The 144,179-nt window shown below is 35.9% G+C and overlaps 1 protein-coding gene and 1 pseudogene across 1 annotated transcript; both read right to left on the bottom strand.

Annotated features, from left to right (window-relative positions):
• Positions 1-20,169: 20,169 nt before the first annotated feature.
• On the bottom strand, positions 20,170-20,808 carry LOC128860985 (proteasome subunit alpha type-3-like; annotated as a pseudogene).
• Positions 20,809-36,213: 15,405 nt separating this feature from the next.
• On the bottom strand, positions 36,214-94,957 carry LOC128871935 (homeotic protein deformed). The gene is made up of 5 exons (XM_054114122.1): positions 93,595-94,957; positions 79,507-79,607; positions 79,263-79,440; positions 43,192-43,586; positions 36,214-36,793 (listed from the first exon to the last, which is right to left on the bottom strand). Exons 1-5 carry the CDS (start codon positions 94,301-94,303, stop codon positions 36,401-36,403), a joined length of 1,776 nt encoding a protein of 591 aa, XP_053970097.1. The 5' UTR covers positions 94,304-94,957; the 3' UTR covers positions 36,214-36,400.
• Positions 94,958-144,179: the final 49,222 nt, after the last annotated feature.

The raw sequence follows: 144,179 nt of genomic DNA, 5'->3' as shown, positions 1-144,179 counted from the left end.
TTACATACATACAAACATACATATGTAAGTATACATACGAGTATGTGACTCTGGGGCTCAGAAAGAATTGGAGAAATGATGCTCGACTAGAAAATGGAGGACAACAACACGATACGAAGGAATAACAAACAACACCACAAAAATGGCAGTATTCATCGTTTATGGTAAGGGATGAGGTAAGGATCACGAACTGCTTTCATATTTCACTCACATACTGGCACATGTGCCTCAAATTAGAATATATTGTTGTGTGTGTATTTAAGTGTGTCTGTTTGTCCTTTGTGCAAACAAGACTTTCATCGCTATACGCCGTGCAAGTGAGAGTTTTGATGGCGGTAAAAGCGCTATGATTGACAAGCGGGAGATTGAGGGTGCGCGAGCACATGTAAGTGGAGATAATATGTGAGGATTTGAAACGTCAGTTCAAGTACTTGTGACAGAACTTAACCATCATGGGGTGGGCTTAAAAAGCAAAGGACGGCGTGGGCTCGAACTGGTTTTGAATGCCAATCAAATTGTGTTTACGCTGCGAAGGGCTTCTACTTAAAAAATGAAAGGCAAAAGCTTTAGAAAAAATTATGAAAATGCAAAAACTGTTATGGGCTATTTCTATTGTATCAGTTTAGATGCAATTGCAAATGTAGGAAAGACCTTTACTGGTGTGTGGTATGACTGTTATGGCGGCATTTGCAACTGGAACTATCATTATGCCATGCATCCATATGGGATGGTATGAAACTTACAGGCGCAATGCAGAGCATCGTAGTGCCACAGCAGGCGTACTCGGCGGCTGCATTAAAAGCAACGGGAAAAAAGATAAAAAAAAATTCAGCAACAATACCAAACTAAAACCAAACAAATACAGATGCAGAAAGAGAAACAGAAACCGAAACAGAAACAGCAAGGGAAATGAAATGAAAATGAAAAAAAAAAAATCCACCCAAATAAAGTACGAAATGAAATGTCTGCATTGTGCATTTTGATTAATGATCAAATGTCAATTATTCGAGATATTGTACGGCAAACGAGTGTACCAGCTCACTCAACTCGCCATTTCCAGCCGTTCAACACATATTCGTACACTAATTCTAGATGCAGTTGCTTCTGTGTGAGAATTATACATTCGATGCAATGGGTACTGCTGTAAAGTTCCTGCTGTCATCGTAAAAAATATGTTGCAAAAATCGGTAACCATTTCCCCAAAAATAGGGAAAGAATTTGCGTTCATAAGAATACTACCTTCAAATTTCAGTTGATTAAAAATTATAAGAAACGAAAATATTATAGATATCAATAGTTTTTTTACAATTTTCTGAAAAGGTTGATTATAATTTAGGCCTCCAATGGCCTCTTCCTGTCTGAGTTTTAACCATTCGCGTTTGAATGGTTGTTAATCAGGAAATCATTTCAATATTTTTTTAACAATTTTTATCAAGCAAGGAATTAAGCTTTATCTCAGCAGTTCTTTTTTATGCCAGTTAATCAAAGAATCATTTTAGTATTTTTTCTGCGAAAAACTTCTTTCGTTACATTGTTTTTAATTTGTTGATGTAAGGTAATATTACAAAAATAAAATAATAAAATAGTTAAAAAACGAAATATTCTGAGTTTGAACTGCACTTAAATCCAGATTTTACATTTAAGGGGTCCCGGTGGTCTAGAGCTCGAAAATTTAGGGTATTTTCAATAAAAAAGTCAAAAACGATATTTAAATTCTTTAGGCCCTTTATTAAACTTCTTTTACATATAAAAATGAAAAAAAAAATTAATTTTAAAAACTGCGATGAAGTTAGTCCTCTCGAAAAATTAAACCATTTAAACCATGGAACCATTTTGTCTATTTGGGTATCCGATTTGGCAAAATAGCGCGGTTTTGAATTTGACACTCTAAAAATCGGGTTTTTTCAGTTTTTTAATAAAAAAAATACGAAATAATTGAGTACGGGCGATAGCCATTGGTGCTGTGAACAACATTAAAAATTCAGATGATTCGGTTGAATAGTTTTTTTTTTTGACAGCCTTACTCAAGCTCACGCGTGTACCTACTTATTTCGATTAGTATTGGAACTTTCCTGCTCATATGTTTTGCGTGGCATTTTGTGAAGCCTTTTACTGGCCAAACGGGCCCAGTTGGATCCCTTGGCTCCGAAAGTAAAAGTTAACCATCCAACCATTTCTTGAATTTTTTCTCAAATCTTTCAATTTCGCAACCAATTTGCTTTTGAAATTCCTCAGTATTTTGCCAATTTTTTGAAACTTTCATTCAGCATATTTGGGTTTATCAATGGAATTTGCAAAACGTACTCCGAAAATTAGTTTGCACGGATAAACCGACTTAGTGCCTGAAGAGTAATCTGATGTTAACAGGGCAGAAAGTTAGAGCTTTGAAACTTGGTTAGCTAAGCAAATCTTAAATAAGTTATGAAATCCTTTTTGGACAGATTGGATTACGTCTTCATATATTTCCCATACAACCTCTTCATGGTTCGAACTGTTTTCAAAGTGAAAACTTATAAAACAAGCTATAGTATAAAAGTATTTTGTATTTATATATTTGATTTCGCTACTTATATGAGTCAAGATATAACAAATTAAAAAAAAATATATTCCACTCCGCATTTAATTCTACCATTTCCAGTCAAAACGACAAAAAAAAATCGGTAAAACTTGACTAGCTCGGCAATTATCGATTGATTAAAAATTCGTGCAAATAATATAAATATCATAAAAAGCAGGAATTAACAAATAGTTCAGCACCAAAAGTCTGGCTACTATAGCAACTTTTTACTAGTTTTGCTCCACAACGCCACGCTACTTTCAGATTCCACTCTACCAAAAGGACTGCATCACATAAAACGGATAAAATCAACGGAGACGTTAAACAAGAAAATGTTTCATCCCACCTAAGCCTTCATACCTTTCAGCACTCTTTAATATTTATAACTAACTAATGAACTAATTTGCAATTAAAAAGCACGAACAAATTTAGACCTAAAAAGGCCAATATGAATTTTTGCAACGCTACAAAAGGCAAATTGTTTTTAAATTTCCATCAAACATAGAGAATTAACTAAAGAGGCACACTTTTATAATAAAATGTGCAAATATTTGGATGAAAATTGTCGAGCTTATGCCAAAGAAAACCCATTCCGACCAGTGTGCAGGGAAAGGTTGGAGGAGGCTAATTTGAACACCTCCAAAGGCAACAAATCATATTCACAAAAAAAGGAATTAGACTCAATCCAATCACATCTCCAAAGTTACACCCCACCAAAGTCTACAAATACTTGTAAAAATACCAGTACAATTGGAAGCTCCTACTACGATTTGCCATTATAACCTATACGCATGGGCCACACTTTTTTATAAATTGAACTTCAACGTAATAAAAACTAACTCTTCAATTTGCAAGTCAAATCTGTTCACATTAAAAAAATGTGAGACAATTTTTTGTTGCTGCAACATATGTCTGAAAGCTTACAGTTTACAGCGAATATAAAAAAAGCACAAATGGATCAATAGACTCAATAGCCGAATGGTAATTGAGTGCAAAATAAAAATTAGAGGATTTTCATATCTCTTGAATTTTCTTCCGCTATATCGACTGTTTGGCTGCCGCCGTAGCCGAATGGGTTGGTGCGTGACTATCATTCGGAAGTGCATGGGCTCGAATCTCCGTGCATGAACAATAAATAATTGAAAAGGTTTTTTTTTAATAGCGGTAGCCCTTCGGCAAACAATGGCAAACCTCCAGGTGTAATTATTCCATGAAAAAGCTCCTCAAAAAAATATCTGCCGTTCGGAGTCAACTTAAGTCCAACACTTCGTGAACAACATAAAGACACACACCACAAATAGGAGGAGGACCACGGCCAAATACCCACAAAGTGTGTAAGGTGTATAAGTATATATAAACGCAAAATCTTAAAACATATTACATCTCTATATAGCCAATATCCTACATAAATTTTGTGAACTAAAGTCGAAAACTTAGGCGACACGTTTTCACCACGAGACCATTCTTCCCAAACACATTACTTGTCGCCTTTTCGAAGTTTTTGTGTTGTGAAAATATATAAACAATGAAATGCCAGCTTTATCAAAAAGTTCCCGTAATGTATTCAGAAAAATACAAAATACAAGTTTATTTCTCAAAAGTGATACTATCGCCTTCAACGCACTTATGCCAGCGTTTGATCCTGCTCTCAAAATATTTCTGCAACTCTATTTTCAGTATATCCATCAGAGCCCTCTATGATTTTTTCATTACTTCCTTTCGGCTGTTGAAACGCGGAAGTGGTTCCTGAGAGCTTTTTTAACTCGATAAAATTGAAAAAAAAATCGCAGGGAGTCATATGAAGAGGATCCAATGGTATTCGTTCCGATCTTGATTAAAATTCACGGATAATGTTAGCACAGTGAGACGGTGTGTTATCATAGTGAAAAGTCTAGGAGTTGTTTTCCCACAAGTTCTTTATTTTTTTACTTTGAATGGCTTTACGTAAATGTCTCATTACGCCCAAATAATATTCCTTATTAACTGTTGTTGTTGTTGTAGCACTACCTTTGTCCTGTCAGTGTAGCGTAATCACCGGTCGTCCTCATCTAGCTCATCTAACGGTAGGCCCAGGAAACTAGCTGTTTCGACGGGTTGGGTCCAGAGGGAGAGGGGTGTTAGATGAGTGGGTTTAATGGGTAATGTGAAAAGGTGGTTAATGTCGTGCGGGGTGCCTTCACATGCTGGACATATGTTTAGTATGTCGGGGTCGATTCTGGATAAATAGGAGTTTAACCTGCTACAATATCCAGAAGGTAATTCATTCATTCATTCATTTATTACCCAAAATCATTTTTACATAAGAGTTTACAAAGTTATGATAAAATTAGATTGTTTAGCATTATCCTAACATTTATTTGTATATATCTAGGACTTTAAAACTTATTTTTCTTTTGATATATACAATAGGTTATGATTATTATTCGTATGTCTTTGGCATAATTTTTAAAATGTATTTATATTATCCCAAAAAGGGCTTAAAAAGGAGATAACGTATATTAAACTTCTATAATTTTTTTTTATTTATTTATATGTAAGAGTAAAAACTTCTATAATTTATTTGGCTATAAGTTGATCAATGTTATAAGCTCAATTTTCATCGTTGAAGTTGTAAGTATTGTATCCCTATGAAAATATATTGCTTTACTATTTTTATGTAACATATTACTATTTTTTAGTATTTTTAAATATATTGGAACGTAATTGTGCCAAGGTTACGCGGGACTCTCGGTGAAGTTGGAGCTCTTCGTCTGCGATTGGTAGTGGTTGGACTCCGATAACGACATTCGGGGGTCGGGAGCTTAAGAAAGTGGTGAGAGTCTCCCGATAAATGTCGTTTGTGGCCTGTCTGTACACTGTTATGATCTGTTTTTAACTGTCTAAGTTACTGGTAAAAATTTCGGGTGTAAAACTGTGCGCATCGCTTTCTTTTTTAACTGAAATTGACGCCACTCATAAACGGCTGTCGCATTTTTAACGCAAAATTGACTACAAACTCAAAAAAATCGAAAACACGTACAGGGTAGATTTACTCAAGGCGGCGTAACTTTACAAATGTCATGCAAAGGCGATACACAAAAAAAAAGAAAAAAAGAACTGAAATCAGTTGACTTAGAGCATTTCCTTGCAGTTGTTACGGTGATATTTAAATAGTACTTCTTTTAGACTGATGATATTTTCGTTGATATGTAGTTCTAGTAACTAATATTCCCAGTGACCAATTTTCTTTTTATTATAGGCATAATAATGAAGCAAAGCGGCAAGTTAAATAAATCATAGAAGACGCCAAAGCAAATGAAAAGAGTTCAGTTTTATTTCATTTAATTTATTTCAGTCTATGACATTTAAAATCTTGTGGACTAGATTACATAATAAGCAGATTGCATACTTTTACAATGAATTAAATGAATAATTAAATGTATAGGTATAACCACAGACCCAATCATAGACAAACATAAGATATTGAACAGTTCTTCTAAAGCGAATTCAAATCGATAAGCCGATAAACCGACAAGTAAACCGTGCACTATAAGCAGGTAAAGATTTTGAAAAATTAAGTGACTAAAGAGCAAGCTTAACAAATTTACATATTACTATTTCGATTCTCCTCTTAGCAAATTGGATTCCATATAACGAAGCGCACCCAATTTACGAACGAGCGAGGAATATATGCCTACATAGTAGAGGGATTTTTAAGACCTTTCACATATCTGCGTAGAAACGCTAAGTTAGGATATATATTACATATATGTATATATAATTGGAGCTTATACTCTTTTTGGGTGCTTGACCGAGCTCCTCCTCTTGTTTGTGGTGTGCGTCTTGATGTTGTTCCAGGAGGGACCTACAATTTTAAGCCGACTCCGAACGGCACATATTTTTTATGAGAAGCTTTTTCATGGCAGAAATGCACTCGGAAGTTTGCCATTGCCTGCCGAGGGTCAACCGCTATTAGAAAAACCTTTTTTTTTTCATTTTGGTGTTTCGCGGAGATTCGAACCTACGTTCTTTCCAAATTCCGAATGGTTGTCACGCACCAACCCAGTCGACTACGGCGGCCGCAGTGAGTATCAGCGTTCGAAATTATTTAGATAACAAGCATGATTAACAAAAATGAACCCAGAGTCACACAAAAAACCTAGATCGACGAAATATTGAAATGAAATGACCTGAAAATATTATAAGTTGTATGGTTGGAAAATGACATATGAAAACATTTATTGATAGTTAATACAATATTTCTAAGACTCATGTTGGAAGTCAATTATATCAGATGGAAAGGAAATCCTATAAAAGAGTTTAAGATAATCCGCATAGAGTAAGGGCTTCTGATATTTAAAACAGCTACCAATATCATTTATAAATTGAAATAGAATAAAAGAGTTCCAAGGACACTACCTTGTGGCACACCGCACGTTGCAATAAAGTAGTGATTTTTAGGTCATAGTAGCAAAAATAGAATAGTTTGTTTAAAGCTGATGTTAGATATGACTGGATAGTTTACGGATTGGATTGATTTATTACGTAATACGCGAAAATCCAATGAAATGTTGGTAAAAGGAGAGAAGTTTCGCAATCACTTAGGCAGGACAAAAACAGTAACAATACTCTACACTTTCACTACACTCATTAACACAAAGCTGTCACAAAAGTCACTTTGCGCTAACTCATTAATAATAATCCCGAACACGTGACGAAGCAGGGGATGTCGGAGGCAAATATTACGAAAGTAGGGAACTTATTGCATGCACTCTTCATTCGAACGCTGATCTCGATAACGTTTTATAGCGCCTCACAGTGCGGCCGATTCCCGAAAAGCTGGCCAAAACTCAAAAAATTAAGTAATTGATTCAAAATTTCTTACTCGGGGGTTGTCGAGGTCGCTGATTACGAATTTGATCTTAAAATTTCGAAAATCCACCCCCTTCCCCCCCTATTGGCCACCCCCTCACGTGAAATAGCGTATATTCTAGAACATAATCAAGATGCATGTTAATTTACATGTTTTCGGGGTCGCTGATTACGAATTTGATCTTAAAATTTTGAAAATCCACCCCCTTCCCCCCCTATTGGCCACCCCCTCACGTGAAATAGCGTATATTCAAGAACATAATCAAGATGCATGTAAATTTATGTTTTCAGGGTCGCTGATTACGAATTTGATCTTAAAATTTTGAAAATCCTCTCCCTTCCACCCCTATTGGCCACCCCCTCACGTGAAATAGCGTATATTCAAGAACATAATCAAGATGCATGTAAATTTATATGTTTTCGGGGTCGCCAAGGTAGCAAATGGTAGCAGCTGAATCTTGTTTTACTCAGTAACCATTACTTTTTTGAGTAACCTTTAATAGGTTTCAAAGCAGCATATGACGGCGTTGTATTACTATACAGTTTGAAAACTCAAATTTTATAAAAAAATTGCAAAAAATGTATCTACGTATTGCTGCAGCTAAAAATTTTGTGTCGAGGTATTGATATGTACTAGAGATTTCTCGTATTTTACTAACCTTCCGAAGATGATTCCATTTGGTTTTGATCAATTTACTCCATTACAAAATCTTTCAAATGTGTACAACTTTCACTATTCATCGACAGTAATACGATGCTCAAACGAAGGCCACGTTGCGACTGAAAATACAGAGGATACTTAGGGTACAGGACGTTGCTATGAACGGTTTTCACTACTCAAGGCATTACTGTAGCCAACCCAAAGACAAAAAAACTCTATCTAGAAACTTTTTTTTTCGACTTTTGGCCAGCTGTTTGGGAATCGGCCGCACTGTGCGCCTGTATGTTTTATGGCAGCCAGCCTGGCATTTATGATAACTATCGTCGCCAGCCAAGGTGTTGCTTCTCTTTTCTCTGTACAATTGGCTTGAAAAGCGGTGTACTTAACAGACAATAATTAAAAATTTGAGTAAGCAGGTTAGCTAACTCCAATTTTTTTACTTTTCAACTATTGATAGAATCAAATTTTGAATGAAAATTAAAGTTTTTCCGTTATCAACGGCGTAAACGGGATAGCTTAGGTTTTTTTCATTCAATTGTTGTCAAATACCTTCTGGAAAGCCATATTGATTTGGCCAAAAAGGCGGATTCTCTGTATTACTTGCCGGTTTTACAAATCAACCAATTAATTTAAATGGTTTTTAACAAACCAAACTCCCCACATACTGAAATCAGCATAATAGGGCTAATGGTTACAAATTAGGCATCACACACGTGGGGGCAAGTATTTGTATGGAACTTTGTTCGCATGTGCAGCATTTATCAGCCAACCGACCAAATGACCGAACGAACAACCAATGCCTTGTCAGTCAATCCTGAATGCAACTATCGGCCACCTTAATTCCAGTTCCACAAGCAGCCAAACAACGAGGCCCTTAGCCAAGCACCAGCATGCGAACATAAACTGGCAATTCAATAAATGGCCACACATTAATTACAAGGTGAATTTGTAGCTTCTCACAGTGAAGGGCTCTGCATGTATGTATGTATGTATTCGCATGCACAAGCGCACCGCCACATCTCGAACTCATCAATGGCTTTGATGGCGATGGTACCGACGGCGACAGCAACTCATTGCAGCACACCACTCGAAGCTGCATTGCAAATTGATGAGACTTGATTGATTTCCGAGGCCACACTTGAGGCTCTCATTGCAATTGTAATTGTACATATTCAACTTATAGCTACAAATTAAATACCTTCGCTGCTACACTTCTTCACCGCTCTTCAACTCACCTTCGAACGACTTATGGGCTGTGGTATTTGTTTTCAATAGCTAATACAAAAACGATTTTGTATGCATACTTCAGAGACAAGAGGAAAATACGCATAAACACATACACACTTTCACATGCCCCTACTTTCTTTTCAAAATTTAATTTGTTGCCGAAAATGTGCTCCTGATGAGAATAAATATCATCTAATGGTTTATTTTGACAGACACATTTGTTTGAATATTTGTTGTGATGCATAGCAGCCTAGCATTGGTGTTTAATATCTGACGCTTCACCTCGACGACTTTGATGAGTAGACGTCAGAAGAACAAAAGCAGAAAAATGAACTGCATTGTGGGTTAATTGACAGGTACAAATCTGCGTTCAACGCCTGATGATAAGAAACAAAGAAAGCAGCCTGCGGTAGGAGGTGACAAGAAATTTATTAAATACATATACGTTTCTGAGTTAAAGGAGCACTAATGTTCATTTAACGAAATGAACAGCACAAAAAAAAATGGCGAATTCTGATGCAAAGAGAGGAGTATTTATTTTTATTTCGATAAAAAAAGAAGTACCTAAATGATATTCGTAACTCGAAACATAAGACTACTTGCCACTAAAAAATTATCAGTGACGGTTCATATTGTTTCATAATGAGGTTGATTAATACTATAATAAACATCTGTATATGTATTTGTATTTTATTTCTTTAAGTAAGTTAATTTTTGAAAATGCGTGTAGTTCAAAGATATTGTTATAGGGCAATTATAACTTAAACAGTCTGTCGAATAAAAGCGCGACCGCCGTAACTTAGAAACTATTTTACCAATTTGATTACTACAAATAAAAAAATAAGAGAAATTAAGGAATCCTCCTAGAAAGTTTTACAAAATTGATGAAGCGAGATATGAGAAGTAAATGAAACTGTCAAGTTACATCCAATAAATACTGACAAATGAGAATCGTATTCTAGAGAGCTATACAAAAACGACACCATGACAACATTTGACTCTTGCTATAAATATGAAACTGCAAGCGAACTTGCAACGCCTAATGAAATTGAATAGCAATAAAAGCTTTAAGGGGTTAGGTGGGTTTCAAAAGCTCAAAATAGGTACATTTTTATGAATTTTTTTTTATTTAATCAACAGAATATTTCATTCCATCAATTTAACACATAAAAGATACATATTTTATAAGTAGTTTGTGAAATTTTCATTGAAAAATTTTGAAAATTAAGGCGTGGACACGTCGTCTCCTATGACCCCTCAAAAAAAAGTTCAATCGGCGTAGTCAGGATAACTCATGACAGATTCATCTGAAATTCAAAAACAAAAAATTTTCTGTTAGTAGATGTTTCAAACTCGTGCTTGGACGAAGGAAAAAAAAAACAAAAATTACATTTTTGGCGGCGTTGAAAACAAAAAACTCTTATTTTGAGTAGAATTTGCACCCTTCATGCCCTTGAAAAATTACTTGGGATAGAAAAAAAAAAATTCCTTCGTTCAAGCACGAGATAATGTTATTTTGAAGAAGTGTGCAAAATTTGAAAGAGATCGGTTCATAAGTTTTCGAGAAATCGTGACTACCGATTTCAAAAATGTAGTTTCAAGAAAAACGCGATTGAAACGAACAATAACTAAGCAGCTGCCTCGATATACCTGCCAATCCAAAAGCTATATCTCTTAGAATATGTCTCGGATCGTTTTAAAATTTTAAAGGAATATTCTCAACATATTCAATTATGAGATAAGCAAAAAAAAAAAATTCGATTTTTTGAAATTTTGAAACCCACCTAACCCCTTAAAGAACAGAGAAGCAACTGGCCATTACAATATCACACATGAGATGCTGAAATATGGCGGAACACTGCTTCAACAAGAGCACATAAAGCTTTTCAATACCATCTTGAAGTTTCATCAGAGTGAAAAACAAGTGTAACAATTCCAATGTATAAGAAATGTGAAAAATATGATCCGTATAATCATCGCGGAATAACGCTTCTGCATTCCACTCAAAAGCTTTAGACAAAAACCGTATCATTAAAATTACAGCCATACTTGCACGGAAAAGAAAAACTGCAAGGATTTTATAAAAACCGGTCTACAATGGATTGCATTTTCATTCTACAATAAATTATGGAAAAATGAATTGAATTTGATTTTTCAGCTTACATGTGTTTTGTATGTAGACCGTAGAAAAGCTTTCGACCGAGCTAAATGACGTCTTGGAAATTTTAAAAGAGAGAAAAATTGCTCGACAAATTTTTATTAAAAGTCTCACTACCAATTGCGCAACTAAAGTTATGGTAAATGAAAAACAATCAAAACATAAAAATTATTTGCTATGCAGATGATGCAGTTTCAATTGCTGATAGTGGTTTCAAAGTCTCTTGCACCGCTTCATTACTACTGGCTTAAAATTTAATATTAAAATTTCAACTTAAAAGTGGCCATTGCTGGCAGTCTTTGTAGGGGGAACAACGCAAAGGCCTTCGTGGACTTTGTGCCATAACTGCAAGACGGTCGGAAGTGCAACTATTCCTCCCCCTGGTGGCCACTGGAAACAGGATACCCCAGCACGGTCATGTCTCTGTTGGGGTCCTGGCTAATATAGTCGGGCGGGAAGAGTAAACTTCCTTGGGTAAGTATAAGTCCCCAATCCAAGGTGGAACAGCATACGCCGAGGGATGCTTGGCTAGAGGAGGATCTAGTCGCTAGTATGCGGACTTGGGGCGCCCTGGCGAGGCCCCATTTCAAAAATGCCTTCCTGCGCTACCGGGGCACTGGCGTAGGTGACCGATATACCCCTTTACTCGTGGGAACAAAAATGAATACCAATCGCAATAAAACAAAAAATGGCGGAAGCGGCCAAGAAGGCTTCAGCCAAGAGGCTAACAAAAAACCTCAAAAAAACAGAGGCGGTCATACCTCAACAGGAAGAGGCCACCATGCCTCAAACTAATAAGGAGGAATGGTCCGCAGTTGAAGGCGTGGGAACTGCCGAGACGACTCCGAACAACACCGATGGAGAAGGGCCGACAATGGAACAGCCAAAAAAGCTCAGTGGTGCGGGCAGGAAAAGATTTGCACACTTCCTAAAAAACGGGCTAACCAGCGAAGAAGCATATGCTAAGGCGCTGGAGCCCATGACTACCAAAAACACCGGAAGAACAACGACGGGGCCGAAACGACTAAGGTCGATTGAGGATACACCACCCGAAGCAACAGCCAAAAAGCGGCCTAAAGATGATGGTCCGTCCACATCGAAAGACGCAGCTCTAAGAAGCAAAAAGTGGCAGCCCACTGCCACATACAAAGATGTAACAACAGGAGTCAGGTTGGCAGTACTTGCTAGGGACTACCCTAATACGGTACTGACGACCGAACAAATGAACTCCATTCAACAACTTCTGTTGGACAAAATACTGGCGGGGAAAAACATGGCCACAAAACCAGCGTACTTGGGCACTACTTACAAGGCAGGACACCTTGTCCTGCACTGTAAGGAGATCACATCGGCAGAATGGGTCAAGAAGGTCATTTCAAATGCGTCACCGTGGGAGGGTGGACCACTGTGGGCCACAAAGGAATCCAAAATTTCTAACTCTCGGATCGCAGTGGGGTACTTTCCCAACTCCCTCAAAGTTGAGACAGCCAAGATACTGGACTTTGTGCAGGGGCAGAATAAAGGCATCAATGTTGATTCCTGGCGCCTGCTAAAAAGAGCCGAAAGAGGCTCCAAAGTAACGCTAGTCGTAGCGGTAGACCAAAAATCAGCCGCCAGCCTGAAGGAGTACAATGGTAGAGTAAACTACCGTTTCATCCAAGTGACCCTCAGGCTGAAAGCTGAAGACATAACGACGGAAGAGTTAATTGACCAAATTGAGGCAGTGGAGTTACAAGAAGAGGATGAAAGTCCTCCCAACGACTCCGAAAACCAACCAACAAAATGAGGTGCCTCCAGGCAAATCTTCTCCATGCTAAAGCTGCCACCACTGAGCTTAGCAGAAGACTTGCCGGAGGTATCAACATAGGGCTGATCCAAGAGCACTGGATCTACAGAGGCCGTCCTCAAGGCCTCAATGTCCAAAACACACAGGTAATTTATGACAAAAGCGCTGTCAAACCTAGGGCTACGATAATCATAGATACCAACATTAAATTTTTGCCATTCACAGAATTCCTGGATGGCGACATATCAACAATACTGGTCGAAGCGGAGTTTGGTGGAAGCAAGAGAGAGGTCGTAATCGCCTCAGCTTATTTCCCCCGGAGAAGCCAAACTGCACTGTATGTACTCATAATATTTATTATACGCAAATATTCAATCACTTTGATGCTTGAGATCGTTGTATTATTGTAAAATCCAAAGTTGACTAGATGTTCTAAACATCTTCACAGCTGACAGTAAGAAAGTTTTTTGTGAAATGCCATTCGACAAAACTGCATTCAAGGTGGCGGTAAACACAAATAAAAGGTCAAGTCCTTTTTCGGAAGTGCCTCTCTATCTGAACCTTAACTGAATGCCTCTGCTAAGTTATCGATTATCAGCAGTACACCACGAGCGGCGTATGCAATTATTCCCCTAAAAGGTAGATTCATCCGGAATATTACGTTTGCGCAAGTCCCTTCTGAATTTGCCATAGCCCATGCAAGTCTACTTTTGAGTTGTGACAATTAGCGCAGCGGTTTTTTCACTGTGCTCCGGGTTGTGAGGTCTTCTGCACGTAAATGTAATCAAATCTTGTTTTTGGATGCATTAACACCACTTTTCCTTAAAACTGCTTCAGCTTCACGTAACGATAAGTTCGGCTTTGCCACAAACAAATCCATGATCTTCTGATCTTGCTTTGCTGATGTATTTCGTTTTGAGCTCCTACCGGGGAAGTCGTCAGCGTTTTTACCTTCGGCGTACCGTTGCACCCATTTATTTATGAACGTCTTAGGGTGTGCGCATAAAAACACTCCTTCAAATTGTTTTTCATATGTGGAACTTATTTCGTAAAAATTACGAAGGCTTTCTAAATTTCTTACAAAACTACCGGATTGCACACTGCGTATTGTAAAAGGGATGCACCTATTTAGCAGCATTTACATTTTTTTATAACGTTTGAGTTTTGCCGGTCACACTTTCATTCGAAAGACTGTGTGTATAAATAATTGGCGGGTACAGCTGATGCTTTCCATTTCAATTCAACCGGGCTACTCGGGTCATGTTCTTCGATTTCGATGTAACTTAAATATGTTGCTCTCTGGTCGAAATAATGAGACACGTATTTTTTTGTTCGCCCGAAAAAAATTTTTTTCAAGAGTTATCGGCAATTTTGTTTTTCGCCTCAAACTCGATTTTTTTTAATTATATAAGAAAAAATTTTTTTTAAATGCCCATAACTTAGTCAAAAATGAACCGATTTTAATAATTCTGGGTTCAAAATGATCATCATTACTTACACAAACGACTTCATGTAGAAATAATTGCAAAAAAGTATTGTAGTTGAACATTTTTTATTTTCCAAAAAACAAAAAGTGCGAAACAGGGTGTTCATTACTCAAAAACAACTTATTTTAGCTACTAGGCATGCAGCCCAATTAAAGTTTGAGATGTTTTTTTGATTTGGAAAAAGTTATAACAAAAAAAAAAAATTCACTTTTTGAAATATTGAATTTTGAAAAAATTTAAATTTTTTTTCTTTTTTGCTAAATAAAAAATTTTCAACTACTTTTTTGCAATTGTTTCTACATGAAGTCGCTTGTGTAAGTAATTACGATCATTTTGAACCCAGAATTATTAAAATCGGTTCATTTTTGACTAAGTTATGGGCATTTAAAAAAAAATTTTTCTTTTATAATTAAAAAAAATCGAGTTTGAGGCGAAAAACAAAATTGCCGATAACTCTTGAAAAAAATTTTTTTCGGGCGAACAAAAAAATACGTGTCTCATTATTTTGACCAGAGAGCAACATATTTAAGTTACATCGAAATCGAAGAACATGACCCGAATAGCCCGGTTGAATTGAAATGGAAAGCATCAGCTTTCGTTAAATGTTTGGTCGAGCTCCTCCCCCAACTTATAATGTGAGACAGTTGTTTCACAAATGGAGGAATCTATATACAGTTTTATACCGTTTGAGTGTAATCGAATTCGAAATGGACGCTGGATTTGTTAGGCGGGGAGACAAAACTTCATACTAGCATAAGATTAAGCTTTTTAATCGGCATACGCTACATCCTTTTGAAGATGGGCTTATATTTTATATTATTTGGCCCCGAGCTCCACTTTTCCACCCGCGTTTGATTTATGGGCCACTAAATGTTACCGCGGCCGTAGCCGAATGGATTGGTGCGTGATTACCATTCGGAATTCACAGAGAGATCGTTGGTTCGAATCTCGGTGAAATTACAATAATAAAACCATTTTTCTAATAGCTGTCGCCCCCCGGGAGGCAATGGCAAACCTCCGAGTGTATTTCTGTCATGAAAAAGCTCCTCATGAAAAAACAAAAATATCTGCCGTTCGGAGTCGGCTTGAAACTGTAGGTCCCTCCATTTGTGGAACAACATCAACACGCACACCACAAATAGGAGGAGGAGCTCGGCCAAGCACCTAACAGAAGTTTACGCGCCAATTATTTATTTATTTTTTTTTAATGTTACCGCGGTTGTGCCGCAAAGTATTTTATGTTTAGCATAGCACTAAAATTTTCTTTATACTCTAAAAAAAACTCTAACTTGTTAAAACTTGTTACTCTAAAAAATCCTTTACTCCTATGTTAACTTGTTTTCTACCACATATCTATAGCAAAATGTCCAAAACTTTACCTTAATGTCAGTAAAATAATATAAAATTAGGGAAAGTCGATTTGATTTTATGGAGAAAATAATAAGAATTTAGAATTGCTTCTCTCTGGCTACGCATTCAAATTCCTTTTGTTTTCGTAGTAAGCCGATTACAAAACTTCCAGAATTTATTGCCAGAATTTTATACCTCTTATGCTGCCGCCGTTAAGGATATTACTATTGAGTTTCTTGTATTATGTCCAAGAGAAAACTAAATTGCAAAATATCCTGAGAGTTAATCGAGCGTTAATTACAAATTTTCAAAATAGATCGACCATAGTGCCAATTAACGAGTTTAGTACTCGTGTACACAAGGATATTATAATTTTGTATATAATAGCATAAATGAACTCAGATATATATAGTCATATACATATTTATATGAAAGGTGTCACAAAATTAATCACCCTGTCGGAAGATTTATAATTTTTGCACTTGGTTGGTATTAAAAAGCGGCGAAATAGGTCAATAACCACGCGCACTTGGCTTATACACCGGTAATTTTTAAACAGGATATATTTGCTACTTATGAATAAAGCGGAACTCAAACTTGGGACAAATGCTTACGCAAGTAAAATTTGTAAAAATTTGGCAGTGCAACTTTAATTTTTGGCTAAGTGCCTGTATTTGGATACCGTCTCAATAAAACTCGCCCGAACTTGGTACACGTATTGCTCTTCTATCTCTATCCCTCTTTTTATATGTTAGGATTAAATTTCCGTCCGCATATATAGTTCGGTTCGGACCGAATTTAGCCTGCCTTACTTGTTTCTATTCAACTTCAAAGCTACGGGCAAATATCAACAAATTAGAAAAATAAATCGTACAAATTACTCACTAGCCTGTTGTAATATTAATATAAAGTTCATTGCATTAAATATATAAAATAAGCCTAGACTGTCAAATGAACTGTTGCTTATTCCAGTTTATACGTCACCATTGATATTCTGTTGTAATGTTTTACATTCATAAGGATAATTTCATACACAAATGAAGATACACATACATATGTACATAGATATGGAAAACAGATGTATTTGAGTGACCAGTAGCAATAAGAGACAGTAACAATTCGACGCGGCATCTCATCAAAGATTTAAGTTCTCAGAATCGAAAAATGAAAAGTCAACAGTTAATCCGTTTTGCAGCCAACTCATGCAGCGAGGGCACCGCTTATAGACGAGTCCTTGTATTCAATCCTTTACTCAGTGTGCTAGGTGAATGCTGCATGTTGTTAGATGGGCGTTGACGAGTATCCATCACGGGTATGCAAAACGGTAAATCGGTTGCACATCGGATAAAATTAGCAACTGTGAACAAAGTAAATACGTGGGTAATTGTGTATTTTGCTAAAACAGGAAGCCCTTTAAGAAACTCCAGCTATGTCGACTAAAAGGATTAACGTACAATGGGTTCTAAAAAATTGGTTGCTGTAATTTTGTTAAAGTGCAATGGCAAAGGGTTGACTTCTCTGGGCAGGACAATGGAAAGATTATCTTACATGAGCTGGGATGAGAACTAAATTGTTGTTTGTTTGAATTGAGGGTGTAACATTTCCTACTGACTTAGAAAACAAAAATTTTGTGGAAAGTAAAATGTTTCAATCTAAGCACATTTCATACTAGCTGGCAAATTTCCCCTGACGATACCAATTTTTATACCGATCAATACTCTGCGAAAAATTCATTCAACATAAAATTTATCTCTGAAATAAAAGCAAAATTTATTTATTTCATATAACTTCATATTTATATATTTGGTTTGTTGGTTGGTTTAAGGGTGACCTCGCATCGGAGTGCCACATAGACCGCAAGTTGGGTCCGTTGTGTTGCCCTAGAGCTCATTATTTTATATGATTTCCCCACCTAACCGAGATTTTTATTATAGATTTTGGTCCAAAATATTAATTCGTTTCGAGAATTTAATGAGAGATTCGGTTTTCAGGTCCGAGAGTGCTGAAAGATTGTCAATTGTTGGAGAGCCTAGAAGAGCGAGTCGACTTCTGGCTAGGCCGGGACAACTGCACAGCAAATGCCTGCTCGATACTTCCTCATCTTCGTCCTCGCAGTATCTGCACATGTCGTTTTGAGGAACCCCGAGCCGACGTGCGTGAGTGCCCAAAAGGCAGTGGCCGGTGATAAGAGATATTATATGCCTTAGTTCGTGTTTCGATAGACTTATAAGGGTTTTTGTCTGTTTCAGATTGTAGGATGGCCAGATTTGTCTGGTCGTAACGCAAGTAGTTTCCACTCGATCAGCAATGCTGTGAAATTCTCGATCAATGATCATTTTACATGTTGCGAGCGGAATGTGGATTGTGGATAAGTTACTAACATTTGATTGCGCAGCTCCAGCTCTTGCGAGCTCATCAGCTTTGCAGTTACCTTCGAATCCACTGTGGCCCGGTATCCAGATAACTTGGACAGAATTCTGAACACTTATCTCGCTAAGAGATAAGAGACAGGATCGAACCACATCTGAGTGGGTATAAGAGGAGCTGAGTGCTCGAACGGCCGCTTGACTGTCAGTGAAAAAGCGGATATCCTCAAGTGATATTCTCTTTTCTAAGATAGTTTTCGCAGCATACCAGACAGCGCATACTTCCGCTTGAAAGACACTACAGTAGTCGGGTAATCTAAATGATATATTGATGTGAGGGGAATTGGAAAAGATTCCAAATCCCACTTTACCGTCTTGTTTTGAACCATCTGTATATATAATCAGAGGGCCATCGATTTCGGTAAGATTTGTCTTCCATTCTTCCCTGGTTGGGAGTGAACAGGAGAATAGCAAGGGTGGTGATGGAAGACTTACTTGATAGTCTATGTCGGAAGAGATAACAGTGTTCCTGTTCAGTATGGCCGAATGTCCAAGATACTTTTTCTATTTCGATATGGCATTCATGCGTGTCGCTGCTTTCGCTGCAATCGCTTTGCCAGCCAGATCGATATATACTTACTCTTGCCATAAGTTCTGTTACAAATTACCTCCTTGGAAACGATTTTTTGCTTTCTAAGAGGATTGCTGTGAATTATTTCTCGAAAGGCTTTTATGGTTCGAACAACGCTATGACGCCCACTTCTTTTTTCTCTGTCGATATTATGCCTCTAAGAGTTCTTTCACAATTTTATGTTTGGTGAAGCCAGTTACAGAGTGTTACAGAAATCTAACATGGAGACAAAAAAGAGAAACCGCGATACATTTTTTCAGTTCTGCTACGATCATAAGAGTATGTGACCAAGCAAAGCTTGTGTTGTTTAACAAACCCGATACGGTATTAAATATAACAGTAAAGCGGTGGTATTTGGGCCATATTATGAGATCCAATAAATATCATATCATGTACTTCAATTAATTCTGCAACGAAAAATAAAAGGGAAAGCTTTAATGTTTAAATGTTTTCTTTGTTACGCTCGGGACTTTTCAGCCCATAATGATCTTATATCGAGATACTTTTACTTCGACTTATGTAGCCTAAAACTGAGTTCATTTAATTTATTTAATTAATGAAGTAGTCTGTAAGAACCTCTGTTGATGATTTATTAATAATAAAGGGTGATCAGCTTGGAGGTACTCTTTCTAATAGAGTGTTTTTGACAGATTACGCGTGACTACTGTCAATTTAAATACATAATTTTTTTTCAGTATTCATTGACATTTCATCATAGAAAGTCTCACGCCTGTACATGCGTTTACAAATCGTACACGCGCTTAGGCCAACTTATGGAGTTCAGCGATGAGGCCCATTTTCGGCTTAATAGCTACGTTAATAAGCAAAATTGTCATATTTGGGCTAAAGAGCAACCCGAAGCCATTCAAGAACAGACATTACATCCAGTAAAAACAACCGTTTGGTGCAGCCTATGGACTGGAGGAATCATCGGTCCATATTTCTTCAAATTTTTTGATGCAATTGAACCCGTGATCTTCTTTGGTTTGACATTTAGGTAGTTTTTTGAATAAATAAAAGCATGTTTATGTAGTTTTATCAAAATCCAATAGATTATTACTAAACTGAGATTATATAATATATTAATAAATCATATTATATCTCATTATCACTGTCATCTTCATTCTTAGCTGCTAGACCCGCTTGAACTGCCTGATCGTACCTTGGTTTAGGATGCAAGCGATGTAGCCCCTTCGTTTCTTTACTCACCAAACTGATTTCGAAATGGAAATCTTTATTTCTCAGTTCATTGCGCTCTTGGTAAATTATTCTGCCTACGCTCATTTCAGCAAATTTTAATTTCACCATTTCTGTTTTTGCCTGCTGTTCAGCTTTTCCGCCGGCACATGTAAAATATCCAAATGGGCGTACAGCATTGTACAGGGTGTATGCGTGTACATAGGCTGACCCACTCTCTGTTAACTGTTTCAGTGGCATTGTCCGTTCAAATTGTTATCGAAAATTGGAAGGTCTTTGGGGCGCGATATCCAGCAGACCAGCAATGGCAATACCAATATTTTTATTAAACCTTGATTATGAGGGTAGCCGTGTTATCTTCATACAATGCACGGGCAACAATCTTTTCCACGGCCAGTACAATACCGTTCTTTCCACGCATTCAATTACCGTTCCACTTATTTCCACGTCTTTGCCAGCATATTCAATTTGGTAGACACGGCCATCAGGAGAAACTTGATATGCTGACAAATTGTATCCAGCGCCTATTGAACTCATATTATTTAATTATTTAATATCTATTGTAATTCACTACTCTTTTTACTCTACCAAGCATTAACGGAAAACCCCTCTCACTTTCACCCAATGCAAAGTACTTAGAGGTAATTCTGGACTCTAAACTTAGCTGGAAATTAAACATTGAAGAACGGGTAAAGAAAGAAGAAATCGCTTTATATGCCTGTAAACGATGGGGTCTTCAACCCAAGTATACATTATGGTTGTATAAGGCGGTTATGCGACCAATTTTAACGTATGGCTCGGTAGTTTGGTGGAAAGCTCTAGAGAGAGAATACAACATCAAATTACTTAGCAGAATACAAAGATCAGCCTGTGCAATAACAGTCGGTGCGATCACTATGTCCTAGGGAGGCCCTGAACGCTCTGACACACGTTATTCCCGGTAGATCTACATATCAAGAAGATGGCAACAATGAGTGCATTTAGGTTAAATGTAGGGGGTCGCTGGAAGGAAAAAGCTCATGACCATGCCAGTCTATTACTGCGACAAACCCAGTATACCTCGAAGAGGACTGACTACATCGTCCCGACGGTGACATTCAGTCAATGTCTTTCCATCTCGGAAAGAATGGAATAAGAGATTCTCACTAAACAAGTTCGACACTACAGTCTATACAGATGGCAGTAAAATGGATTGAAATTGAAAGATCTTTGCGTCTCCCTAATACTTGCAGTGTCTTTCAGGCGGAAGTACTGGCAATTGGGGAAGCTTGTAGGCTACTAATCTCAGATCCCTCTTTTAAGGGCAATATCGCTATTCTTTCGGATAGCCAAGCTGCAATCCAGCCACTGGGTTCAGCTACAACAGCCTCTAAAGTAGTGGAGCAAAGCAGAAATAGCCTCACCACCTTGAGCGAAAACCATAAAGTTACGTTAATCTGGGTCCCGGTACATCGAATCATTGAAGGTAATGAAAAAGCGGACGAACTGGCAAGAAGGGGATCTGCCATGAATATCGCTCTTGCAGAATCGGTATTCACACCACTAGATGCAGTTAAGAGTGCAATTTCCCTAAAATACCTCCGAATCGCAGATTGTAGATGGAGAGACCAGACAAAATTCAAAATTAGCAGAACGTTATGGCCCACCTACAACCTCAAGCAATCGGCGACATTGATAAACATGAATCGACGGGACACCTGTAGACTCACGGCAGTCATACCTGGCTTTTGGTCTGTAGCAGAACAAGCAGCCAAAATGGGCATCCCTCACAACACATACTGTCACAGTTGTAAACAACTGGAGAAAAAGGAAACAATCTTCCATTTCCTCTGCGAATGCCATGCCCTATGGAAGGACAGAATGTTAACCCTGGGTAAACCGCTGCTCGAGAGCCTGGAACAGCTGTCTGGCTTAGATGTCAATAAGCTGATAAGATTCCTGAACCGCACAGACTGGATATTGTCATGCTGTAAATAACTGGTAAGCAAGTTGGCAACCAACCAACCAATTCACTACTCTATCAAAACAAGTGGAAAATAGCAAAAACTTAATTGGGATAGTTTTGTTTGCGAGCGACGAATTTGGTTCCCATAAGATGTTCAAGACTGGTCTCGAACCAGTGGATTGCCCACCAAAATAATGTTATATCACACCTTTGGACTTTTATTTGTGGCGGTATGTAAAGTCTAAATGCTTTGTAAATAAACCAACTTCGATTGAGGCTTTGGGAGCCAATATTACTAGGTTTATTTACGAGATACCCGTCGAAGCCCTCCGACGAGTCATTAGAAATTGATGTTTACGGATAACCGAATTACGGTGCAGTTGCGACTAACATTTGAAAGAAAAAATCGTTAAAAAATAAATGTCATGAACGATTCTACACAAAAATAATAAAGATTGTCAATTGATTTGGCCGCCGTAGCGAATGAGTTCGTGCGTGACTTCCATACGGGTGTGTGTCGGTTCGAATCTCCGGAAATTAACATCAAATAATAGAAAACGTTTTTTCTAATATTGGTAGCCTCTTGGCGGGCAATGGCAAGTCTTCGAGTGTATTTCGCCCTGAAAAAGCTCCTCCTAAAAACTCTGCTGTTCGGAATAGGCTTAAAACTGATACATATAAAATCTATTTTATTATGGCATTTCTCTCTTATTTTAATATTGTATATATATTGTATATATTAATATATTTAAACTTGTCGTACCTTTCTGCTTTGTATCATGAACATCCGTAGGTATTTTATTTAGTAGATTAAAATAGCTATGGCTATGGTATTTACATAAAATATTTGATGAAACTGTTTAGAAATTTTATCAAGCTAAAATCGTACAGTGAAATGCACTTACCCAAAATAAGGTATGTACGAACACGAATGCATTTATATATACAAGTAAATGCCCTAGAACTATAAGTAAGAGCAAAACTTAATGCTTGACTTTGGTAATTGCAAATGTAATTTACAAATAACAAACATAGGTAGATGTACACAAATGTTGGAATGTATGCATACTCACATATTAAGTTGCTTGCAGTGAATCGCTCTTTTGTCATGGTGGAAGTGGTGAAGATCTTTCGCAAAGATTAATTATTCACTAAGAGTGTTTTCATGTTCGCAAAAGACAATCCAATGTCAAAACTGGTAGACTGATTGTATTGAAATATCTGTTCAAAATATGAGTACTGGTACGTATGTGCTTGGGTACTTATGTACAAGTTTGCGTGCGTAAATTTGTGCAAGAAAGCGAGTTTGATCAAGTTAACACGTTGTCATTGTGACAGAAGAGTTGTTTCTTTTTTACAGTTGAATGGATAACATTGCATGCCTATTGATGCATGTGTGTGTGTCCATTGGAATGTTATTCTGAGTCACTGAAACCAACAGAGTTGGAATTTGTCATTACTAGTAACTAAAAATATTTTAATAAATAAAAAAAAAAAAAAATTATTTGGCGCATCCACTTCTGGTAGGTGCTTGGCCGAGTCCCTCCTCGTATTTGTGGTGTACGTTTTGATGCCGTGTTAAGCCGGCTCCGAACGCCAAGGGGCGACCAATATTAGAAAAAACATTTTCTATTATTTGATGTTCATGCACGGAGATTCGAACCTACGCACACCCGAATGGTAGTCACGTACCCAGCCATTCGACTACGGCGGCCGAACTTAGAATATTTTACTCCTTTATAATCGACTAATCAAATAACGAATAATAATTACCTAATTCATACTTTTCAAACTGAACTTTATTCTAACTTCTGAAGTCACTTGGTTGTTAGATATCCTTCATCCATCATGTATATGTATGTATCCACTTTCTGATTCGAATTGGCAATCCCCACATTATGCGCGTAAAGCATTGGACAGAGTGGAGTTATAAATAATTCTGCGAAGTTCAAATGACGTAAACGCAATGGAGTCAACTCGAGCGCTATGATCAACAACAACCAGAAGCTCAATCCACTCATACGTGCATATAGTATGTGTGTAGGTATATGCCATCAAGTGCACTCGAGCGTGACAACGAACGACTCTACCACAAAATACCACCGAGTGTCTAAAAGCACTCATGCAGACGGAACCTTCCAAGCAAAGCTGTTTGCCTTTCGCGTGCTGAGTGTGTGGTTAGTTACTCCTTGTTGAACACATTTCCAGAAGCTAACAGGTGCCAACGGGTTGTGATTAATCATGAAAATCGATTTTTAATTAAGGAATCTTGTTAGCATATGCTATTATCAGTATTTGCATCAGCTCGCGAGCAGTCGATTTGGCGATGACGGTGACGATGACGATGACTACGCCTATGACGATGATTGTTGACAATGTCAATAGTGTGAATGTGATTGTGTGCTAAAGAATCATTGTTTGAAACACATCGATAATCAGGGTTTGATGCGGTTATTCTCATTATCACAATGGACGGAGGCAATACTCCTGGTAGCAGTGATCAAAGTTGTCTAATTAACTGACAGAGAGGAATGACAACTCTTAATAAAGTTGGCGAAATTTGTTATTGTATAAACTTGTTTGAAGGGACTAACTCTGATCAATTACTGAATTTTTTTAGTTGAATTTAAATTCTGATATAATCGGAATGCAATACAAGAATGCCTAATATTGTGCATAGGGCTGTATTAGAGGGCAGCGTGTGCTCCAGAGGTTTGCATTACCTGCTATGATACCATACAAATATATTTTTTTATTAAACACAACTATATTTTTAAGTGGCGCATTGCAATATTTCACATAACAGTTCACCTCGCGAGTAATAATAAAAAATTTCTTTGCACAGTTTGAAAATAAACATTTGCGGCCCAATACACTAGTCATTGACTGGACAACGATGGGCAGGAGACCGTCAAAGCTTGAAAAGTTCTACAAAAGTTTATAAAAATATCTTTCAAAGTACTAAAGTTATATGACTTCACACAATATCAAATGCTGTCACGCATACATATCAAAAAAAACACTATTAATTCGCAAACGAACTATTCAATGTGGACAAATCGACAAATTTCAAAAATGTTAGAATTGAAGATTTGTTGATTTCATTTACTTTCGCCCTACTATTATTCTTGTTGCCTATTTACTCTTTCATTTTACTTTCTTTATACCCTGTTCAGTTCACATAACTATGTACTTATACATAATTTGGCCCTGCTGTATTGATTCGCTGCTTGGAGACGAAGGCTCTGCTCGTTAACTACAGTAAATGCAATTCCCTCACTTTGACACTTGTCACTGACACTTGTCAGTTTTATATGCTTGTACTTTCAACGCCTTCTAAATTAACTGCGCACGCTTACGAACCCTGTCCAGCAACACAAATGGCTACTAGACTATGTACATATTGTCATTTTCATCCACACACTTTTTCGACGTCATGCCACCAGTCCACTCAGAGTTGAATGTATGAAGGTAAATGATGGTTTAGTCTTTAGTCTTTAGTCTTTATTTTTTCTACAATGCCAAAAATTCAGCAATTTAATTTTAAGTAGATTAGTTAATAAGTATTTAGTAATAGTCTCTTTCAACCCCAATTTAATTGTAGCGTGTGACCGCCGTAGCTGAGCCATCAAATTACAGAACATTTTATTCCTAGTGGCTGCCTCCGGAAGCAAGAGTACATTTTGCCATAATAAGAAGCATAAGTCGTTCAGAGCCGGCATAAAACTGTAGGCCAATCCATCTGTATGACAACATCAAACCACAAATTGGAGGCCTATTTTACTTTTATTTATTAATATTTTATGGAAAAGTATCTCTCTTTATAAATATGTACAACAAAAAACCATATAAATCATTTTTACAAACTTTGTGCAAAAATTGTGCATGAACTTTGCAAATTTTCACTAAAATTTCATCAAATTTTTTATCCGAATTCTAGGAATAGCTTTGGTATGCAGTTATGTCGCCCATTCAATTTTTTGTGCGAATTGCAACTGACTCTAAAATACCGTTGATTTTTTAAATTTTTTTGCTGAGGGTGCTAGGCATAATCTTCCATAAAAAAAGTTTTAACCTACTATTTATGTCAAGTTTTTGTTGTATAATTTGTTAATCTCTTATATAACACTAAATAAATATAGTGGATGTGAAATAGCCAAAACTGGTCAAAATGTCCATGTGTTTTTACGCATATAAAGTGAGTGACATAATTATACTGATTTCTGTGTATAATATTTATAAAAATTCGACAAATCATCAAAATTTCCTCACATTTTGGTCAGCCCATCCCATTCTAATTTAAATTTGAAGTGGTACTAATGCTCCATTTCAAAGATGTATTTATTATTTTTTAATTAACATGAAAATGCTTGAAATTTTGATGAAAACTTGTTTAATTTTTATACATTTTGTACAAAGTTTGAAACTTGGATAATTATAATACATATTTGTTGTAGAATGAAACAAATGTGTAGAAATAATTTAAAATATAAATAAATAATTAGTCAACCTTTGTCATTAGGTGTTTTATAATTTGGCAATTGGGTATACATATAAGTACATGTTTACATGTATTTACTTACATTTAACTACTTTGTGACTCTTAACACCGAACAAACTTACCCCGTCCATTTGAGTCGTTGGTGCGTACTTATGATACGTCTACACCATCAACGGTCCTAGGATTTGCAGGTATTCGATTGAGAGAATTATCAATTGCTTCCACTGCGTGTTTGATAGAAATTGAGTGTAAACTACAATTTGTTTTGTACGTATATGTGTATATTCTGTATTGTATATGCATATATTCTATGCATGTATATATGTACATGTGTATATTCTAAATATTAGAAGCCGGCAGCCAATCAAATTGCCTCAATCATTGTTGCCTTTTTTCAAAAGAGAAAACATCACTTAAATTTACTCAAAGCACGCTGCGAAAGATGAGTTTGGGTTATATAAGAAGGTTTGAAAAAGTGTTGGCTGATGTTTGTGATTATGGTGCTCACACTCACCAACGTAAACGTACGTTCTGTGTCAGCTGACACGAATAAACGAATGAGAGCCCCATGTAGATGAAAAATCACCACCGTTCCGTTCCGTAGTATCGAAGATCCTGTACGTGGGTAAATGGAAAATTTTAGATTGTTCTGTAAAAACGTGTCAGCTGATTGCTCTCTCACCACAAAGTACTGGCAAACAGTGCATTTCGAAATCATTAAAACTTACTATTAAAATAAACTTAGAAAAATTAGAATTTTTATTAAAATAACTTAAAAGCAACGTGGATGTGTTGTAAAAATGTGTATGCACAAATATTAATGGCAACATTGTGTCGATACAGCCAAGCGCAAACACGCACAAACCGATGTATTGTGTAAACATGTATGTAACCAAAAGAAGACAGTTGGTTTTTACGGCCTGAAGTTTTACTCAATTTTGGGTATCTCCCGGGCAACAGACAGGGACTACGATAACGTCGGTGAATGTGGGCTCCATTTAACTAGCGGCAGCAGCCCATAAGTAAACAGCGCTGGGGAATCGTTTTATTAAACTCTATTGTTTCTACTCCTTATCTGTCATCATTATCAGTATGCATATGCCGAGTGTTTGTGTATGTGTGCAAAATATAGAATACGTAAACTAATTAAAGATGAGGAGCGTGGAAATGAAGAGGAATGTGTCAAAATAGTCAGCTTTTTTAATCAAACATGAAAGGTAGGTTAGAAGGAAGAAAATAGAAAAGAAACAAGGAATAAAGATTATAAAGAAAAAAGTTGTTTGTGAACAAAAAATAGTAAAAAACACTCTAGAATTACGTCACTTCAAGAACTAATAATGACAAGTTCAATGAGAGTGAGCACCGGTAACGCTACATGCATAACCTTCTGCATTCCCTGAATAATGTGTTTGTTCGGTATTCTTATGTGTACATTAGGACAAAGGGAATTTTTGAATTTTTTTGACTTTTAGTGACGAGCTTGAATGGAGGTTGGCAGGTTGTGTCGGTATATGCAGTTTATTAAAAACCCGATGGCAACCTCCGCACTCCCTGGAGGCCAGGAAAAAAATTTAATATATTACTTATCCTCAACGTAAGATAGACTTTTAAGTACTTCAGAGTAACCCATGTAGCATAGAGAAGTTACATAAATTATTACAAATTTAACTCTGTACCGTGATTTAAATAAAAGCGGGAAGAGGGAATTTATAGAAAAGTCCAAGCCTAATACATAGATGGCACTAGATTTATTGCATTCACCTCTTTTTCAGTTAGTACTAACCTTAAAGAGACAACTGTTAAAATTTCATAATATTCTATTCATTAGTTCGTGAGTTATTGTTATTTTCAAAACTAATTATTTTCAATGGATCAAAAAGAAGTTCGTGTTTTACTTTTACACTGCTTCTTGATGGAAAAAAATACAGTTGAAGCGAAGCAATGGCTAATGGACTCCGCTCCATCAGAAACAACAATAAAACGATGGTTTTCTGACTTCAAACGTGGTCGTAGAGACACCGATGATGCACAACGCATTAGATGTCCAAATGGGTAACACCAGAAAACAAAATCTCAAAAAAATCCACAAAATTGTTTTGAATGATCAGAAAGTGATGAAGAACGTGTTGGCTTTATATTGCATGAACATTTGATTGTAAGAAAGTGGCTACCACGTTTGCTCACTGTTCAAAAGAAAGAAAACTCACGGTGTCATAAGTCAATCAAAACATGGCAAAGCTACATGAATCGAACTTCGAATTGCTCCCATATCTACCGTATTCGCCAGACTTGCCGACTATCGGCTGCTCGCCGATATAAAATTTCGCTCGAAAGAAGAGGTTATCGCTGAAATTGAGGCCTATTTTGAGGCAAAAGATAAATCATTCTACAAAAGTGGTATTGCAAGGGTTGAGCGGGGTAGGAATAATTGAGTTGTTCTAGATGGAAATTCCGTTAATGAATCAAGCTAATTTTGAAAAAAAGTGTTTTCTTTGTTAGGCCCGGGAGTTATTAACACACCTGTTAGTCTTATCTCTTAACTATTGCAATGTTTTCACTACATGTTTTAGCATTTTTTAAGTATTGCTTATGGAATTGAACTTACACTATTTCTGTTGCATTTACGGCTTTTGTGAGTAGAAGCTTAGAATTTTATTTTTTTACTTACCGCGTAACCCCGTATTTTTCAGTGAGCTTTTCAAAAGGTTTGATTAGAACTATTAAATTCAGTAAGTTTATCTTCACATTAATATACCTGCACCTCCATTGGAAAAACAAATGAATGAACTGAATTTAGTATTGGTTTTAATATATTTGGTATTAATATTGTCTATAGTTTTTGTATACATCTTCCTTACATATCTAACATTTAATCAGGTCAAATAAATCAAATTTTAATTAAGAATTATATACAATTAATTTATTTTATTTGAGGTTACGTCCTTCCTATGTGGATTTAAGTAAATAATCATTAATAATATACATTTGTGTGGCATGTATGTACACATGTATGTGTGCTGGAAGTTAAAACATCAGCATATACTATACACCTTAAATAGCTACCTACTCATATACTCTCTAACTTAAGTACGTATCTGTGGACTTTTGACTGTTGACTTTAGGGCTGACTTTTTGCAAAAACATTATATTTTAATTTAACATTTATAGAAATAGACTATTTTAACTATAGCTAGGAACACTATTTTCGGGATACGATACGATACCAAATCGATCCCTCAACCATTCAATGCCGATATTATGTCTCGATATTTTTAAACCATATTTTATGGAATCAATATGGCGAAACAATCAGATCGTCAAACCGAACACTCTGAGATTTTTGAAGTCGCTGATTACCACCAGTTTTAACCTTCAAACCGGCACTATTTGCATATTTTCATTTTCATATTTAGATTTTCAAATAGCTATAACTTGTAGAGTTTTGGTCCTGTCTAAAAACGATTATTGACCAAAATTGAACCTTACCTCCATACATCCGAAAAAAAAGCAAAGTGTATCTCTTTTCCTGTTTTTTTAGAATTTATTCGTTGTTCTACCTAACTCTGCTCTATTTACAATTTAAAAAAATGGATCGTTTTACGAAAAGTACGGACTGTGTTTAACTTTTTTGTAGTAAATAACGAGTATATCGGAGTTAGGATACAAAGTTTTTATTTTCTTAGCAGTTATGGCATTTCATTAGTGTTTCTCTGTGTTGCACGCAAGCAAGCTGTGGATAGATTGCAAAGTTTTTTGTTGATATTATCATTTTTAATTGTGACTTTATACGATAATTTTCAATTGGGAAAACAATAAGATTTTGACTGGTTCGTAATTCGTGTGTAGATTTCTTTCCGAGCTAAATATTCTATAGCTCTTGGCAAAGGGAGATATGAAACCACCCTAGCTATTCTTATCCTTTTCAACATTATGAGCATACATAACTTTAAGAATAGTTAGAATATTATTTGATTAACATTTAACTCTTTTTGTGGAAATGTATGTGTTCGAGACAAAGTGGTAGCAAATCAAAATGTTTACCAGTTATGACTAAGTTTCTTTTTTATAGTGTTTATTATATTATTAAGAAACTATAGCTCATTTCTTAACAAAAAACATAAAAATTCAATCTTAAAATTTTGTATTATTGTATTAAAGAATTAGAAAAATTCGACAAACTTTCCATCCCAGTTCCACGGTTTCTAATTGGAATTTCTAGTTAATCCGATGGAGGAGATGACGCGTGAATGAAGCAACGGTTCATCAAGAACTGTGATGCTAAGAAGAAGAACAAGAGCATAAATGTGCAAAAAATCAAAGAGTTTAAACACTTCCAATTTGAACTTCATAACGCAATTTTTTATTAATTCCTATGAAAATGTTTGAAATTTTGAATGAGTTTTATTAAGTTCTTATAAATTTTGTACACTGCTCGAAACTTTGATTGATATGAAATTTTTTGAATAATAAAATAAACAAAATTTGTATGAATTTAATAAAAGATCAATGAAAATTATGAAAGAAAAACAAACAAAAAGTTGTCAAAACTGGTCAAAATGCTTGAGCGGTTTGTATATATGTAAGTGGCGAAAGTTCAGTTTATTAACGTATGTAAATAATGTCAGCTTATGTAGTCTTGGTTAGCACACAATACTACGTCGTAGACAAATCCCATTATTAAGTTTTTGGCTAAACTTCCTCTCCCGTTTGTGGCGTACGCTTGATGTTATTTCACAATTGAACGGGTCTATGGTCTTATGTCGCTGAAACGTAGATGGTAGTTTAGAGAAACTTTTACATAGTAGATTTGCACATGGAGTTTTGCTATTTTGCTATTGCCTACCTAGTTTCAGAAAATCGTATCCTGTAAGAATTAATAAATACTAATAATTTAGCCAACTTTTTATCAAAAAGATGGCAATTAGCATGAAAAGCCCTTTGTACGCATTGTCTCTTTGTAATTCTTGACGCCTACAGTTTTACAGCCATGGGAGCTCGAGAAAATCAGAGTTTCATCTATATAATTTATAGATATATATATATGTTGTATATATAATTGGCCACTCCTCCTATTTTTGATATGCGTCTTTCTACAATTGGAGAGACCTACAGTTTTACGCATATGGGTTTTTTTATGAGGAGTGTTTTCTTGTCCAAAATACAGATGGAGATTTGCATTTGCAATTGTCTGCCGAGCAACCACTACAAACGCCTTTTCTATTAATTGGTATTTCGTGCACGCAGTTTCCGAATGGCGCGAACCCATTCGGCTACTGTGGCCGCCAGAGCTCCATCTACTTAGACAAAAAATTGCATGTGCGCTTAAAAAAAAAAAATAGGACGAAAGAAATTCTAGTGCTACTACTTTAGAGTACTAAGTAAAGATATTAAAAAAAAAGTAAGAATTGCAGGAAATCCAACTTTTAAAATTAAATTTTTTGTTTTGAAAAATATCAAAATGAAACACAACCTTTTTTTAATTAATTTTTTTTTTTAAATATAAAAATGAAACACAACCTTTTTTCAACTTAAATTAGTAAAAATTAATTTAAAAAAAATTTAATTCAAATCGTTTAAATTACGAGTATATGCGAGACAATATTGAAATTGGTTTCCTTAAGCCCTAAAAATCGTAAAGTCTTTTAAGATTTATAATACACGGCCCGCCATCTATCGTTACGGATTTGAACTAGGTGTTATTTGAAAAATGGTAATATTTAGCCGTCATCTGATTTGACAGAAAATTAGTTTTATTCTTCCGCTGAATGAAAATGGTTGTGTATACGCTCAAAGAACGCTGGGAAATATTGCGACATTACTTTGAAAATTATGGTAATGTGGCAGAATGTGTACGAAAATTACGTACGGCAATGGGAAGAAGAAAAGCACCGAATGAAGCGTATGTGCGTTACTTTGCGAAAAAAGTAAGAGAAACTGGGTTGCTTATTATTATCTTTGGGGTGCCGTCAAAGACCAGTGTTATGCCAACAAACCAGCAACAATTGATGCGCTGAAGACCAACATACGCGATGTCATAGCTGAAATACAACGGCATACAATCGAAAATGTGTTGAAAAATTGGACCGATCGTATGGGATGGTGCATGGCTAGCCGAGGCAGCCATATGAATGAAATTGTATTCCATCATTAACCGGAAGGATTGTACTTCAAAATAAAAAAAACAGTTTGGAAAAATATTCAGTAGTTTCTTTTTTATAGCATTTTAAATTCCGTAAAGTTATATGGGGGACCCTGTATTATATTAAATTTACTTTAAAAAGTGTTTTAGTTGTGTTTGTTTTACACTGATAACCTGCCTTAAGAGGCCCCGGTTTTTTTTTTTTTTTTTTTTTATTACAAACATAGATACAATATAAAATACATAACAATGTTTGTTGGCACTGCAACTAGTTACAGATAAACTAACGAGCAGTACAATTTTGGTAACATAAATAAAATTTTGTGAAGAGATTTTCATAGTCCCTTCCTTAAGTTAACAGCCATCATGCCAGATCATGTGGTTTAATTCGATGCAGTCGTCGAGTTAGGCCTGAGGTGTTGAGCAGATTGCTAGCTTCCTCGTTCACGTGCCTTTGAAGCCTATGGGAGTGGGCTTCTGCTTGTTTTTTAATTTCTTCAGCGACCGTAGGGATATTAAGGTCACGATGAATATCCTTATTGCGAACGAACCAAGGTGCGTTGAGAATATCTCGAAGGATTTTATTCTGGAGTCGTTGAAGTATATTTATATTACTTTGACTGGCACAACCCCATAATTGCGCGCCATAGGACCACACTGGTTTTATAATTTGTTTATATATCACTATTTTGTTATATATGGATAGCTTTGATCTTCGTCCAATTAGCCATTTAATTTGTATTACCTTCAGATGGATTTCATGCCGTTTACGTTTTATATGCTCCTTCCATCGAAGCTTAGCATCAAGCGTCATGCCAAGGTATTTTGCAGTGTTTGCATGTGGTATTGCGGCACCTAGCAGCATTATTGGATAATGATTCACTTTTTTGTTGGTGAAGTTTACATGTATTGACTTGGTATTGTTCAATTTTATGCGCCAAGTTTTCGTCCATTCTTCAATAGCGTTTGTTGCAATTTGAAGTTTGGTTGCAGCTTCTTCAGCACTTTTTCCAATTGCTAGGATGGCAGTGTCGTCGGCGAAAGTGGCGATCAAGCTATTCGAGGGTATCGGCAAGTCTCTGGTGTATAAAAGGTATAAGAGCGGACCAAGAATGCTTCCTTGCGGCACACCAGCATTTATTTCTTCAAGGTCAGAGTATTCATTTCCTTGTTTAACGCGAAAGTAGCGTTCACTCAGATACGACTTTAGGAGGGCGCAAAAACCGCTTGGAAGGCAGGTATTTAGTTTGTTATTTAAACCGTCATGCCAAACCTTGTCGAAAGCTTGTGCGACGTCCAAGAATACTGCTGAACACACGTTATTCTGTTCAAAAGAGTTTTCAATTTCGGCTGTGAGGCCCCGGTGGTCTAGAAATTTCAAAAAAATATTTTTTTTCGATATTTCGAAAGTAAAGTATCTTAAGAATATACTGTGAAATTTTCATGCGGAAATTCCCAATATTATAGTTTCTACAGCCCATTAACTACACAGGTAGAGAGCGGTCCGTTCGCTCCTGTACCTCAAACTTTAAACTCATTTATCTCGAAACGACTTTTTTCAGCCTGGTGTTGTCCAAAAAAATATTCAACCGAATCGTCCGCTCGTACAAGAATCATATTATTATTTCAATTATTTCGTATTTTTTCGATTAAAAAACTGTCAAATTCAAAACCGCGCCATTCTGTAATTTGGACATAGCTAGAGTCGTTTTTGTGTTTTAGATAAATAGAAGAGCCTAAATGGGCAACACCAATACAGGTCCAATTTTTCGGGAGGGTTAACTTTAGCGCCATTTTTTAAATTAAGATTAACAATTTTTTTTTCATTTTTGTAAGCAAAAGAAACTAAATAAAAAGCCTAAAAAATTTAAATATGTTTTTCATTTTTTCTATTGTAAAAAAAATTCCTGAAAATACACTAAATTTTTGAGCTCTAGACCACCAGGACCCCTTAAGTTTTAGTCGGCTCCGAATAGTTAGTTAAGAATCTTTAGGGGATGAAATATGTACTCCTCCAGGACGCTAGCCTGTCTCATCGTGTGCAAACTCTTACTTATGAGCGTGCACATATATAATTCTTTATTTTCGGTATCAGTATTTTCAATTCAAAATTAATGAATAGCCAAATTATGTAGAGCGATACCTTATGTGAGTAACAATGCATACTTTAAATATGATATCGTGTCCCTAGCTATAGCTATGAAGGCATAGAGCATTAAAATCCTGTTGTTTGGTGCTTGGTAGGCCAAAATTCCTCAGATAATTGTATGTATCTATGTACATTGATATTGTTACTTAACTAATTCACTGCATTTCCCGAATCTGCTTTTGGCCACTTTTAAAAGAGGCAATTTGAACATATTCATATATGGATTTAAAGAATACAACTATGTTGGTTGCAAGTATTCTATATACATACATATGTACTTACATAGTATACTTAATTTGAACTTTCATGTATTGTATGTACAAAGTAACGCAAAATTAATCATCCAAATTATTTTTGTATAACTTTTTACTAAATAAAAAATATGATTTTGAGTGATGGAAATAATATAACTGCTCGCAAAAACGGGAGGAAGTCGTTTATCAAGGCCCTGTAGCCAGATGACGTCGTCAAAAAAATACGTCCCAAATACTCCTTGCGTCTGAACGCCGCACCACACAATGATTTTGAGTGGATGAAAGAATTCTTTGTCTATCACACGCCTATTTTCAGGGCTTCAAGAATGAAGAATTTGCTTATTGACGTAATCGCTTAAGTGAAAATGTACTTCGACGCTCTTGATGACAGTTTCAATACAAAACCGTCCTCTTCGTTGTTGAGGTTGTGGATGGTTTGACATTAATTCACACACCACCGACGATCAGCAGGCATTAACTGATGAACGGTTTGCACTATTTCTACGCTAAAATGCGTAAGTCTTTCTCTAAAATTCGCTGTAAGGTACGTCTTGTGATTTACATTTGCGTAGCCCGTCGTCTGGTTGATGTTTTTTCGTCTGTTCGAATCGAGCATCTTGTCTGTTTGTATACTCCTGCTATTTAACAAGTGTCAAATATGATTGACGTACCGCGCCACTTACAGGAATTATAATATCTTTCGATAGGACGATTAATTTCGCGCCACCTTGCATAAACTTATTTATTCACATAATATGTTGATACAAGGATATATAAATATATATACAAGTACATGTAGGTATGTATATACACTTAATAACAATTCCTCATATAAATAAGTATGTATTACATGCGCTCTTCGAACCCAATAACTTATTTTGATTTGTTTAACTATTTTAATAACAAGAAATACTTAAATACAAAAAAAACAGTTTTGCGTAGCTTTATGTAAAACTGGCAATTGAACCACGATGAGCCTCGCCGTTTAAGTTATCGTGGTTAATTTTTTCGTAGCTTCAGAAGAAAATGACTCTCATTTAAATACTATATTTGCAAATTAGATTCACCACTCAATCGAAATGAGTTAATTAATTATAGTTTAAGAACCTTATCCCAAACGTCTATCCCATGCTCTTGATTTCTACAGTGTAGTCAGATCATAATCTTGTTTTATGTGTTGCAGATTCGCCATCATATCAGGTTGCTGTTGTGGTGGCGGAAGTGATGCGTGGACATGTTGAGCGGCGGGATGTAGACTCGCATGCATTTGATTGTTGGCGTTGGCGGTCGCTTGCAAGCTACCAGGAACATTAACACCACCATTCGTATGGCTATTTGGTAGTTGCTGCTGCTGTTGTTGTTGAGATCCATTGTAATTGCCACTTCCGTTAGTATTGCTATTATTGCATGGGTGCTGGTGAAGCGTTGGAGCGCTAAGCAAATTCGCCGCATCATTAGATACGGGCATATACGACGTATTCCCCAGAGAAGAGCTGACGTCGCCGATGCTTTCTAGGCTATCCGTTCGTATGCACTGAAAGTCAAGAAGAGAAAAAATACAAGAGATTTAAACTAGAAATGCGAATAATATGTAAATAGTTAAAAAGTACAAAATAATTCAATGAAACTATTCGGTAGTTAGTATGGAAGCCAAGGCACAAAGCATTTCTTAGATAAAAATGTGGATTATGCAAAAAATAGAACAAGGAAAATTTGCGGATCAGTTTTTAGATTAAACAACAAGGAATATTTTAATTAAAATATTTTATTTAAAAAAGGAGGGATGATTTAACAAAATAATTTTAATTGGAATAATTTAATAAATTTGTAGATCATCAGAATAGATGCAGTGCTTTTAAATGGAGGCGTATCATAGGACAAAACTTTTAGAAAATGGAGAACAGTGAATTGAATACATAAAAAAAGAAAGAAAAAATTGCTATGCAAAATGAAAAAATTACTACATAAAAAATAGCTTGTTTAAGCGAAAATATTGAATAAATATAATGAGTTTTTTAAGTCAAGTGTAAGGCTTACAGAAAACCCTATAGAAAATATCAGATTTACCAATTGCAGGGAAATTAGATGAATAGTTTTTGAATTTCGCGAAATATCTGCCAACGAATTACACTTTATGTGTAAATATCTAAAGAAAAAATCTAATTTTGATAATATTAGTCCAAAAATACTATTACCTCATTGGGTTACACTAAGTGCTACATTAGGAGGAGGATCATTAATACAGTAGACTACCTGCAGTAGACTATTTAAAAAGAGGGGAAAAGTATTGAAAAGCACACTTATTTTGTGGCTGAATATTTAGACTGTGAAAGAGCTTTCGAAACAATCAAGAGAGAAATACTGTCAGGGAAACGAAAAATGAATGGATTAAGAGATAATAAACTAAAATAGTTCAATTCCTAAGACTCGAGGAACCTAAGTAAATGGATCCGTCTCCGGCTGTGGAAAAGTAGAAATAGGAGCGCCACAAGGGTCTATCCTAGGTGCTCTACTATTTATTAAGATTTACACACAAATGATATTGAACACGTTTTAAAGAAAATAATATAGACAATGAGCATAATATTGTATAAAGTGAACATATTCAGTAGAAATTGGGAAGATTACATTAAAAACTCTAACCTTTATAAGTCAAAAATGTTTAAGTTAAAATTGTAATACATAGTATTAAATAAGTGTAAAATAGAGTATACAAAATACCAATAAAGATTAATAAAAATATTACTAAAAGGAAAATATAGCCAACTTAAACTCATTTGAACTCTGATTCCAAGTATTTTATATGGGGTATCCTTATTTAATATTGCTTCATAAAGTGTACTTGGAAGTGATATACACAATTTCACTAAGGTTTCCAAAGAAATTTCAACCCAACCTTGTTTTATGGCCGCTATTAAAGCTTCCTTATTTCCAAATTGACTTTAAGGGACAAATTTCCCATGAAAATTGACCGAAGGCGGTAGTAAAAGGTGGAAAAGCTTTCTAGAGTACGCCTTTGTGGCGCTTCGCATTCATTCTTGATGTAAGAAACTAAAGACGGGAGCTCCATAGTATGATACGGCTCACCACGTCACAACACCACCTTCGCTATTATGTAGACAAGTCAAATGACTTTTTCGCGTATCATGGAAATAATAATTACAGCCATCTGGTTCCTGTAAAAAAGTTATTATTATAAATTATCTCTACCCTCATGTCACCATCATGCGTCTTTTTAAGGTTGAAAAGAAAAACACCAATCCAGCTCGTCCAAGAGCCATCTATAAAATATTGAATTTATTTATTTATTATTATATTTATTAGAAAGGATATTTCACTGGAAATATTCCTTTAATACTAAAATCAAAGCCACTCTTAAATGTAACCAAATATTTGTAAAATGTCTTCTAAGAATTGAAAGTATAGACAGAATACAAAATAAAGTTTTAAATAAAAAAAAAAAAAAAAAAATAAAAAAAAATTATTTTTTAAAATCTTTCGACTGAGAAAACCACTTCGCGGCACAACTGAAGGCAGCAGGATATCAGATGCGTTAAGGGGAGGTTTTTTTTCCTTACTTTCAGTCCTTTGGCATGCTAATCACTTTAGATGATGCGTTTTAATATAGTCAGGCTAGTACTAACAACGGATTCCACCTTGCACGTACCTCCTTTAATATTTTCACCATAGCTTAACTTATTTCTTAAAAAAATGCTGATCACATTTTGGCTGCGACCAGTTTTCTTCGCGACATATCAATGGTTTAAGCAGGATTCCGTAAACGCTCTAATTTTTCATTTTTCTTTTGCAGTTAAAGGTTTTCCCCGGCCCATTTTAAAAAATTGTAGGCAATTTTGCACTGCTCTGTAACAATATTTGCGAAAATTTCTCATGAACCTATTGCAATGAGCTGAAAAAATTGAATATTTTTCTTATATTTGCATCCGAGACTGGCTCATTTTTGAATGAGAGCGCGCCCAGGAACTCGTTTGAGTAGTCGACATAATACGCCAAAAATACAATAACTCGTTATTTTTACATTAATGGAAAAGTGTTGCAATTAGCGTGCTTATAATTATTTTTTTTTTGTAAAGTAATTCAATTCGAACTAAATAAATTAAATTAAAGCTTTTGTTTTTAGAATTTTGGCTTCTACTTTTAAATATAATAATATTTAATATGTATGTATATGTTATTTTATAGAAGACCTGTCTTGGGTTTTGTAAATATGTGCTTATGTATGTGTAAATTTTTTATACTCTGCTTTAAAAGCGAATATAATTGAATTGAAATTGAGTTGTGATCTTTTTAATTTGTGATATGTTACTATTTTTGGTAACCACTTTTTAAGTTATTAAAAATCAACTATTATTTTTATTTTGCTTAGCTTATTCTGTTTTAAAAATTTGTTTTTCTCAACATTTTTTTTTAAGTTTCGTTCAACATTCAAAACAGGCAACATTCTATATATTTCTTTATATGTAATTATGTTTTTCGTCTGCATTATTGATGCCTTTCAATGTTTAATAATTACACTTAAACCTTAATTTTAAAATTTTTGCTTTATATCTATTTTATATTGATTGTGCTTTTTTTATTGAGTATATGAATATACGTTTATATGTATTGTAAATACAATATATGTTAAATGGGTAATATAGGACTACTGGGGAACCGTTTTTACCGATGTGACTCAAGTTATAAAAAATTCATAAAAATCCAATGTGGCCATAAAATTGGCTTTAAATTTAGAATTTTAGTAAACGTTTTTACTATCGATGTGATAATTTATATCACCTGTTATATAATAAATGTCACAAGAATCATTTTCTCTTAGAGCAATACATTTACTGAACGAAACTGTTACGAATTTGGCTATTTATTTATACGAAATATAATTATAAATAACTGCATTGCAAGAGTAAATAAACTAACAGTTATGGCTATCGATCTGGCGTATTTCTAAAAGTTTCTTATAATATATTATAAAATACTGTTGAATAAGAATCGTATTAGTCTAAGGCTATAGAATTTCCCTTCCAAAAGTATTCATTTCAAAGTATTCTTTCAAAAGATGCATTATTCAATTCTGCATTTATGTATGGCAGAGACGAGAGCGTCATTGCCACATTTTCAAAGGATTTCTTGAGCCTGAACCCATTTTAGTGCACCTACATTTTTAGATTTTTGTAAAATCAGTGCTGGCAAAGCATTAAATATTTCAAATTATTTCAGGTTTTTAAATATCTATGAGAAATACACGTTGATTGCAATTAACTTCAGAGAAACAAAAAACACTAAAACGGGAACTAGGCACTAAATCACTTTTGTTTTTTTTTGGCGTTTTAATATCCAAAAAGCACTATATCTGATTCTGAATGCAGGAAGCAATCCAGCGAAAATAAATTTGAGTGTTCACCAACGAATTTTTTTTTTTTTTTTCACGTTTTTCTAACGTTTCTAACAAAGGCTTTTGGGCCGACGGTATACCGACAGAGCTGTTCAAAGCCAACGGTGAAGGGTCCGTGGGGGCGCATGTGCAAGCTATTAGGCGAGATTAGGTAAATGCCCAATGACTGCTAAATGTATTCTGCCCAATCTCTAAGAAAAATGAAGACGGACTGTCTATATGCCACCATGTCCAATTTCGGATCGCCGCTAAATTTATATGACTTGTTATTTTGTGCTCAACCCTCATACAAAACAAACCACTAGGAGTGAATAAAATCTCATGAAAGTTCCTTGAGGGCTTAGGTCATTTTAATTGACTAAATCCTTACATATCTAAAAAATCTTCAAAACAAAAATTCAACGAATTTTGATGGTGTTTGTACTTTGAAAATCTTGAATTATTTTCTCACTTCTCTCGGTAAGATGGAAGTATTTGTAAAGCAACAATACACACCCAATAATCCATATAATCAACTAAAACAATAAGCTACCTTAAACGGTACTTTTGTAGATGGACTCTTGGAAAATCTCAGCCAAACGCAAAATCTTTATTTATTAATTTCATCGGTGAATTTGAGCCTCCAAAAATTATACAATTAAGTTGTAATTCAAGCTTTCTATCGTGTACAACGCCTTCTTTCCTTAACAACAGTCCAACAGAATTCTACCGGAAAGCTCGTAAAAAAGGTAAAATTGGTAAATCTGAAAAAGTCGTCGCAAAATGTACCTGTATTACTTTTCTTCTTCTTGTTTGGCCCGATAACCGCTTAGCGATTTTGGCCGAGTATAACAAAGCGCACGAGTCGAAAACACCAAGTGAAGGCAAGTTCTTTTGCACCTGATCTTTCCAACGCAGAGGAGGTCTTCCCCCTCACCTGCTCCTTTCACAGTCGGAGTGTTTGTATCCATTCGGCCGACATGACCCATCCAACGAAGCCGCTGGATCTTTATTCGTTGCGCTATGTCTATGTCGTCGTAAAGCACATACGAATCATTACTCCATCACCTATGATACTCGCCGTCAGCATCGTACAAAGGTCCAAAAATTTTCCGCACAACCTTTATGTCGAACACTCCAACGGTCGCCTCATCGGATGTTGTCATCGTAAAAGCTTCAGCGCCATACGATAGGACGGGCATGATGAGAACCTTGTAGAGTGTTAGTTTCGTTCATCGAGCGAGGACTTTACTACTCAATTGCTTACTTACTCCAAAGTAGTACTTGTTGGCAAGAAAGATTCTTCGTTGGATTTCAAAGCTGGCATTGTTATCGGTGTTATTGCTGGTTTCTAGATAAACGAAGTCTCTTACAATCTAGAAATCATAACTACCAATAGTGACGTGGGTGCCGATATGCAAGTGCGCAGACTGTTTGTTGGTTCCACCTCTATTACTTACTAATCGCTAAAGCCAGCCAAAATTATATCGCGGATAGCGTTTATTCATTGTTATTGTTGAATAGCCAATTGGATTTTACTTCTTTTTGAGTTTATAATAATGAAAAACATTTAAGTAAAAACCCAATATACACTTTCTTCTTCAGAGTACCTAAAAACTACATTACGGCCCAAGCAGATTTGTATCCGAAATACTAGTATACATATATTGTATATATATATAATTGGCGCGTACACCCTTTTTGGGTGTTTGGCCGAGCTCCTCATCCTATTTGTGGTATACGTCTTGATGTTGTTCCACAAATGGAGAGACCTACAGTTTCAAGCCGACTCCGAACGGCAGATATTTTTATGAGGAGCTTTTTCATGGCAGAAATATCCTCGGAGGTTTGCCATTGCCTGCGGAGGGGCGACCGCTATTAGAAAAATGTTTTTATTAATTTTGGTTTCACTGAGATTCGAATCAACGTTCTATCTGTGAATTCCGAATGGTATTCACGTACCAACCCATTCGGCTACGGCGGCCGCCAAATTTTAATACCCAGAATCTTATTTTTACATTATTTTATCATTATAAAATTTTTAAAATACTAAATTTTTACCCAAAGTATATTGTAATACATCAATATCAATACCAAAATCAAATAAATAAAACAATTCAAATCAACAGAAAATGGGATTGAAAACCAAAAACAAACCTCATACGCTAAACCCTGCCTAAAGCGAAATATACCACATCTCAATTTCTAGACTAATATTAAGTCGAAATCTTTAGAATTTTTGGACCTTCATACAATCGAAAAAGTCATGCTCACCATTACGGTCTACGATAAGGATAAGCAAGGATAACGCTGCTAATTTGTTTGCCGAATTCTTCAAATCCAATTCCGTTTTTGATAATGATAAAATCATAATCTGAGTTGTTTATGATATATTCTACTGTAGAGTTTAGTGGTAGTGCAAAACTGCCCAACGTGGTTCTACAAAACTCACATTGAGAAACATGTTTGGAAGCCTATTATTTCACTTTGAAGTTCAAAATGAGAACAACCCTAGTACAGTTAAGTAAATTGTTTCACCTTACCTCATTTATTACCGGCGGTTGTTGTTGCTGCTGCGACTGTTGCTGAGTTGTTTGTTGTAGTTGCCGCTGCTGTTGCTGCGCCTGTTTTTTTGCGCTAACCCTCTTTGGTTTCTTCGGCGCTACCAGTGTTGGATTTCCGTTTGCGTCTACCGTCTTCTTCCTCACATTCTTCGTATTTGGCAATTTATTATCTTTTTTCCACTTCATGCGTCGATTCTGGAACCATATTTTTATTTGCCGCTCCGACAACACCAACGTATGTGCGATTTCGATGCGTCTACGACGAGTGAGATAACGATTATAGTGGAATTCTTTTTCGAGTTCGAGTATCTGATGGCGAGTGTAGGCGGTGCGCTGACGTTTCGGCTCCATGCCCGGCTGATAGGAACCATTAGCTAAAAATATCAAAATTAAATTTTAAAGAGTTATGGATGTTAGTTTAATTTAAAAATTAGAAAAGTTTTAGCGATAATTAATTGGAGTTTCGCTAAATTATTGTTAATATTAGACCGCAATATCTAGACTGTAAATAACAAATGTTTAAATTTCCAGATTATTTTGTTTTACAGAAATAACCGCTTTTAGCGTTTGAAGACATCAAATTAATACGACAGCTGAATGCTATGAACTCCGCGCAACTCCCTTAAGCCATACGCATTGTCTTATCTATTCTTACTTTACAAGTAGATGGCGGTGCCAAATGTTCTCGCAGTCAATCAAATTTAACAAAATGCGTACTGACTTCTTGGCTACGGTGAAAATTTTTAATTTAACTTTGTCAGTAAGCGGACACAGTTGTTCATTTTTACGCGAAAGGTGTGGCAATTGATGCCTCTGTCGCAGTCGCCATCACTCGTGGAAAGGCCAAACGGCCAGTGCAAAGCGAGTTTTTATGCAGCAGTACAATTAATCAACATCAAAAATGTGAAGGGCGCGAAGAAAAAGCGGACAATAACTGATAACTAAGTATACAGCTTAAAAGAAAATTTTCCTCAAGGGCAACTACATGCCACTGTGTAGTGCGGCGGAAGAAACGAGAAAAATCAACCCTTTTTCCACCTAAAGACTCAAGAAAATTTAGTAAATTTTTAATGCATTTGTATCACCTGCTGCCCTAACACAAAAGAAGAAGAATTTTCTTAGCCAATACTACATAAATTTCTCCAGATATATATTGAATGTATACATTTACTTGTATAAGTATATTTATTATTAAGATACCATATGCTGGTAAATGGGGCTTCACTGAATAAAAAATATATCAATTTAAAGTGAAATATGATTTGTTCTAAAACAATAGTCATTTTTGATAGGTACATGTTGATTTGAAATTTGCGGACCGAAGAAAACTGTAAATGGAATCGTAATTCATTGGTTTCACAATTCGATAAATAATTTGGCTGAACCTTCTTTTACTCCATAAATGTATGAATAAGATGTAAGAGTGACGAGTATTGAGTTAGTAGCATTTTTGGTGTGAGATAAATAGCAAAATGTCTTAAATAGATTAAAGTGCCAGAAACTACCAGGAATTATATAGATTAGTGTATATTACATCTGTGGAGTTTTGCCAAAACGAAGGAGGAAGAAAATATTATTTTAGATCATAATTAGTTTCATCCAACCACAGCCAATAAAGATATTAATGTACCAGAACGGTTCGAAACCTTTTCTTAACTAAATATTATTGGGTATTAGTTATCAGGGGAAAAGCAAAATGATTTTCAATTGATTTTGACTTTTGCCACCTAACTTCATATAATCGAAATAATGTGCGCTGCTTTCATACTAATTTTGAATGATTGAAGTCCAAGTGCGCTAGGATTATTTAAAAGCATGACTGGAGATTTGGCAAGGTCATTTCATCGCTTCAGCGTTTCGATGTGACAAAATCAAGCCTTAAAAAAGAGGTTGTCTGTAAAATCGGTTTACTGACGATAGTTTAACTTGACAACGCCATAAGAAAATTCTGATGGAATGGTTCCATTTTTCAAAAGAAAATTTAATTTTATTTGTTTGATAGATATTTTGTATGGATATAGAGAAGGAGGTAAATGGAATTGATAAAGTTACATTTACATAAACGTGAAGAATTACGAAACATTTATGAAATTCATGAAAGATATTTTCAATTTCGAATGTGCATCAGACGTTAATAAGTCGACAACACTAAGAAGCACCATCATCGATTTAACTTTTTCAAGACACATTACACTCGAAACACTCCCTTTTATTTCCTACTTTTCCTATCATGTATGTGGTAAATATTACCATACATTTTTTCCTTCATATAAAGGGGGGGTTAAATTTCAAGGGCCGATGTTGAATGTGACCTAAACCTAAACGTCAACGACACCGTTGAGCTTCTTTCTTTGGGGTTATTTGAAAGAAAAGGTGTACATCGATAAGCCAGCAACAATTCAAGAGCTAAAGAATGAGATAATTCGGCCATTAACGGCATAGAACCTCAATTATGCCTCAGCGTCATCGAAAATTTGGACCATCGGATGGAGGTATGCCGGCGAGGCCGCGGCCGCCATTTGGCCGATATTTTGTTCTATACGTAATTGAGCCATACCAATATTATCATAATAAAGAGAAATGACAATAATCTCCTAAACAAATGGTATTTTATTCAAAATCAACACCGGCCCTTGAAACTTAACCACCCTTTAGATAAGGAACTATTTGCATTTGGTGATCTTTGGAGGTGTGCCAATATTTTGTTCCATACGTAATTGAATCATACCAATAGTATCATAATAAAGAGAATTAACAATTATTTCCTAAAATAATTGTATTTTATTCAAAATCAACACCGGCCTTTGAAACTTTTTTTATAATAATAAATTAATAATAAAAACATTAAAACAACAGGTATGTATTATAAACAACTAGTCGTCACTAATTATAAATTCGGTACGGATGAATATGATACAATTTGTTTTATTTTAAACTCTTCAAATCAGATTAATAATCCTCATAGAGAAATGGTTCATTACCATGCACACAGGAAAAAGGCATATGCAAATACAAATATGTGAATTTATATACATATGCGCATATACATACATACATATATATGCTCACTCAAGTAACAGAGAGCCAGATATCGAACGTTGCCGAACGCGGGGGCCGATTGTGAGTCTTTGTCGTTCGTTCCGCGCTCTCGCTTGCAGTTCAAGCAACTGCCGCATTTTTTGGTGCGTGCAGCCGGCTACATCGAATTATAAGACGCTATCACGTCAAAAAATTAAGGGTTTGTCTTGAAAGAAAAGTTATGTTCGAAAAGAATCGTCCCCTTAGTATTAAAATAGCCTATACATTTTTTGATGTTTTGAGAAAATGAATTTCAAACTTTTTGTCGAAAGTAACTCTCACTCAAATCTCGTTATGTCTATAAATATTTATTATTTTTTGACTGACGTTTTGACCCACTTTGTGGAACTAGAATTTGATCAAATTTTGACCACATATAAAATCGGCGATGGAGAATCCAAAAATTCAATAAAAAAAATAATAGCCTATGAGCACATAGGCTATTGTTATACTACATATAAGTGATTGCCAATTTTTGTATGTATTGAGTGTTGCTTTCCATTTGTATCCGTATGTCTACTTTCAAGTGCAGCCACGTTAAATATACACACATAGGTCGCTTCTGGCATGATCTTCGATAACTTATCTCAAACGCTTTTGCTCACTATGGTAAAGATTTCAATATATACGGTAACAAAGATCAGGATATAACTGTTCTCTACATATATCAGTAAAATCCCCAATAAAACAGACAGAAACAGTTTAAAATGATTTCATTATATACCTATTATACTGTTATATTTCCTCATCATCCGAAATATTCGGTGAAAAATGCGTTTAACCTTATGTTAAAATTAAGGTGAGAAAATATAGAATTTATGTTATCTGGTTTTGCTGCTGTTTTAAATTTCAAACAAGAAAAAAATATTGAATTAAATATTCGAAGTGATTTAAAAAAAAATGTCTGGAAATACCTTTCTATTTTATTGGCATATTCTGGCGTTAAGTATGTTTCATTTACTATAAAAGGAATTATCAACTGGTTTTTAATAATATTCAAAATTTTCAGTGACAACCATAGTGAACAATTGTGATTTTTCTAATACATATGTACATGGGTTCAACATGCACGCTTAGGTCGCAGCGAAAAGTTAGGTGCTTTAATGGAGTACATTATTACTAATATGAGTACTCATTAAATGCAGAACATTTTAAATGAAAGCTTAACTTGAAATTGGAGAACGAGTTGTACGTGAAATTTCAAATTTTGATTTAATGGTCTCTATGCTTATACAGTCACTCACACCCTATTTGATACAGATAAGCTTTTTTTGTAAAGTGTTCCATATTTCAAAATATTTTGCGAGGATGGAAAAACAGAGTATGCAGATATTTTAATTATTTTGTTTGAATGTATTTCTCAACATGAAGTACAAAAAAGTGTTACATTTCATTGTAATGCGAAACAAACAAAGACATACAGAGAATTCACGCAACAGCATAAATGATACAGAAAAAATCCTTTGTTATCAATTACAGTTTGAAGTCTACGTGACTTGGAGTCAACCCAATTTTTTGTGTATTTTCGACTAATTTGGTTCCGCCTTTTTATGATCAGATTTGTTGTGGATATCATATTTTTTATATTTGTCTTCAAAACCGACCACAAATTTTCGATGGCGTTCAAATCTGTTGATAGTGCAGTAGTTTCAACAATGGGGGGACATTTATATATTAACCATGTTTTATTATTTGTGACTTATGCCTAGGGTCCTTATCTTGAGAAAAGCGAATAGCTTCAATTTGTAATTTTCTAGCGCTTCGAACCAAATTTTCTTGAAGAAGTTTTAAATAAAGGTATGCGCTCATTGTTTCTTTGATAAAGGTCAAATTTCCACTCCATTTAATGACATGCATGCCCAAACCTTAACAATGCCACCGCCATGTTTTATGGTAGCTTGCAAATTTTGGGGTTTGAGCGCCGTATTGGCCTCGCGTCGTATGACAGTTCTGCCATCTGGTCCAAATAAATTTATTTTTACCTCGTCTGCAATAGTACGGGCCTCAAAAATGTTGGGGTCTTATTTAGATGGGTATGTGCAAACTGCAATCTCTTACTTCTATTCCTTGCACTTGCGAAAGGTTCATTATGGGCTATTCTGCCATTTAAATTTGCTTCCTTTAGTATTCTTCAAACAGTTTCTGGGTGGAGTCTTATCTTATCTTATCTTTTTGGGTATCATTTCAGTGAACTTTGCAGCGCTTCTCGCCGGATTTTTCTTCACTTGGCGCACTAACCACTGACACTCTTCATCTGTGAAAGTTTTAGTTGGAGCCAGTCATCCCATATTTACCACACAACTCTCATGCATAAAACGATCAATAATGTGCTGATCCGTTGACGAACGCAAATGTACAATTCCAGCTACTTTACGATACGACATCCCTTTTTTGCAATGTTCCAAAACTAACTCACGCTTTTCTATCGAAGTATGCGGTCCATGGTTAAAAACACAAGCGTACATAAAACTTAATATTGCTCTATGTCAAACGCACTCTACAAACTTTCTCACACTAAAAATACAATTTTGTTTTGTTGAAACTTGCGTAGGTGAGAGGACAGTTTTTTGTATTTTGCGTTGAGAAATGAAATAAAGCAAAGTTAATCAAATATCTGCATGCTCTGCTTTTCCATTTTCGCAAAATATTATAAAATATAGAACACTTTATAAAAAATCGTATTTGTATCAAATAAGGTGTGAGTGACTGTATCTTCAGAATCGACAGCATCTGCTGAAAGGCAAATAATATAAGCAAAGTCAAACAACTTCGATCAATGTTTATTGCCAAATTTTATGGTAGATCAGAGCGACGAAAATGATGGACTGTACTATGACTCGGATGAGAGTAATTAAACTATTTTCAAAAACATCAACTAATCCGACAATTTGATACTTTTTATTTATTTGAAAATACATACTCATATTAAAATAGCGGCCCCAAGAGGAATGGGTTTGGCAGTTAACCAATTTTCACCATAGTTCAAACATATTTCTTCATTCCTAAGTAGAAGAATAGTATTTACTAGAGAATTTACTAAGAATAGAGTTTACTAATTTTCAGAGAAGTCGGAGTACATTGACAACATCTGGCCGCAACTTACATGCGGACGATGCACTGTGTGACCATCCTACCGTTTCATTATAGTAGTAAAGATATTATATCGTTGCGTTTGTTTTCAATTATATGTATGGTATGTATAGTATATATGTATATCAGCCGATATGAATAATATACAGTGCACTCGCGATAACTCGAACTAATTAAAACAGGCGCTGTTCGATTTATCGAATTTGTTCGACTTATCAATTGAGTGTGCTATGTTAAAAAAACAGTCATCAATATCGACTTTTTTCAATTAAATTTATTTATTTATTTACATATGGATATGAACATGAATATGTTTAAAATAATTAATTCGTTTCAATATTTTTCATCAAATATTTGGCAGTCTTTGTGCCAGTTACACAAAAAAGTCAGCTTTAACAGAAAAGTTAGGCCGAAAAGAAAGTTGTAATGTGTGTTTGTTTTTTCTCGCCTGCAGCAATGTTGAATATGGCTTTTTCACGCAGCAATTGAAGAGTGTTATCCTTTGCGGGGCTTACTTGTTCAGTTGTGGCCCACTGAATTACCTTATTGATAGAGCTAACTGCCTCCTCAGATGATATCCGCTCACATGTCTCAGTTGTGTTGTTAAACTCAGACTCAGAATCACTAGTTTCAATTATTACTTCTGTGTCGGTAAATTCGGCACCATCATTCCATTTGTTAACATCATGAAGCGTAAATTCGACCTGTAAATAATGTTTTTCATAAAGAAGTCAAAGTTTTAAAACATATATTCCAGTCAGAATACCTGTGGGGCTAAATTGTTAAGCTTATTAGGAAGAGAGTCTGTTACTATCAGGTTTTCTTCCAACAATTGTTTTTTTAAAATGCTCAATGGAATATTATCTTCATCAGAGTCGCCTAAGTTGGCAAAACTCAAAATGTTTTTCCAACATTTGGATACAGTTTCCTTTTCTAACCGACTCCAAGCTGCATCTAAGAAAGTAACTGAGTCTCTTAAATTAATTTTTTTCATAGATTCGGTTATATCGCAATTATTGTTCAAAATGGAAGCCAGTAGAAAATTTCTGTAGTATAGTTTCGTTATACGAATTACATTTTGGTCCATTGGCTGGATCAATGGTGTCACATTCGGCGGCATAAACATAGTTAAAATTAAACCATCCTCGGACTTTAATTCGATTTCGTTGGGATGTGATAGGGCATTATCAATTAGAAGAAGAGCCTTCTCAGGTAATCCCCCATCTTTCAAATATTTTCTTACCTAAATATTAAAGTCATTTAACTTGGTTAAAAAAATTGTTTTAATGAATCTGGATTTTACCTGCGGCACGAACGAATTATGAAACCAGTCTTTGAAAATCGCCGAAGTCATCCAGGCTGATTTGGAATTTTTGTACTCCACCGGACAGTTAAAATTTTTGAAAACACGAGGATTTCTTGCTTTGCCAATAACGAGAAGTTTAAGCTTATGGTTGCTGGTAGCGTTAGTGCATGCCATAAATGTAAAACGCTGCTTTTCAGACTTTCTTCCCGGTGCTTGTTTTTCCGACAACGAAACATAAGTTTTCTCAGGAAGAAGTTTCCAGTTCAATCCGGACTTGTCGGCGTTATATATTTGGTCGGCACATATCTCCATTTCCTTTATTTTTTCTTGTAAAGCCATTTTGAAAGGGTCTACCAGCTCTGGCTGTGATGACAGTTTTTCTCCAGAAATTTTTAACAAACGTACTCCATAACGTTTCTTAAAGTTTTGAAGCCACCTGCCACTGGCAAAAAATGTAGAATTTTCCCCACACAACTGGGTATGAAAAGCTTTCGCTTTTTCTTTCAAGATGAGTCCACTTATTGGGTAATTCTTTTTTCTTTGGGACAGAAACCATTTGTATAAGGCGGCTTCCATTTTAGGAAACTCAGAAGCTTTTAAAGTTCTCCTCTTCCCAGGACCCAAAAACGTGTTATTTACTGCTTTTAAAATTGCCTTATCTTTCTTTTTTATAAGACTTATGGTGGACTTGGCTTCCCCATATTCCTTCGCTAGAGAAGTAACACTACGTCCACGTTTAATTTTGTTAAGGACTTCAGCCCTCTCTTTTAATGTTAAACACTTCAACCTTTTACGATCCGTTACTCACGTGCACTGATACATTACAAATGACAAATTTAAAGCAATTTGGTCAATGCAAGATGTTGTTCCCAGAAAACTAACGGGATATTAACGCCGAAATATTCATATGTACAAAATGTATATTACATGTTTGAAAAGAATGTGTGTACAAATAAATTTGTTTTTTTGTTCGAGTTACAAAGTAGTGAATAGGGAAAAAAATGTGTTCGAGTTAGCACGTCGTTCGACTTAGCGGCTATTCGAGTTACCGCGAGTGCACTGTATTTGAAACTATTAAATGTAATCGATTCTAGCACTAGAAAATATCGATTAGAACGGAATTTTATGGTATAGTGCGAGTAAAATTTCTAAGTCTGCAGCTTTAAAACTGAAGTACATACACTTCATACAAATTTCGCAATCTAAAAATTCCAATTAAGAGACGGATGGCAATCTGATGTAGGCCTATGTACCTTATTCCTTTCCGCAAATTGCGTTGTCATTGTCTCGGTTTTTTAACAGTCCCAAAGTGTCGATTGCTGTGCTTAATGTGGTAACAAAGAGTGGCCAATTTATTAAAGTGCCATATCATTGATGTGGCACATTTCAATGAAAGAGAAAAAAGACAAGAAAAGCATTTCATTTCTGAGCGTTTCATTTAATTTTTCTTTCTCTTCTTTCATTTAATTTTTGAGCATATTAATATAGGCATACAAATGTATGTAAGGAACAAAAGTCTTCGCTGGAAAAATGAAAACGATTGATTATAGGAAATACATATACATTTTTTGTTTGTTTTTGGAAATAGAGCCAAATAAATTAAGAAAAAAGTTTTTGTATTATAACTTTTTTAAAACAAAAACGAATTTTTTCATTGTTATTGTCGGCAAACAACAACTAAATCATTTTTAATTTGTTTACTGAAGAGAAATATATCTATGCAATTATAGTATAAATTAATAGACAAAAACGAGAAGGTGTCTTGGCCTGACATCCTAATTAGTGGAAACCTTTTGTAAATATTCACCCAGATAGATTCCTTTTTTCAGAATCAAGATTTTTATTATTTGGCACGTAGTAAAGGAAGGCGAAATCTAAAATTATTCATTAGACATACAGGGTTTGCTTTTATATTTGTGCCTTTGCAACACTACGTGTGATGATCTGCTTTTCTATATTTTTATCGACAAGTTTGCTATTTTTCAGCGGGTACTTTCACTTAAAATTTTAACTCACGAGCTTTACTTCTTTTTTTCAGTGAGTTCAAAATTTCATCTCGTCCAAAAGATGGAATTAAATAATGAAAATTTTCGTGGGATAATTTATTACGAAGAAGTTGTTGAGTTGCAAAAGTTCTTTGAAAATAGTTTCAAATTTAGAAGTGTGACTTCGAAGGAGAATATTGTGGAAAACAATGAAGCAATTTTAAGTATCTGAATTTCTTCCAGTGATTTACGTTATAAGTCTTGATGTTGTTCTACTAGTTTCATGCCGCCTCCGAATGCAGATGTTTTTCTAGGCTGGTTGCGAGGTTTATCTTTGCCTGCTGCATTTGGGAATACTTTTTTCATGATTTAATGCCTCATGTGTAATGTAGGCCTCGAAGCATAGCCAACCGAATGGCAGTCACGCACAAACGCATTCGACTATGACGGTTACGTTTTAACTTATATATTGCCAATACTTTAGAAGTTCTCAAAAAATTTAACTGAATAGGTTTCGTTGCTTCGAAAAATCGATTTTTTTTTTGGCTTATTAATTTTTACAACATCTCAAGAATATTATCCTAAATTTTCAAGTCGATCCGAATAATAGTTTCGGAAATACAGCCTTCGGAATGTGTGCGCTCCAAGCCATTTTTATTGTTACTCAAAACTTTAAACGCGTTTTCTTCGGAACCGTGTTTTCAAAGTCGGTTGTCAAATTTTCTCGGAAACTACTCAACCAATCGTGATGAAATTTTACACAAGTGTTCGAAATACAATTTACTCGTGTTTGAACGAAGGATTTTTTTCTTTTTTAATTACAACTAATATATTTAAAAAAAAAAAACAAAATGTCAAGCAAATTTGACCGAAATTTTCATTTTTTTGGAAAAATGTCTGCCAAAACTCCAATTTTTACTTTTTTTTTTCTTTCCTTCATTCACGCACGAGTTTATGGTCTTAACTAAAGCACTTATTTTTGTTTTTTCATTTTCGATGATCCTGTCAGGAGTTATGCTGACAACGCGGACGCACCTTTTTTTCGAGGGGTCACCGGAAATGACGTCACAATGGAGGAGTTATAATTGTTTTTTTTTGTTGAAAATTTCAGAAATTATTCTTTAAATATGTATCTATAAGACAGAAAAAAGTTTGAATGAAATAAATAATATTTTACATACAAAAAAAAAATTGCAAGTAGGCCTTTTTTTACCCGACGAAACCCACGTAACCCCTTAAAACTAATAAGCGCGTTCCCTCTTTGTGCATTTTATATTTAGAATGCGTGATAGCCAGTAAAAAAGATTGTCAAATTCCTAAATGGTGGTTTTTGAGCCACTTCAAATTTGCACTTTATTATATTAAACTGATTCCAATTTTTTTTTTAATTCTGATCAAATAGTTTGAATCTTAGATTTATAAGATATTTGTTATAGAAATAACTATATTTTAATAAGAAAATTATGAAAAATAAAAAGCAAAACAAATGAAAGACAGTCAAAATTTACTGTTTCAATACAGCGTTTCTAATTAGTTGACCACGGGTGTAAGTAGAATTAATATTGGTTATTAAACAGAGTATTGTAAGCAAAACATCAAAAACCAATTACAATAGCGTGTGGCAAAGTCTTCGGGAGAGCTGAAAACAATAAAGCCGCTGATATGGGCAATTTTCGGCTTCTCTTTAACAATTTTCCAGGTTTGAAACTTGGTCGTCTTCAACGATCAACCGTTGTGTGTTGTTGTTGTCAGTATGTTTTTTCCTCCGCAATTTATTCATGATTGATCGCACAATTATGACTTGACGCTTTCGAAATTCACTACTGGCAAAGAATGTTGGTGAAGTAAGGAAAGGCACAAAAGTGCAGTACACCGGTTTCGTTGTCACTTTGCTCATATTGATTTTTTTTTTCTTTTTTATTTTAGTGGTATCGTTGCGCTGTTGTTCAGGCCATATAGCTAGCTTATTAGACCGGTGCGGCTTAATTTCGTTTATCTTTTTAATCCGAATGCGATCAATTGACTCGCCAGTTGCTAGAGAGTGTGGTTTCAATTCAGCCGACAACGAAAGCATGTAAATAGCTTAGAACCGATACGGACATCAGCAACTGATCATCCAGATTTGACACCGACCACCGGCTAACAACTACCGGTAACAAGACAACTTCCGTGCCTTTATTGTAATAAACGACAACCTTCCATTATTATTTTCATTCACACCCATCCGCATCTCGGCTTCTTCTTATGTGAATCGTGGTACAAGTATTTCATGAAATATGATTAATTATCGTGACAACACTTTAATTTATAATTTAACGATTATTTCTTTTTACAGTTTTGTTGTCTTGACTTCTTTGTGTTGGAATTGCTGTGCGCGATAAGCTTTTCTCGTCTTGTCACTGGACCACCTTAATTCTCATGCATACATAAAAATGATAGTAAATAACTAATTTTTTTTATTTTTTTCTGATTTTCATTAGTATTTGAATATTTTATGTCATTTTAGTGTCAATTATTTTAATTTTTACAATCGATCAGAGTCAAGCGAGTTTTTTGCCAGAGGTCACATTGTTAACGAAACAAATCGATTGGCAGATAGTGGAGAATCGAGACTTTTAAATACATACATATGAGCATATTTAATTACTCTCGAACATCAATTTAACTTTTTACCAATGTGTGTAACTGGTATCTTCTACTTAAATTTAAATGTAAAACTTATAGTCTTTGTAATTTACTCTAAAGTGAAAAGGCGATTTCTAATTAAATAGCATTAGAATTCAAAATATTAGAAAATTTGCAATAAAATATGCCATCTCATTAATTTGGTTTCATTTGAGAATACATACATGCACTCTTACATGTTGTACATACAAATATTATATTATAGGTGCAGAAATGTGTGTAACCACGCGAGCATTCTAAAAATTGAAACATATACTATACAATTTGTTTTTATAAATTCATAAGTACACATATAGTTTTATGTATACGGACATATACATACATATGTGCTTACAATATACATACATGGATACATATTTTAAATAGCTATGTGTGTCAAACTGCAAATGCTTTGAAGAAAAAGCAAGTCAACATTTCAACAACAGCGGGAGCTGCATCAGCAGCTTGTCACATGACTTGCAATTTGTTAGGAAAAATAAATATTGTATGAGCTCATGAAACATACGAACACGCGTTACTCGGTCGTGGTTTACAACCCACTCTCACTCGCTACGCTACTTCGTATTAAAGTAGCGAAAAATACTTGTACATTTAAATTAAACACTGCGGACGAATTAGACACCCTTCAACACTGAAATTGCTAATCCGTTGCGCAGAATGTGGGGAGCTCTGAAAAGAAGCTACTTTAGATATGAAAACAACCCAAAGAGACTTGTATTATGTTTAAACTGCTGTAAATTTTCTTTGTACTACTCCACAGTGGTGCAGCCAGAAGCTCGACGAAGATAGGTTCAATTTAGAAAGAACAAAGGTTCTCCTTTAGTGCAGTACGCATTTATAAATATTTCATAAGAAGCTAAAATAACTAGGCCAAATAAAATTCAACTGTGGTTAAGGATGTGGTCATTCTCCCACACCAAAAATATATAAAATTAAAAATTGAATTTTTAAATTTTCGTTGGTTGGAAAGTACAGATAAAGATGTTTGACCTCTCCGAACCTTGAAAAGTATATTTACACTGCTATAACTTTTAGTAATAGGCTTTGGGTAACTGCGGGAGATTTTAAACGTAACAAATCGCATTCCGAAATCACGAATTAATGTTACCTGTTGATAGCAAATTTAAATATGTATAATATCTATATCTATTTCAATATATATCAAATATATATTGGGTTGGCAGCTAAGTAATTGCGGATATTTTTTAGAAAATCAAAGACAATTTCTTCATGAAACTACATAAAAAACTTTATTCTATAATGTATTGCCCATTTTGATCAATGACCTTTTGCCATCTTTCAGGCAGGATCATAATCCCACGTTCATAAAACTTCTGGTTTTTATTAGCAGCACACTGAATCAGGTACGATTTGACATCATCATCATTATTGAAATTTTTATCATTCAAGGAGTTTGTAAAGAAACAGAGAGTAATCAGATGGTGCAAGGTCAGGACTATATGGTGGATGTGGCAAACCATTCCAACCAAGCTACAATAGCTTTTGCCGAGTGGCCAAAGATGGGTGTGGTCTTGCATTGTCATCATGGAATACAATACTTTTTCGATTTGTCAATTCGGGCCGCTTTTCTTCAACTGCATTGTTTAATTCCGTTAGTTGTTCAATGTAGATATGAGAATTGATCGTTCGGTTGGGTGGTAAGAGTTCAAAGTAGACAATTCCTTTGTAATCCCACGAAACTGATAACAAAACCTTCTTTTGATGAATATCAGCTTTTGATGTTGTTTGAGTTGGTTCACCTGGCCTGCTCCACGACCATTTTTCATCGCCAGTTATCAGTCGTTTTAAAAATGGATAATTTTCTTTTCTTTTCTTTCTTCTTTCGCAAATCTCAGCTGTTAATGCGTTGCGTTAATTGCGTTTCTTTCAGTTCGCGAGGAACCCATGCATTGAGTTTTTGAACATAGCCAAGTCGTTTTAGATGATTTTCAATGCATGTATGTGATACATGAAGCTTCTCTGCAATCTGACGTGTTGTACTGTGACGATCTGAATCGATTTTTGCTTGGATAAGGGCGTCATCATCTTCAACTGGACGACCAGAACGTTTTTCATGTTTGAGTGGAAAATCACCAGAACGAAATTTGGCAAACCAATTTTAACACTGTCGTTCTTTTAAGACTTCGTCATCATAAACAGCAAATAACTTTTTATGACCTTGCGATGCGGTTTTCCCTTCGCGGAAATAAAAAAGCAAAATATGACGAAAATGTGCATTTTGATTTTCCATTTTTTAAGAAATGCCAAACGAGAACTGCACAACCGATCAAAACACTTTTTTTACTAATTGACAGCTGCATTGCTACCTATCAAATAATAAAATGTGTTTTACATTTGTACTACGTCTGCAATCCTAAAAATTCAACTGAAGCCATCTATGAGTGAAATCTATAGTTGCCAACCCAATAAATTCTTCAAATCCCCCTTTAAAATATGAAATAATCTAATTGATTTTTCCCGCATATTAATTCATGTTCCTCGATTGAAAAAAATCGGAAGTGCAGAATTTATGCATTAAAATTTGCAAAATTTAGTTTTAAAAAATATATTTGTTATGAATTTAAGTTATTATTTTTTTTAGAGTTCATAAAATTGATTATTTAGTTATACACAACTCATGATATCACAACGGAAAGAAACGTGAAAATGTGCAGAGTAAAATGGAAAAGATATTTACCAGGTGACCAATATATCCCCAGTTAAATAAAATAGTGCTCATTAATCAAAGCTGTATGTGAAAAAGTTTGAAAAAGTTGAAACGGGTCTACATTCTAATTTGAAGTGTAAGGATTTGGTTTAAAAGCCAGTTATTTTATTGTTTAACTTTTGTTTATCACAATTCGCTTAAGCCTTTTCTCAAACCTAATTTGTAATCTTTGAGCGTCTGCTTAGCCTATAACCCCAAATAGAAAAGTTCAAGGGATTACAGTCAAGTTTAGCAGTGTGCACCATCTACATTTCATAAATTTTCTCAGCATTAAAATTCAAATGATTATGCACCACTTCATGCGATATATATTATACCAAACCATTACAGATGAAGAAATCAGAATAAATGATATAACTTCAAATATTTTCCCAAAATTCCATTAAAAAAGTAATAACCACATAATAACCATCCATATTTATTAAGCACAAACAATTAACTTTTATTAGAAAACAATTTAAATTTGTGTAAAGTTAAAATTCAATCGTCAAATGCATACAACATATAAAAGTTTAAATTGAAATTAGGGGTAAAAATTAGTTTCATAAATTCATCGCTACTACATACAGTCGACCTAATACAAGCGTGACCGGCAAAATGCGACAGCCTGAACGAACTGTTCAGCATCCAGTTTAAGTTTATTTTTCGGGCCTTCACATTCACTTGATGCCAACCCTATTGAAAATGTTTAGGCATTGTTTAGTAAAAACTCAAACAGTTATCAAAGCAAATTCGACTGATTTAGAACCGATTACCTACACAACTTGTGCAGAAATTAACATAAAGTACTCAGACACAAAGGCTCGAAGATGGGATGCCACTATAGCTAATGGTGGGTTTACACTTTATTGAATATTTTGCATATAATAATAAAAATGTGCATTGTTGTATCGAATTAGTCAGATAGTTTCACAGTTACGGCGGTCACGCTTCTATTATACTGACTGTAGATGATAAAATTCAGCATATTTTTTTTGCGTGCTGGATGCAATCATGAGTAGGTATACCAGATATGTACAACCCGTCTGCCGGGTTTGATTCAAATGAAAAAAGCTTCTAAAGTATAAGTAATTTTGTTAGGTCCAAATTGTAATATACCTCTATAATCCGGAATCCGTATCCAGAATGATACTTATTCTAGAAGAATAAGTGTTTCAAAAATGTTCAAAAGAGATTTATGAAATTCGCTATGTAACGAATGAAATTTGGCTTGCCAGTTCCATCGTATATAAATATTTGCCATTTCAAACTTGTTGATCTGCATGGTATTGCTGGTAGATGAATGATATCGAATTATATCCGGGTTGATGTTTATCCATGATTTCTTAAGTGGAACAATTATTCACCCCTCCTTGAAATGTTCACGTCGCAATGATTTTTTTTTATTAGAATTTTACAAAATTAATTACGCCCCAAAAGGGGCAATTAGTAGATTGTTGAATGAATAAAAGTCTTACACTAAAATAAAAAATGTCTATATATTTGGTAGTAGTAATGTGTTTAAGTCTGCCTAGTTCTCACATTATTTTACTTCTAGTCGGTTGAACATATTTAAATAAATAAATAAAGGAAATTTCAATCGTTATTAATGGCTTCTGATGGCTCTTTCGTTGTTACAAAGTCTGTTATTAGTAACGTTTTTGGTTTCACAAGTTGCTTTTAGAATTCTTGATATTCAGCTACATAAGCCTAAGATTACGTTGGCAAAGTTAGTTCTAGAATGTACTTATTGCATCGTTTCACGAAACACCTCGTTTAAAAATTACCGTTCCCACCAATTTTTAATGCAACCTACGGTGGAAAAAGAGTAGTAGTTGTACTAAGTTTTATTGAAATTTATTAATTTTGCTTGAGTTATTATTCACACGGAGGGACACACGGGCATACTAATCTGAGCATTGTGGCACGTATTAAGTCTTTCTCACTTCCTTTGTGCTTCTACATGCATATGAACTAAATTATAATACTCTTGTGCACGAGTGCGCGTGGGTATAAAAAAAGTAAAGCTTTCAGACAGGTTAGAGACATGACTTTGGATGGTTTTTATACCAAGTAACTAACAACATTTATGCGAATAAAAATTTAAAAACAAACGTACTCATTTTTCACATATTTTTCTTACTTTTTATAAGACGCTTACTATTCTCTGTTTCTAAAAATACCCCAGCGAGTAGCTGATTTTAATGTTGTGGCTCCAACTAAAAGCTTAATGTAAAGATTTGAAAATTTAATGAAAGGAAAACCCGATGAAATTGGTGGAACAAAGAATTCTAACAATCACTCGCTCGAACAGTGAATGACTAAGTACAAAAGCTACAAACGTCCTTGAAATTTCTTTCAACCAGCTCAATCCAAATAGCAGACAAACTACACAATTGCGCATTAAGTCTATTATTTGCTTTGTTGTTATACCCAATACATGCATATACAACAAGACTATTATAACTTTATTCAACCAATAATTTCTGTGCATTTCATATATTCTTCATCTCATAACCAACAAGTTTTATCAATAAGCGCAGACTTCCAGTATGAGTTTTGATTATATATTTTTTATTAACGCATCTTATACAATTTACAGTGGCGTTGTAGTATTACAACAAGTATGTAAATAATAATTCTAAATTGCTTAAATCTATTAAAATTTTAACAAGAAGCATTTTATATTTTAAATATGTATGTATATTATATGTACGCAAGGAATATAAGTAAAAATAAAATGTATACTACTCGCTTTTCATGGGGTCTGCACTGTTACGCACTGTTATCGTCTTTACGTAGTATTCAGCTGAAAAAACTTTAATTAGAAAATATTTTGAAAAAACTCTAGTCCATACACTCCTATCTACAAAAATATAAACAGCCCTATCACAAAATCCAGCGTGGGTTCGTTTTCATTAACTCATCAAAAATGGCATCACTGAATTCTAATATTAGTTTCGAAAGTAGATTCAAGATTCAATGAATTCATTCGGAAAGACAAATCGTAGAGTTTCGTAAAGATTTTCTGCGACAAGTGGGAGGAAAATGTTACGAAAGTGTTACCCAATAAATTGTAATAAACTATTTTTTATAAGTTATATATTTAAGAAAATTCAGTCTAACGCTACATGCATATGTATTTTTGTAAACAGGTTTCAAATGGTTACAATACGCCCATGGTAGGTACGGCGGCCGCCGTAGCCGAATGGGTTGGTGCGTGATTACCATTCGGAATTCACCGAGAGGTCGTTAGTTCGAATCTCGGTGAAGGCAAAATTAATAAAAACATTTTTCTAATAGCGGTCGCCCCTCGGCAGGCAATGGCAAACCTCCGAGTGTATTTCTGCCATGAAAAAGCTCCTCATAAAAATATCTGCCGTTCGGAGTCGGCTTGAAACTGTAGGTCCCTCCATTTGTGGAACAACATCAAGACGCACACCACAAATAGGAGGAGGAGCTCGGCCAAACACCTAACAGAAGTGTACGCGCCAATTATTTATTTATTTATTAGGTACGGCTACTGTAACTTCTCTAAGCGAAGTCACAAATGTCTCCAGGATTAGCGATCTGCCTCAAGACAAAAGTGTCGGCATTTTGTTATTTCACTTGTTATTTTAACAAAATTAACCTCTGACATACACCGTCATATCGGCTTTTACTCGCAGCGTCGAGCCTGAAAAATATATAATATATCCTTCAAAACGGCGGGAAATGCAAATTGGGCAATTGGTGCATTAAACTCTTTCTCTGACTAAAATGTTAATCTATGTATCCTGAAACATTTTCAATCCAGTACTCAAACATTTTAAAATCCTACTTAACGAGCAGATACTTTAGAATAAGGCAAGCAGATGTCTATTCAGAACTGAAAGATATTAATGCAGGTGTCCCGCAAGGCAGTGTACTCGGACCAGTTTTGTATCTCTTGTATACTAACGATATACCCACATGCAGCAATACAACAACTGTAACTTTTGCCGATGATTCTGCAGTATTAGCAACTGATGAAACACTTAGAAGCAATTCAGAAGTTACAAGCATCAGTAAATGCAATTCAAAATTGGACCAAAAAATGGCGTGTCAAGTTAAACGAAACCAAGTCTGTGCATGTTGACTTCACTAATAGAAATATAAATTATAAACCAATATTTATCAATAGTACGGCAATACCGCATGCAAATACGGCAAAATATCTAAGAATGTCAAGAAAAAACACGAGGAGTTAATTCTTAAATACAATTCATTCATAATTGCAATCTACATAAGGATCTTAATATAGACACCATTACGGATATCATAAAAAAATTCGCAAATAAACATAAAGAGAGACTTCAGCAGCACATCAATGATGAAGCAGCCAAACTACTTGTAACTGATGACCTCACGAGAAGATTAAAAAGGACGAAACCACATGATCTCTTTTCATAAAATTTTGTCTTTACTTGAGATGTTTTAATTTAATTAAATATATGTAAAATGAATTGCTTATTAGTTTTGTTAACTAGATTGCAATAGTAATAAAATAAAATAAAAAAAGGAAAATGATAAAATAATATTATGTTTAATAGATTTCGTTTTCTTCTCAAAGCGCTTACTTCGTAATGATGGTAGCTTCCCCCAGCGAAGAATTAATCGGACTTTATGAACTTATTTTAAAATTAAATTAAAAAGTAATCAATTTGTACCCTAACGAGAACTTTTATGAACCTACATTGTCTGCTCCATTTCGAACGTATTGCAATATCGAAGAAGTGTTCGTAGAAATATCCTCTCTTCAAGCGCAATAACAAAGGCTAATGACTCAATTTTTTCATAAAATTTATTTACAAGCCGAAGCACTTTATTTTCTTTATGCTATCTGATTTCAAAATAACGAAATGTGGAAACTGAATCTGTCAACACTTTGTATTCACCGGAATTCAGTGATATTTATTATTTTATATTCGTAGCGAACATTCGTATTCATAATTTTTCTACGATGCATTCAGTAATAAGTCCCTTAAACGGCTTTCCGATATTAACAAAAAAATTAAAATTACTCACGCAAAATAAGTTTGGGCTGAAAACTTAAAGTGGACCACAACCTACTACTATGTAGTATTTTATACATATGCAAGTGCATGCATTTCATAACGGAAATACATATATCACATGTCTTATAACTTATCTTTCCATACCCAAGCGGTGCTGATCGATGACGAGTTAACTTGTCAATGCACTTGCAAGAAACTCAGGACGTTAAAGAGTATTGAAAAAGCTTTAATGTTTGGATGCTCCTGTAAGGTATTATTTACAGTAGACAAAAAATTCAGTTTATTATGTTCATATACACTTTCTATTAAAAAAACGAACTTTTCACAAATAGAAATATATTAATGAAAATGTGTGCCTTCTGCTTTGATACACAGTTTTGCAAAATAGTGAACACAATGAATAATGAAATAATTTGCATTTTTATCGGAGAATAAATCACCACCAACGAAAGGGCGATCGACTTTGTGGTTCTCTGCCAGCTTTCACGGTATAAATCTTGGAACTCTGAAAAGTTGTGTGCAAAGTTTGAAATTTTGCATTATAAGGTTTTTGTTGTAGTAAGAACCATATTTTTATGAATAAATAGTGATGTACTTATAATTTTGCAACAGGTTGTATATGATAAGAAATCGTAGGGGTACGATTTAGTAGTGGTTAGGGCAGGTATACAGTACTAATACGAGTACGCCAGTTAGTAACTAACTCAAATATGAATTGGGTATAAAAACTCGTTAACTTACTCGCTTCTTTCTTGCTTTTCGTTCACTGGTTCCTACAAACCAACTCTGTATTGACCAACATACAGCACAGCATTTTAATTGATAAATACCCATCAGCTGATGCCCCACAGCTCTGGGTCTTGTAAAACAATTGAGAGTTTAATTAGCGTGAATTCCAGCTCCAAGGCAGGGGGTACGAAAACAATGTATTCTAAGGGCACATGCCACCACGTTTGTTTTTGTTTTTTGTATTTCCCTCCATTTGTTTCTTTTTCTTTTTAATAACAATAAGGCACTGAGTGCCGTGTTTTATCCGACGGAGCGCTAATTATGCTTTGGTGGTATGGCCAATGTCGCAGTGAGCATTTTTTTGTTTTTTCTTGGAGCATTCGCTGATTTGCTGTTTGATGATGTACTGAAGGGGCAGAACTGAAGCGGTGTTAATTCGCCGCTCGTTCGTTAGTAAATGCGTCTCCAATCCGATTGATGTATTTGTCTCTTTGTCAATTCGATTGTCTGGGACTGCTGTTTTCAGCGAAAACGAGTATTCGTACTTCATCTGTCATAAAAGCGAACTTTTCAAATTTAACTTCGTCATCTCGACATTGTCGACATTGCGTTATTGTGTGGGTTTTTGTTGTTGTTGTGTTTGTTGTTGTTGAGGTGGGGATGCTGACGATGACGGTGTTGCTTGTTGTGCTCAAATGTTGTTCTTCTTGCTGCTGCTGTTTTGTAGTTTTTTCAATATTTTCTTGTTGTATTTCGATTTTACAATTCATAACCGTCTGCGCTGTACATTTTTCGCAGCATCTGTGCGCCGCCTGTATCTCCTTGGAGTGATTGATGTGATTTTTCGCTAGTCATCGAGTGACTACACGCGCACGCCTTGCCTTTGCAACATTTGGGAACCTCATCAGGGACAGGCGGCCGGGAAGGCTGTAGCGAATGAGTACGAATGAGTATTTGCCATTGAAACTCGGTTACAAGGCTGTGTACTCGCATGACCAGAGATTTATTGAATTCGTCCATGTTTAAACGTAATATTGAACTTGTACTTTGAATTATTTCAGCGCATGCTGATTTACTGGTATTTTGCCTTTTTAATCTGTATTTGCTCTTTTTCATTGTGCGCGGAATAAAAGTAATCTAAGTATTGTAATTTCAAAATATTGATCAAATGTAAATTCTATGTACTTAAAAGAAATAATCTTTTGCTTCTGTTCTTTGATTTTGATTCTGGTGCAACCGCGGCATCATGTCATATGACCTGTTTTAGTTTTCAATATCCAACTGTTTTTTTTTTCATAAAAGTATAGCTTATGGTCTAACAAAACCCATATAAAACAAAATTTCTAACTTAAAAAAAAAATGTACAAATTCCACAATTATTTCATCCCAATTCTACGGATTTTAGTTAGAGTTCCTGGAACAATTTTTGGTATGCAGTTTTATCGAGTATTAAATTTTAGTTTAACGAAGTATAAGTTTGAACTAGGTAAAGGTTTGCGTTGATTTTTTATAATTTTTTTCACTGACGGTGTTGCGCATTTTCTCCATATAACAAGTGCCTGACATTTTTTAATGCGAGACGATTGTGTTCATGGTATATGAAATGGGTGTAAATGATGCCGTTGAAGGCAGATCAGTTTGGGTGAACAATTTATGGAAGGGATTTCAGAAAATCCGTATTACTCATCGACGACAAAAAAATTTTTTAAAGGTCCTCAAAGCTTGTGATTCACCCCGTCGAAGAAAGATTTTGCAATCCACCAGCGCTATAATAAGACACTTTCTAGAGAAACTGAAAGATTTTAGAAGTGGTGGATAGTTTCCGTAGCGGAGATGATGGTGATATTGCTGATGGTGGTGAAGCATGATAGATTACAAGGCTTGGCCATCCGAAACGAAATTTTGAAATGCTATTACGTCATAGATGATTTGATAGGGAAGAGAGGCGAATGAAATGAAACTAAATCGTGTAAAGTGAGGTTAGTTGAATACAATCAGTCATTGCTCAGACAGCAACGAAGTAACATGAGCAATAGGTGGGTTGATTTTTTCGTATATCACCAACATAATCTCAGTTTTTGCCGACCTATGTTGCCAGCAAACCGCTGTCACATCCCTTGTCACGTCAGCAAATCAGCTGATTTCTTCCAAATCGCTGAGACTCGATTAATGGCCTACTGTTGGCCACACCTTCTGTAACCACCGGGCATGGTGATCAAGGCTAATCAAGGCTGACCGAGCAGCAAAACCGATTCCAAGCCCCTGCTCTCTTGCCTTGCGTCAAAAGGTCGTGCATGGAATACGATAGAACATTCATTCTTGTATTACAAATAAAGAAAGAAACCGCAACTGCTCGGATTAATATCCGCAATTCTCTCAATTAGTAAAATTACTACAATAGGCTCATAGTTCAATTACGTGTTTTTTATGGTTCTTATTAATTCTTTAATAATAAAGAATGGCCGCGACGGTCACTCGCGAGATCGGAAAGTAAAGTCTGCAAAAAAAGGTGTAAATATTTATATTCAAACATGTGTATACGTAAGAACTATTCGTTGCTTTTCAAACATGTATACGTATGTGTATTCGTATACCGCTCAACTGAGTGTGCAAGCCGGTGAGTAATGTGAATTGAAAATACCGACATTGCGTTGTTAATTTATTTAGTTAATTTATTTCAATAAGATAATTTGAGGTATAAAATTTCATATATTATAAGAGCTTAAGTTTGATACTGTGCCGTTGGGACTATGTTAAACAGTTTGTTGAACTTTCCAGTCAAACAATTTTGTTTAATGAATTTTTGTTAATCTATGTATACCACCCCTCATTTCTTTACTCGGTAATGAGAACACTAGGATGAAACCCTGGCTGTGTCATTATTTATATATAATTTCTGTTTACACCCTTTTTGGTGTTTGGCCGAGTTACTTCTCTGATTTGTGTTGTGCGTCTTAATGTTGCTCTACAAATGGAGGGGCCTACAGTTCTAAGCCGGCACCGCACGACGAAGGTTTTTTGATGAGGAGGTTTTTTGTTGTAGAAATACACTTGGAGGTTTGCCATTGCCTGCCGAGGGGCGACCACTATTAATATTAGCAAACTGTTTCCACCATTTGGTGATCCATGCTTGAACCCAAGCACCACCAAGTACCAACCCGTTGAGCAATTTTCAATATTCCTCCTTCTAAAAAGCTTATCAGAGTAATATAGGGAAGGGTAGCGCTACACCATAACATTCCTCACTAAAATCATATTGACACAATTATGAGCCCAAGAAAAATATCTATGTTGTGGCTTTGTCAGGGACAGTAACCACTTTTACCGCTTATGGAATATTTAAAACCCAGAATGGTTTAGGTGAAGGAGAGGAGGAGAGAAGAGAGGAATACTGTTACCAGGATTCTACGCTATTGCAGCTTATTGATATGGGACCATGGTTAGGAGAAAAACACTAGATGAGGTTAATAAAACTTTCAGAGACATTCGACAAAATGATCACCTTCGGAGCTGCTGTTACAAATTCAGGTAGTTCGGGAATGAAAAGCTCTGAGCAAGGAAAATAGTATTTATAACGAGTTTTTTCTTAGCAATTTATATCAAAATAAAGATGTGTTAGTTGACTGTTTAACGATTAGCATTGTGGCTGAGAAGCGATGCTTTTCTGTAAAAATCTCTGAGGTAAAAGAGAAGCTCCCCTAAAATTACATAAAGCTTAAATTACTCTCAAAATTTCACTTCAGTCTGCATAATCTACATTCTCTCTTCGTTGTTTTAACTGAAATGCTGATATGCCATTAAGCATCCGGAACTCGCAAATTAATATTAGGTCTCACTCCAATTATTACAAATCCATGTATATGTCAAAAGTTGTCAAATAATTGGCCCCAATGAGAACCACCGTAGCGAGCTTGATCGAAATCGTTCACAAAGTACTATAAACAGCATAAATTTTTAAAGTCTAGTGCACTCCAACCAAATCCTTTCCAATTATTTATTTTTATCAACTTTAGTATTTGTTAAGAATTAGTCGAGAATATTTTTGAACAATAGTTATTATAATAGCTTTATTCAAAGTTATAAGCATTTATTGTTGTATAAGGAAGAAATTAAGAAAACAACAGCCGTACTAAACTTCATGGAGCGTTAAACATTAAATTCGTTACGGTGCAACGTGAAAGTACTATAACTTGTCGATATTAATGACATGCAATATTCAACATCGTTTAAATCTATAAATAGAAATACATATACATATATACTCTTTCGAAAATTATACTTCGTACGTACAGATTTCTAAAGCTGCAGTATAAAAAACTCGTAACCACACATTTTCAGGGCAACATCTTTTCGATTAACACATACATTGCCTTGGCGAAACCGTTTAATAATTTCTTGTCTGTTTTTTCTTAAATTAGAAATATAATTTTTTACCTAAATCGTTTTCTTACAGATAAATAACATTTCTAGTCATTTATGGCTATTACGTGGAAAAATAGGTGGATATTGATCGTTTTTGCCCATTAAGATATTTAAAGTTTTGCTGGACTTATTCGTTGAACGGATAGATATTCCATTCACAAATGTATACTTCTGTGAAAAAATAATTAAATAATATGGGGTGCAGATAAATCATCTCCAATACCCCATTACTTAGTACGTAAATATATATAGAATAGAATAGAATACTAAATAGAATACTAAAATAAGTTAGCTTAGAGATGCATTTTTTAACGATTTCTTCTTTTTATGATTTTCATAACGCGGTCGCATTGCTATGAGGCCAAACAGCCAATTTGTTCATTAGTGTGAGTCAAATTATTCGAACCAAAATTTTTAGACAAATCGTATGGCATTTTCTGTTTTTACAGATTACTCTAAGAGACAGTTTAGAAGAAACCATAGATTGGAAAAGAGTTTTTAGCCTGCTTATTTTTAGAAAACAAAATTACCTCTCCTCAAAATCTTTTTTTCATTGTATGCCAGTTGTTATATGAATATGCCTTTTTTTGTTACTGGATACAAAATGCCTACACATATTTTAGAGACACATTGTTTTCCTGCAATCGAACATAGCAACTATGCATTTTCAGTATGCGCGCAGTGTTTAAGTTGTTTCATAAGTTGTAGAACGATATTACCTCGCATTGGCAGCAAACAGAATTAGAAACGAGAAAAACGCGAAGTGTGAGCAAATGCACATATTTCCAAAAAGTACCAATGGATAAATAAACAAGGAAAATAGATATAGACATTTTATGTGCAAAGGTTGTAAGAAAATGTGAATTTAATTTTGTGGACTCAGAACTCATTACCGACCTGTGGTGACTTCTACAGTTTCTCTTAGAATTATCTGTAAAATTTAAAAATACTATACGACAAACATAGAACGACCCTTCCTAATATACAAAATCATTAAATCAACCATGCACCCAAAAAGGGTGTACGCGCCAATTATATATAACATATATATGTATATATATTGTCAATTGTTGCCAAAAAGTTCAGTACTTAAAAAAAAAAAAATTATAAGACAAACAGAATCAATCCAAATCTATATTTTTAGTCGAGCTATCGTAGGCAAAGATTGATTACGAACGACTATTCACTGCAAATTCAACAGAGTGAAAGAGTTATACTTTGAGGTACTGTTGAGAGCCTTTTAAAGAATATCTGATAATCAAAAAATTGTAGACAAATTTTGCTGAACCGTATAATTAGCTAGAAGAATATAGTTATCACTAGAGCGGATTAGAACGGACTCTAAATTGGTAGATCGATATCTCATAAAGTATCGATCAAACAATTTAAAGTTTATGCTCTTTGTTAAGGTGACATTTCACGCTACAAAATGATTATGCTTGTTTATTCCATTCAGTTGTGAGTTGCCATTTGCGCATAAATGTTACGCAAAAATAATGAATTTCCTTTCCCCAAACTAATATAGAGTAACTGCGGGTATTGTGGTATAGGCGGGTAATGTGGTATACCAGCTTTATTCGAAAACTAAAGACGTGGAAATAACGGGACCAAGTTAGATATTTCGGCATTTTCAGAATTTTAAGAAAGCGTGATTTGATTTGTGTTTTGCAAGGCATACAGTGAGTCAGTTGTAAAAAAATCGCGTGGTCGTGTGGTTGGCATTTTTTTGTGCTCAGTGGAAATTTTCTGGCAAATTAAAATCCTGTGCTTTAAACTGCATTTATTCATCGGGAAGTAATAAGTGAGTTTAATACTAGTGAAACATATAAGCAATATTTTTGTATATTTGGTCGATATTTTATTATTCAAAATTAATTTGTTCAAACTCTAATGCGGCTATTGTGGTATAGGTAAAGGCGGCTAAAGTGGTATAGTGTACCATATTACCCTCTCGATCAAAAAAATGCCGAAGAAAGGTGAAATACGAAAATGGAAAGCAGAGGATATGAACAAAGCTATCCAAGCGGTTAGAAAAGGTGAAATGGGTATTCTCTTAGCTTCCAAGACATTTAGTGTCCCCCATACCACTCTGCAGCGCATGTCAAGAAGCGAGAAATCCATCGAGGAGCTGTTGACAACTAAACTTGGCCGGGCTACGATTTTAACAGTGGAAATTGAAAATGACTTAGTTAAATATTTATTAGAAATGGAGTCAAGGTACTGGGGACTAACATGCGCAGACGTGCGGTCATTGTGTTATCAAATTGCCACAAGAAACAACATTCCCAATAAAGAGTGCGCTGGCAAGGATTGGCTAAAAGGCTTCTGTAACCGACACCGAAATGTTCTGAGTTTTCGAAAGCCAACTGGAACAAGCGTCGACCGTGCACGTGGTTTTTCTCGAGAAAATGTTGATATATTTATTGCTGGAAGAAGAAAACGCAAAACATAATTTTCCGCCTACTCGTATCTGGAACGTTGACGAAACCGGAATATCAGTAGTTCCTTCGCAGCAGGCACAAATAATCGCTCGGAAAGGAAAAAAACAGATTGGAACAATGACTTCAGCTGAGCGAGGATCGCTTGTTACAGTCATCACTTGCATGAGCGCCGGAGGGGGTTTCGTGCCACCATTTTTCATCTTTCACAATGTGACTATACTTTCTTTGCCACCCCATTCAACACACAAATTTCAACCGTTGGATAAGGCTTTTATGGGACCTTTTAAGAAGTACTATAATGACGAAATAAGACGATTTATGCGTGAACAGGTCAAAAAAGATACACATTTTGATATCGCAGGACTATTTACTAAGGCTTATTTGAGGGTTCAAACTGAACAAATTGCAATAAATGGTTTTAAAGCCACGGGGATATATCCGTTTGACAAACATATTTTCACAGATGCAGATTTTATAGCTGGAAACTCATCACCATCAGGTACAATTCAGTTTTAAACATAAAAAATCTTGCTAGATATATTGTCTTCTCAGAGGATCCAGTTGAAACCATAAATTCAACGACGGAAGAAACCCCAGGCGCATCAACCATGGAAATTGAGCCAGAAATTCGTAAGTTTCGCAATAAAATCTATGGAAATTTTAGGAACGCTGTTTAATTTGTTCATAGAAGCAAGCACAAGCCGAGGACTCGTTACTCCCTGGGAAATATCTCCACCACCAAAGCTACGAGATCCTCCACCTAATCGGAAAGGCCGAAAAACAAAGGCAACTGATTTAAGAACTTCGCCTTATAAGTGTAATTTGTTACAGAGCATTGAAAGCATTAACAGAAAACGCAATGCTCCGGTTAATCCCCAAAACCCTCTAATAAAAAACATATTTCTACCAAATCGTTTGTTGACTCGCATTCAAGTGACAGTGAAGAGGAGTTTCCAGATGTTCCACCAACAAAAGAATCCTCTTGCAACTACTGTGGCAAAATTTATGGGGAGGATATAATAACGAAGCCTTGGACCTCTTGTCTGCAATGCGAACAAATTTGGGCCCACGAAAAGTGTATTCCCAATCGAAGTGCTATTTTTCTTTGCGATTCTTGTAAGTAATACTCTTATAAGTGTTATGAATTTTATTAATGCGTTTTTTGTCAATTGAAGTTTACAATATTTTTGTTCAATATGTTTTAATTCAGTTCATAATCCTTTTTTAAATGGTTCGTAATAAAATTTTAGTTATCAATCAAAAGTAACTGACTTATGTTATTATTAAAGGCATCATATGCGGGTAATGTGGTATAGTATACCGCATTACCAGAATAAGGTATACCACATTACCCGCCGATTTCTTCAAGGGCTTGTTTCCGTCTTTTGCAGTACTTTTTTAAATATTTCTGAAACTCGCGGCTCTAAGGCTTTTGAAGCTAGGTTTATTTGAACTTAATAATGGTAGCATATTATTGATACATTTTCATTCAAATCAAATAAAATGTAACGATTTTATAGACGAAAATAAAATGGGTATACCACAATACCCGCAGTTACAAACTGTAGTTTTTTGTTCTTAGCGACGTCAAGTGAGAGCCTCAGAGCTGCTTAAAGCTTTTTGTGAAAGATGGTTGTTATACGGACAATCCAGAAAATATTGATGCCGAAATAGGCTTGGATCTTGTTCAACTTGCTAAATAGGTAAATAAATAATATAACAAATAGCAGGGACTGAACTACTTTCTTAGGATAATGTTTTGAGGCTTCCCCGCCTAATAAAATTTGGAAAAATAAATCAAATTTTACACAGTTATTAATAAACTTCAGATATCAGAGATTTTAAGTTTCTTGTTTGCAACTTATTTTTAATCGCAATACTAAAGTGAAATAATAATAAATTTAGTAATAATAAAAATTTAAATAATAAATAATAGGAACCGACACAACTTGTCAACCACCATGGAAGCTTGTCACTGAAAGTCATTTGATGTCTCCAAATACATCCATAACACTGAATAAGTTGCCTTAGAAGGTCATGAAAATGCTTTGAAATCAAACAACAACCAAAAGTGAATATAAGTGCATGCTAGTGTATGAACGTGTGTAGGTAGGTAGAATGGCAAGAGTATCCCAGGTACACTACAAGTAGCACTTTCGTGCCGTTTTGATACCATAATGTGGTCCTCTACCTGTGAAAGGATTTAGGGAGGAGAGAAAACCGTCTATAGCCATCCAGTGCTGTTGATGTAGCGGAGGAGGGAAAAGGAATCTAGGCTGAAGAATTTCAAGCGCCTAGCCGCCAGAGCCGGACATTTGCTGAGAAAGTGTTCCACAGTGTGTTTCTCTGTAGGATCCCCACAGCTTCTGCAATAGGGGTTGTACGGAATTCCAAGCTTCTCCTCATGAGTGCCGATCACCCAGCGACCAGTGATCACCGCAATGAGTTTGGAAATTGAATGGCGGGGAATTCCCATCACCTTAAGCGAACGTGTGAAAGTGCTTTCGCAAATTAGTGGTCTCGAGGACATTTCTCACCATACAATGAAGCAAATTAATATTTTGCACCCTTATTTCTGGGATGGAAATGCCAGACGTCAACTTTCTGCTGGTCTGTCAAAAGCGGTTAAAAAACAAAATTTTCACCATACCCTACTGAACAGTCTTCAGAAAGTTAACTGGAAGCATATTTACTATTTACATAATATATGGTCTTTCAAAAGTGATGCCTCCATGTCAATAGACAATAATTCCCAAGCGATACCTATTTTCTGTCAGCTTTGACATTTGTCAAGGAGATCGTTTGGTCGATCGTTAAGAACAACATATCGCCAAACTCGTGATGTTTTTGGTGGAAATTCAAAAGTTGGTGAAAAAATGTCAAGAAACTGGTTCTGTCGAGCATATAAAAAGGCAGATGAATTAGCAGACCAAAAACTGCACGTTCTATTGAGAATATTGTTGCTGTAGCACAAAGTGTTACTGAACAACCTTCAACATCAATATCTCGGCATCGAATCAGCTGTTTGGAGGATTTTACCTGCAGGCATAAAATTGTTAAAAGCCGTACTTTGAATAAAAATAGTGAAATCTGAAATAATTTAAATTTTTAGTTTTAGTTTTATTTTAAAACAACATCTAGGCACAGCTTTTGAAATACCATTTAAATTCGTATATTACTATGATAGTATAAATCCGATATTTATATTGCTAACTTTGGAATTAATGCCAATAAACCTACAACTACTGCTTCGATTTAACCCAAACTTAGTAAGTATAAACAATTGAATGGCTCCCTAATTTCATTCATTGTTTTATTGTAAATGTCGCCTCATTCGTTTTTAAAACTGAATTACTGCTAGTTTCATAGAAAATTCGACAAGCTCTTCCAATGACAACCGAAATGTGTATTTATTAAAAAGGCAATGTTACTATTCTCAATTTTGTTTTACCTTTTCCGTTCTTACTTGTCAGCTCATTTCAACACTTCACTACTGGAATTCAAATGACAATTAAAGGTAAACACTATACTGGCACTTCGAAGTACTCATTCGGTAGCTACTGCAAGAAATACTTCAACAACACTTGGTCCCTATGATCGATGAATCGATTATCGCTATTTCCATTCCATACTATTCAAAACCGGTTAAAAGTAAACTAAATTGTATCAATTGGCATCCAGCTTTTTTGGCTGTTGTGCCTTCGCACTGCGTACGAATGTCAAATGGGGCAAAATTCGAGAAATGGGCTTTGTACATTTCGTTATTTTATCGTTTATCATTTAACGCGCGAAGTAATTAACTCTTCAACGCATTTTGTTAGTTGTTAATGGATTCCCAGATGGTGGACAGATACACGTACATTGCAGGACATACACATTTGCATGCGTGTATATGATTACTCCACTGCGGTAGTTTAGCATGTTTTAGCTGTTGTCAATGGGCACACAGACGACTGCGGCATAATTTACCTACTATAAATGCACATAATCATAATTATGGCGTCATTGTGGTTCGTTTAGATGTAAAACTAGGAGGAGTATTACTACTTGGCTACTGACATGCCGTACAGCTACTGTTGAGAATGCCTACGACCTTAGCAATGCATTAAGACTACTTGTATAATTATACGAGTATACTCCCGCATACGTAGACACATAACAGTCAAACTTTATTAATTAGGCACAGTATGTAATGACTGTAAATACAACTCACACGGGCAGAGCCCAGTTATTCTGCGAAGAAAAACATAGCTACAAAAAAAGTCTACTGTCCACCGAAATGACCTTCAAATCAAAAGCTGTAACTTAACACCTCCCTTTTCTTTAATTTCTCTCTGAAATATTTCACTCTCATCTAGCGTGTGTAACTGTCATTCGGTTGGTACCGGTTGCTCCCGGACAGACTCAGCAAGTTCGCTTTCAGTGGGTGAACCACGCTTGCTGCTCTATATACTGCTTTTATACTCTAATTATTTTTTTGAATCAAAAACTATACTTTTTTGAAGCATTTAGTTATAAATTAATTTGATAAAAAATGTTTCCATGTTTTCACATTTATCTGGAAAATCATGTAAACTTGTCATGTGATTTAAACGGTTTTGTAACATTGTTGCCCTACCGAAATACTGAAAAACTCTTTTCATTGAACTAATGGAATGAGGTCTGCGCGCCATGAATATGTTTTCAGGAAGTCTTTCAAGGAATTTACTAAAAACACATCGAGGCGTTTGCAAAGCAACTTTTAAGCGGCACTATTAATTGATCGCATACTTCGAAATACTGTTTTACTTCGAAATACTCGTATTCTGAACCAAGAATATTTATTCCCTCCTGGATCATGGTGTTACCTTATTTGGCGAACAACTATTTTTAGGTACTACTAAGGTGAATTTGGTTGTAAAATGAAAAATCTTTATTTATTCTTGTAAATCAATTTCATCCCCTTCAAAATAATCCCCTCTCGATGAAATACACTTATGCCAACGATTTTTCCAATCCCCGAAACATGCCAAATAGTCCATTTCCGGTATAGCCATCAGCACCTTCTTCGATTCAGCTTTTATCTTCTCAATCGACTCGAAACGCGTTCCCCGGAGTGGTCTCTTGAGTTTTGGGAATAGCCAGAAGTCACACGGAGCCAAATCAGGCGAATACGGTTGCTGCGGAACGATATGCGTGGAATTTTTGGCGAAATGGTCACGAAGAACGAGTGCAGCGTAAGACGGTGCATTATCGTGATGCAAAAAACAAGAGTTGTTGGCCCATAATTCTGGTATTTTTAGGCGAATTGCTTCACGTAAACGAAGCATAACGCTCAAATAATATTCCTTATTACCAGTTTGGCCAGGTGGAAGGAATTCATAGTGCACCACACCCGGAAAATCGAAAAAACTGTCATCATGACCTCTATTTTTACGACTTTGACGTGCTCTTTTCGGTCTGGCCTCGCCATTCGCTTGATTGGTCGGTTGTTTCAGGGTCGTAAACATAAATCCAAGTCTCATCTCCCGTAATGATGCATTTGAGCTTGTCCTGATAGTCTGAAGAAAGCATTGTTTCACACACATCAACGCGACGACTTTTTTCCAAGAAATTGAGAGGTTTTGGTACCAATCGAGATTTGACTTTTCGTAGGCCCAGATCCTTCTGATATTCCGATCATATCAGTAAGGTCTTTAACAGTCAACGGACGATTTTTGAGCACTAACTCCTTCACTTTATTGACGTGTTGGTTACCATATGTTGACGTCGATGGTCGTCCGGAGCGCTCCAAGTCATCAATACGTTCTCGACCCTCTTTGAAGTCTTTGTACCACTTATAAACATTTTTCTGCGACATGGTCGAATCACCAAATGCCTTCTGCAACATGCTAAACGTTTTCGCAGCCGAAATTTCATTCCGCAAACAAAATTTGATCGCACTTCTCTGCTCAATCAAATCAGACATTGTAAAAATCGAAAAATGCACTCTTGGTCGTTTGGTAAATAGCGTAAATATATTACTGATAATGACATTCACATGAAAGTTGGCCCAGATGTTATTAACAGTGCTGCCAACTCATGAAAAAAATAACTAGAGCGAAATTTTAATCCCGCGAAGTTTGACAAATAAATTCATCTTACTTTTTGCCCACAGAGGTATGTAGTACAGTTATTCTCGTTTATAACCATACCGGTTATAAGCATTTCCACAGCACTAGAAAACCTGTAAGAAATTTTCGCCTACTTAAATGTACACAAAAAATCACAATATGAGCATCTCGCTTACAAGCACAAAATGGCATTGGAATTTAATTTTGCACTTATCACTAAATTATACTTAAGATTGATGTACTATTTCGACCACGCTACAATGAGCGATCAGCCGAAAATTACAGGTTTTTTTTTAAACTACCAAGCAATAAAATCATACAAGCACGGTGGCGCAAAATTAATCAATTTATTGTGTTTTTGAATACATTTTTTTCTAAAAAAAAATTGGGTAATGGAAGTCTTTATTTGGACCGTGTTCCATTGCCTGTCGGTTTCTACACTGCAGCAGTCTTCTTCACAAGTGTCAAGTATGATTGACGTACAACGCCATTTGAAAACATTATACATCTTCCAATAGGATGATTAATTTTGGGCCACCTTTTAGTTTAAATATATGTAGAACCCAATGAATGAACCAAAATTCGGCTTAGATATTTATTTTAAATAAATGAAATCTCAGTTTGTTCTTGTTTTAAATGGAAATTAATTTAATTTAATTGACTTCTATTATAGTCGCACCGGTAAATTTTGAATATATGCATAGTCAGAGTTTATAAGCATGATTTTCATACAAGCACTTCCCGTTTTTAGACATGATGATGGTATATGATTTGACAGCAAAAATGGCCAACTGTGTTGGCATTTAAGGTTTGGGAAGTCATCATGAGTCATTTAACGCCAGAACAACTATTCCACATTGTGGCATCATCGGTCCTTATTTCTTTCGAAATTAGAAAGTATCTGCCATTACGGTGTGAATGACGAGCGCTATCCGGCCATGCTGGATAAAATTAATCAGCAAAAGATCAGCGACACTTAGTTCCAAGACGGGCAACTTGCCATACACCGCGATTAACAATCGATTTATTGCAATACTCAATTCACCATACGACCGGATTTATGGGGAAAAGAAGTCAAAAACTGGACTGATTACATATTGATGTTGTTCTACCCAATAGCGTTCAATACTGTGTATAATTTTTCTAACTAAAACTAGGATATTTATGTGTACAATTAAGATTCACCCCTCAGCGTTTGAGTTTGCTGTAGTTTGCTTAAACGGTGCTCCTTAGAATTGGCATAATTAATTTGGAGCTCTTACATTTCTTTCAGATAATACGATTTTTCTGGAGATTTTTTCGTACGCCCGGTCAACCCGATATACCTAGTACTCTCTTCTCTTTACTCCTAATCACTGCTACTTTTTCCAAATGCGGCACTCATTTTCGCCCAAATTATTTGTGCATCTTACACCTTACCTCAGACAACTTGCCGTGGTATCTGAGATGGAATGTCAATGTGAAGCCGATTATGCTGATGATGAACATAAAATAAATGTTCAACAAGCAACAAATGATGATCGCCCTCAGGAGAACAACTAGTAACCGAGCCTTCTGGCATAACAGTATGGTACAAAAATTCTACACCGATTTAATAGCAACCAGTATAGACTCAATGCAACGCACTGTTCCATAGTCGCAAACAAACGGCGATGACACCGACCGAGTGACGGATGAGCCGTGTCATTTGATGTTAATGTTGTGACATTTATCATCGACGCGCGTCCAAGTATGCGCATACATACACATACTAAGTGTATGAACATTAACAGTAGGAACCTGATTATAGCTTCGCCTTGGCGCTGGCTCCGAAAACCGTCTAAATTATTTGACATTTGAGCATTTGACTCTTTCGTTGGTTAAGCAGCCAGCAGTGCAAGTTCAAACACTCACACTCCTGTCGCACGCTGCTTATTTTGTTACAAATGAGCTACACTTCAAATCAAAAAATCTATGCGTATGCATTTAGGTATATACATACATACCTATACACACATACATAATTGCATTTGTAATAATGGCGTGTGGCCTGGCTGATGTTGGCCGCTGCTTGTAATTATTTGCATCCCACGGGAGTCGTTTTCCATATTAGGTGTAAAATAAATTTAAAACTCAATCTTCATCTCTTCTGGCCAAGGGCGAATAATAAAATGGATCGGTAGCCTGAAGAGCTGTGATAAATATTATTTATGGTTTGAAAACCTAATAAAGTGCTACAGTCTTTGTATATCAGTTGGAAGTGACGAAAGATTTATAACCACGCCACTTACACACCATATCCAAATGGCTACTTGAAGTTCTCTGCAGCTACCGATCTATTTTGGATCTATTCAAATATGTTGGCAATTGATTAATGAGAAAAAGTTTCAATGACACTTAATTGTAAGAAATGGAATGAATGTATGCGTTTAGCTATTTTCAAATTATTAAATGATATACTAATTATGTGTTTAAAAATAAACTGTCATTCGACACTTACCAACTCCAGCTACGTGTATTTTCTTCATCCATGGATATATGATTCTCTCGCCATCTGCGGTTTCTCCCATTAAATCTTCGTCTGAATCCGAGTCACCCAAATCTTCGTCATTTTCATTTGAGCCTAGTTCATCTGGTGATCTATCCAACATCAGACGATCCTCTTCCAACAAGTCATCCTTAGGAAAATGCACGTCAATGTACTGTTATATAATTTTGTTTTATTTCGTCTTCAAGATACCTACATTTTCTGACCCAGTATCATCACAGCGTAGCCTCAAGCCAAGTTCTTGTAACTGTTGTCCGGCGGGCGCTGCTTCCTCAATCCGTTTTTCGAGCTTTAAACCTTTAAAAGAAATGTTCAGGTTAATAAGGTAAAACAGGTTGTATGCCTGCATGTAAGGGCATTGCTACCAGAAATGTACCACTTCAATGTTAATAAAGAATGAAAATAGGCAACTAGCGGCACTGTAATTATAAAGAGCTATAGTGGCATAAAGGCTAAAAACCTAAAGTCTAAAAGCAGAAGCTTGCGCTACCTACACAATTGCGAATGAATTTCATGGCGAGCAAGCGAATTTTAACTTAAGAGTGTGATCTCAAACTATGGTATGCCAATAAGTCCCTGAAAACTTAAATAAAGAACACTATTTGATAAAAGAGACTTTTATTTTTAAAGTAGCGAAGCAAGTTCCACGAATCTTGTATTTATATTGTAAATACGTATTTTGTTGTACAATTTTTTTTATTCTAACAAATCTTATATAATAAAAACAAAATTATTATACAAACTAGAAAATGCCGCACTCGCTACATAGGCTTTCGACTGTAAGTTTTTGGCTATAAATTTTTCAAATAATAATAAAGGGTATTCATGACGCCTAGATGTCAATAGTGAATAATTCCTAGACGGCACCTTTTTTATGTCATCTTTGGCATTTGTCAAGTAGACAGTTATACCTACAATTTTACTTTGTCGATATGATAATGGTCGATCTTTAAGAACGTCATCTCCTTCTTGATATTTTTGGTAGAAATAATCGTCCAAGTGAGTCGACTTCAGGTTGATGAAAAAATTTCAAGAATATTGTTCTGTTGAGCAGGGAATATGGCAGATGAATTGGCGGACCACAAAACTGGACATTCTATTGAGAATATTGCTGCTGTAGTGCAAAGTGTTGCTGAACAACCTTCTCAATATTTAGGCATTCAGGAATCGACTGTTTGGTAGATTTTACCTGTTGATGTGCTAATGGTGGAAATTTAATTGATGTAAATTATGTAGGCGGCCGCCGTAGCCGAATGGGTGGTGCGTGACTACCATTTCGAATTCACAGAGAGGACGTCGGTTCGAATCTCGGTGAAAGATCAAAAGTTTTTTCTAATAGCGGTAGCGTTTCTGCCATGAAAAAGTTCCTCATAAAAAATATCAGCCGTTCGGAGTCGGCTTGAAACTGTAGGTGCCTCCATTTGTGGAACAACATCAAGACGCACACCACAAATAGGAGGAGGAGCTCGGTTAAACACCCAAAAAGGGTGTACGTGCCAATTATGTATTGTATATATATATATAAATTATGTAGTTGTAAACATAAGGTATATTTGTTAAGAGTTAAGAGCCTTATTTTGAATATAAATGTTGAAGCTAGACGGAATTTAAATTTATACATGTTTTATTTCAAAACAACATCTAGGCTCGTCTTTAGAACAACCCTTTATTATTTAACATCGAGGGTCTTCCTTTGCTAGTCCGAGGTGTGTGTGTCTTTTTTTTCATTTCTTGGCCTATTGAGAGCCAGCTTAAGAAAATAATTCGTGTTTCTCACTTGTCCGAAGTCGCTTAGAAAAACGGCCGGCCGAATTTTTCCAACCTGTCAAATAGAGCTGTCAGCTATTTTGCGTAAAAAAAAAGGAATTAAAGATAACAAATAAATTTTACCTTTAGTTTCGTTTTTTTTTTTATTTTGTATTTCAGTGCTTCTGGGCTCTATTGAGAGGACATGACGTTGTTACACTCATTTGCCCGAAAAGAGACCTGTGGTGTCCAGTTAGTTACACTCCAACGAACGTTTTTTGTTACCCTCAAAATTTTGTGAATCTGGGGTTGTTCTGATGGAATATACCTAAATGTGGTTGTTTTTGTTGAAGGAGTTGAGTCTTTCTACTGAAATGATCTTTATTAGCGACTAGCGCTGTTTTATTAGCACTGTTCTCGTGTGATGTCTTTTTTCTTAAGTTAGATCCATTTCGTGATATCCAGATATAACAGCAAATTTTTTATCTCTGGCTAAACCTGGACATTCACATAAATAGTGGAAAAGACTTTCTTTCACCCCCTCTACCTGACAGCTTCTGCATATGTGTTTGATAGGAAGGCTGAGTCTGGCTGCAAGACCCCCTACCTTCCAGTGACCTGTAAGGGTTGCAGTAATACGTCAAATGTTTGAGCAAGAGCAACCTAACAGGTATCCTCTGGTTGTTGTACGGCGGCCATGTTTTTTTGTTGTTGTAGTAGTAGTTGCTTGCTTCCACTTTCGTTGGGCTAAAGCATAGTAGTGTGACGTAATGGATATTTTTATTGTATTGAATGGGGTAGCAACTGCCTCTAATATGCCTAGTGCCGAACCCTTTCTTGAAGGCTCGTCTGCTTTCTCATTACCCTTTAGAATCCTGTGTCCGGTAAACCCATATCAGAGTAAATTGAAGTCAAGCAATTCTAGTTCCTTTCTACACTGTGAAACTAGTTTGGATGAAATGGAATTGGAATCTAAGGAAATGTGGTAGTTTTTCTTAAATTTGTCTGTAGCCCAATATATATATATATTCATATATATATATATATATTCATATAATTAGCGCGCTTTGGGTGTTTGGCCGAGCTCCGAGAATATTCCTCTACTATTTAGTGATTTTAGGTTAATGAGAAAGCACCGACCTTTATTCGATGGAATTGTATCAGTGAAAAACAAGGCACGCAAAGCGCAACGGTCTAATACTTTGTGGACACGTTCATATAGTCTCTGAATAAAAACAGCTTATCACCTTAATAATCTCTACCTTAATCAAGAGGCTTACGCAACACCCCCCAGGTAGCGCTCTGACGTGAGTCTGTTTTCTTGTTCCTTTTTAAGATTGCCACATCTGTGATTAACACTCATTCATTCATTCAAACATGCCTTTGCTTGATATTTATAAAAGTTACATAGTCTTGAGTAAATCTACCTTCGCAATGAATTTTCAACAACGAGCTTGTATCTAATTTTGCATTAAAAATGCTTTCAAAAAATTGGATTTTTTTTGCATTTTCTTAAAGCATAATATCTCAAAAATATTGTGTGAAAATTTTAAGTGAATTAAGTGACAAAAACTTTTCGAGTTATTAACAGTTAACAAAGGGCGCTCGGGCAAATAGCAAATCTTTAAATGCATTTTTCTCAAAACTATTGGGAGGTTGAACTAGTTTTAAAGGTTTTTTTCGAAGATTTGGGGCTTTATTGTGAAAAAACGGTACAAAATATTTTATTCGAAGTATTGGCCATCGCTAGCTACAACTTTCGCCCATCTTTCGGGCAATTTCCGGATGCCGTTTCTCCAAAATTCTGGCCGCTGCTTGGCTATCCATGACTCAACCCATATTTTGGTAGCCTCGTACGAGGAGAACCGCTGGTCCGCCAAATCGAGACTCATATGCCGGAACAAATGATAATCGGAGGGAGCTATGTCTGGACTATACGGCGGGTGGGGTAACACTTCCCAGCCAAGCGTTCCAAGGTATTTTTTGACAGGTTGAGCAACATGCGGCCGAGCGTTGTCATGTTGCAAAATAACCTTGTCGTGCCTTTTTACCGTTTCCGGCCGTTTTTCTTTCAATGCCCGGCTTAAACGCATCAATTGCAGTCGATAACGATCCCCCGTGATTGTTTCGCCCGGTTGGAGCAGCTCAAAATATACGACGCCGACCTGATCCCACCAAATGCAGAGCATGATTTTCTTGCCGTGAATATTCTGCTTGGCCGTCGACGTTGATGCGTGGCCGGGCAAACCCCATGATTTTTTGCGTTTTGGGTTATCGTAGTGGATCCATTTTTCGTCGCCAGTCACCACCCGATGCAAAAAACCCTTCCGATTTTGTCGCTCGATCAGCAATTCGCACGTAAAAAGTCGCCGTTCGACGTCGCGCAGCTTCAACTCGTACGGGACCCAATGTCCTTGCTTTTGGATCATTCCCATCGCTTTTAGACGCTTGCAAATGGTTGATTTATCAACGCCCAATGATTCAGCAAGCTCTTCTTGGGTTTGGCACGAGTCCTCGTTTACCAATTCCGCGTCCTCGAACTTTTTGGGCTGGCCAAGACGCTCCTTGTCTTCGGTGTGAAAATCACCACTTTTGAATCGTCGAAACCAGTACTCACATGTTGAAATCGACGGAGTATGGTCTGGGTAGGCCTCCTGCAGCAATTCACGGGCTTGGGCTGTATTTTTTTGCAAATTGAAGCAGAAAAGCAAAGCTTCCCGCAAATTGCGTTTCGACGGCACGAAAGTTGACATACTCGGAGCACGAAAACACTGCGTTGTTTATACTTCAGCGAAATGACAGATACTGATAAACAAAGCCTAGGGATGAGGCTTTGTCATGAATATATATTCAGTATTGCCAACGCGATAAAGTGATAAATAGCGCCATCTGTGTGCCACCTTTAAAACTAATTCAACCTCCCAATATGTTTTTTGAAACGGTGATTACTGCAACTTAAAAACCGCTTGGCAGATTTCAATAAAATTTATTCCGTTTTTGAAAAACATAAAAAACTCGTTTCCTGATCGAAGATTTTTTTTTTTTTAAAGTTTCGATATTTCTTAAACAGATAATTGTCGGTTTTTTTCTCGAAAATATGAAAAATATTTTCTGTGACTGCCATATTGTTAATTTTGAAAAAAAAACTTCGATCAGCCATAAGATTATCTACTAATAAAACTAATTTCTCTTGTCCGCAAGGGACTTCTGGAGAAACGAGCTCCACACAAACAGCGATAACTTTTACAATTTTTTTTTGTTGAAATTTTGCTAAAATCAAGTCGAGAATTCAGAAGAGCTCGTGAGTCCATCGAGGATGACAAACGTAGTGCCAGGCCACCGAAAACTGATGAAAACATCAATAAAGTGAAAGAAACGTTGAACAGTAACTGCAAATTACACCATCAGAAAGTGGTTTTGCGGAGAGTTGCTGCAAAGTTAGTCCCAAAGGACCTAAGGACCATAAGTATGTTGCATTTGATGGGGAGTATTTTGAAGAATAAACTTGTATTTTGAAGTTTCTGAATATATTCCTGAATCATTTTGATCAAGATGACTACAAACACAGAGAGAGGCATACCATACAACAGCTTTAAATCAAATGGATTAACTGTGTTTGAACTAAAACGTCGCTTAAAAGCAAATACAGAATATATCTTTTCAATGGTGTAATTTAAATGTCTTTGAAAAAATCTCTTTTTTTTAATCTACTTTTAGAGTCATACACATCAAAATTCTTTTAAATTACAATTTAAACGAGGAGAACTACTTTTGAGATTTTAGTTTTAAAAATCACCTACGGGTAGGCTCACAAATCTAATACAAATATAAATCTAAAATTATATATCGGCTAAGAAGTATTGACTGCGACATCTATTAATCAGTAAAGGCATCGAGATTTATGTATACTTTTTTTTTATTTATTTATATAAAACGTAGCTATAAATACAATAATTACCTACGTTATACGATCAAAGCAATTAGCAGCAGAGGCTATCGACCTGATGTACGATATTTTAATATTTCATCTTTTATTTAACACAATCGATCTGTCAATTCATTCTTTGTTTACAAGCCATTTAAAATTGACGTGTCAGTGTATTTTTTACAATGGAAATAATCGAGCATCTTACAATTATAAAATTCTTTGTTTTGGAAGGTTTATCAGCAACAGAAACTCATAAGAAATTTGTGCAAATGGTAAAGGAATTTGATCCTTCATTTCCAGCTGTGCACGCAAGAATTGGAGTTGAACCACATAGTAGACGTCCAAGATCCAAGTTTGACTAAGCATAAAACTGCTGATATCATTCGCATCTCAGATGAACTATTACTCTATATTTTACAAGAAGGTAGGGAACAGTATTTTGGAAACTTTCGGGATAATCGTTACAGGGATGGTACTACAATAAATTATTAAAGGGTCACTGGAATAAGTGTATTACAATTACGGGAGATTATATTGAAACTAGTAAGGAAAGCTAAATTCTGTACAGATAAAATTTTACATATTTACTAGTTGACCCGGCGAACTTTGTTCCGCCCTAGAGGCAATGAAAAAGCAGATTTTTGATTTTATTAAGTTAATTTTTTTTTAATCAAGTATTTCAATGAAGCTTTAATAGATTGCTATCTTCAGTTAAGCACCTTGTGATACACGACATTTTTTGTTTTATTATCAGGTACAAGAACAAACAATGCAGATGGTTTTCCGACCCGTGAACATGCCACCTATAATTGACCGTGTGAGAAACATTGATTTTCTAGATTCAGACCGCAAACTTTCAAAGATTGGCCTTGTGATTTGTTAATGGTCATGGCGAAAGCAAGACGGATCGGAAATTGAAGTCTTGGAAACTCAAACGGAAGATCGGTTGGGATCATTGGGATCCTCGGAATGAGAACTTCTTCACCTTCGAATTTTCCTTTGAGTATCGTCGCATAAATCACATTGTTCATCAATTTATTTACCACCAAACGCGTACCGTTGCAAAGTTTTGGTGGGCTTATGTTTCGAAGCATGATTACTACGGAGCCAACATTTAGGCATAAATTGTGCGGTGGTAAGCCAGGCACATCCAAGGAGTTTAAAAATTCAATTGGATAGTTGGTGGCTTCATCTTCATTTGTTACACAGTCAATGGATTTGAATGAATGCATTTTTCCAATGATATCATTTTGAATTATGCAGTTTAGGTCATCTACATCTTTATTCTTAGCCGCTAAAATTGCTCGCTCACTCAACCATTCATTATTTTTGTAGTTATTAATGATGTTTGGGAATACTTTATTGATAAGTTCGTCTTTCGATGACACAAAGTTACAGAAATTCTGAGGAAATGAAATCAATCCACTCGATTCGTCGACAGGTACTCGACCATTACCGATAGTCAATAAATGCTCAGAAAAATCTTCAGTAGATGTATCATTAAGTAATGCAACTCTCATGTTTTTTGTCAGCTGAAATTTCTTCACATAGCGCCATAGATTCGATGATTTGAGGCAAGCGTTTATTTCGTCAGCAGCCGTTGATCTTGGAATTACTGGCAGTGTTTGGCGGAAGTCGCCAGACAGTTAAATCATTACGCCTCCAAAAAAGTCAATAATGGCAATTTCACTTTTCCACTAAGGCAGCCCAATCCGGGCGTTTCTCCGGAAAACTTCAATGCGCCACAATACTCGCAAACAACATTCATTGGCCCAATGCAAACGCTAGGATACAAGCAGTAATCAGTGTTGCAATCATATCGAAACGCTGCTCGATTCAAATCAGCACTTGATAATTCTCTTCTTGTGCGTCGAAAATGATCTACTTGTTGATGTCTGTTTATCGCTCGACGATTTCGTATTGCCAACCGAGCCGTTTCACGGGCTGCCTCGCTTTGCTCTTGTGATTGAGAAGCCCGAAGTCGAGCCATACTAACGGCGCTCTTCAGGGGGCAATTCCTTGTGCTTTTTAAGTCGTTTCATTCGCAATGTCTCGTATCCTTCTTGCATTACGACTTTGTCGGGAAAGATTCGATCGTCTTGGTCGCGGCATTGATTATGATGATTCAAAGAGAATACAAATACAAATACAAATACAAAATACAAAAATACGTTTAGCTGTCATTTGCGTTTTGTTATTCCATATCAGATGCTTTTTTGTCATACCACATTTTATAGTGACTTCACGGAAACGCGTTCGAATGGGATAAAATGTATCCTCTGTCCGTTTCCTGGTTCTAAGCTACCTCTCCACCAATTTTCAGCCAAATCGGTTAAGCCCTTCTCGAGTTATAAATAGTGTAACTAACATGACTTTCTTTTATATATATAGATTTAATTATTTTATTTATTTACAATTTGAGTTAGATGTGTTTGGAATCAAATAAGCTCATGGGCCATGGGACTTATACATAACGTGTAACATCAGAGAGATAGACGAAAATTCAGGCCTAGCATGTAAGAACAGGGCATGATTTTCATCTGATCTTAATAATTATGTTCGATCTAAATCAGGGGTGTTTAATAGGCGTATCATAGTTGGACGGTTTTTCTATTTGGTATGCATACATACATATAAATTAACAAAAATATAACGAATTTCAAAAAAATGTCTATCAAAATTTCATACTCTTTAAACATGATCTTTAGAAAACTATTGGGCATGCAGGCTTTTTTTCTCCTAACACATGAAAAGAGATGTTCGAAAGTATTTTATATGGAAGAAAATGCTCAAAATTGTATGCAAACAATATTGTTAAATCTCAACGCGATTTTTGAACGATTTCAAACTTATAAAAACTGTGGGGGTTATAGGTATGAATAACTTCATTTAAAAATTCACATTCTTTTATTTTGTGGCCTCTTTACTTCTCAACCAACCTTTATAATCCAAATGCTATATTTATCGTTTCCAATAAATCTTTCTCAATCATTCTATTAATTAATTGTAATAAGCAAAATTGCTGATTCACTGGCCTTTCATATCATTTGTATAATGCCGAAGTTTGCATATAATATTGTATTTTGCGGAGTAAACCCCTTTCGAAAAGCTATAAAAATTTAAAAGTCTTATATCTTCCAAAATATACTCTAGAGACCGCCGAAACCGAATGCATTTGTAATTAGTTCCCGGATTGCATTTCCATTCCGGATATAAGACAGAATATAAAACAGAAGCGCTAATTGAAAACTCTTAAATGTTTGGAAACGAGGTAAAACAGTGCAAGCTTCTACTTGTAAGACAACTTAACGGTGAACACCACAGAAACTATTACGGGAGAATCTAAGCCAAATCTCGCTCTCATTCTAGTGGTGTGTATTTGTATGCATTTGTTATACGTGCGGGCTATAATAATTACTTGTTCTCCCAGTGGTTGAAATTCAATTAGTTTTACTTTTATCAACGTCATCTCTATCTCTCCCTCTATCTTTGTCTCTATCCTATTCTCCTTTTCTATCCTGCTCGTCACCTTTATATCTTTTGCTCTATCTTTATCTTTATCCTCACCTTAATCTTTATTATTATCCTTACTCTCATCTATGTCCCCACATTTTTCTATATTATTTTCCTTATTTGTCGGATGTTTTTTTTAACTGCATGACAACATTACTATTTGACATTGACATTGACATTACTATTCAGTAAGCTTTAGCAATTCGTCGTGAATCGTATAACGCCAAAACAACGCTTTCAGATGATGGAAATTCTCTTTGAAAAAATTGATCTATTTGCGAAGTTCATAGAGCGAGTTTTTGAAGAAAGCGGCGAAATGTCGATTATTCGTCTTTTTTAAAGTAAAAGTAATTAAACATTGGACTGATAGAATGGACGATGTAACTCGTAGCCGCGGTGGTCACATTCCGGATATCATATTCAAAAAATAATTTCCATAAAATTATCTATCAGATTATAATAAAACAAATGCATTCCAACAATATTTCTGTTTTGTATAACTATTAAAGTTCTCAAACTCTTAAACAAACTCCCGATATAATTGACGCATCCATCTTTTATTACCTTATATATATATATATATATGGCGCGTACACCCTTTTTGGGTGTTTGGCCCAGCTCCTCCTCGTATTTGTGGCGTGCGCCTTGGTGTTGTTCCACAAATGGAGGGACCTACAGTTTCAAGCCGACTCCGAACGGCAGATATTTTTGTGAGGAGCTTTTTCATGGCACTCGGAGGTTTACCATTGCCTGTCGAGGGGAGACCGCTATTAGAAAAATGTTTTTCTTAATTTTGGCGTTTTCACCGAGATTCGAACCGACGTTTGTTCTGTGAATTCCGAATGGTAGTCGCGCACCAACCCATTCGGCTACGGCTACCTTACACACCTAATAATGGTGTGCGGTTTGAGGTTCTTCCAACAACACCTTCAGTGTCACTTTAGAATGGCTGACGGTTTGTAGATATCCTTTGATTTGCAAACTCATAGTGAACATCGAAACGGGTAGTAAATAAATGGTAGTCACGCACTAATCTTCTCGACCGCGGCAAGTACTCTTTACTCTTTTCAAAATTTTGCATCCCTACTGAGAATTTCAATTATCTTTACAAAGCTATACAAAACTTAAATTTGAATTTGGTTATACGAGTAGTTTAAAAAACATATCAGACTACTGAACAGAACTCACCAACTTTCATTGATAAGGAATTTCATAATATATTTAAACCTTTAAATTTAAATAAAATAAATACGAAAAATCGAAAGTTATTCTCTTAAGGGGTTACATGGGGTTCGTCTGGTAAAAAAAAGGCCTACTTTCAATATTTTTTTTTTCTATGTAAAAAATTATTTATTTAATTCAAACTTTTTTCTGTCTTATAATATAGATACATATTTAAAGAATAATTTCTGAAATTTTCAAAAAAAAAATTATAACTCCTCCATTGTGACGTCATTTCCGGTGACCCCTCGAAAAAAAGGTGCGTCCGCGTTGTCAGCATAACTCCTGACAGGCTCATCAAAAATGAAAAAAAAAACAAAAATAAGTGCTTTACTTAAGACCATAAACTCGTGCTTGAACGAAGGAAAGAAAAAAAAGAAAAATTTGAAATTTTGGAAGACAATTTTGCAAAAAAATGAAAATTTCTTGACCTTTTTTTTTTTTTTAATAGTTGTAATTGAAAAAAAAGAAAATTCTTCGTTCAAGCATGAGTAAATTGTATTTCGAACACTTGTGTAAAATTTCATCAAGATCGGTTGAGTAGTTTTCGAGAAAATTTGACAACCGACTTTGAAAACACGGTCCCGAGAAAAACGCGTTTAAAGTTTTGAGTAACAATAAAACTATTATTCGGATCGACTTGAAAATTTAGGATAACATTCTTCAGATGTTGTAGAAATTAATAAGCCAAAACAAAAATTCGATTTTTTGAAGCCACGAAACCCCTGTAACCCCTTAATATTTTTAATTCGTAGCTTAAAAACTTAAACTTAAGAAATAAAAACACAAATGTTTATGCATTTTACAAAGAAAATATTTATTTACTGTGATTAGCGTACTTTTGTGCAAGTGGAAAAGGTAACATATATTAAGAGTTCTGTAAAACAATAGGACCTAGAAACCTGCCACTTACGATAATCATCCAAAATAAAGCCGGGTATGATGTTCAGATTCCATTAGAGCGTGGGATTTTCGTCAGTCCAAACATACGTATTGTAAAAATTATTAACTCCATTTCATGTGGGCCCAGCCTTGTTAGTAAAACGAATATTGGAATATTAGCTCTGCTGGCATTATCTGCGTACTCGTCCCCGGACTAGGCTCTTGATCTTTTAACTAAATAACAATGTTTGCTGAATGAAGCGTTGCGTGATATCGCGAATTCTTCCGAACATGCGGTGTAAAGGAATCTCGTAGTTTGGATATGCTTCAGAATAAAGAAGTCAGGCTTCGGTGGCTATCCCATTGGCACGACCATACATGAAATGCTTTTTTATTTATTTTATTTAAGTCAAACATATAACCATAGCAACATATTATATTACAAAATTTAACAATAAAAGTAAAATTAAAATTCTAGTTAATACCAAAAAAGTTGAAATTGTAGTGGTTGTAGTTGGATATGTACGGATTTATTGGAGTTCAAGAATACGAAATTATTTGAGTACAATCAACAATTTTCTGCAAAGTAACGAAGCAATTCATTTTAGAAGCGTAAGTTCACTTTTATACATTTCATTTCTTGAGTAATAATGATCTTCTGAAGTAACACAAAACATTTAAACTTAAGCAAATCGTCAAAAGATACCGATGCAATTTCAAAAAATTTCCCAGAAACAGAAATGTGGTCAAAACGTTTTTTTACAGTAAACGTCTCTCGCGACATTATTAAAACTTAGTTAACTATGGCACACACTATCAAAATGATTATATAACTCACAACCATACAGTAATGTTGCCTCAAATACGCAGTCGACTATTTACTGGTGTAAAATGTTGAGTATTCCGTAAATTTCCAAATACCAATTACTTTGCCTATTGCAATAGAAATGTGATTACTTCATGGTCAAAGTTCTATTAAATGTAACCCATAAATTTTTAACAGTGGCCACGTATTTAATCACAGCGTTATTTAGTCTGACTTTTGCTTAGTAGTCAAGCTTGAGTTATGTCTTGTGCATAGGGATGCATTGAAATTTATTAGTTATCAGAAGCCCACCTTAGCTTATAAGTCTGAAGTCGGTATTCAAATTGCTGATGCAAATATCAATGCCGTTAGGGGGACAACTAACACATAATTTCATATCATCGGCATGTACATGGACATGACTAAACAAATCAAAAATATACAAGACAAACAAAATAGGGCCAAGAATAGAACCTTGAGGTACATCGCGTGTAATAGGTAAGCAGACGGATATGGTCTACAGCACATACTGCTTGTAATCCGTTACTAAGAGTTAAAGCCGAAGTTGAGAAATGAAACACGTTTTTAAGCTGCAAAGTTAAAAGTTCGGGGTCTTCAGAGTCAAATACTTTGGAATGATCGAGTAAAGTAAGAAAAGTCACACGCTGTTTGTCAATGTTTAGTCTTATATCATCCAACACTTTTAAGAGTGTCATGGTGCACTAATCGTCCTATTTGAACCCCGATTGCAATGAGTTCATCAAAGCGTTATGGCTCAGATACGTATTTATCTGGCAATACATGGTACGCTCAAGAACTTTAGATGGAAACGGTAATATTGCAGTCCGGCGGTAGTCACCATTCAGTTTCTCTATATGTATAATCTTGGTTCTCTTCTTAGAGTAGGGAAAGATTGACGTTATCAAAATGGTATTCAGTACGTAAGTAAAATGCGATAAGATCTTTGGTAATAAACATTTAAGAGACTTAGAATGAATGTCATCCACACCGGCCGCATTAGATTTGACACTAAGTATCGACTGAACTACTTGACAGTCATGGACACCTTCGAAACAATAACGGAACATTACAATATTTAAATTAAAATTGTAATTCTGATAGCATATAATATTTACAGAATCGAACAAACTGCTCATTTACACATTTACATAATTCGGAGATAGAGTAATTTTTGTTCCCAATCCCGATCTCATGAATTCTTTTCCACGTCTATTTTGAACCAACCGCAGTACTAAACTGATGCCCATAATATTTTAGTTTACTTAATCTAATTGATTTGTTAACATCTCGTCTGCAAGCCTTAAAGTTGTTATAGTTTTCCGAATACATGTCGGCTAATTCTGCGTTGGCATAAACAGCCACAACTAGCAAGGGAACACTTGACAAATTGTTAAAATTAAAATTATGTTTTGGATTGGCGAATGAAAGACCTGAAACTCATATTGATAGTTGGTAGTCTTTTACTCTCGTTGCCTCATAAGAATGTCTCTGTACATAGTTGGGAACGAATCATTTTCCTAGAGTTCAACAAAAAATTTTACAAAACATCAACATTCTATAAAAATAATATCCAGGTAAAAATTAAGTAATACATTTTCGAAAAATGTATTTAAGATCTAATGTGATCTGTTGGCGATCGAATACGGATAACCTAAATGAAGACCATACATACATGGACGGTTACATGGCGCTAAATGTTCAAATGAAAATGCTCTTCAGTGAGCACGCGTTCCGAACAGAGCAACGGAAAATACCGCCGGTGGGAACTTGAGGTGTTGTCATAAGAAAAAGCTTATTAAGAATTTTACAAATACAACAGCACTATGAAGGAATAAGAAAATCTAGATCGCGGATATTCATACGAGGTTAGGTTTTACTATGTTGAGAGTATAGAGCATCAAATAAAAGCAATTAGTACCAGTAAATCTTCCAGGGAACGACACATTTCCGGGTAGATTTCTTTTTTATCAAAGCTATGTGCCTGTGGGTTGAGGAGGGTTACTATTTTAGCTTGAAATTCCTAAATTTTTGCCAAATAAAATCCAGTTTCCAGTATTTGTAAATGTTTATAATCAAATCAAATCTGTAGTCAAAAACTATTATACAATTTATTTAGCTTCCACTGGGTTCTTACCATTCACTTCCATAATAGTATTTTTCATCCTTACCTAATTCTTGGAGCCCTAACGCAGTGTTCGACGGCGGTTCCGTTGAAGAGCATTGCAGGGGCATATCCATCATTTGGGAGTGTGGTGAATGCCCTTGCGAATGGGCACTACCAACACTTCCGTTTGTACCATAATAACCGCCATAATATCCATTAGATGTGAGTGATGCGCTGATGCCATTCGGTGTATTGACCGGCGGTGGATAGACACTGCTTCCCAAGGACGTCACCGGCTCGCTATGTACCGCTCCAGCCGATATGAACTCCGGCGGACCAGAATGCACCGCTGCCGCGTGATGCCCATAATATCCAAGACTTTGATGGTGATGGTGAGTAGGCGTTGGAGCATAGTTGGTGTAACCATTATTGTGATGGTGACCTGCGAGCGCGCTATTTGTATGGGAATGTAGGTGAGGCGGATGGTGAGTGGCAGTGGAATGATGGTGAGCAGCGGCTGCCATATAATCATTGACCATGTCGGCAGGATGGGTAGCATGAGGATGCGTCGGCATACCGGGTGGCATACCACCACCCATTGCGCCACCTACACCCGACATATGTCCCGTCGTTGCGGTCATGGAGTAATGCCCATTGTAGTGATGATAGTCATCGGCAACGGGAGGAAATTTTGGATCTAAACCATTGCCCATACCCATTGGGCTTTGAACATGATGCGGTGCGTGTGGATAACCCATTAAAAATGAGCTCATAGTGAACCAAACTTGCAGACGAAAATAATTTTTGTTTGTTTCTATTTTTGTTGCCGCCAAGTACTAGCCTTTTATTTAATAAGACTTCGTGCCAGCTTTAATTGGTGAAAAGACGTTAGCCTTGACAATAAATTAAATAAGTTGTTGCTTTTGTAGTGCACGTTTTCGGTTTTATTTAATCCACTACACAGTTAGTGGCACTAACAAACAATAGCGAAACATTTTATGCTACGTTTTACTCAGAACTTTTCATTTTCTATGATTTAAATCATACTTTTGTTATAAAAAACACTGAGTAAATGATTCACTAAAATTAAATATTTGTAGCATTTTTCATTACCAACACATTTACTATATTTCACTTTTTCACTTGCTGATTAATAATTTTTTTTTAGCTGATTAATAATTTGAAGCACTTCAATCGACGAAACGTTCTACGCACTAGCAAATAAATTTAAAACGAATCAAGGAGATGGTATTTAGTTCAACCGTTTTCGAAAGATTCGTTTGGGCGCGACGGTAGAATCCAATTAGAACGCCAGAGCAAATTCCAATTTAATAAATAAACGTCAAATTTCTTGAGCCGCTGCTTTGCGACAAAACTGAAAACCCCGCTTTCAATTACGCGCACAGTCCGATTCCTGTGTTCCGTTCGGTCTGTTCATGACGAGCCGTTCTGTTGTTGTGCTTGACTCGTTGCGACTCAACAATCAGCGAACCTGTTCCCCTTGTCAGTCATTCAGTCAGCCGTTTGGACTCGTTCGTTGCCATCCGTCAGTATTTGCCAACAGTCCATTTTCGTTCGATTCACTTTAATAATTTGCTATAAAACCCGATTTTCTGGTTTCTATACAAAACTACCCAGCAATGTGAGTGCCGCAAATTAAGCGTTATGGTTCTGCCCACACATACCCAACTGTCGGCAGTGGAGAAGCCATAGCTGTGCCATTGTTTCATACGCTGTTGTTGCTATGTGTGTGTATATACGCCATTTTTCTCACCACCATCGCAGAAATGCGAGCTGCAACACTGTTGAGGAAACGAGTCAGCAATAGCCGTGGAAATGAGCTCGAAAGCATAAAACACACCTCTGTACGTAGTGTGCGGAGAGAATCATAATCTATTACAATGTTACAGTGCGACTCACTGGAAATGGTAGACGGTAAATTTATTTATTTGATATTTACATACACATGCTTTTTAGTGAATGAAACACACAACCTGATTTTATAATTTTTATAAATTTGTATATATTTATATTTTTATTATATGTTTAAGTTTCAAAGACAAAAATAAATTTCAAGATTCCTCACATAAGTTTTTAGATAACGGTGAATAATGACTGTAACAAGCGACCATAAAGTCTGCGTTCAGTCTTAAAGTCTAATACAAAAACATATATATATATGATATGCTATATGCAAAAATTAAATCTAATATTTAGTTGGATATCCACGTTGGCTCAGGACTTCACTCAGCCTATTTGGCATTGAACTCACTAGTTTCTCTGTTTCTTCTGCTGTTATCTTCCTCTATTCTGCCTGCATGACACTCCGCAAAACCTCTTTACTAGTAATCACTTGCTGACGAATTCTTTTTTCCAATACATCACACAGATGCTCGATGGAGTTAAGATCTGGGGACTGTGGCGGTGTTTTAAGCTGTTTTGGGGCGTTGTACAAGAGCCAAAGCTTAACGATCTCGGCTGTGTGCTTCGGATCGTTATCTTGTTGAAACCAAAATGTTCTTTTAGTATGTTCACGTATCCCTATTTATCCATCGTCGAATCAATTAATTTTAACAGACCCACCCCATTTGCCACCATGCAGCCCCAAACCATAACCCCGCCTCCTCCGTGCTTAACCGCGCCAACAAGATTTTGCTTTTCAAGAGCAGTTCCAGGTACTTTTTCCCAGAACTCGGGAGGCTTATGTACTCATTAGCAAACTGAATGCGTTTACGTCTGTTCACAAGAGAAATGAAAGGCTTTCTTCGGGCGACTCTACCATGGTATACAGCTTGACGTAGAACTCTTCTGGCAGTTTCAGCGCAAATACTTTTTTTAAATGTTTGATTTATGTTTTCAACTAATTTTGAGGATGTAATCCGGGGGTTAACCTTTGCCAAGTTGATTATAGAACGCTCTTCCCGGGTCGATAATTTTTTCGGACGCCCTGATCTGGGCTTAGATGTAAAAACTCCAGTTTGCCGAAAATTTGTTACAATTCGCTGAATGGAGTAATACGTTCTCCCAATAGATTTTCCAATATTTCGGAAACTTTTTCCGTCTTTCCACATTTTTATAATTACAATATTTTCCTCTCAGAAACCCTTATTTCTTTTCCCTTTCCGTCCATGTTCTTTAATTATCTCCAGTTATAAATAAAATGTTCAACTAAGCTTTGTTAACATTCAGTCGAAGTAATGCGGAATCAAAAATTAATGTAAACAAGGAAAATTATTTATATTCGAGTGAAATATAGATTATATCAGAATAGAATAGGACAAAAGTTGGCCAAAATGTGACCAAATTTTTTGAAAACATATGGTTGCATATCGAAAAACGTCCAACGGAATTAGTTAAGGTTAGTTAAGGAAAATTATCTCTATGGTTAACTCGGTGTTTGTAAGTAATGTTTAACGTATATATATAATAAAGGTAGACCTCAACTATTTCTCATTTACACTATTAGCATTTGAAGTTCAAGATCCAAAAACAAAAACGGAACTTTCTATCCACACTACAAAGTACATAATACTGCAAAGTTTTCCAAGATTATTATTAATCTCTTTGCGCCCACTGTGCAAACATGTTTTCTTTCTCTTCTTTGGGATATGTAAAAGATTTTCAACGACTTTTTGTCCATCAGCACCCTGCTTCTGTCGAATTTGATTTATGTCTGTATATACTCGCAACCTTTAATGGCGCATGAACAAAACTCGTCAATTCATCAGGCTCCTCCCTCTACACCGAAGTGGTAAATACCGTGTTGAAAAACTCATCTCAAGATTCTCGCCTTCGAAGCAACAAAACACGTACGATTGTCAGACTGTGAAATATAAATAAAAAAGGAATTTTAAGTTTTTGGAAAAATCGAAATCGATTAAAAGGGATTTCGCATGCTAATATTGTAGTATTTTAAAAACACGTACTTATGCATATGTGTATGTGTATGTATACCTGCATTTATATTTACAGACAATTGTTTGTCTCGCTTACTTCAATTCCATTTTCACTACGATTTTTTGGTTTCAATTTGATATTGATTTTTAATTTTTATTTTTTATGTTCTTGGGCTACTGTTTGGTAGCATCTGAAATTGAGCTGACTTGCAATAAATTGTTTATGAATAAAACCGTACGATGACCGTTGTTATTACTCTTTTATTCTGGCGTTGTTATTGTAGCACATAAGTATTTCTTTCAATAATCTAAATTTACATACATGCATGTGTGTATTGACGTGTGATTTTCGGATTGTTGAAACATGGCGTTTGGCTCTACCTCTGCTCTGCCACAGACGTAGCTACTGTTGCTTACCTTCGATGCTGTGGCTTTTTATGTTGCGGATATTGCTGATGTGATGACATGCAACTTTGCACGTAAACCGATGCGCTTTCTTTCTTTATATTCTTTAAGCTTACCTATGTAATATTTCTTGAAATTTACTTTAGAATTATATGAGAGCATATAATTTCCATTTAATTATTCAATTAAAGTCTTCACTACTTTATATAACTAAGAACTCATGAGATAAATTTGCATTTCGACTGAGTACGAGTAAACTTCTGCAATAATATTTGTAATTTAGAGCTAAGAGTCAATATTTTGCAGAACGGCCTATTACTATTTGGATCACAGATTTGACCTCTTCCCCATTTAATTCGTCAGATGAGGTCCTCGCGTATATTGAATGCCTTACGGGACAAACGAAAAGAAGGATTTGTACTTCAGCAATTATTAATATTTTATGTAGATTGGAATGGTTTTTGGCTAAAATTATATACATACCTATGTACTTTCGGCCGCCGTAGCCGAATGGGTTGGTGCGTGATTACCATTCGGAATTCACAGAGAGGTCGTTGGTTCGAATCTCGGTGAAAGCAAAATTTATAAAAACATTTTTCTAATAGCGGTCGCCCCTCGGCAGGCAATGGCAAACCTCCGAGTGTATTTCTGCCATGAAAAATCTCCTCATAAAAATATCTGCCGTTCGGAGTCGGCTTGAAACTGTAGGTCCCTCCATATGTGGAACAACATCAAAAAACGCACACCACAAATAGGAGGAGGAGCTCGGCCAAACACCTAACAGAAGTGTACGCGCCAATTATTAATTAATTAATGTACTTTAGTACGCTTTTCAAAGCAATCATTTTTTAAGGTGGTTTCATCTTTTCCTCTTCATAGCCTTGTTAGCTATAGTATATCGTATTTTTTCTCATACCAAGTTATTTATAAAACACCAACTTTTCACGTTGGAAAAGTATAAGAAATAAAAAACAAACATATCAGTTGGGAAATTAACAAAAAATTTAATAATTTTCATTATACAAAAAATTCAGAAAAAATTGGCAGTTACTTCCGCTGCAACGCGGAATAGCTATATGGATGCAACTACAGTATGCAAAATTCGTATTAGTACACCCCCTTATAAATAAAAAAAACCTCGTATATTTTCAAATTAATTTTAAAACAAATGCTTGAAACCGTTTTATTTTATAGATAATTAATAAAATAAGGCCAAATAACAAAACCGCTCACAACGTGTATTGAATTGCAAAAAAAAAATAAGAAAGAAAAAAATTAACACTTTTCACAGAAGCAAAATTCGTATTAGTACACATGTATTTTTAATGATTTAAAGAGTAAATAAAAGATAGTTCAGAAAATTAATATTTTGTAGGATACTCTCGTTGCCTTAGAACAGCACACAATCTCTTCGGCATAGATTCCACCAATTTTTTTGTGAGATTTGGAGAAATCTTCTTCCACTCTAATTTGAGGACTTTTTTTAAATGTTCTCGGTTCCTTATTTGATGATGTTTCAATTGCTTTTTGAAAATCGACCATACATTTCCTATGGGATTAATATCCGGGCTTTGTGGTGGTGTTTTGAGATAATTTGAACAGTTATAAAGGATCAATAACCTTGTATCCAACGCCGTGTGCTTAGGGTCGTTATCTTGTTGGGATATAAATTTTTTTTTGCAACCCAATTTTTTGGCACTTTTGCGTAGATTCTTTTTCAAAATATCAATATATTGCCTCGCAGTCATAATTCGATCAATAAAATGCAACTTTCCTACTCCGTTTGCCCAGAAACATCCCCATACCATCAGAGAATCACCACCGTGCTTGAAAGAAGGCTGCAGATTTCGTTTTTGAAGGCTAGTATTACACTCTCTCCAAATTTGTATGCGTCCCTCGGACATTTTTATATTAAATTTACACTCGTCCAAAAAAATTACCCTTTTCCAAAACCGCATATTTTTGTTTAGCTTACATACGGTTTTCTAACCGCAGTTCTGCTTCTAAATCCCAATTTTTTACATAATTGCGCACTGTTTGAGGTGTAACTTTGATAAAAAAGTATTTTTCTAGTTCTGCAGCTGGTGAAACTCCACTGACGGTGGGATCTTTCCTGATAAGGCGTTTCAAATAAGTCTTGTGCCTCTGTCCAAGCTTTGCCCTGTTCACATTTCGAAGCTTTTTGTCAATCCTTCCACTGTCTCTATAAATTTTGACTACGTTTTGTATTGTAGACACACTTTTCTGCAATGTACTCGCAATTTCGCGTAAAGACTTTCCGTTTTTGTTCATATTTATTATTAATCTCCTAGTTTCGTTAATAATTCACTTACTTTAGGTGACATTGCAAACTAACTTCGCGAACTTCAACAAATGGCTACTAAAACGCAACTGCCCAAGGTTAAACATTGAATGTTTAACACAATCGTTTCGAAAATAACGGTAAATACCAACAAATTGTTTACAAATTGAACGCATACTAAGTGTACTAATACGAATTTTGCCTGCAGTAGAAATAGCTACACTGCTACTTAAGCTATTTTTTTCAATTCTATGCAAATGTTTCGGAGTTTTTGTTATTATTCTATTTTTTTATGAATTATACAATACCGCACTACGATTGAAATCAATTGCTTTAAAGTAAATTTGAAAATATACGTGGTATTTTTATTTGTAAGAGGGTGTACTAATACGAACTTTGCATACTGTATGAAATAAATATTTTAATTTCCTGCTCTGCCATATTTATGGGATGGTTGCTTTTAAGGTAAGTGAACAGCAATTACAATTGAACCTGGCCAAATATGGCTTGAAAACTTTCGGTTCAGGTGATTAAAATTATATGCATGCATGTATGTGGCCCACCACAAGCCAACTGATTGGACCTTATCACTGTGGTATTAGACCTCGGAAAACTACAATCAGTCGTGCGAGCCATAAAACTGAATCCCTCAGGCACAATTTTTTATTACAGCGTACATCTGTTGGCGTATGCCGATTATATTGATATCATCGGCCTCAACAACTGCACTGTTAGTTTTGCCTTTTCCAAACTGAGTAAAGAAGCAAAGCGAAAGGGTCTGGTGGTGAACGAGGGTACCAAAGTACCTTTTTTCATCAAACAAACAGTCAGCGAAGTCGCGTATCTACACCCACGTCACTATTGGCAGTTATGATTCGAGGTTGTAAGAGGCATTGTTTATTTAGGAACCAGCATTAACACCGATAAGAATGCCCGCCTTGAAATCTCTCTTACCACCAAGTACTACTTTGGACTAAGTAGGCAACTGAGTAGTAAAGTCCTCTCCCGACGAACAAAACTAACACTCTATAAGACTCTCATCATGCTTGTCGTAAACTATGGCGCAGAAGCCTGGACCATGGCAACATCCAATGAAACGTCCCTTGGAGTATTTGAGAGAAAAATGCTGCAAAATATTTTTGAACCTTTGCACGTTGGCAACGGCGAATATCGCAGGCGATGGAACAATGAACTGTATGAGCTTTATGTCGCAATAGACCTAGCGCAGCGAATAAAGATCCAGCGGCTTCGCTGTCTGCGTAATGTCAACCGATCGGATACAAAAACTCCGGCTCTGAAAGTATTCGATGCAGTACCAGCTGGTGGTAAGAGAGGAAGAGGTAGGCCTCCTCTGTGTTGGAAAAATCTGGTGGAGAAGGACTTGGCTTCACTTGGTGTGTGCAACTGTCGCCGGTTAACGCAAGAAAGAAACGACTGGCGCACTTTATTAAACTCGGCCAAAATCGCGTAAACGGTTATCGCGCCAATTGAGGAGAAAAATTCACTTAATGGTTTGGATGAGGTGTACAGAGAGATAGTAGAAAGAAGTTTTTTGTCCAAAGTCTACTAAATTCATTTGCCTGGCACATATAGTCCCAGAGGTTAGGTTAGGTTAGCCTGGTTGGCAATAAGCCATAGACCTTTTGGTCCCTAGCGATACCAGATGGAGACCGACCTCTATGAATACCTTAAGTAGATATTATGTAGGATGTCAGCGCTTTTGGCGAATCTAAGTAGGGCTGGGAGCTCCGCTTTTGAGTCGTCTTCCAGACCCTCAAACAGTGGGGCTCCCAGGCATCTTAGTCGCGTTTTTAATAATGCCGGACAAACGCACAGAAGGTGTTCTAAAGTCTCCTCAGCATCCGCTCTGCATTTTCTGCATTTGTCCGTGTTAGCAATCCCTATCTTGTACGCATGTGCAGCCAATAGATTATGACCTGTTAGCATACCTATGATAGTTCTGCATTCCTTTGCGAGAGCGTAAGTACGAATTGAGTCAGTTTTTTGTCGTTAGTTCTACACATGGCTTTTGCTGTTTTGCATGTGGTCAGGTTAGCCCACCTAGCTTCCACTTGCCTTTTCATGTGGTCGTCCATTTCGTTGTATATTGTGTTTAGCGGTTTTGGTATGTCGTTCTCTTGTTCAAATGGTAGTCTCACAGCACTTTTTGCTATCTCATCTACTATTTCGTTCCCCATAATGCCTTTGTGACCAGGTACCCAGTAGATATGCAGCCTACTGTTTCCGGCTAGCCTTTCTATGGCCTCCCTGCTCCGTCGAACATTTTTGGACTTAATACAATATGAGCTTATTGCTCTTATTACTGCTTGACTATCCACGTATATATTAATTGTTGAGTTCTTTCTTGTTCTAGTGTAGGCTAGCGCCGCGGCTTTCCCCACAGAAAAAAACTTCCGCTTGGAAAATACTGCTGTGGTCTGGCAGCTTGATATGCTGCCTTATTCCTAGTTTTGAGCAGTAAATACCCGCTCCCACTCTGTGTGGAGTTTTCGAGCCGTCTGTATAGATGTGAAAAGTTCTATAGCCAGGCTTCATGCTTTTGTGCCATCCCTCCTCTTCAATTGTGGTGCGAAACCTTCTCTCCCAATTAAAGTACGTAGTTATGTAGTCCGTGCCACCTGAGCTCCACTTTCCTATTGAGCTGTGACCGAAGGTTCTGTAGGTGAATACCCCCGCAGCCATTAGCCTCCTCGCGGATTTCGCTGCCAGGTTTTCCGCCATGAGGTCAATAGGTGGCATGCTGAGTATCATTTCCAGAGCCGCGTTGGAGTGGTTTTCATCGCTCCTGTTATGCACAGAGCAGCGAGTCGTTGAATCCTTTCCAGTGACATTCAGTATGTCAGTATTGTCCCTGAACAAACTTATAATTTCTTATAAACTTGATAATTTCTTTGAATGGATTATACATTTTGTCGTTACCCATTATTTAATCTGCTTTTCCTAGGAGTGTTGCCAGGTGGGAGGAATATTTTCGCAGTAGGGGGCAGATACTAAATTAAGGTAGTAGATTACGCCAATTGCAATAAGATGGGAACAGTGGTCACCAGTCAGCAGGCACACCTCTGAGATCTTCTTAATGGATAGCTATTATAGTTGCTTATGAGACATCCAATGAAGAGTGGAATATATTTTTGTATAATATATATTTCTTTTTAGAATATATTTTCCTGAGCATTTATTATTTTATCGATATTTGATTTATCCACCTAAGTAAAATATTCCCTTTGAATCAACATGCGAGTAAACTATGTAGTTCATGTCAATCGCCATCTTTTAGAGTTTGTCGTACACACACGCCACGCTCTTAATTACGGGGTACTTAATAGCGACTTACAGAAATGCAATAAACTTAATTGTGTAACATATGAGGCGAGGTGTATTTACATAGACCACACGTCACATGTCGATGTATACATACCTTTATAAGCATGTTAAATTTACTATGAGTGCAAGTATCTCCGAATGTGTGTTAAAAATACACAAATATAAGGAAGCGCGTGTAATTAATGAACATACTTAGTTTACATTAGATAATAACTTCAGAAACCGAGCAGGCAGTAAGTGCCATCGATTTTTAGTTCTAAATTAGTTATATAAGAGCATACTTGTACGTATCGTAGTATATATTTTCTTTCTCTACGATTATTCTATATTATTAAATAAATATTAGTTTGCGCTTTACTTTTTCCACGATTTCCTTTGTACGCAATCTATACTTAAAAGTATACGCCATGCAAAGTCACAAGGGAAGGAGATAAAATTACATTAGCGGTTGCTGCATATATTATATTTTCGTATCATACGAGTATACATACATATGTTGGCTAACTGAAGGGGGAGGTGTCGGGTACAAAGAAGGCTTTTAGCAAAACCCACTGCACCACAATGTGCCATAATAAAAACTACAACGACTCCTGTAAATGCTTGAGTAGTGGCTCAACTACCTTCGCCGCCACAACCATCGCCACCACGGCTATCCCCACCGCTATCGTCGCCTTAACAACAAGAACAATGTGAATTATAGCAACGAGGTGTTAGTGTGGCCCAGCTATATTATATCCAAGTCCATGCCAAAATCCCAATTCAAACTTACAATCAGTTGTGACTGTCAAGCGGCAAAGGAAGTTCACTTGCTGCACAACTTTGATTAATGATTCACTTCATGCCACATTATAATGTTACGAGTTGTGCACCATGCGACGTCAACATTCATACATTCATGCATGGGTATGTGTCGATGTGGCTACGAAAGTGCGGGTGTTAGTTCGTTTGTTTTCGTATTTTTTGTCTAAGCTACCCATCAGAAGTTTTGATGGAAAACAAAGGAAACACGTGAAGAACTGAAGAAAAAGAAAGTTAAGAATATTAAAAAAGGACTTTTGTGTTGAAATGGAATTATATTGATTTATTCTAATATGTTTTCGGCTTTAAGTATACTGTGAAATGTCAAAATGAGATAGTGCACTTAATATACAAATACATACCAATAATGCCAAATACTGGGTGGTCCATACCGTGATGTATCTTTAAAAATGCAAAAGCATTAACAAAAATAAACTTTTTTCGATATATTATTGGTTAATGCGACAGAGACATATATATATATATATATATTAGGGCGGGTCGATTTAAAAATCGCTCATTGCTCTGTGAAAATCGTATTCTAGGGAACAAAATAAGAAACTTTGCCGAAGTTTGCCATACCTCTAAAACGAATTCTGATGTCCCCCAATTGGGGTCGAACGAAAAATCCCACTTTGACCCATTTAGAGCGCTCCAATCGAGTCCAAATGTATGACCGACCCCCACTAACTTTGGACGGCCGATCCACCCATGCCAGTGGCACACCCCTGGAACTCGTCTGGGGGATTCCCCATACAATCATTTCAAAATATCACCATTTTTGGCCTTTACATGAGAAAAGAAACTAAAAAGTTCGACCCAAATTGGGGGACATCAGAATTCGTTTTAGAGGTATGGTTCCTTCGGCAAAGTTTCTTATTTTGATCCCTAGAATATGATTTTCACAGAGCAATGGGCGATTTTTTTGCCTCCCCACAAATCGACCCGGCCTATATATATATATATATATGTATAGGGCGCGTACAGCCTTTTTGGGTGTCTGGCCGAGCTCCTCCTCCTAGTTGTGGTGTGCGTCTTGATGTTGTTCAACAAATGGAGGGACCTACAGTTTCAAGCCGACTCCGAACGGCAGATATTTTTATGAGGAACTTTTTCATGGCAGAAATACACTCGGAGGCTTGCCATTGTCTGCCGAGGAGCGACCGCTATTAGAAACATGTTTTTCCTTATTTTGGTGTTTCGCCGAGATTCGAACCAACGTTCTCTCTGTGAATTCCGAATGGTAATCACGCACCAACGAGGACAAAACGAAGTACCTCCTGTCTTCAAACAAACAGTCGGCGCACTCACGTATCGGCACCCACGTCACTGTAGACGGTTATAATTTCGAGGTTGTAAAAGACTTCGTCTATTTAGGAACCAGCATTAACACCGATAACAATGTCAGTCTTGAAATCCAACGTAGAATCTCTAAGTAGGCCACTGAGCAGTAAAGTCCTCTCTCGACGAACAAAACTAACACTCTACAAGACTGTCATCATGCCCGTCCTAACGTATGGCGCAGAAGCTTGGACGATGACAACATCCGATGAAGCGACGCTTGGAGTGTTCGAGAGGAAGATTCTGCGTAAGATTTTTAGACCTTTGTTTATCGAAACGCGCCAGTTTTTTCATTCGCGTACGCCACTTAAACGCATTGAGTAAAGTCAAGTCCTTCCCCATCTGATCTCTCTAACGCACAAGAGAACTTTCTCCTCCTCTGCTACTACCAACAGGCCCCTCATCGAATACTCCTGTTAGCCAGCAGTGTCGCTGGATCTTTATTTGTTATACTACCAAATGTTTGTGTCCCCTTAAAGCTCATACAGCTCATTACTCCATCTTCTGCGTTACTTGCAATCGCCAACATGCAAAGGTCCAAACAGCCTCCGCTAAATCTTTCTCTCGAACTCTACAAGATTCCACCCATCGCTGCTTCGCCATACAATAGTACAAGTGTGATGAGAGACTTATAAAGTGTGGGTTTTCTTCGTTCAGATATAACTTTACTGCTCAGTGGCCTACTTAGTTCAAAGTAGCTCTTGTTGGCAAGAGAGATTTGACCATGGATTTCAAGGCAGTGTTGTTTCCCATATAAATAAAGTCCCTTTTTACTTCAAAATTATTACTAGCAACCGTGACTAGGTTGCCGATACGCAAACGTACCCACTGCTTGTTATATGACACGAGGTACTTTGCCATGTTCTCTTTCACCACCAGATCCACTTATTCCTATTTTTCATCCAGCTGAGAAAAGTCAAAATTAACACACATACATATGTAGATAAATATGTATGTTCAAATGCCAACTAAGTGACCAGATCCCTCAACGACAACAAAAAATTATAATAGCGGTCATTCTCTAGAAAAAAAGCCAGCTTACGAATACATATTTGCTATGAATTTTCTATAATTTTCATGCAAAAACCATCAGCTAAGTATTCGGAGGCGATTTGAAATTGTAGAGTCCAATATTGATAGCCCGAACTGTGAAGGTTGGACATCCGCTATCGGACGCTATTATCATATGCTAATATGTATAATGCGAACCACAGCTTTTTCATTGATGATGTCGTCCAGTGCTGTAAAAACGTTCACATTCATTTGTATTCGGCTGATGCCTAAATTTATCTTTTTCGATCAATTAGTCTGTCTGAAAGCTTAATAGCCAGAGGTAATGATGATTTCCATTCTATTTCTATTTGGGTCATATTGAATAATTTGAGAAATAGAACGAAAATGATATTGCCATATATATTTCACACCATTTGAATACTGTTGACCTTATTCTAGCACTATCTCTAGAGGTTACATCTATTCTATGCGATAGATCGATCGAATTCGAACCACTTGTAACTAGTCTCGGTCATGTAAATCGAAGTTTAAGGAAAATGTATTTTGTTCTAAGAAAGCTGTGGCTCACAGCTGGCTTTGTTCCTTAAAACATAAAATTATATTTGGTAAGGTCTTTTACACGTTGCGCCATTCATTTCATATAGTCAGCTTATTTGTGTGCATATGGAAAGGTATATTATCTAAACGAAAACTTCAAATTGTGCTAAATAGCTGTGTCAGTCAATTAATTGAAACCTTACACATTCGCATAAACGATTCAGTACGGAAACCCCGAAATACCTTTTTAAAAAATCAACGTTGGTTCAATCAAAGCTTGTAACCTCATTGTCCCAAAAATAATTTTCTTGTTTCCTCAAGAATGTTTTTGTCAGTGCTGTCAAACTACGGAGTTCGCTTTTAAGTATCTAAATGTTTCTGCTATTTTCAATCTTTAAATGGTTCTTAAGTATCAATGTGACATTATTATATTTGTTGGTAGAAAATATGATGTGTTTAAAAGACATCAGTGTTAGGCACAGCACAATATAAATAAATGTTGAGCCTCCTTAAGCTCGATGGAGCCTATATTATTATTATTATTTTTAAAATATTATTTAAAAACACCCTAATCCGAGTTATTGTTTTGTATATATATGTACATATATAATTGGCGCTTACACCCTTTTTGGATGATTGGCCGGGCTCTCCCTCCTATTTGTGGTGTGCATCTTGAAGTTGTTCCACAAACGGAGGAACCTACAGTTTCAAGCCGACTCCGAACGGCAATATATTTTATGAGAAGCTTTTTCATGGCAGAAATACACTCGGAAGTTTGCCATTGCCTGTCGAGAGGCAACCGCTATTAGAAAAACTTTTTCTTAATTTTGGTGTTTCACGGCGATTCGAACCTACGTTCTCTCCGAATTCCAAATGGTAGTTTTTTTTTATTGAAACGTTATAAATATTTAAATACATTTCATTCTATTACACCTAGTTCACAACTATCAAGTAATATTATTTTATTAAATTCGACAGTATTTACAGGAACTACGTATATAACTGGAAGACTGCTGACAGAAATTTACATATATTTGTCAGTCATCAAAATTTCTGGAACAAGATCTTTTGGTTTTTTTCGTTTAAGTCTCCGGCATTGGTCATCTAAATTGGCAAGTCGCCGAGCCTCCGGGTTAGTATGTTTTTTCGAGCCTTTCGGCATGAGCTACAGCGTAATATTTGACAACTTCTGATACTAATGACATCTTGAGGTCACGATGTAAATCAGTGTTCCTCACATACCATGGTGCGTTTACTGCGTTCTTTAGAAATTTGTTTTGAAATCGTTGTATTTCTTCGATATGAGTTTGTTTGGCACAACCCCATAGCTGAATACCATTAAATACTTGTTTATAAATTAAAAGTTTGTTTTGTATGGAAAGAGGAGACCTCCTTCCAGTAAGCCAGGTGTGAAAATCACGTAAAGTAGAGGGCCAAGGATACTGCCTTGTGAAACCCCGGCTTTAATTCGCTTTAGGTTTGAATAAGAGCTATCGCACTTGATCCTGAAATATCTTTTATTTAGATACGAAGTAAATAGGTCCGAAAACTCCCTTGGAAGCAAGATTTTAATTTTATGGAGTAGTCCGTCATGCCATACTTTGTCGAAGGCCTGAGCATTCATCGAGAAATGTGGAAGAGCACACTTTTTTCTTTTCGATTGCTTCTTCTATCACATTTGTGATCCTATGCACTTGTTCGATTGTTGAGTGCTTTGCTCGAAATCTGAACTGGTACGTAGGAATATGGCGTTTGTTTTCAATCAAAGGCTTTAACCGCTGCAGAATTATTTTTTCGAGTAGTTTGGGCATTATAGGTAGCAAGGAGATCGGACGGTATGATGACACTTCGTGAGGACTTTTGCCAGGTTTTGGTATCATTATTACCTCTGAAATTTTCCAGTACGTTGACACATATTTTAGCTTAATGTATGCATTTATAATTTTTGTTAGCTTAATCAATGTTTTTTGAGGAATATTATTTAAGGTTTCAGCGGTGATAAGATCGAAGCCGAGTGCTTTTTAGATTTCAGGAGATTTATTTCACGCTTTATCTCTGCAGGCGAAGACAAACAGAACTGGTTTTCAGCTTGATGAATATCTGTAAGCAATGGTGCATGATGTGCTTCATGGGGCTTAAATGTTTTTTCTAAGTGATCAGCAAAGACTTCCGTTTTTTCAATATCGCTCTTAGCCCACAAGCCATTGAGTTTTTTAATTGGAGGGTTTTGTATAGTTGGTCCTTTCAGGTATTTTGTAGATTTCCATAGGGAGTAGTCAGTACTTTTTTCCGCTGTTAGTTCCAGAATATAGTGACTGAAGGATACATTTTTTAGTTTATTAATTTCTTCTCTTAAATGTTGAGTCATTTTATTTAACAAAGTTTTTAGCGATGGTTGTCGGGTTCGTTGCCACTTTTTTCTTAACTTTCTTTTTTTGGCGATAAGGGAATATATTTCATTTGGATAACGAAGTCCAGCTTGTTTTGCTGTTTGAGTTGGTGTGCCATACCATGCGACATTTTGGATTTGATGGGTAAGCAATAATACTTCTTCATCAATTTCATTATGTAACGAGAGTGAATTTTGTTTTTCAACGTTTTGATTAAGCGTATATTTGAAATACTCCCAATCAGTATACTTGTTGGTCAAAGTAGGCGCTTGTTGTTTAAGTTCAATGCCTTCACTTAGTTTTAAATATACGGGTGAATGATCTGAATTAAAGTCTGTTCCTTCATATACTAGTAAGGATTTTTTGCAAATTTTTCTTACAAGGAAGAAGTCAATTAGATCTGGAGTTTTATTTTGGTCTGTTGGCCAATAAGTAGATTTGCCGGTGGAGATAAATTCACAGCCAGTTTCTCTTGCAGCTTTATAGAGTTCACGACCTTTAGTTGTTGTGAGTCTCGAACCTCAATGAACGTATTTTGCATTGAAGTCCCCTCCTATTATGAGTCTCCCCATATGCTTTTGAAGTAGTTGTTTATACTGCTCTGATTTGATATTGTGTCGTGGAGGACTATATACCGCAGTTAAGCATATTTCGTTCGTTTCGACATTTATTGCTATGCTAGTGGATTGAAATTCTTCAATGCAAACTTTTTCTTTTTCAATATGTCGTATACTATTTTTGACCAGAATTGCACTTCCTCCTCTGGCGTTGTTTAAAGGGTGATTTGTATAATAAGTGCTGTAATTTTTAATCTTTGCATATGTGCGGGTTGTTAAGTTAGTTTCTGATATAAGACACACATCTACTTCCAAATGGTAGTGATGCACCAACCCATTCGGATGCTTATTTCCGATTGACTCTTAACAACAGTGTCATCAGATGATCAAAAAAAGTGAATCTAAATAAATCAGAAAAAAATTTTAAGAAAATGTTGGACGCTTTTGTTTTTGGCTAGGATAAAAACACTCTTTAAGTACAAAGTGGCGAAAAATGAACCATCCAATTTAGTTTTTTACTAAATACACCATAAACTATTGCTGAGGCGAAATTCTTTATTTTGACTTTTATGTCACAAGTGTCAAATATGATTGGCGTAACGCCATTTATAAACCTTCTGATAGAGTGATTGATTTTGCGCCACCTTGTATTTATAAATTAATAAATACACATTACAAAGCACCCCAACCTGGCCTATTATATTGCCAACATTGACCCACAGTTGCATATATACCTGTAGGTTGAAAGACACAAATTTGAATGAATTATTAAATTTATGTTTAGAAAGTTCATAATTATACAAATAAGGGCTAGAAAAAGCCACAAAGTTAGAATTAAATTTTGAGACTAGAGAACAAAAATAAATGCTAAATCTCGAGCCGAAGGTGTTTACACTAGTGCTCCATTCCAATGTAAAGTAGTGGATCTCCTCTACTTTTCTTATATATAATAATAATAATAATAAATGCTAAATCTAGCCTCAAAAGGGCTAGTCTGGTTACAGTACGTAACAACCTTCATTATATTAATAAACTTTTTCTCTCACAGAATTTTATTAAAATACATTAAAAAATTTATACAATTTTATGCCTACTTTTCTACAGATTAGTTAAAAAAGCTACTGCAATATTTAGTGGTAATTTGAATTTAATATGAATTGTATGTGTATTAGCTGTTTTCTTATCAAAAATTCATTTCATACCACCACAGAACAGGCTAATTTGAATTTCGCACATAACGCAAGCTTTGGGCAGAGCTCTGGAGGAGATTGACAAGAAGTGAAGAATGATATCTATTTAATACAGAAACAACAACTATACTGATTGAACTGATGATTGATTGAGTGATTAATGATGGCAGCTTCTACAAAAGAGAAACGGCAGCACTGATGGGTGACATTCACATCAACAAAAGCATCTGGGAATCTGGACATACTACATACATTCCTTCTTGCGTACTTTGTATGCGTATGTGTGGCCTGGTGGATGCGCAGCAAAACAACTTTGCTGAGTTGATAAGCTCAAATTGACTGATAGCATAAACGATTTTTGATATGCTAAATGATTAGAACTTTGCATTTGACATACTACGCGCTGATAATGCTCAAACACGCACAATAAAATCACTTTGACAGCAGCGAATGCAAATAAAAGGTATGAACAAGATTTCAAACTTCAGAATCAAACTGTCATTTGAAGCCAATTTCGTACTCTATTTATATATTTTTAATTTTTGGCTCAAACTTCACAATCAAACTGTCATTTAAAGCCAATCTCATACTCTATTTTTTTTTATTATTATTTTTTTTTCTTTTAATCTTCGCTCCAAACCACAAAGCTTTACATCAACATCAGATGAAATTGAGGAGAAATGTGTGTGTATAATTTAATATAATTTGTCCACTTAGCGTAACTACCTATTAGTTAATCAATAAATCACAGTGATACATAATGCCTTCGTAATTAAGCACATTTCTACATCCATTTACATGCTAGCCCAATCCAGTCCGATTTGAAACCAGCAAGCAATGCCCAACTAGTTCGTCAGCTCGCCATCGGCTACAAATTAAATATGACTCAAATGGGCAATTTTCTAAATTGTTGGCCATTTATCACTGCTCTCAACTATTACCTGTCATATTATGTTAAACTCTTGCCTGCGGTGATGTTTCGTGGATATTTCACTGCATTTTAGCTCCCCAGTCCAGTTCCCTGCCACAAATACATGAACCAACAGTAATTTAATAATATTTTCACTTATAGCCATTAAAATAATTACTCGTTGGTTAAATGACCACAAAATATTTTTCTGTTTTGGAACACCGAAACAGAGTAAGGGGAGAATCTTCGTTGGTTGCCCTCAGCATCTCGTCTTTTCTTTCGTAAATTTCTTTGTGCTACGCATACCAGCCATTCAAATAAATCGAGGCACTTATTACGGCCAAAGTGTTGTTGGTCACTATTGATTTAATTCGTTCAAAAAAATGCTCAAAGGTAGTTAAGTTCATTCAAAATATTAAAAAAAAGTTCTTTTGAAGTCAGTAAGTGACAGTTTACGATGTGCGAAGCTTATTTTTAATCGACCCGATTCCTTACAGACAAATTTACGGAGTGCTTACTTTTAGCTCTCGATATTATATAAATAGGTAGATTATAAAGAAGTGGATATCTTTAAATTAAAGAACAAGGATCAAAAGGTTTACTTCTGGAGTTAGTAGCTTGATCTTGTAAGGGTGTAGGTCAGCAGCTTTGACACGCATTAGTCCCTGCTAAGTCACATTGTTTTTACTTTTGGTCCCTAGAATAAGAAAATCAAAAAGCAAAGATTTACAATTTAGAGAGTAAAATTTAGAGATGAAATAAATAAGAAAAAATTAAATCAGTTGCTCTACTGATCCCATCTGTGGGATGTGCCTTGGTCCCTGGTAAAAAATGTAAATTTTACTCAACATCAATAAACCAAATTTAAGCAATAAAAAACGGAAATGTAAGAACAAACAATCAGAAAAAAATATTGGAAAATAAATACAAAATAAAAAATTATATAGAAAATTAATCGATGTTGTGGTCAAATTGGCACAAGGCACTGATGCGTTTAAGCTCATTTCGAAACAAAGTAGACAGCAAAGTATCCAATTCTTGTGAAATCAACTGTTCTAACTTATTTTGAACTAAAGCACTTAGAGTTGCGATATTTTCGATACTTCGGCCGTTGCATTGTCACATAAGTACGAGAATATTCACCAGTGAATACTTGTAGGCTACATTCAGTGCAACCTCAAATAATTGTCGGTTTTCATGCAAAGTTTTTTCATGTTCGAAATGCACTCGGAGGCTTGACATTGTCTTCCGAGTGGTCACCGCTAGTATGGACAAACTCAAAAGTAAAAAACAAAAACTCAATCGGCGCCGCTTTCCACGGGCGACTAAATTAATATAAATAGTATAATATATATTAGATTTGGGAATAAGTTCGTAGAGTTTTTACTGAAAACTTTTATTTAAACAAAAAACAATTATTTTAACAATAAGTTAATCAATTATATATTCGACGTTGCTGTTTACAACCTCTTCCCACGTCTCGACCAACTTGTTGATGCCGTTTCGCCATAAATCGTATGGTCTGGTGTTAAAGAAGTTGTTGAGCCAGTTCTTAAGGACCTTTTTGTTATCGAAGGTAACGCGCGAAGATGGTAATCGGTCGGTGCAGGGTCCGGAGAGTACGACGGATGCTGAAATACCTCTTACTCGGGCTCTTGAAGTGCGGCTTTGACGACTTGTGCAACATAGAACTTGGCGTTGTCGTGAAAGAGTATGGTTTGACCATGTCGATCAGGTCTTTTCAGTCGAATAGCCTCATTCACGCGATGTAACTGGGCAATGTAGAGCTTCTTTGTGACCGTGGCATTCTTTTCGAGCATTTCCCAGTGCACCATGCCCTCCCAGTCCCACCAAACACATATCATGATCTTCTTTGGATGAAGATCCGGCTTGACACTCGGCTTTGGCGTATCTCCTGGAGCTACTCACTCCTTTCTTTGCTCCACATTGATGTATAGGAACCATTTCTCATCTTCTGTGACGATTCGGTACAAAAAGCGTTATTTATGACCTCGTGTTGCTGGATGAGGGTGAAATGCTACGAAGCAACTTCAAGGTGACTTTCTTTGCTTTTTCGTTCAGCTCGTGAGTCATCCAGGCTCCCAATTTTGCTGTAAATCTCATTGAATGAAAGTGATTGATCGTTTTATGATCGCAGCTGATTTTTTCCGCCAATTCACGACTGATTTAGCGACCGTTCTCTTTTAAAAGTGATTTCTTCATCGAATTCAGAAGGACTTCCGCTGCGCGACGTATCATCGACGTCAAAGTCGCCATTTCTGAACTTTGCAAACCATTTCTGTGACACCTTCTTCATGCATGTCGCGAATCTCCCGGACTGCTTCGGCAGCAGTTTGGCTTCGTAGAAAATCAAAGAAGAGTAAGTGTCGAAAATGTTGATTTTTGCCTCCTGGGTATTCCATTTCTAAGCCTCAAAACTAATGAAAAATTAAATAACTCTAAAATACAATTAACAGAGTTTTGTAGATTAGAAAGTGTTCTATCGAAAAATACTCTATTTCTTTTTTATTTCCAGTATTTTCTACAATCTTTTTGAAGCTTTAAAAACAAAGGAAATTTATGAACGAATGTTGAAAGTGTATAGGGACTTTTCACCATCAATTAGGACAATAGAAAGATGGGTTGCTGAATTTAAACGTGGTCGTACAAGTCTTGAAGACGACCCATGTCAAGAACGTCCATAACCAGCAAAAACACAAGAAATCGTAGAAAAATACAGAAAATCATATTCGAAAATCGACGAGTGGCTGAAAGAAATTTAGTAGAATTTAATAAGCAATATTTTCACACATCCAAATGCGACTTTCTCAGCAACATTTAGAGCATTTTCAAAAGGAGAAACTGGATTTTGTGCGTCGATTCATCACTATGGATGAGACTTGGATATATCACGATGATCCTAAATCAAAACGAGAGGCTAAAGACTTGTATAAACCTTGTTCTTCGGCTTCGAAACGAGCTTGCATCAGTTTTTTGGAATGCGATAGGAATTTTGTTTGTGGATTATTGCAAACTGGTGAAACAATAAACTCGGAATATTATTGTAACTTTTTAGACCAGCTGAAGAAAAAAATTTGTGAAAGAAGTCTCAGTTTACAAAAGCAAAAATTCTTTTTCATCAGGTCCTTATCGCTGCTCAACCATTTGTCGCATCACTGAGTGCAGTTCGGAATCGAAAAACATTAAGAGATTACTTCTGATAAACTGTAGTAATATTCAAACAACAACAACTGATTACTAATGAACATTTTGACAAACGCAACTACCTTTCATTTTTTATTCTATTGTTTATTCATTGTTCATCAAAGTTAAAGTCACTCTCATGCAACTGTTATTACCCTTTTTGTTCTAAGATATTTTATTTATCTTATAACTATTACGTGCATGATTAAAAAGTTTTCAAATCCCATAATTACAAACGCTGAGCAAAGTAATTATAAATTAGCTAAATGATTCATTAAAATTGCCTGGCGGTTAACTTAACGCTTCTTTACGAAAATGAAACGGTCAAACTCAACACTTGCAAATTAAACTCGTAAAAGCCACACAGCCAGGGAGGAGCTCGGCACGAGAGCTTAAAAGCCTTGCAGTCTATTAAAAAAGCATTTATTTGCATATAGCAGAGCTGTTGGCCATTTTTGACCTTTAAAGGAAAGCAAAATGAACAACCTATAAAACTACAGCATTCACGCATATGAGTATAGGCAGTGCCAAATCGCCCGGCGGACGGACGCACCTTGAATGCAACACTAAAATGCAAGTCCAGCGCTAAAGTGTCTTGCTTCCAATGCAGAGAGCAATGTAATTGATGATTCTGAGTTGTGAGTTGTTTGATTTGGATCATGGCTGGACACACACATTGACAGTTAAAGCCGGCTGATAAAGTAAAAAAGTATAAGGACTCGATTGGACGACAAGCAGCGGTGGTGCGAGTCGCCCGCATTGACCGAACACACCAAATATCCCTCGATGGTGGTGGCGTGGATTGAGCCACACATTGACATGGTTGGGGAGCTAGAATATGCTTGTGTGGGTTGTCAATACTGGTAGAGCTGTGGAATTGTTCAGCTCAGTGGTGGATGGATGCACGTATTCATGTAAGCTAAAATTCATTCCATCACAGCGATAGTACTGCAGAACCGCAGTAAAATGCGACAGCGACACAGCCATCTGATGCTAAAGCTGAAGCCAAAACCGAAGCGTACCCAATTCGAATTGAATGTTGGCAGTTCAACCATTAATCATTTTTTCAATCATGAAATAAAAGTACAATCCCACTAGCACCACCAAGAGTGCTATTCTTTTTTTTCGTTCTATCTATATTTTTTTTTTGTTTCTGTTCCTACTTTTTTGTTTCGTATTTTGTTCAAGACAAAGCTTGCGAGCTCTAACAACAGTGCACCGTAAAAACAAAGGCAGAGATCTTCCCGCCCATTCAGAGACGACAGGATCGATGATATGAGATGCACTGCTCAGCTAATAGAAACTGTGAGAGTCTTCTGCCCACGGTGAAATCAAAATCAACCGAATGTTTTTAGTTGTGCTCGAGAGCGATTGGCCTACGAGATTGATAATCTTTCCAATATCTTTAAATTTAATTAGCCACAATCGTATCGCGCTGGGAGCAATGAAATCGCCAAAGAAAAACGATGTTGCATGCATATCTATATAAGCGTATATCCATATGTGTGTGTGGATGCATGTATGAACATGTATGTGAAAAATAACCATAACGAATTAGTTTCTACGCATATACTATATACTTGCACATATAAATACCCACGTTATATACACATACATATATATACATATTACCTACATATACATATGTATATTAAATACCTATATACACTTTCATTGAAGTTTGTCTCGAATGCTTGTGCAACAGCTGTTGTGGATTTTGCCTTTGCTCGTAGGCATACTTATTCATTCCGCGTCTAATGATCTTGAGCTAGAGAGCCGCGGGGTGCAGAAAAATTACACGTATGGGCTTTTATAGTTGTTATGTTTCAGTTGCTGACTACAGACTTTTACAACGTAAACTTAATAAATCTGTTGTAATACAATTTTTTTATTTAAAATTTTGTTTAACCTTTCGGTTTTCTAGCCAGCTAGACTTTAGTTACGCATATGAATGGGAAAATTCGATGTTATTGTTAGACAGATATTATGCTATTGTTTTACATGTCGGCTTTCGGTGTTTCTAATGAAAAATAGCCGTTGTTACTAATTATGATTGACACCGACGTTATTGGAAATTTGATGGTGAATATGGTTCCGACAGGCAAATTGATGGGTAGAGCTTTGAAATTTCTGTAGTCAAATGAAATTTTACGTTTTAATAATCGAAACTACATATGTTGTTACATACATACACAGTTACATAGTTACATATGTATGTATGTAAGTTTATGTGAAACTGGTTTACCATACAACAAACACAAATACATCTCTATGTACAGGATAAGTATGTATTTGGGACATGAATATTAATTAGTATAGTAAAGAAGCTGTGAAAACTGGGTACGGAAAATAAATTGTCACTGAAGCTACTAGCAAGCAAGCTTTACTTGTTTCGGCCCGTGAGAATTCCCTTTGCTCGCTGTGAATTTCGCTCAATATTTGGCTAAAATACACTAGTTTTCGTCAGTATGGATCTCACGCGGTGATTCCTAATTCGGAGGTAAAGCTCGAAACCATGTTTAGTAAATTTATATCGACGTTTATATACGAGTATAAACCGACTATACCCACGATTTGTATCACATTTTGTCTCACCTATCCTCTCTTACCGATGCGAAGCAAAAAACTTTCCACTCATAAAAAATAGTTCGACATCTGACGGCCTTAAATATATTTGGATTCTTAATTTTATTGAGTTTGGAATCCTAATATTTTTTAAATGTTAGAAAATTGTTGTATGGTCAAGTCTTATAGATATATATAATAATTTGAAATTATTTATCCTCACACGTTTTCTATAATTATATAAGATTCGGTAGTGTACAGGATACAATTTTTATACTCCTTCGCTCAAAGGTATCATGATCACCTTCACAAATCGTTATTTTTAACAGTAGGTATACCTATTAAAAAAAAAACACTCAAAAATGATTTCTTTATCTACATATTTGTTATTGGGAAATTTTCAATTATTCATTTATTAATTTACTTAGAATTACGAGTACCAGCTGCCAAGGTTGCTAACGTGGCTTAAGTCGGTTAAATTGAAGAATTCGGAAAGTGCAGGACAGTAAAGCACATTTAGCTTAGTTTCAAGCAGTTATAAAGGATTTTCTTTCACAGTGCCTTGCGTTTGTGGAAAATATGGTGAAAATCTTCAGAGCTAGTCTAATATTGGAATACATTCCAAAGATATGGAGAAAACTGAAGGTAATATTTAGTCCTAAGTGAGATAACAAACCCCCTGATTCTCCAAAATCTTACAGACCAATCAGTCTATCGTCGTTCATGTTAAAGACAATGGAAAAACTACTTGAATACCATCTAAGAGAAGAAGTAATCTTCAAAAAACCCCTCCATAAGCTGCAATTTGCTTACCAAAAAGGGAAATCCACAGTCACAGCACTGCACACACTCGTTGTCAATATAGAAAAGGCTCTAAATCAGAAAGAAATAGCCCTATGTTCCTTTATGGACATAGAGGGAGCCTTCGACAACGCAAATTACAAATCCATGGAAACAGCACTCGAGAAAAGAGGTGCAAACCCAATATTAACACATTGGATAAGCCAAATGCTTAATCAGAGGATTATTAAAGCCTCGTTAGGCCAAGCTGAACTTAATGTCCCAACAGTAAAGGGATGTCCGCAAGGAGGAGTTCTTTCTCCACTGCTATGGTCCCTACTAGTTGATGACTTGGTGCAGCACCTAAACAATAAGGGATTTATAACCATTGGCTATGCAGATGACATATCTGTTATAATAAAAGACAACCATGAAAGAACACTAACAAACTTAATGCAAAATGCCTTGAACGCAACATGGGAATGGTGTAAAAAGGAGGGGCTGTCGCTCAACCCTAACAAAACCACAATAATCCCCTTCACAAGAAAAAGAAAGTTGGAGTTTCCTGCATTGAAAATAAATGAAACAGTGATAGAACTAAAGGAAGAGGTCAAATATCTAGGTTTAACCTTAGATAAAAAACTCACTTGGGAATCACATATAAATAATATAACAAAAAAAGCCACGAAATCCTTGTGGACAACCAAACAATTACTAGGGAGATCCTGGGGCCTCAGCCCTAGTATGGCCCTCTGGATATACACCCAAATGGTTAGACCAATCATACTGTATGGGGCACTAGTATGGTGGAGCAAATCTATCCAACAAACAGCGATAACCAAACTGGGAAAAGTACAAAGGCTTGCTTGCCTATACATCACAGGGGCTATGAGAACTACCCCAACAGCTGGCATGGAAGCACTCCTTAATCTCCCACCACTTCATATAGCAATCCAAGAGCAAGCAGGGACACCACCATCTTCCAAGCGGAACTCTACACAATAATGGAAGCAGCAAACATCATGCAACACCACCATCTTCCAAGCGGAACTCTACACAATAATGGAAGCAGCAAACATCATGCAACCACAAGAGAGTAAGGATTAAAATACTCGGACAGCCAATCAGTTCTAAAAGCTTTAAATAGCTATACCTACAACTCAAAAACTCTCTTAGAATCCCACAAGGCACTCAATAACCTTGCATCCAAAAACAATGCCTCATTAATTTGGGTACCAGGACATGAGGGATATGACGGCAACCAAAAAGCAGACTTTCAAGCCTAAAAAGGGGCAGATGTAAACTTCATCGGACCTAGTCCCATGTTCGGATTCAACAAAAACAGCCTAAAACAAAAAGTAAAATACCGGGTCATTATGGATCTAAATAAATGAAACTATGTTTTAATCAAGAAAATTTTTTTTTATACAAGTACAGCGCAGTATTAATCGCCCAATCGCAGAATTTATATTTTGCAAGTGGCGCCGTACATGAATAATATTTAATACTTGCGAACTAGACAGTTTGTCCAGTATACAAACAGGCAAGCAATGGAGTGCGTAGGTCAAAATAGAGATTTCCTTCAATCGAAATGATTTTCATTTTTTATAAAAAGTCAGATAGTGCTGTTCAGACTCGTTCTGCGGTTTGCTGTTCTTCTAAAAATAAAATCTGTTTGTACGTTAAATAAAACTTAAAAATTTACGGATTTCTGCTGAACTTTAGTCCGACAGGCTGCACAAAAAGTAATAGTAAAAGGAGAGACGTCATACCCTAGTCAGGGCAGATCGGTGGCAAAGATAATAGTCGATGCTTTCACTTGTAGGTTCGAATCTCGGTGAAACACCAAAATTAAGAAAAAAAGGCATTCGAAAGACGACATTTTACTTTCTAAATTTTTTGTGGGGTATTGGTATTTGGACTTGCTAAATCTTAGAAATTTGGTTAAAAATCTAACTTTGAATCACTTTAATTAAATTCAATTTACAATTTCCTACCTCAAACACAATTCAACACAGCGTGGAGTGTGGCACTTTTCTACGCATGATTTAACCGATTCGCAATTGGCCAATAAGCCAAAAGTAGTATGGGTTTCAACTAAAATATAAAAATACCCGCTGTTACACTGTTACTCCTCATGACACGATTAACATTAGTGTCGCTGGTACGATCGCATCCTTCTCAAAATCTATGCGACACCATATTACGGTGTATGGCACGCTCGATAAAATATGTCATCATCGCAAAAACACCGAAACTTGGTTAATCAATGAACGATCAGCAAATATGTGGATTTATTTTAAAATCTGGCGAAAATTCTTCGGAAATTCTCCAAAATTGAGACTTGGATATTTGGATGTATTTCAGACACCTGCAGACGAAATCAGTAGTTTGTAGCTTGAACTTGCCGAGGGCGACTAGGTCTTGCATTGCGGCAATACGCCGATTCATTCATCGTTTGTTGTGCAAAAAGAGACTCCAACATCATCGGTATCGCTCTCTGCGACTTTTTATTCGCCAAGGGGAAATTGCACCTCAAGGACCCTCATCATAGCGGCGTGCAGAAGGTCAAAGAAGCTGATCAACAAATTTTCATGAAAATTTCACTCTTTTTAATCAGAATTCTTAGAAAAATTTCAAGTGAGCAGTTTTATGGCCCATTGAATTTCAGTTTTATAAAGTGTAAGTTCGAAGCGGCTCAAAATTCGCTTTGATTTTTGATAATTTTTTTATATGGAAGAATATTCCCAACAGCGTCAGCAAAAACAATTATCAAAAGTCAAATCGAAACTTGTACTGCATACTCGAAATTATTTTAAAATTCTGATTAAAAAGTGTGAAATTTTGCTGAAAATTTCTTGAATGTTTTTGATTTGCACAGAGCTTGGAACTTTTATCTACATGATGTTTGTAGAAAAATTTACGATATTTTCGTAAAACAAGTATTAAAATTAAAGCATAATAAATTTCCTAAACTTTTCAATAAGTCCTAGTGCTATAATTAGTCACCGTTGTGTGGATATCATTTTTTATTTAATGGTCCAGTCAAAAAATAAATCAAAAAACACCGTGCACGTAAATTTTACCTTTTCCTAATTTAATTTATATTAACGACACAGTTTCACAGCCATATGTATGGGCTGATGTCAATAGAAAAAAGTTTAATATACCTGCTTATTTGCGAATATTGCATGTATCACTAAAGTATTTCACAAAATGGAATGAGAGAAAGAATTTTATTTTCAATAAAGTTTTACAATTGGCTTGCGCACACATTTCCACTCAGTCTGTCCGTCCAATTGTCCGTCTCAACATGTCTATGGGAATGGTACGTTAAGATAATTAATGATGTGAGCTGCTCTATATACCCGTTTTGTATGGCACTCATCCGTTTACCAACAATCCCCTAAATGAGCGTTGGTGTAGGTCTCCCTGTCCCTGCCATTTTAGGATTTTTTTGCCTTCTCGTGGCATAAATTCTTAATTTTCATTTCTTATTTTTTTAAAGTGTCACTTTTGTATATATATATACATATATGTATGTACATATCTACGTGACATGTTATGAATGTGTAAGAGATGGTTGGAATTAAGACTTTAGGGAACAGTAGGCACTTACATTTGCATTACCATTAACGCACTTCTCATTCGGTTTTCATTTTTCGATAAAGCATTATTTAATCATTCAGCAAAAATGTCTTGCATTCGCTTGATTGAATGGAAGAATGGGCGCAGAGAAAAACTACGCTTACCAGCTTTCGATGCTCCCCTTTCACATGCAGAATTTTGCACTGTGGCCGCATTGCTTTCCTCACATTAATGCTTTTTCCAATCCGATTTCCCCATATCATTGCATTTCTGCCACTCCGGCCGCCCCAGCCACTGAATAACCAACACCCATCACTTCAGTCACTCATCTTATCATCGCGTCCATGAAATGTAAATAGGCAAATCCTTCATCAAATTATGTCGCCATTTTATATATTTTTACTTTGTTTCTTCCCTTGATTTTCTCCCTCCGCATCTTCTTCGTGTTTTTTTTTTATTTTTATTTTTTGTTGGCGCTGCACTTTTATCCCTGATGTGATGTTAAATCTTTCTGGTATTTTTCTACCCTCCGCTCTTTTTTGACTGTTGTTCACCAGAGTCTACGTAGAGACATTCCTTTGTAATTTTTTCAGCCTTTCCTTTTTATTCTTCCAGTGAATTGAAAGTGTAAGGAGAGTGCATATTTCCTCCTTTTTTTGTCTTTCTTTAACATAAAAGGGCACGCACCGCGCCGCATCATGAAAGGATTGATTAATGATTCGTTGATTTTCGCCCTTATTCTCTTCAGTTACACTTTGCCGGGCTGTCTAAATCCCGATTGTCTCACATCTCTGTCATCTTATGTGGTACATATTGGACTGAAAAATGTAATTTTTACGCAAAATGAGTTCTAAAGAAAGATACTAACATTTTACCAAATTCTGCAAATGCGCTAATCGCGAAATAATGGCACTTAGGCATAAATAGATCTGCATTTGATATCCACACCCTAACTAAGAGAGAACGTAGGTTCGAATCTCGGTGGAACACCAAAATTAAGAAAAAACATTTTTTCTAATAGCGGTCGCCCCTCGGCAGGCAATGGCAAACCTCCGAGCGTATTTCTGCCATGAAAAAGCTCCTCATAAAAATATCTGCCGTTCGGAGTCGGCTTGCAACTTAGGTTCCTCCATTTGTGGAACAACAAATAAGAGGTGGAGCTCGGCCAAACACCCAAAAAGGGTGTACGCGCCAATTATATATATATATATACTTACATATATTTTCTAACGCTGATTGTTTCGCAAATTCATGGTTAAAATGCGTGTTCGGAGGAAGGGAAGAATATTTATGAAATATTGGCTGGAGTTCGTTTAGATTTTATAAATTCAAACGAATACAAAGTTTCCATATTCGCCGGCAAGCTTGTACATACATACATGCATATGTTATGCTTCCAAACAAATGTAGGTACATATTTCGTATATAGTATATATAACTAAGTCGCTTAAACGTCTTAGATGTTTTTAAGAAGGTAACTAGTCCCTCCAATGAGACATCTTCAAAGAAACAATCGCCAAGATATTTGGCACGACTTGTTTTAAGTGCAGAGCATTCACAGAGGAGGGGTTTTACTGACTTAATCTCTTCTTCATCTCCATAACGCCTGCAGAAGTCATTGTAAGGTACACCTATTTTACTGGCTAGGGTTCAAATAGTGCAGTGACCCGTTATAACACCTGTGAGGACGCTGGTAGTTGATCTGTTGAATCCAAATAAACATTTTATTCTTTTAAAATTCAGATTTGGCCAGAGCGCTTTGGAGGCCCTGCAGTTAGTTGTCAGAGACCACCTTCTGTTGGTTTCCACGATTACGCTCGAGTCAATCGCAGCGTACTGTTAATTTAAAGGAGTTCTAATGTCCTCTACCACTCGCATTTTCACATAACAGCGGCACCGTCTACTGGTATAGAGCAATTTCTTGATAGAAGGAAGCCAGAAGATATTTTAAAGCAATTTAAAGAAAATGTTGGCATTAATACCGGCCAAAAAAAAATGTGGTACAATTTTTAAAGAAAAAAAATGCACGAAGCCGAGCCGAAACTGAAAGGTTAGTCGTTCTCTAGTTAAAACTTTGAACTAAAGTTTGGCCCACCACGGGCTCCTACAAGTAAAGGGTGATTTTTTAAGAGCTATAGGAAAGTTTTTAAAAAAAACCCACGTAAAATTCAGAAAGATGCATGACATTTTTATTTAAATCGATAGTACTGTCCATATAATTTAATGCTTGAAGATTATTTCGTACAAATGTTGAGCGCGACAGCGCTTCAAATGGTCCATCCGCTTAGTCCAATTTGGGTATACTCTTTCCAATGTTTCGGCCGGTATCTAACATATAAATGCTTTAATGTGGTCTTCCAATGCGTTAATTGAAGCAGGCTTGTCTGAATAGACATGAGCTTTAACATAGCCCCACAAAAAATAATCTAAAGGCGTTATATCGCACGATCGTTCATGGCCAATTAACAGGTCCCGAACGTGAAATAAAATGTTCACCGAACTCGCCTCTCAACAACTCCATTGTTACGCGTGCTGTGTGGCATGTGGCACCGTCTTGCTGAAACCACATGTCATGCAAGTCAAGCTCTTGCATTTTGGGCAAAAAAAAGTTGGATACGATTCGCAGCATCTTTGAAGAAGTATGGTCCAATGATACCTCCATCCCATAAACCGCACCAAACTGTGACCTTTTCTGGATACATTGGTAGCTCTTGCAATTCTTCTGGCTGATCTTCACTCCAAAATTGACAATTCTGCTTATTTACGTACGCATTGATCCAAAAATGAGCTTCGTCGCTGAACACAATTTTTTGATGAAAAAGTGGATCTTCGGTCAACTTTCCAAGAGTCCATTCACCAAAAATTCTGCGTTGCGGTAGATCGTTCGGCTTCAATTCTAGCACCAGCTGTATTTGTAAAGGCCTCATACCTAAATCCTTTCGAAAAATTTTCCACGTTGTTGAGTAACAGAGGCCCAATTGCTGCGAACGGCGACGAATCGATAATTGATGGTCATCATTAACACTGGCCGATACAGCTGCGATATTTTCTTCAGTTCGCACTCTACGTAAGCGTGTTGGTGGTTTAACGTCTAGGCATTGAAGGAATAAAATTTTCTAATTTAGCTGGCGTTATTCGTTGTTATCCCTCTTCAACTTCCCTTTTTGTTATTGGGCATTAATAATTGTATAAGAAATAACTGCTATAATAAACCGTAAACCTGAAAGGGTCACTTGCATTTGAGAAAGTTGTGTGAATATATTGAAGAAGTTATTAAATAAAAAAAATTTCTTTCGGCCATAAATCAGACTTGTCAACTTATATAGTACAGGGTCTTTCAGTAAATAAGCTCGATTTGTAAAAGTAACTAAAATCAGTTGTGTGTGAGATATTCAATAGTGTTTTATTTATTTTGATGAACATTTAATGGCGTTAAGTAAAATGTAAGGTTGTTCTATAGCCCGCTACCACCTTGATTCAAGAGTTCCATTGTTCGAAGACCATGAATTTGCAGGATGACGTTCCTTATGTTGACTTCGATGTGTTTACATTCACCTGAGATTCAAGACAGTTATAGAGAAATAAATCTAAATACGGCATCACCAAACGAGTGAACCACGTGATGAATTCGCTCGTCCTTATTGTAACTTAAGAGGACCCGGTGGTCCAGAAATTTCAAAAATCGATTTTTTGTTTTTTCGATATTTTGAAAGTATAGTATCTTAAGAATACACTGTAAAATTTTCATGCAGAAATTCCCAAAATTATAGCTTCTACAACCCATTAACTATCATTTATCTCGAAACGACTTTTTTCTGCCTGGTGTTGTCAAAAAAAAACTATTCAACCGAATCGTCTGAAATTTTAATAAGTTTTTCACAACATCAACTGCCACCGCTCATACTAGAATTATATTATTATATCAATTATTTCGTATTTTTTTGAGTAAAAAACTAAAAAAAACTATTTTTGTCTATATTTGAGTGTCAAATTAAAAACCGCGCCATTTTGTAATTTTTTTTTTTATTCTAGTACGGGGCATAGCTACAGTCATACTGATTACTATTTTTTTTTTTTTGGTTTTTGTGTTTCAGATAAATAGAAGAGCCAAAATGGACAACACCGTCCAGGTCCAATTTTTCGGGAGGATCAACTTCAGCGCCATTTTTTTAATTATTTTTTTTAAATTTAAACATTTTTAATTTTAGTTTTAATTTTAACTTTAATTTAAAAATTTTTAATTAAATTTTTTTTTTTTTTCATTTTTGTATGTGAAATAAGTTAAATAAAAAGCCTACAAAATGTAAATACCGTTTTTCATTTTTTTATTGTAAAAAAAAATTCTGAAAATACCCTAAATTTTCTCTAGACCACCCGGTCCCTTAAGTAATGGCCAGTGTCATCCTTAGGAAATTGCTTATCCGCTTATAAATCCATCTGTAGCGCTCGACGCTAAGTACGATGGCAGCCCAATAAGAAAACTCAGACCAAAGTACAGAATATCCACGAATAGTATGTTGAATCCTACAGATAAAAATTCGCACGAAACAGCGACCTTCTTGGAAAAAATTGGTGCTCGAAAGTCTCACTTGTGGGGCAATCAACAGAGACTGCCCTGAAGAAAAAGAAACTGCAATATCTGCCTTCTGGAATTCCGTGGCCTAAGAAAGGGGAAACTGTTCCAATCTTATGCTGGAAGTAGAGGAAAGACAAGGAGTCATACTAGGACAATCTACCCGGTTTATCGCAATCAAAATCAATGATAGTCAGCTTTAACCCAAACTGGTTTAAAGGTTACATGGAATTAAATAAAAATATTTTTAGAATCATCTCAAGAATTCTACTGGGGCATTGTAGATTGAACTATCATCTTACTAGCCTAAGAATATACACTAATGGAAACGCAGGGTTTGTAGAGAAAATGGTGGAACTCACAAACATGTGCTGAGATCATAATTAGTGGGACATTTTTTCCGTTGTGTCATGAAAGTATAAGTATAAAGTCGCGTCATCTGGCAAAAGTATTCGAACGAATATTTGAAAACAAGATGTATAAGATAAATACAAGATTAAACTTCAGGAAATAGATCTACTTTTTAAATTTTAGCGCTTTCGAGCTTTAAAAACTACCGATTGTTTATAAACTTAAGATCTTTTTAAAAATCTTTTCGGTGCGAAAAGCAACCTAGTAATATCTAGTACCAAGGCGAAATGAGTACGCCATTAAAAAACAGTTACTTTACTCTGATGCCAGCTTGCTTCTCATTACAAAACAAACAAACAAAAGTAGGTGAAATTACATGTTAGTGAAAATTCAGTAAATGGCTTAGTAATATTGTGATTTGTGAGATTAGATATATCTAAACAAAATATTGCAAACGAAGTGCCGCGTGCTAAATTGTTAAAGCACAAATTAATATAAAGCCTCCAAATGCAGTTTGTTTGCGGTTTTTTGCGGAAGACGCCGTGGCAAGAAAGTATGTGTGCGTATCATTTCTTGCGTTTGGTTGTTTATATTGATTTCGCCTACTCATCTACTACACGGCCAATTCGGAAGGCGCAATCTCTTCAATTAGCCACTTCACTGCTCGCTATGTTTGGGCTCTGCGCGCTTAATGAAAAATTTGAATGTGAAAGCAACAATAGAGTTATTGAGCAAGATTCACCACTAGCGAGTACGTTACATCATAAATCTAGTATAACTCACTACTAACTTCCTTTTCTGATATTAAGCAAGTTTCATTACTAATAGTCACTAAGCACCCGAACACTAACAAATGTACTTTTTGTCAGCTTTTTCCCAGTGTTTGCTAATGCATTGCGAATCCAAAACGGCTTACGTTGGTGAACAAAAATTTAAGCTAAATATGTATGTTGTTAAAATGTTAGGAAATGTAACAAAAGTAGTCCTTTTGCGTAGTCGAGAAATTCAAGGCAATGTTCACTGTGGACATTCGACTATGCATTTGCATTTTTTTCATCGTAAACAACAATAAAATGTTATTATATTAAAATTTTAGTAAGGTAAATCAAATGAAATTGTCATAAATAAGATACTAGTGTTAGTCGCGTCATCTGGCGGATAGTAGTTCAAAAAGCTACAATACGAATTTCGTCTTGGCTCGATGACCCATTCACAATTGTTTTCAACATATGGCAAAACTAAATTCGCGCTAATCAGAGATCGTAAATACTAAATACGAATAACGTAGGTACTATGAACGCAACGCATATTTTTCAAAGCGTTCGTTTATATAAGCTCAGTACACGCGGATCTCATTACATTCTGCCATGGTGAAAATGCCTCCGAGTTTTAGTACATGAGTACACCTTCCAGAGAACGTTAATGTATGTAATACGAGGACGTTTTATACTGTATTTTGTTTGAATTCTTCTTTTTAGATGAAATCAACAAACAAAAATTGATGAATGTTGGCGCATAATTTCATAATTGTATTTGTTTGAAAATTTAAAGTGAATAAAATTACGTTTCTCAAGGGAACATAGAAATGCACAAGCAAATTCTTTGCAAAATGCCGTCGGCATTCGTCAGTTTGATTTCATACAGAAACCAAAAATTGAGTGGAGCCAACATGTACTTGTACTTGTTAAGAACTTCCCCGCTGTCGAGTTGAGCGAGGTGAAAAAGTCTTTGCGGTTTCACTTCATTTTTGACAATTCACACTATTCGTAGCTCGTGAGAATTCTCTATACATTAACGTTCTCTGCACCTTCTCTACTTTGGACGTTATCGGCGCAAGTTTCTTAAATAATCATAAGCCCAATAATGGTGGAATACAAGATTACGCCTTCCCAAGGGCCGAATCATCCGTATAAAATATAAACTAACGAAAAGAAGAGGAAAAACAACCGAAAGTAAGTGAAAAGTCAAGAAAGATTGGATTAATTATCCACACATGCATTTGCACACAAGTACTTCTGTACTCACGTCACTTAATTGTCAAATTCATCGAGAACATAGGAGCCATTTTTTGCATTTCCTTGACCGCAAATAAACCCAACGATTGCTCTTCTGCCGACCAATCGTAACGAGAAGCCCAAGCCCGCATGACATACAGATAATTTTCCTTTTAGAGGTTGTTATGCTGAAAACAGTGAAAAACGTACGCAGTCCCTTACCGCAGCCCCTAACGAGCACAAAAACTCATCTCGTGCGAACAACTGCGTTCTTTTAATTACATATCGATGGTTTTCGAGAAAAGTGACATAATTCAAAAATACATTTCATTTCATTTATTGCTCAAAATCATTTTAACATAGGAGTTTACAAAGTTATGATAAAATTAGATTATTTAGCATTATCCTAACATACATTTGTATTTATCTAGGAGTTTAAAACTTATTTTTCTTTTGATTATACAATAAGTTATCATTATTATTTGGAATGTCTTTGGCATAATTTTAAAACTTATTTATATTCTCCCAAAAAGGGCTTAAAAAGGAGATAACGTATATTAAACTTCTATAATTTATTTGGCTATAAATTGATCAATGTTATAAACTAAATTTTCATCGTTGAAGTTGTAAGTATTGTATCGCCTATGATAATATATTGCTTTACTATTTTTATGTAACATATTATTATTTTTTAGTATTTTTAAATATATTGGTGATAAATGTTTTTCTGTTAGAGGTAATGATATTTCCCTTGCCTTTGACAGATATTTGTTTATCAGTTCATTTTCTATGAATGTCAGTTTATCAACAAATCTTACTGACGATTTCATTAAGAAAAAGTCTATGTGTGATATTTTACATTTTTCATATAAACTTTTATTAGAAACTCTTTTCCGAAAAGTAATTCAAAAATACAAAATACTGAGTTGAGTCAGTTTTCTAGATAAGTGACGCGCCAATTCGATCACCTGACAAAACGACACTAACGCCATCTCACAGAATTGCTTCAAGATTCGCTTATGTCGCTTTTTCAGATAAAAATATATAAACTTTGTAGTTGATTTTTGCTTTTAACGGCAAAACTCCGAATTTTGAGTTGTGACGCTTTTCTCGAAAACCATCGATATTTACACAAAACATCGGTTTGTGTGTGCATGTGTTTGGTTGTATCTACACAATAATGCCATTAATATTTTTGCTTACACACTTTTTTACACAACCGTGTTATCAGTTACAATTTTTCATTGTTTAATATACCAAAGCCAAAAACCAACAAATGCATATAGTTCATTTATCTATAATTAACATTATTCAACAGTGTTTTTTTAGCTATTTTAATAAAAATTATAATTTTTCTAAGTTTATTTTGTAAATGATTTCGAAATGTACTGCTTGGCAACACTGTGTGGTGAGAGAGCACTCAGCTGACAGGGTTTTACGGGATTTTTTAAATATCGCGAAATAAAATATACGATACTACAATACGGAAAGAAGCAATTTTTCATTTACGTGGGGTTCTCATTAGTTTGATCGTAACAGCTGACAGGGGACTGCGTTTACGTCGTTCACTGTTTCAGCATTAGTGTCGAAGTCTAAAAATGCTCAACGAGAGAAAAAAATGCATGAACGAAAAACTGAGACATACCATCTTACCAGGTTTGGCCAATCTGCTTTGGTGAAAAACAAAACTGTGCAAACAACTTCGGCTGCCACGTCACCGAGTACTCGGCAGTAGAATTCCAAGAATGAGAGATTCACCAAACTTGGCTATTAGCTATGGTGAAAAGCGATGTTATGTGAGCAACTTCGGCAACAGGGCCCCCGGCTGCCGATTTCTGCCCGCTCGTTTCACACACATGCACATACTCGTCCAATCAGTCGTTATTCAGAAGGCAACAAGGTATCGCTTTCTTAATGGTAACAAGCGGGTCCGATATAGCAAAGCGGTTGGAATAAGAGTTAAAATCTTGTCATAAGGAAGTGATGCATTATCGTGGTAATTTCATTTACATGGTATTAAAAAATAGATCTAAAGTGCCTTATTACTCGAGGGGGTGCATTATGTTTAACTTTGACCCAGTGTGCAATTTAATCATAAATATTTCCAGCATTTTTCTACACAACTGAGAAATTACATATATATATATATATATATATATATATATATATATACATATATATGGTATATAAACATATATAAGTATGTAACTGAACACACTTAACGACGTTCTTTCGTATGCTTTGTCTACGAGTTCTCGCTTGGAAAAGTGTTCAATACTTTTGCAAATACAATATCTTAAGCTAACACAGCAATATGTTGGTGCATTTATGGGCAGATAAGAGTTTTAGTTTATTATTTATTTAATTTGTTTGATAAAAATAATTCGAAAGCAATTTGGCAACTACAAATCATACACATACATACATAATTCGTTGAAAATAAAAACAAAATTTGACGAATAGTTGCCAGGCAGAACTCTGTAGAACCTTGTACTATGATACATACACATATGTATATACATTAGGCCGGGTCGATTTGTGGGGAGGCAAAAAAATCGCCCATTGCTCTGTGAAAATCATATTCTAGGGATCAAAATAAGGGGACATCAGAATTCGTTTTAGAGGTATGGTTCCTTCGGCAAAGTTTCATATTTTGATCCCTAGAATACGATTTTCACTGAACAATGAGCGATTTTTAAATCGACCCGCCCTAATATACGTACGCACATACATACATATATGCATATGTATGTGCATACATTATTATTATCAGTACAGGGTGCGCCATCTTTTATGTCGGTATGTAAACATTGAATAACTTTGAAAAAAAAGCAACTGATTTGTATAAGTGAGGTATTTTTATTTGGTTGGGTTATTTATAATTTATTAAAACCATTTTTTGAGTACAATATCAATCAAGAGCCACCTTTATTAGCAATCACAAGCTACAATCTCTTTTCTGCGATCGGTTTCTTGGAAAGTCCAATTGGATGGGATACAAGTTTAGGGCCAAGTATAGCGGGTACAGTTGGAACAGTAATAAATCTCATGAGAACCGTTGGTGCATTACTACAACCTTATGCAAAATTAACCAAGTGTTTCCTGAAAGAGCCTCAGAGGGTGGTAGCAAAGTTCCTGCGCAGGTAGAGTAATTAGGAGTGTGTTACGAGCTCTGGTAGGACAATTCATGCAAACGTCATATGGTCACTATAGACATCATCGGCGATCTACTATGTACATCTTGTTTAGAGGATGAAATAGTACAGAACATTTTTTCTACTGTTGTCCAGCTTTCGCCAGACTTATATGGTACATCTTTGTGTCGGATGTTTTGAGAATGAGAAATGAGATGAGCTTCATTATCTTTCCTTCAACAAATAGCTAAGATTCAGGAAAAAAATGTGGGTGTTTAGCAGAGGAGTAATGTATCCCCATTCTACCTGCCTTCGCTCTCCTTTAAATATCTTTAATCTATTAACAGCTTAAAAAAATTTATCGACATACTCAATTCCATTACTTCCATAAATATTTCACATTCTTTTTCAACGGCCTTTATATGCTATATAAATATATTTGCTTCGAAATAAATAGTTTTCTTCTCACATTTAATACCATATGTTGCATTTAATAAATGCATTTTATAGCTCATTTAGTCTATTAAGAATATATAAATATGATACATACATAACAGAATATGGCAAGATACAAGCAAATTATTTATTTGTATTAAAGAATTTCATTTAGTATTGTGAATTCGGTTCTAGTTTTTGTAGAGAAAAGTATGCATTCAGGCTTATGATCCACAGCATAAAATGTTTCACTCATATTCAAATAACATTTACTTTTCATTTTGCAATAATCTTTCTGTCATATAGTAATTTTATTGAAATAAAACAAGGAAACCTTTAATAAAGAACAGGAAGGGGGAAAAACGTTTAAAGTTAACATGGAATATTTGGGAAGAATATACATAGAGATGTACTTAAGCTCTTTAAAAAGGAAATCCGTGTTGCCAAAAGAAACTCCTGGAAGGACTTCTGCGCAGGAATGAAAAAAAACGGTTGAAGTGGCGAGGCTTAAAAAGCTATTGTCAAAGCATCCTTCTGTACCTAACCTTGTCAGGAAGGAGGCAGCGCAGAATCGCTAGAGGATCTCATTAGCACCCACTTTCCAGGCTGTGTTGACGTAAGCAATTCCGATCCAGCCAGGGTGACAGTGGGATTCACTAAAACAGACGCAATTACCCACGAAAGACTAGATTGGGCACTCAATTCATTTGAATCTTTCAAATCGCCTGGACCAGAAGGTATAATTCCGGCCATAGTACAAAAAGCTTCATTTTTAGTAGTACCGTGGTTGAAGAATATTTACGAGGGTTGTTTGAGTAAACTATTAACCGGCAAATTGGAGAGTTGCGAGGGCTGTCTTTATACCCAAAGCAGTTAAAAAGCACATCTGTACTCGAATGACGATTAGTTTAACGTCATTCATTCTCAAAATCTTTGAAAAACTTTTGGCAAACCATATAGGGGACAGGTTAGGTTCTGAAGGGCTGTCACAACACGCGTACATTAAGCGCAGATCCACGGAGACTTCACTAAATACTCTGGTATTTAATATTGAAAAACTTTGGAATATAAGGAATATGCTTTGGGAGTATTTCTGTACATTGCTGGGCATTCAACAATGTATCAACTACCGCCATTTTAAAATGCCTTAATGGTGTAGAAATGGATGCTGCCATATATCACTGGATTGTAAGTGTCCTGAACTGCAGAACGATAAGACTATTTTAACGAGGGAAGAATGCAGAGGGACTCCTCAAGGGGATGTCTTATCTTCTCTGATTGCTAGTCGTAAACCAAATACTCACTCGATTCTAAAGACTGATTGTACATGCAGATGACATGGTTATAGTTATTACAAGCGCTCTAATGAACGACATTCTTCAAACAATACACAACTGGGCCAGCAATGCTGGCCAGAGCGTCAATGCTGAAAAAACGGACTTACTACTTTTTACAACGAAGTACATAGTTCCAACATGGGCATTACCCTCGCTCGACGGCATCTCTCTATCGCTGAAATTCTGCACCAAGTACCTAGGAGTAATAGTGGACAATAAATTGTCGTGGAAATCCAATGTTGACAAGAAGGTGAAGAAGGGCCCGAATGCTTTATATGCATGTAAAAGGATGCTTGGAACCACATGGGAGCAATCACCCGTTCTAATGCACTGGTAATACACTGCAATTGTTAGACCTGTACTTGACCATTGGTAAAAGTTCAACGACTCTTCGCGCTTTGCATCACGGGAGCTATGAAATCAACTCCAACGGCAGCTCTCCAAGCTCTCCTTAATGTAACACCGATTGATCTCTATGCGGAAAATTGGGCTGCAAACTCAGCTATGATGCTACAAGAACCGAACAGCTTACCTCTAGAACCTTCGCACATAGCTCTATTACTGGGAATGCTACATGGTTCCAGTTATGAGTTAAACTCTCTAACTATCGTACTGTGTTTCCAGCTGAGATATTTGCTGTAAATAAAATAGCAGAGCTTGTATGTACAGACGCAAACATTAACTGCGCAATAAACTTCTACGTGGATAGCCAAGCGGCTATAAAAGCGATAAAATCATATTGAGTCATACAAAAGTGTCCATGACAAGTATATTAAATCGGTTATATCGCTCAAAAGAAGAAACTGTAGAACTTTAGTTGGTATACTAACAGGACACTGACTAGTTTACAAGCTAAATTTAACCATTAACGACGTTTGCAGAATTTAACAGAATTCTGCAACTGAAATACAATACTGTAGAAAATTTTGCAGCAAATTGGCATCTTAAAATTAATACAAAGTAATGCGAAAGCATTTTGTTTCGTCCACCCATAAAAAGATGCAACTCAAATATCAGCAAAACTGGAAAAATCTAAATATAATATCGAACGAAACCAGAATCCCTATTCAAACCACTGAGAGAGTCAAATATCTCGGTATTCACCTTGATCAATTTTTATACTATAACGATCACATTAACCTCCAAGTCGAGAAGACCGCAAGAGCTTTCCATATCTATAAAAAAAATGCTTTCGTCGAAACTACTGCACAAGAAAGTCAAAATATTAATGTATCAAACCCTGGTAAGACCGATACTCACATATGGTTGCTCAATTTGGTACAACATTTCACCCTCATATATGTCATTAGTCGTTCTAAGGAAGCTTGAGAGAAGAATACTATGATCATGTACTTCCTTATACAGATCACAAAATAGTAACTATACCAAATACATCTCGAATTCAAAGCTTTATAACACGGCGAAAGTGCCCAGAATTGATTGTGATATTATAAATTTAATAAGAAAACATATCCGGAGTTGCCTATACAATACCAATAACATATTAATAGAGCGTTTTACTACGAAAGCGACGAATATTTCTCACTAGCTATTTTTAATGGATTTCCACCTCCCGAATCCTTCTTATACCTCGACAAAAAAGGCTTTATACAAAACGAAAACCACACGCCAATAATCTATCACATATTTAGAAGAGTGAACAATAAAATAATCACATCAAAAACTCTTTATGCAAATAATAAACGTTTTGATACATATATTGGGTAGTCGAAAAAGTCTTTTCGTATTTCTAATCAAACTTCAACTCATTTTTTTTATATTTATTAAACTTATTAAACCAAATATGTACCATTTTGGTCGACCACCTTTTGCCATTTTTCTTCTAGAGACATTATTCCATCAGTGTAAAACTTTTGTGGTTTCTCGGCGAAAAACTGCGACTAGTAATTTTCACAGGCTTCTCTTGAAGCCAACTTTACTCCATTAAGGGAGTTCTGCATTGACCGAAACAAATGGTAGTCCGATGGTGCAAGGTCAGGGCTATACGGTGGATGCATCAAAACTTCCCAGCCAAGCTCTCCCAGTTTTTGCCGAGTCATCAAAGATGTGTGTGGCCTAGCGTTGTCCTGATGGAAGACGACGCCCTTTCTGCTGATCAGTTCTGGCCGTTTTTTTCGATTGCTTGCTTCAATCTCATCAGTTGTTGACAGTAAAGTGTAGAATCGAGTTCGAGCAGGCTGGAGCAGCTCATAGTGGATGATTCTTTTCCAATCCCACCAAACAGACAGCATAACCTTTCGAGGCGTCAATCCTGGCTTTGCGAAATTTCCAGAACGAAAGCGAGCGAACCATTGTTGTGCTACACGAACTGATACAGCATCGTCTTCGTAAACTGCACAAATTTCATTGGTGGGTTTCGAGGCATTATTCCCTTTTTTATACAAAAATTTCGAATTTCTTCATTATTTTCACTCATTTTTGAACAGCTATAACTTTTTTTCAACTTCTCCGAATTCAATTTTTTTTTGGTTAAATGAAGCTTAAAATGTCACCTTTCTAACACCATATGATATAACACAATGTGATTGGTAGCACTGGCTCCAACGACATCTATTGACAAAATACGAAAAAGCTTTTTCGACTACCCAATATTTCAAGCTTCGACAAAATCGAATCCACCCTTACCATTAAAAACTGCTGGTGGTTAACAAATGACACGCAACACTAACTCACACCACCTTTCTAGTCTGACTAGCTTCTTTTAGCACTTTTAAGCCTTTTATTATAAACAATAATCTATGCATCGTTTTTATTCCCTTTTTCCCTGCATCAAAGACATAAAATATTTTTACAACTTCTAAGTTAAAACAAAATTAATTTCAATACTAAGGAAAGGTTACTCGACATCAGATAATGTAGGTACTTGAGAGCTCGTCTAGAGACATTGTACGACACATCGTTACTATACTAATACTATTGTTTATTGTAGTACTTAATGTTATTAGTTGAAAATAAATAAACAAATATTAGAAAAAGACGTTTGCAAGGAAATGTAATGTGCCGGGTACAAGAGAAATCGTGGAATATTTTCTATGCTACTGTCCGGCTGTTTTGAAAACTAGGATATGCTACCTGGATGCTCACAGCTTTGAAAGGCTAGAATCTATCATTGAACTGGAGCTCGAGTGACTCCTAAAATTCGCGAACAGTCCGCGCATCTTGAGTGATGCATATTTTCACTAAAGAGGGCTCTGATCTGGTATCGCTATGGACCAAAATGGCTGCGGCCAGACAGTATGACTAGCTTAACATGGAGTGAAGGAATTTTATTTTTGCAATGTCAAAGAAAAAGTTACCTTTAATGAGTTTTAAACAAAAATATCTTAAAATGTTACTGCAAATGTGGTTTATTTAAGTTTTAAAAGACGCTGAATTCCGGGAGAAACATCCGTCATATTCTTCGCTAGCTTCGGTCGGTTGATATATTTTTGCTTGAGTAGAAATTAATACTTGTACAGTTGATAAACGCTGGTGCTTTGCATGTACGATTGGTCAAATTACTTCAGGTTAGGATATTCGAATGATTGCAAAGTTATATTGTCTAGAATAGCTGCAAAGTTAAATTTCGTTTGCCTATATGGGTTTGAGAACTGTTAATTTTGATACAATACATTAGCATTTTATATTTAGTTAAATGCATTAATAGATAATCCGGTTGGCTATATCAACTGAATATGAAGTTTTATATTTCACAATTCACTCCTATAAATTTTACCACAAAATACCAGTGTATTGTTTAGTAAGGAAGCTGCTCCCACTTGTTAAGTTTGTAAAGAAGTCCCAGTTTGCAAAACTATGCCACAATCTAAAACACTAACATTGCAGTATTCTCATTCTTTGTTTTCCATTACTATACTCGTATGCTTGGGTCGAAGCGCTCTAAGCATTTATTTGATGATTGCATGGCTTTCTCTAACCCTGGTAGTTCCATCCACGAGATAAAATAAGTATTAATATCGATGATCCGTTGTTAAAGAGTTTGAACTAGAACTTCATGCCAAGCGTTCTGGGCAATATGACCTTCGACACAATGTTCAGCTTGGTATGAAGTTCTAGCCTTTCAGGACCATTGGTTCCGGTGAACGAGAATGAAGTTATTGAGAATATGATTCTCATTGTAGCCTAAGTCGGTCAACTCTGAACTCTGCACTCATGATAACTATGTATCTTTTTATTGGCTAAAATTATGAAATTAGCCTGAATGGTGTGCCATCGGTCATTGTGCTATGTACTGCCTTAGTGATTCTTTATTTAACAAAATACATCTAGAAGATGTTTAAAACTCGTTAACTTAAACTATATTAATAATATCAATTGACAAGTAATTCATAGTTAAAAATTCTCTATAGACATTAATTTGTTTTAGTTTTACTATACTTAAACTCCTAAGGCTAACAAAGCCCCAGCTCTCGAATTTGGTGGGTATCCTTACCGGACATTGTCCGTTAGGTATTTATGCCGTGAGACTTGGGATTGCCTCAAGCCCGTTCTGCAGAAACTGTCTGGAGGACGAGGTGGAATCATCTCAACACCTTCTTCTCAGCTGCCCTGCTCTCTTCTGGCAAAGATTTGACATCTGGGCTATCATTTTTTCGCTATGCCTGCGGATATAGCGGGTCTAAATATCATAAATTTGGTGAAGTTCATCAGTAGCTTGTTGCGGCTAACTACGAACGCAAATCAGTCACCGTCGGCGTCGTCGTAAAATGCATGGTCATCATCGTCTCTGATCCCAAGACTCCTTCTTCCTTCCATTCTCCTTTCTCCTCTCCCATGTATGGTATCACAACGGACGAATTTTCAATATTTGTCCCTAAGCTAGGGCAGCCATTTAACCTAACCTAACCTAACCTAACCTACTTAAATGAGTCTATAAGTTATTTTAGAAGTGTAAAACTTGTACAATAAGCTTCATATTTGGAGACTACATTTTCAACTGCCTATCTTCATATTATCATACACCTGTATATGCTAACGACAGCCCTACTCCATGTTAAATATCGCTAGTTGGCTTCTTTTTAATAACGATATTTATTTACAGGTACTAACAAATCGTTACATAAGTTAGTTATATTGTGCCTTTCAATAACTGCGTAAATCCGACGTTCCCGACAGCTCAAATTTCATAATTCTAAGCTCACTCTGCGCATGCACGGTGGGTGTGAGCGGGAAATCTTCCACTCATATACCCTCAAGAGGAGAGTGTACACTGTACAAGGTGCGGTATTCGCAGACAGAGCACGGTAAACATGTTTACGGATGGGCGCAATCCAAGAAGGAGTGTATTAGTTATTTATTTGTGTAACTAATTTGTGGGAGGTAAACATTTAATGCCAGCCAAGCGGCTATTAGCGTACTGGGCTCGTTGTTGATGCGTTCGAAATTAGTCGGCTTTTCTGTAGAGTGCATCCGAATACTTCGACATTAAGCTTATTTGGGTTCCTGGTCAAAATTAGAGGATTGGGGTTCCCTTGACGACAGACTCGTCTGCACCTGTTAGGGTTGACTTTAATTCAATTCAGCAAGCTCTGGGTTAGTGCGCAACCGTGCAAAGTCATGAGATCTTTCTTACCACTGGTAAAGCACGGGCGCTCGAGGGAAGTTCTAAATCTAACAAAGCCGCGCGGAAGTTTGTGGATATTCTTACTGGTCATGCCCCGTTAGGTATCCATGTAGCGAGGCTTGATATTGCTTTGAGTCCTTCCTACAGCTGCGGTCTGAAGGATGAAGTTGAATAAGCTCGGCGCCTTCTTTTCAGCTGCCCGGCATTGGCGGGGGATTCAGACATTTTGCTTCTCACTTTTTTGTTACACCTACAGATATAACAGGTTTAGATAACACACACCTATGGAATTTCTTCAGAAGCTTAAAGCCGTTAACGCAAATGTAATAAGCCATCGTCGGCCGTTGCTTTCCTTTCACCCAAAGCCTCTTACTTTTCCTCTCTGCTCGGTTGTACTCGTATTCTCTCTGATTTCCTCACAAAGGACGAATTTGATTTGTCGCCCAAGTGGGGTCTTGTATGGGCAGCCACTTAACCTTTCTGTTTTATTGCTCTTGTTAATTGTAAATAATGATGGGAATTGTAAAGACGATTTTAAGAGATTTAAGCAAAAGCTAAAATATAAAAAAATACAATGCAAATATTAACAAAATTTAAGATCTTGAATTTTACATTTCTTTCGTTTAATTAGTTTAACTTTTATAAATACTTGAAATGTTTTTAATAAAAATGTTTATATTTTAATTTGTTTTTTTGTTTTGCAAATTCCAAGTAAGATAAAACCACGGTTACAAAGACCTACTCTGGTCTTTGTTAGTCGCGAATATCGCGAGGGTACTGTATTTTGCACAACTATCATTGCAATGTTGTATTTTGAGCCACACAAACCTCTCTAGAACCGAATTTGTCGCCGTCAACTTCAAAACAAATTCGGATCTACAGGGTAGATGTAGAACAGAATAGCGTCCACTTAAAACGCTGTATAATCACCGAAATCAACGCAGCGTCTTCTAGTTTACACAGTCCTTTATCGGCACGACAACGTAATTTATTATTCTGCAATTAGAAAAAAAAGTATTTATTCATATTAAAACAAAATCGGTTTCAAGCCACTTCACACACTGCAATATGAAATTGGAATTTAAAAACCCACAATTATTATTTCATGCGCAAATTTCGTTCTCGATATGCTTAATGTGTTACATGTGGCGGGCAAAGAGGTTAATCACATGTATGACCATATTCATGTATATACATATGTTTATATACGTACATATATAGTAGTCGTATAAGTGCATACATACACACAACTACGAAAATGTATGCATTTTTGAAAACAGTGAAATTACTTGGCACACATTGACCAGTAATTATGTATAATCGAAAGTAAAAATAGTTTCCGCCACTGCAGTGATTATCCGTCTCCATGTCCACATGCACTACGGTGTCACGAGATGGCGTGCTAAGCGCCATCGAGTGAGCTTGCGCGCGACAAGTCCTTCAAAAGGAGCTACCGCCACTAACGGCACCACGCGTAAAATTACAAAAAGTACTCATTTTCTCTACCAACGTACGAGTGTATGTGCGAAATTCAATGTTTTTATTGAGGTTATTTCACATATTTTAATATCACAGCAAACGCGAACAACAACTAAAATTTTAAGTTTTTTGCTGCTTAAAGAGCGAGTAAGGACAATACCGGTTTGTATATGTACGTGTTATCCTGGACATGCTCATCACGCACACGTTTACCTACTGCTGGGATGGAGTGTTCTCTATCCGAACACAAACCGTATTCGACTGAAAGCTGCACAAAACCAAGCATTCGTAAAAGGTTTTGGCGATAATGAATTGAATGTCGATCATTCTGGATGAGTTTGTTTGTCTAAGAGTTCGGCACCAATTCCTCAGGCCTTAAATCATATTGAAAATGGGTCGGATTGCTAAATGAATGGGTGTTTGTTCTACTTAGCGCAAAGAATTCAAGTCACACACGCTCATTAGTGTGGTCATATCTACAAATTCGGATGGGTGTCTTTTCGTCGAAGACATATGAGTTTATCGATAAGATATTAAAGCGCAGCGGCGAATGCGTAAAACACACCAATACATATGTACATATATGTGTCTTACGAGGTCAAATAAAGCTTTCGTTAGCTCAAATTATGATAAAAATTGTAAGGCCACAGGGAATGCCAGCACACATTAGATAAAGCTTCGACATCAAATATTTCTTTCCAAGTTAGTTTTATCTTTAAATATATTTGTGGATTAAAAAGGTGTCGCCTTTTAGATAATTTTGATAATTTTTTGTTTGTTTATTTTTCCACATTACCATCATAAACCCCTTAACCCACTATGTCGCCATAGGTACCTTAGTTACATTCATATATCGAAATTGTGCAGCAAAAGAAATGAAAATCATACATACATACATACATATTTACACTCATACATATCTATTCCCAACTTGTGATATCATTTTGAAGAATATTCGCACCTCGTGCGCTTACACACTTCTCTCCTCCTTATTTTATAAATATGTACGTATCTACTGACAGGGCACACTATAGCATTTGTGCGTGTGTGTGTGTGTGCATATTATCATCAATCAATCTACTCCTTAAATGACTTTTCGGCAATCGGTTTAGCTTTACAAGGCATTGAGCGAGCAAGGTGTAAATACAAGTAAATATGTGCGTATGTGCTTGTACATTAGAGTGTGTGCATACGCCAAAAGTTGGAGGAGCACATAAAGAGGTGTTTGTTTAAAGCACAAAGTTATAGAATAGTAAAAGGTGGCACGATATATTTTTTTGTGTACTTGGCGCCAAGTGAATTTCGAACCTTTGTACTAATTGGAGCTTAAAAACTCACGAGTTTTTAGGTTTTATAATAATCTAGCTGAAAAACTGTCATCAATCTAAAATATAGAAATAAAATCAATAGTTGCATTCAATGCTTGAAATAACGAAGGCATATTTGTGGTTGCCGTTATTTGTAAATCCCTGCTTTTTTGGTGTGGCAACTAAATTGGGATAAAAAAAACAACCTTATGAACAGTTTGTCTTAAAGCTTTTAACAATTTTGTTAGAAGAGCAACTTTCATTCTCAGAAATGATTGCGCCTATTCCTCATTTACTGCACGAATGACATAATCGGGGGGAAAACAAAATGTTGAGAAAAACGAGAAAGTTTTCAATTTACTATGCCGTCCTAAATAAAAGTAAAGGCACATTTTCATCTAAACCCCTGCACAAAGTCCCGACCTAAATGCCATTGAGCATTTGTGGCACGAATTAGGTCGCGGATGCAGGAAAGGCAGTGCAACTCTTAAAAATTGCTCTGCAGGAAAAATGGAATAAAATAAGCCTTGATGTTTGCAAAAAGTTAGTGGACTCGATGCCAAGCCGGCTACAAGCTGTTGAAAAGCAGAAAGGTGGAGCAACGAAATATTAATTTTGCGTTGTGTACAAATTTTTTTCAATTTTTTATGTCGTGCCCGACTTTGAATGTGAGACTCAAAAGTGACCTTATTCAAGTTAAGCCCTCGTGTATATTTTATAAGAGACTTTGGAAAATATTTTTTTTGTTTTCTTTCACCAAAACATACATAGATATTATGACCAGAAGTTTTTGTATGCATCTGCCCGACTTTGAATGTGAGTGACTGTAGATATTGCCATGAATTTTTTACACAGCTTAAGAGAAGCGCTAACTAGTTGTGTGGACGCATTCACTACAGAGATCACAACTAATTCTGCAAACGATCAAGTCAGCTAGCCAGATAGAGAGCAAATAATTTAGCTGATTTTAACAAGAACGATAAGTTTCTAACTGAACCTCTACGTAGAAAAACATCATCCATAGTGTCATACCTGTTCATAAATATGTAGTTATAATGGGCTGGCAACGGGTTAAATGTTGAATGAAATCAAAGCAATCAACTTTTCAATAATTCCTGTATGTTATCACTAATGAGTAATGTTACCGATATGAAGTAATCACTCATTATAAACTTTTTATACTCCAACTTCATATGTATGTACATATGTATGTTTGTATTCCGCTTATATTTCCATACCCAGTACTCGTACACACCCTTGACTGCTTTCGCCTTCTTCTAGTCATCGTAATCCACAACCGTAGGGTGATTTTGCAGAACTAATACTGCTGACTAATGTAGCAACACAGGCGCTCTGTGAAAAGACAATAATGAAAGATGCACATACATACATACACACATATGTACACTATGAAAATTCCTTGGTTGCGAAAGTGACGTATTTCGAGGCAGTTTCAGTTACATCGTCTCCAGTACACTTTCGGTCACATACACATTTTTACCACTGCCATTTGGTTTGGTCCCGAGCACAACCATGCAGTGCACATTAGAACAGGACCATGCTTGCGCGTAGCCAACAACTGAGATAAGTGTTCTGAAAGAATTTTATATAGTCGTCAAGAAGAAAAATACAG

This window comes from Anastrepha ludens, chromosome 2 (assembly GCF_028408465.1).
Source record: "Anastrepha ludens isolate Willacy chromosome 2, idAnaLude1.1, whole genome shotgun sequence".
Classification (NCBI taxonomy): Eukaryota; Metazoa; Arthropoda; class Insecta; order Diptera; family Tephritidae; genus Anastrepha; species Anastrepha ludens.
Note: the sequence above shows the minus strand (reverse complement) of the source record. Positions and strands in the feature narration are given on the sequence as shown.

Excerpts from the sequence above, each read along its gene's own strand:
- LOC128871935 (XM_054114122.1), bottom strand. The coding sequence starts at position 94,303 with ATGAGCTCATTTTTAATGGGTTATCCACACGCACCGCATCATGTTCAA. Across the intron at positions 79,441-79,506 it reads ATGATACTGGGTCAGAAAAT|GATGACTTGTTGGAAGAGGA; the intron begins GTAGGTATCTTG and ends CATTTTCCTAAG. Across the intron at positions 36,794-43,191 it reads AACCGCCGGTAATAAATGAG|TGCATACGAACGGATAGCCT; the intron begins GTAAGGTGAAAC and ends CTTGACTTTCAG.